The sequence below is a fragment of the Eublepharis macularius genome, chromosome 17 (genome assembly GCF_028583425.1).
Source record: "Eublepharis macularius isolate TG4126 chromosome 17, MPM_Emac_v1.0, whole genome shotgun sequence".
Classification (NCBI taxonomy): Eukaryota; Metazoa; Chordata; class Lepidosauria; order Squamata; family Eublepharidae; genus Eublepharis; species Eublepharis macularius.
The window spans coordinates 44,093,053-44,237,231 of record NC_072806.1 but is presented as its reverse complement, the minus strand read 5'-3'; the positions used below and the strand labels follow the sequence as shown (position 1 = coordinate 44,237,231).

At 46.9% G+C, this 144,179-nt stretch overlaps 1 protein-coding gene and 1 pseudogene across 1 annotated transcript; one reads left to right on the top strand and one right to left on the bottom strand.

Annotated features, from left to right (window-relative positions):
* Positions 1-34,432: 34,432 nt before the first annotated feature.
* Positions 34,433-143,830, bottom strand: CCDC6 (coiled-coil domain containing 6). Its single transcript, XM_055001363.1, has 9 exons — positions 143,528-143,830; positions 108,723-108,872; positions 102,252-102,380; positions 75,068-75,171; positions 60,475-60,635; positions 41,201-41,357; positions 37,554-37,654; positions 35,909-36,033; positions 34,433-35,101 (listed from the first exon to the last, which is right to left on the bottom strand). The coding sequence occupies exons 1-9, from the start codon at positions 143,828-143,830 to the stop codon at positions 34,922-34,924; spliced, it is 1,410 nt and encodes a 469-aa protein (XP_054857338.1). The 3' UTR covers positions 34,433-34,921.
* LOC129344590 (cysteine-rich PDZ-binding protein-like) lies at positions 110,506-110,799 on the top strand (annotated as a pseudogene).
* Positions 143,831-144,179: the final 349 nt, after the last annotated feature.

The following is a 144,179-nucleotide window of genomic DNA, read 5'->3' as shown; positions in this document are numbered from 1 at the left end:
GCACATAGCAGGAAAGTCTATGGTCCCTATCCCCGTATTGGTGCATCCCTCCAAGACCATGTCCTTACAGTACAGACCTCCCATCTGGGTTAAAAAAACACTCTTGATTAAGTAAGATTTGCACGGTTTGTGGAAAGCCAGGTGAGTGGGAACTTTCCTGACCTCTTCCGGCATGTCATTCCGTAAAGTAGGGGCCGCCACAAAAAATGCACATGTATAGGCAGTTGTTGATTTTGTCCACGTGCAAGGCGGCACCTGCAGAAGGCCCTGTTCAGATGAGTAAAGCTGCTGTGGTGGAACATACGGAGAGGAGTGCTCCCGTAGATGGTGGTCAAGGTGGTCCCATAGATATGAGTGTCCATCCCATGGCCTGGCCTGAATCCAGACTGAAATGGGTCCACAGCACTAGAGTTATCCAAGAAGACCTTGAGTTGGTCAGCTACTGCTCTCTCAGGGCCAAGCTACAAGTGACGAATGACACTTGAATGGCAAGTGTATTTCTCCCTGTTCACTTGCCCTCCACTCGTTCAAGTGTCATTCGTCACTTGTAGCTTGGCCCTCAGTCACTTTGCCCAAGAATAGCAGACAAGAGACCGGGTGATAACTGGCCATGTCATTTTTGTCTAGTGATGGTTTTTAAGTAGCAGACAGAATCTGAGTGGCAGAGGGAAGGGTGCTCCGTGTCAGATACACCCCAGCAGATCTGCCATGGGTGTCTTTCTGCATAATGTTCTGATCCTCTGAGAGTATACAAAGGTTCTCTCCCTGAGCTGGGAGAGAACACTTAATTGCTTGCATTGCCAATGATTTAGTAACAGTCCCCGGCTGGCCCGGGAAGAGTGACCTTGAAGTCCAGCTGAGACTGCACCAAGTGTCTGAAAGACCTAAAGACTGTGGAATGTTTATGTTTTCCTCCCTGTGTTCTCACTCTTTGCCCGCTCAAAATCTAACAGACTTTCCTACACTATTGGGGGCGGGGGTTTGATCTATAATTCCCTTAGCTTTAGTTACTAGCCTCATTCCAGCCATTAACTCTGTACAGCTAACTTGATAATGGTACGCTCATCAATGAAGTAACTTTCACTCATACACCATCAGTGACGGCAGTGAAGTGCTTTGGGATACCTTGCAAGACCTGACACTCTGACTTAGTGACTGATTTATGACAGACTTCAGGGGCTCATTTATGTGATGCTTACATGATTTTAACAGCCAAGATGGACAAGGATCCGGTACACAGGTAGTGGCCTTCACAGATGCCAGGATCCTGTCAAGATCCATCGTTGTAAGTGAACCAAACTGAATCACCACCTCTAGATGAAAACACTCAAGGAAATAATTTTCCTAATAAATCAGCAGCATGGGTGGTTTTCATTTTTCCCCCTGTGCTGTTATCCCCAGCATAACATAACAACAGGTTCTACTCGCTGTTTACATACATGTAGACTAGGTACTACTGATTTCAATGGAACTTCCAGACAAGCATGTATACTTAAGAGAAAGATATTAATAAAGTTTCCTCTGTTTTTGTTTCATATATCTCTTGCACCCACAGGTTTCTAATAAGAATTTCACCTTGAAACACTGTATTTGAATTATTGCCTATTAAAATACAAAAGGTCAAAGTTCATGAAAAATACTTCAAATAGGCTTTAATTAGCAAATAATGTATTATTCGTTACTGATTAGTTTAAATATATGCATTACATATAATGTACTAATATAATTCTTCATTATCTACCAACATCTGTAGACAGTAATTGGTAAAAAGTATAAACTCTATCTTTAATCATAATATGAAAAAGTAATGGTGGAATCTCCCTTTTCTATGTATACTCTTGTTTTAATTATTTTCCCAGCTAAATTTGCTTCATTTCTCTACTCCCTTTTCTTTTTACTGGCTTTCAGACAACTATAAAAACAAACATTTTGCCATTTAAGACCTGACCTCTGAAAGCTAGCTATGACATGAACTCTTCCTTTCACACTTAATCAGAAAGGAGTTCCTATTGATTAACTAAATTTAGCCCAATATTAATGTGCATAGGTATGTACAAATTTATTGTATATGGCCAAAGGCTGTTACAATGTTTAAAAAGAACAATAAAATGCACAATAAAATGGAAAGCAATGTTAACATTTCTGGGACCAAAACAACATAAATCACAGTATATTAAACGATGCGCAAAAATTTCACAAAAATTTTCTTAGTACATCATACAACTAACATGCTGGTTGTCATCAGAAAGAAGACAGATTATTTTCTCTACCACTGAGTGTGAAGCTAGCCTGTCTAAAATGGCTGCAAGTCCATTTCTAGAGCTCCACAAATACACACTCACTCAGAGTCTCTTTATACGAGATATCTTACACAAGGACACTTAAATGAAGGGAGACGCAATGTTAGCCGGGAAGCGTAGTTTCATTTTCACCTCTCTATACCAGTGTAGTTTAAAAAGACAGAGCCAGCAGAGATCACTCCGCAGAGGGTTTGTAAATTTCATCTTAGTCTCCTGAAGGGGAGGTGAAATTGACAGAGCCTTTGGGGAGGCGAAGATGAAATTAACAAACCCTCTGAGGACTGATCTCTGCCAGCTCTTATCTTTTTAAACTACCAGGCCGCTCTCCTGCCACAGCAAAGATCCTGGCTCAGCTTGGCTGTCCCCCTTGCTTGGTGCCTACTGCAGCTGCCAACAATTACCTGCTGCTTCCTCTCTGGACCCGCCAGCCTCGTGCCACAGCTTGGAGCTCAGCTGCCCCTGCAGCAGCTGCCTGTGGCCGCCTACTCCCTTCTCCCCAACCCAGCCCACCTTGCACTGCTGTCCTGCTGCGGCACAAAGCTTGGCTCGGCTTGGCTGCCCTCTTGTTCACTGCCTGCAGCAGCTGCCTACAGCCAGATCTCATTTGGAGTTTGCCCTTGGGAACTGGGGAGGCCGCTGGATTATACTGGATTGGCATAAATCCTGCTTTCTTGCAGGTCCCTGGGCACGGATTGCACACCCCATTCATCACAGCTGCTAGCCATGGTGATTAAGAGAAACTTCCGCATTCAGAGGCAGAAAACCCCTGAATACCACTGCTGGGAGGCAACACTGGGGGACAGTCTCGACCGCTATGCCCTTTTATGGTCCACCACATTAACTAGTAGCCACTGCGAGAAATGGAATGCTGGACTGGATGGACCACTCGTCTAATCCAGCAGGGCTCTTCTTACATTCTTAGTGTCATTTAGTAGCAGCAAACTGAAGAAATACTCCTATATAGTGCCTTAAGGCAGTTCTACACAATGCAAACATACAGCAATGTAACGTCAGTAGAAAGTGCTGTATGGTGGATTGAATTTCTACTTCCAAGATTTGCTGCTTATTTTGTTTTGCTTTTTAAACTGAAATTCCTGTAGTGTACCAATTTGTTTCAAATTTACACAGCAAGAATATGTACTGAGGACCTCCTTAACAGTGAAGGCATCACTAACGACTCTTTGTTAAATTGCTGCAGTGTTTTGCTGGATGAGATCAAGGATCACCTGGCCCAGCATGCATTGCCGTCATCTCTACAGCCGAAGAAACCACACAATACCAGGACACCACTATAACGAATGTACATATATTCCTGTCCACATGTAAAAGTGCAAAGTGCAAAGTGCGATGTGTTCAAATATATACAATACAGAAATACACAGTATAATCATATACAGCACATATGTTGTTCAAACAAGTCTTTACAGTCCGTACAGTTCCTTGCTTTCATTTAAAGTGCAACATGCAAAAAAATTTTTAAATGGAAGCCCATGGAGAGAATCGTGGAAGATGTAATCACATTCCCAGTCCCAAAATTCAAGATTTATCCAACAACGCCGACGGGGATGTCATTACGACGCCGACGGGGCAATTGTCATTAACCCGTTTCGTGAGAGAACTCACTTCATCTTGGGCATACAAAAATTCAGACTGGATACACTGTAAGTGTAAAATAAAATGAATTACACAGCCAAAATAAATCACAATTAGCAATATATACACAATACAATGACTTTTTACTTACAGAAAATTGCAAGAACCAAACTCATTCTCTGAGGGCTTGAGAAGAAGGTGGTGTTAACGGACTCATGATTGAATAAACAGCAACTGTGTATATAACTCAATTTGGGGCCAAATCAATCAATGTACTAACTAGAGCCAGCTGGAGGGTACTGAGTCATGAAACAACTTGCAGCCCAAGTTGCCAATTATCATAGAAAGCAAGAGTACATAATCTCCATATTAAGTCCATACGGTGTCAAAGTATTGAGTTGAAAAATCCACTTGGATTCCAACCGCATAAGTAATTTAACTATATCCCCTGTATGAGGGCAATCCAAATGTTCAATGACTGAAACCCTGAAATCATGGTATAGGTGATTACACTGTTGAAAATGTCCAACCAGGGGTGCTTCTATCACTCCATTCCTAATCCTCGATAGATGCTCCTGAATTCTTATCCTAAGAGGGCGGGTGGTGCTACCTATATAGAGCAAGGGACACTGGCATTGGATAATGTAAACTACATTCGTAGATTTGCAATTTGTGAATTTGTTGCTGGGAACGGAACGTGTCGTTATAATCCGGTCCAGTCCCACCATATGCCCACATACATTGCAATTGCCACAAGCATGATGGCCTTTGGGCATAGTGGTGCGTGGAGAGGTTGCAGAATATTCGGACCTGATCACGATGTCCCGAATGGACCTGGTCCGTCTGAAACCAACCGCCAGTCCCGAGGCACAACCACGAATGTCAGATAAAAGATGCCAATGCTGCCTAATAATGGAGGTGATTCTGGGGGCTAAAGGAGTATAGTCCAGTCCCCATTTGATCCTGTCATCAAAACTCCTCACTCTGGGGGTCAATAGACTATCCCTTTCCAATACATCTGAACGTGCACTCGCCCTCTCAATAACCTGACTGGGGTAACCCCTCGCTGCAAAGTTCTCCCCCAGCTCCCTGCGTCCAATCTTGTAAAAATATGGGTTAGTGGAGTTACACTTTATCCTCAGGAATTGGCCCAAAGGAATGTTATCCCGCAAATTTCGTGGATGAAATGACCGGTAGTGAAGATAGGAACAGCGGTCCGTGTGTTTCTTAAAGGGACGCACCGCCAATCTGTTGTTTTTTTCTCTGTAGATGGTCACGTCTAGATAGTCTATACTGTCAGTACTACCGGTCCACGTGAACTGGATAGCCGGGTGCCAAGAATTGAACCAATTACCCAATTCCTCAGCACACCCTTCTTGTCTTAGGACAACAATGACGTCATCTATGTACCGCCTGTAACAAAGGATCTGATAAGAACATAAGAACATAAGCAAAGCCATGTTGGATCAGGCCAGTGGCCCATCCAGTCCAACATTCTGTCACACACAGTGGCTAGAAATCCAGTGCCATCTAAAGGACTGTCAGTGAGGCCAGGACACCAGAAGCCCTCCCACTGCCTTCCTTCCAGCACCAAGACAACAGAGCACCACCTCCCCACAAAGAGAATACCATCTATCTCCTGTGGCTAATAGCCACTGATGGACCTCTGCTCCATATATTTGTCCAGTCCCCTCTTGAAGCTGGCAATGCTTGTAGCTGCCACCACCTCCTGTGGCAACGAATTCCATGTGTTTATCACCCTTTGTGTAAAGTAGTATTTTCTTCTATCTGTTCTAACCCGACTGCTCAATAATTTCATAGAGTGCCCACGAGTTCTTGTATTGTGAGAAAGGGAGAAAAACACATCTTTCTCTACCTTCTCTAACCCGTGCATTATCTTGTAAACCTCTATCATGTCTCCCCTCAGTCGTCTTTTCTCCAGGCTAAAGAGCCCCAAGCGCCTCAATCTTTCCTCATAGGGAAAGTGTTCCAACCCTTTAATCATTTTAGTTGCCCTTCTCTGTACTTTTTCCAGTGCTATGATATCTTTTTTAAGGTGTGGCGACCAGAACTGTACACAGTACTCCAAATGAGGCCTCACCATCGATTTATACAGAGGCATTATGATACCGGCTGATCCTTGAAAGGTTACCAGCACGCCAGCTTATCTTAAAGACACCATGTCTTTAATTTCTTTGATCGAATCCCTAGATATCCCTCCCTCAGTGTACCTTATGTCCCTTGACGTCAAGTCCCTATATACTTCCATTCCTCACGAGGAGGCGAGGAACGTGATACAGGATGCCCTTCTCTCACGAGACGTGCAAAAGCCGTCCACTCATTTTCTTCTTGACTTGTTGGACATTATATTGGAAAAGAACTTCTTTAAGTTCAATGATGTGTTCTACTTTCAGTTGCAGGGGGTAGCCATGGGGTGTGCGGCTGCCCCCAGCATTGCAAACATGTTTATGTCCGCCTTGGAAACCAATTGGGTATTTAATGAGCACAACAACCCTTTCAAGGATCATTTAAAAAATTTTTTGCATGTTGCACTTTAAATGAAAGCAAGGAACTGTACGGACTGTAAAGACTTGTTTGAACAACATATGTGCTGTATATGATTATACTGTGTATTTCTGTATTGTATATATTTGAACACATCGCACTTTGCACTTTGCACTTTTACATGTGGACAGGAATATATGTACATTCGTTATAGTGGTGTCCTGGTATTGTGTGGTTTCTTCGCAACAATTGTTCCAGGGCCGCCCGTGGTTTTTCCAGTCATCTCTACAGCCAGCAGGCATGGGGCCGGGGTGGGGTGGGGTGGCTCTTGGAAACTGTACTGTTTGCTGGGGACCATGGACTACCCAAGCCTGGAACGGCAGAACTGGGGTTGGATCCACGAGAACGGTATTCAACTGTCCACTCAAATCCTGACAGCCTCGAGCAAGTGATCCTTCAGTATAAACTGTCCCCCACAGTATTTCTTTTTTTTTTTGGAATTTTTTTTATTTTTTTATTACCTACATTAACCAACAATACAGAGGGAAAGAAGGGGGGCAGGGGAAGGAAAGAAAAAAAACAGCAACATATAACAACACTACACTACAAATAATGCTTTCCCTTCATACTGCCATTATTAAAAAATTAAAACTTTGTAAGATATTGATGGAGTGGTTGACCTTGCAAAATACAGATTACAATCCAAATTAAGTCTTCCTCCCCCCCCTGGGCCTCGGACGCAGTTCTCTCTGAGCAACTGCAACCGCAGTGCTCATTCCCCCCCCCCCTTCAGACTTCAAATCCTTTTCTTCTTGCTTGGTGTCTTGCTGAAATTCTTGATTTTTGTCCTCAAAATCCCTTAGTTGATCTTCTGATGTTATCTTGTAAGCTTGATCTTTGTAACTAAACCAGATACCTTCCGGAAATACCCATTTATACTTTATTCCACGTTCCCTCAGAAGAGCTGCGAACTTTTTATACTTAAATCTTCTTTTCCGAACTAAAAATGGAACGTCCTTCAGTATCTTAACTTTATTACCCAGAAAGTCCAGATCCGCATTGTATGAGTTGTATAGGATAGTGTCTCGGATCCTCTTAGATGAAAAATCGATGATGATCTCGCGAGGCAGCTGACGCTTCGTTGCATATTTTGAAGAAGCCCGACGGACTTCCAAAATGGCGCTTTTCCCCTCTTCTTTAGTTGCCCTCGTGGGTGTCGCCAATAGTTCCGAGGCCAGATCCCATAAATCCTCATTTTCCTCCTCTTTCACATTCTGGATGCACAAAATTGTCTGTGTTCGTTCCACTTGTAGCCCGATCAGCTGGTTCTCCACCAGCTTTAACTCTTTATTCGTTGCCCTCACGAGTGACGCATTTTCTCGAGCAGACTTCTCTGCCCCCCCCGCTGCTTCCTTAATGGTTTTCACTTCGCTCTCAATTAAGCCCACCCTTTGATCTGTTTCACTCAGCTCGTCAACAAAGGGCTTTATGGCTTCGATAACCGACCTCTTCACCAAGTCCTCGAGCGACTCTCCTCTCCCCTGCAGGGCAGCCGTGATTGACTTGCCCAAAGCGGGACTCTGCTTTTTCGCTGCCATTTTAGGGGGGGGGACCGCCGACCAAATTCTGAAACTCAGCGAGGGGGAAGAACGAGCCTTCTTAGCGTCATATCCCACCACTCCTTCGCGTGCGCTTGTAATAACAGAAGGGATTCGCTTACTTACAGGCTTCCGCCTAGTTCTGCTCTTTGCCGTTTTCCATGGCCCGGCAGCACTCGAGGTGCCGTGCATGTCTGCCGGCCTCCATAGGAACAAATGGGCAATTTACCCCCCGCATCGATTTCAGGGGGCTCTTCCCGCTGCGTCCCGGACCCTGCCTCCCTCACTGGGAGTCCTGGGGGCTAATCTTCGCAGATCAGCCGCCCGGTCAGGCTGCTCGGGCGCTTCCTCTCGGACCTGCGGAGAGGAGCGTCCAACATGGCCGAGAAAACGAAACCGAATCCCCCCACAGTATTTCTGTATGCCACCCTTAGGTCCTCTGAGAAAAGGTGAAATACAGGTGTGGCAAATGTAGGTAAATAAACAAAAGTAGTGTAACTTCCCATAAACTATCAAAAAACGGCATGTGGAAGAATGTCTGCCATACTTTCCCCCTAACGCTGAGTACTTCCTCCTTACTTAGTCCATAAGTGACAAAAGGAGGCAGAAGGTCCAACAGAAGTGAGCCTTCGGGGAGAGGGGAGTTTTTCCACATGAAATACTGTGCATTTAAAACCTCAGCACTAGTTTGAAGCAAAACTAAAATAATCCAGTTTCAAAAGCATGATACTCAAGACACTGTACTTCAAGATATCACAAGATAACATGCACTTTAGGATGAACATACATGCTCACAAACTATATTGAGGTGAGCAAACGATAAGTTTGTGCACAGTCATAGCCTCATGCTGGAATTTTAACATAGTTAGAGGTTGCCTAGCATTTCCAGAATGAAATTTTAAAAATAAGGGGTACGACGAAGCTGTATTGGTTGCATCTATGCAATGGGCATTGCAATATCTTGAAATAAATGAAAAACTACTTATGGCATTGTAATTTTATGGCATTGTGATGTTCTAAGAGAGCTGCTCACAGGTTACCTTGTAAGCCTAGAAGTAGAACCAAGAGGTAAGAAAGAGCTTTCTGGGAAGAGATTTGGATTCTGCAACCTACTCAGCAGTGGACTCTACCCTATGAGTCACTGCCTCTCAGGCTTCTCTTCATCAAGAAGAAAACAGTGCTCCGAAAGCAAACAAGCTAAATCTAATGTATTTTGATTAAACATACCATTGTCATCAATACATCCAATTCTCGATGCAGGCAGATCTATGGATGTTTGCATCCAGATACTGGAGCCATGAACAGACAGGACAGATCTTTCGACAATCCTGAGAAAAGCCCCAGGTTTGCAGAAAAATCTGAAATACAGAATAATAGATGCAAAGGCTGTAGCTTTAAGAAAAAAACACCCCCTATGGTCATCGTCAAGTGAAGTATAACTGAAGTAAATATATAATATATGCAGCTGAAGATGGGGTGCAGACAAAAGGTGGGTGGGTGGGAAGGAGAGAAGGAAAGAGGGAAAGGAGAAGAGATGAGCGTTGCCAGGAAGAGAGAAAGAGAAGATCCTGTGAGAAAGGTATACAGGGGTAAATGAGATGCCACCTGCAAGTCCCCCACCATACAACTTGGCCTGGCCCAGTAGCTGGCACAGCACAACTGTACTTGGCAGCATTTAGTCTGACCGTATCCCGCACCGTCCATCTAGAGGTCACCAGTGGCTGGCCGGCAGATGGGTGAGGAGGAGAGAAGCAGCAGGAAAAGGGGAGAGGCGATGGGGGGGCTTCAGTGTAAGACAGAGTAAACAGTGGGGAAGTGGCAGGTAAGACGACTCTTGCAAGCCCTTGTGGGTCTCCAGTGTGTTCCCTCTAATAGCAAATTTCATGGATGAGTATAAATCAGCAGTATGGAGAAATAGAGCCAACCACAAGACAAACAGCAGTTTATGCAAACTTGGGGGATTTCCTATATAGACAGGAAAATATTCATTCATAAACTTGTTAAAAAAGGAAAAGCTCCAAAATGGTCTAATGAGGACTGAGCATGCTCATCGCCCTTCGAAGCTGGAGATGAAGTTCAGAGGGAAAAGGGGTTGCTTAAGTCCCAGAGAGCTTATAAGATCCACATGAAGGTGAAACGAAGGATGAGGAATACTTGCTGTGACGCCTGCATACCCCCCTCTCTCACACAACACAGGGGGGTGGGTGGGGGTGGGGGGGAGCCCCTTCCATGCTACACCACTCAGGTTCTGAGGCTGTGAGTAGTTTGCAGGCCCCCTCGCCCAAGCCTCAGCACTCAGGACAATTGTGCTACAGCACTATACTGCTGAGGTTCAAGAAGTATGAGAACAGCCAATTCAGACCGCTGTGCTATTTGAAGGAGGGGAAGAGCCCGTCCTTCCTCTGCACAATTCCGCTCAGGTTCCTAATTTGTTCTCTGAGTGCCGATCAATAGGGCAGCTCAACAGACCCTATTCACAGACAAAGGAAGAGTCTTTGCATATTCAGGGGACTCCCCAATATGCAGAAAAATATTCATGTGTCAGTTTTAAAAGTGAAGGGAAAAAACAGCCCGATGAGCATGCAGAGCAGCAGAGAACGTTGATGGAAGTTAAGCATCTTTTTAAAGCAGTGGTGGTGGGAAGTGCCACCCGCTCACAGCCAACTTATGGCATCCTCACAGGGGTTTCAAAGCAAGAGATGGTCATAGACAGTTCGCCATTGCCTGTCTCTGTGTAACCACCCTAGATTTCTTTGGTGGTCCCCCATACAAGTACTAATCAGGGCTGACCCTGTTTCGATTCTGCCCAGATCAGGCTGCCCTTTGGCATCCAGGTTTGGGGCATTTTAAGGTATGGGGGGGGGGGGGGAGAAAACAAAACCCTTTGCTTAGCCATTCCTTTCCCCCTCTGTAAGCGCATCGCTTTTGCTTGTACAAGGGGAAAGCCTGGCAAAGCACCTGAATTATCTCCCAGTTGGACAGCTGAGTTTATTTTGCATGCTGCAAAACTATACACTCACTCATCTGAAGTACAATAGACGTGAGGATGAGCTCAGAGGGAGATAAAAATCTGTTTAAGGGTTAGCATCTGAAAACGTTGCTGGTGGTGCGGCCCCCCTCTCTATGCACACAGATCAAGGATCACGCAATACACGTACTGCTCAAATGACATCAAGTTTCCCAGAAGACGGTGTCCATTTTGTAGCAACAACATTCAGTTGATAAAGTATAAAAGGCTAAAAATCCCACCAGTTGACTGACTAGAACAAACCCTTCCACGGAGAGAGCCGCTTCTCGTGGGCAACACCCGCTTGGGAACTTTAGGCTCCTGTTTGTCTCGCAGTCAGAAGCACGCGGGGCGATTTATAAGCCAGCAAAAGGCGGCGCCCGAAGGGAGCGAAGGCAGCCGCGCAGGCGAGGAGCAGCCGCCGCCGCCGCCGCCGCCAGAAGCGCGCACCCCCCGCAGGGCCCCCGCCCCCGCGCCGGGCACGCGCGGCAGCATCGGAGCGGCGCTTCAAGCTCCTCCGCGCAACAAGCGGCGCTGGCGGCTCAAAGCTTCTCTTCGGGCTGGCCCGATGCCCGGCCCCTCCCGCCACACGGCAGACGAGCCCCGCCTGGCCCCGGCCCCGGCCCTGCCCAGCGGCAGCCCGGCCGCTCCCTCTCCGGCGGGCGCCTTCGCCTTGGCCACCCTCCCCGCCGCGGGGCTCGGCAGGAGACGGAACCGCAGCAAGGCGCCCCGGCCCAGGCCGCCTCCCCGCGCGGGCCCTCCCGCGCCGCCCGCTTCTAGGAACAGCCGCCCGGGCGCCACGGAGGGCGGAGGGAGCCGCCGCCGCCGCCGGTCCGAACCAGCTGGAGCGGAGCGAGCGCAGAGCCACGGGGCGGCGGCGCGGCGGCTGAAAGGGAGGTCGGGCCGGCCGGCCAGGCGTGGCGCCTCCTGCGGCCAGAAAGGAGCCCGGCGCGCCACGGGCGCCTGGACGGAGCGCGTCGCCCCCGAAGGGCGCCCGGCCTGCGCGTTCGGACCGGGGCCTTGAAAGGGTTTCATAAAGAGCCCGTGGAGGGCCGGGGGGCCGCGGATGAGCCCGCCTGTTCCCGACACGAGTCGGTAACCTGTGAATCCCTCCACACGTCTTAAAGTTGCCTGGAGAAGGTGGGCGCGATGCCGTTGCAAGGACGCGTTGGCTGCAAGCCATGGCCACAGCACAACCGCCGCAGAAGCCTGTGTGGCTAGAGAGGCCAGACGGGGTAAAAGCCGGAACGGGCACTAAAGAAACGCCCCAGTCCCACAAAAAACAGTGGGATGTGTTAAAGACGCTCCAGAACAAGATGTTAGAAATGAAAACTCTGGACTGTTCCAAACAATTAGACAGACAAACAAACAAAATAGTGGTAACCCTTAAGGAAACTGGAGCGCAATATTTTAGAAATGAAAACACTGTAGTATCATGTTTCTATTAACTCTTTCCCTGCATCAGTTTTATTAACTTTTTTTCATACTGAAGTTTTCAAGAAAAAACAGCACCAGTCTCTAAGGCACACCAACCAGCCTAATTGTCAGTCCTTGGCGAGGAGATCCCCACCTTCTCCACAGCAAACCCACAGGTGATTTGGTTGAAGTAACATTTATTAGCAATCCATCAGGTTCAAGGTGCTGAGACAGTGGAATTGGCAGAAGTGACGTGTGAAGGGAAGGGAGGGTTAGATACAGGATAACGTCCCACCCTCAGGGTGGAGGCCCGTTGGAATGCTGGCGAGAGACCCAGAGACAAAAAGTACCACGGTTTAGACTACAGTGACAGGGTGAGTATGAAATCATTCCCGTTCCCAGAGAAGACATTGTTTAGGCTAGGTGCAGCTGTCTGCAAAGACACAGGCTAGAAAAGTGAAAGTGGTTAAACTTCAAAGCAAGGATAACGTATTGAGCTCTCAACTAACAGGCAGGGAATGGTACACAGAACTCCCCATAGTCTCGGGTGCTTAGTAGGTAACACACAATACTCTCACGGCGTGTATGCAGGTGGGCATACATGACACTAATAGACACAGTACATCATCATAGATGGCAGTGATGTTTCAAGCTACAAAAGTTCCACTGAACATACATTCCATTACCAATTTAATTCACAAGTTTTGCGCAAAACCAGCTTGTAACAGACAAATGAACTTACAGTGCAACCGGCCACAGAAGTCCCACAGAATACACTTTGCACCTTTCAGGCAATGTACTGTTTTGCTGAAAGATATGCGGGAAAGGACACTTCCCCTTATGTCCACGCCCGCCACAATAGCAGGTGCCACGGGACTCTTCACATACATTTAAGTTTCGTCCACAGCTTTTCTGGATGGAAAGGAGAGAGAAAGTTGAGTGTCATCCACATATTGGTGACCCTCATCCAAAATCCCAAGATAATCTCTTTCAGTGGTTTTGTGTAGATCTTAAAAAGCGTTGGAGACAAGATGGAAACTTACAGTTTGGTGTTGCCTCACTGATGTATCCTTGCTTGTGTATTTTGTTTTTAATTTTTTAAAAATGTATTTTAACACTAGCAACAAAGTCCATTTTAATAAAATGGGCTCTAAAAAAATGAAGCACATTCCGGAAGGACAGGCCACCTTGCCTGGTCTTCCTCGCCACAGCGCACCCTCCGGAGGGACGAGAAGCCTCGCCTGGGCTTCCCACTGTGGCGACGCCCTCCAGAGGGATGGGCCACCTTGCCTGAGCTGCTCGCCGTGGCAGCACCCTTTGGTGGCGCACCAGGATAAAAAGTGAGTTCTCACCAATACAGCTTGCCTTTTATATAATAGGACTAGCAACAAAGCCTGTTGTGGGAAAAAATACAATGGGCTCTAGAAAGGGGAGGGCAGGGAGGTGGGAATTCTCTCCTCCTCCATCACTGATCCCGGCTGGATGAAGGTAGAGGGGCAGGCATGGCCTGATCCCAGGTGATTGAAGGGGGGCGGGCATCGCCTCCTGCTCCACACCTGATCTGGGCTGTGTGAAGGGGGGGCGGTCACTGCCACCTGTTCCACTCCTGATCACTGCTGGTTGAAGGGGCAGTCATTGTTACCTGCTCTGCGCCTGATTACGGCTGTGTGAAGGAGCGGGCGGGCATTGCCACCTGCTTTGCTCCTCATCCCAGTTGTGTGAAGGCAGGGGGCGGGCATTGCCACCTGCTTTGCTCCTCATCCCAGTTGTGTGAAGGCAGGGGGCGGGCATTGCCACCTGCTTTGCTCCTCATCCCAGTTGTGTGAAGGCAGGGGGCGGGCATTGCCACCTGCTTTGCTCCTCATCCCAGCTGTGTGAAGGCAGGGGGCGGTCATTGCCACCTGCTTTGCTCCTCATCCCAGTTGTGTGAAGGCAGGGGGCGGGCATTTCCACCTGCTCCACTCCTGATCCCAGCTGGGTGAAGGCGAGGGGGCAGTGGCATTGCCGCCTGCTCTATGTCTGATCCCGTCCCGGGCTTCCCGCCATGGCATGCTCTCTGGAGGTCTGGCTGCCTCATCTGGGCTTCCTCCACAGAAGTGCCCTCTGGAGGCACTTCAGGGTAGGAAGTGAGTTGTCTTGAAAATGCTTAGCCTTTTACATAGTAGGATTTGTTTTAATGTACTTCAAAGTTTGTTTTTAATATTTTTCTCTGTTGGCTGCCTTGGGAATCCTACTTTTGGTGGAAAGACAACATTGAAATGTTTTAAATAAATAAGTAATAGTACCCCATAGACCAGTGGCCAGAGGCCAAGGAGGCATCTCCCAGCAGCATCTGTTGAAACCTCTCTTCCAAAAAGGGCTCGAATCACTCTAGCTTAGCACCAATCAGGCCCATCCCTGCCAAGTGGTTCTAAAAGATTGTTACCCAAAAGGCTACCTGTGCCTGTACTCTTTCCCTTAATGAAAGTAGTCGGAGCATGTCTAGAGTGCAGACTAGAACCCAAGGGTTGACATAAAGTGGGGATCTCTTCTTATATAGGCTGCTGCCCTCTGGAGGGTGTTGTTCTTGCTACTGATGGAAACGACAACAGGAACGGGAGGTGGAGGGGAGGGAGAACCCTGGTCTTACTGCCTCCTGGTAACTCTGCTCACACGGTGGGGAATTAACCAAACAGAAGCTTTTACGATGGAGAGTTAATCAGACACCACACTGAAAGATCCCCTGGTGATGCAGTAGAGTAATTGCTTGACAGCTGTGGTCAAATTACTGAAAGGAAACAAATTGAAATTGAACCCAGATAAGATGGAAGTGATGCTGGTTGGGAAGGCAGAGAAATTGAAAACATTGTGCTTCTCACTTTCGAAGGGGTTCAGCTGGCCCTAAATGAGTCAGTTAAGAGACAAGGGGTTATACGGGATCCAGCACTGCTGCTTGAGAAGCAAGTTAATGCAGCTGCAAAAAAGGCCTTCTCCCAACTCAGACTATCCTGGACACACAGCAGCCAACCTTGACACAGCCAATCTGACCACAGTTACATCAAGACTCAAGTATTGTAGTGCACTCTACATAGGAGACTCCCGCTGCTGCAGGACACTGCCTCTCTTCAACTATCAAGATCTAGGCAGAGCGTGCATGTTACTCCCATTCTGCAGTCACTCCACTAGTTACCCATCAGTTACCAAACTCAGTTCAAGGTCTTGACTGTGACATGGCCTTGGCCTGGCATGTCGGTAGGACCACCTCTTCCTCTCTGTTCCACCACAGCAGCTTTGCTCACCTGATCAGGGCTGTCTTCAGATACCATGGGGGAGGGAGGGAGAAAGCTGCCATATGTCTACTGAATGTAAAGCCTGAATGCTTTTGTCCTTCACATATGTGAGAAGCTTTTCTCTTCTGCATATGCGACAGGGGGAGGTAAAAAAACCCCTCCAAACCTTGCCTTTAGAGCACTGAAATCTACAATGGATGCCCTGGCTCCATTTTTTGGTGTTCACCGACCCACAGTTTGCAAACTAGTGGGTGAAGAAGACCCCATTTGTGCATGTTATCTACCTACCTCTTTGTGGCTGCCTGGCAGACACATCTTTGGGATATAAACTTCCCTGTGTCCCAAATACCTGGTTCTAGGTCACAGTGTTAGCAAATATGAATGCTGTGCGGTCACAGGATGGCATTCTCAACAATATCAAAAGGCACTAAGAAGTACAGGAAAACAAACAAGGATGCAGTTTCCAAATTAGAGGATCAGTGTAGGGCTTTCATCAGGGCAACAAATGATGTTAGTCTGCCATGATGAGGGCAACAACCAGACTGAAATGGATCATCTTTATGACGTAGCAATGGGGGTGGACAGGGCTGCCAAAGAAGCCATGGAAAAGGGTTCTTCACCTCCACTGGTCCCATCCCTCTTCCGTCAACACTGTCTCATCTGGTGGAGATCCACCAGATAATGGGCTAATATGCAAGTGCAAGCCAGCAGCAGGAGGCAGCACCACAGTGAAGCCAAGGACTATTGCTGCCTGTCTCCCTCGGCTCATCTTAAGTGAGGCCTCATCATTGGTCATCTGTGGCTGGTGTCTCTGGTCAAGAGGGATCACTGATGGGGCAAGTGAGGCAAAGGCAAGCCAAGTGAGGAAGACAGGCAGCAGCTGCAGCACCAGGCTTTTCTGCACCACTAGACCACTGGCTGATTCTTGCCTAGCCAGCCTTATTGGCCCTCCTGGCTGCCTGGGCACTGACGTGTCTGTGTGTTGTGTGCGGACAAGTGGTACCCCAGGCCACCATCCCATAGGAAATTTTCTCCTAGAGGCCATAATGGCAAACCTGATCTTGCTTAGAAGCCCTTCATCTGTTACATTCTAGAGTATGACATTTGCCGCTTCACCGTCCTCAGCCTCCCCAGTCTGTAAGACTGCTGACTGCTGCTTGTGCCAGCAGATTTAGGGGTAACATCAGTGGAGGGTGTGGTTTAGGAAGGAAAGGAACCTCGGTGGCGTATAATGTCATAGAGTCCCCCTCTAAAGCATCTATTCCAGGGGAATTGATCTCTCTTATCTGGAGTTCAGCTGTAATTCCAGGAGAACTCCAGGCTCTATCTGGAGGTTGCAACCTTACCCAGTCTCCTTCTCTTCAAATCAGCTCTGCTGTTCCCTCCTGTATGCTTGAACTATCTCTCCAAGCACCTGCTGACACTTTAGTAAAATCCCTCTTCAAATACCAATACTTCATGCGGCTTTCCAACTGAGGTGTCGCCAGTTTTTGCATCACTGATTTTGTTCACATTAATCCACTGTTCACTGTTCAAACACACACACCGTTCCCATCATTGTTGCACTCAACTTCATTTTGACCCTCTAACTGAATTGGTCTATGGGGAGCAATCCTTAAAGTGGATTCCTTTGTTTGGTTTATTATATATATTAATAGGACATCTCTCTTTGATAGCATCCAGCCAGGTGACCCCTACTGGCCTGAGGCTATGTTTTAAGTCCCAGGCTACCGCCAGACAATGGGGGGGGGGGAGCTGAAAACATGGTCTGGGCGCGCTTTCAGTCCCGAGTCTGCAGAAAACTCTGCTGTCTGCCATTAATAAATGTGTGCCAGTTCAGAGTTTTCATGTCTAAAATCTTGTTCTAGACTGTTTTTAACACATCCCACTGTTTTTTTTTGGTACTGGCATTTCTGTAATGCCCGTTCTGGCCTCTTTTATGGTATTCCAGGAGCATTTTGGTATGGAAAGGGTTAATAAAAGCATGCCAGTTCAGAGTTTTCATTTCTAAAATCTTGTTCTGGAGTGTCTTTAACACTTCCCACTGTTTCTTGTGGTACTGGCATTTATTTAATGCCTGTTCTGGGCTGTTTTGTGCTGTTCCGTGAGCATTTTGGCATGGAAAGGGTTAATAAAAGTGTGCCAGTTCAGAGTTTTCATTTCTAAAATCTTGTTCTGGAGTGTCTTTAACACTTCCCACTGTTTCTTGTGGTACTGGCATTTATTTAATGTCCATTCCGGCTCATTCCAGCTTTTACCTCGTCCCTAGATAGGCCTGGCTCCTCCGGAAGATCCAACAATTGCCAATAGCGCCGTGTCCAGACACAGGGAGATGCAGCCATGCTCGACTCTGGTCTTCACACTGTTTTTCTCCCCTTTGGAGGAAGGCAGTTATTACTTGGGCCATCCACAGACACTTGTAAATATTTGAAGCCCTCAGCTACTGCCCCTTGTGATGTGGGCTAAATCCTCCTTACTATCTAGTAGGAGGATCCGGATGGTCAACCTGTAGCCTTCCCTGGGCACAGGTTTGTGACAGAGCTCATCATTTTCTTTCATTGATGCAAACACCCATTCATAACAACATTCTGCATTTGGTTGTTGAAAACCTTTACAACAAGACTGTAAATAAGCCAGTACTGACCACATACAGATGGGGAAACAAAGAACATTCGGTTTACTCAAGGACAATTAGTGAGTTAATGGCCGAAGAGAGATTTGAACTAGGGACATTCAAGCCTTGTAAGTGGTCGGTTGTGGCCTTTGCCATATTTGATATACCTTTATTACAGGCCTGTGATATAAAAGGTCACAGGGCGCCTGGATTAATGCAGCTTGGTCTGCATCAGGGGGAATTCCAAGCTGGCTGGGCAGAATGGTGCTGGGCCCAGCCCAAGAGATCCAGGTATGCCTGGAATGTGCAGGTGGATGCGAAGGACAAGGGTGATTGGGTTTGCTATCTTCCCAGCAACTAGTTTGAGACCACGACAATAGCCGACTTCGCTGTGTCATCCCATTAGCACATTGCAATGTCCATTTCTCGTGATTACATTTCCCTACCCCAAACTTGTGAGCAATCAATCAGCATCAATAAGTTAATTTCTCTCTCTGGGAAGCTGTATTTCTTCACATCTAAACTCATCAACTCAGCTCCAGTAAGATTCATTAGCAAACTGCTCCTTTTGTGAGGCAGCAGGAGAGACTTTGCATTTCCTTTCACACACCCCGGCAGCCAGTAATCAAGGTAATCTACCTTTGTAATTCCCAGAGACTGACCTTTACGGTCTTTGTTCCAACGGCTGAGGGGACTTCCACAGTCTCAGGACACGTTTTGCCCTATAAGAACCAGGGCTTCTCCCCATTCAAACTGTGCATGCTTACTGGACCCAAGCACTGCTCCCTTGGGGCCACTTCTTCCCTGAGTCTCTCTGGCCAAGAACACTGGACGTTTGATGCTAACTTCCTCCGCGGACTACTCTACTCTCCAGGATCAGTAAATGTACTTCCCCTCCCTCACTCTCTTCTAACTTCCAGCTAGCTTCCTAGGACTGTGTGTGTGTGTGTGTGTGTGTGTACACCAACCATTTTTAATTGCCTCTTGTGTGTATGTTGTTGTTTTCCTCTTTAAATAAAAATACTCCTTGACCTTAAAAGCACCCAGTCTCATCTGCTACTTTGGGGAAAGGACCCCGTAAATATTGGTGGAGAGATCCCGTCGTTACCCCTTTTGCACAGCCTTCCTCCTTGCCACTAATTCCCCCCACTTGACTCACAAAGAAGCCCATTCCAGGTAACAGCCTCACACACACTAATTACTCCAGCTGTCACTATTGGTTGCTTTAATTTTCTCCATTCCTCCTGATATGCCTCTACTTCTAATCTGCTTTTTTGTCATTCATGATAACTTTATTTAGTTTAGCATTTAATATTTAGAGATGGAAAACACCATCTTGATTCTATACAAAAATTATCAATCATCTGGGATATCTGGATGCATCACGCTTCTCCTGCCACTTAGGAAGGTATGTGCCATCAAGTCACAACTGACGTATAGAGACCCCACAAGGGGCTTTCAAGGCAAGGGAGCAGCAGAGAGGTTTGCCACGGACTCCCTCTGCAGGGTCTCCCTTGATCTCCCACCCAAGAGCTGATCCGGCTTAGCTTCTGTGACCTGATGAGATCAGGCTATACCAAGCCATTCCACTACCCCATCCTCGCACTTTCTCACCAGTAAATAATTCCTTTAGATTTTGACTGGTCAGCTTCTGAGATACCATACAACTTATTACAACTATTGGTATCCACAGTTATGCATACAACTCTGAACCAGCTTACTGGCTCAGGATCATTGTCTAGTTTACCCAACACCTTTCAAACATCTTTGCTCCTTCTCAGTACACACAATATCACAAAAAAGAGGCACTTCTGGGGAAAAGAACAAGTAATAGCGTGACAACAAGTCCCCCAGTGCAAAACACAATATCCAGTCAATATATAAACATTCACCAAGGTAATATAATTTCAAAATACATACATAAGCAATAAATTGCTATTAACAGTATACATTGACTCCCTATATAACCATTCACCTGTATATTCAATGGTTAATAGACCATGATCATTTATCTATAGTCCATAAGTGCAGTCAGAATCCAAGCACGTGTATCAATAAAGTCCTATGAAATCCACTTGTAGTCTTGTCTTTCTTCAGCAGTTGTTTTCCCATATCCAAAGCATTCCTAAGCAGACTCCAAAGTAACAGATGGCAATTTTATGGTTTATGTCCCCAAATACCTTTAATAAAGGAGAGAGAAACACGTTGGGAGTAGGACCCAAGGGGGTCTTCCTCCTCACAGCCCTACAAGCGGCCGGCATAAAAATGCTCAGCTTGTTTCACACTTTTTCGTTTCTTCAGGGGCAAACATGTCATTCTCCATAGCATAAACCTTTCGGTGTCAAAGTTTGCAGCTTGTGAATCCACTCTGCCTCTCATTGTAGAAGGATTCTCTGTACTAAATGCTTGAGAACCACCTGGGGGGGGGGGCATTCCCCTTCCCTGAAGTGTCTTCTTGGAGGCAACAGTGAAGGGTGAAAAGGCGGCGACTTTCGCTTCCCCTGACCCCACTGGGGTCACAGAGGGGAGCACAACAGAGGGGCTCTGAGGGGTGCTGAAGCTGAGCTCAGTAAAAATCACCTCCAAACAAGCTATTTTTACTGAGCTGACTTCAGCGTGCCCCATGGCTCTTTCGTCATGCTGAAAAATGAGCACAGGAGAGGTGCTGCAGGGACAGCTTAGTACAAATAGCTTGTTTGGAGGTGATTTGCAGCCCTGTGCCGATGGGTGGAGGGGAGGAGGGCATGGCGACAGAAGACATAATACTCTTGGCAGGAATAAAAAGAGGACCACAACTTTTACGAAATTACAGCTAAAGGAGCATTGGCCGTGCATAGGGGTTCGCTCGCAAGCATCAGCTGACCCAGCTGCCAGCCAATGACTGCTGCTTAAGGGGGGGGGCGTGGAGTGGTAGCAAACAGGATATCATGTGGTTGTACAACCCTGTGTGAATCCCCTGCCACCTGGGAGTGAGTCTGCCCCAGCAGCCCCTGAGCTGGGCATGCACCACCATGACTCACTCCCAAGATTCCTTACGGGAATCCCCTTCATGGGGACACTGGGCACACGGGCCCTATCTCCCCCCCAAAGGGATCCGATCCTCATACCAGAGCACCACAAGAGCCACAAAACAGCTCCTACCAAAGCTCCTAGAGCTGCAGCCCACCGAACAGGCCCAATGGCCTGGATCTGGGGGCCTGGACACTCAGGTCCATGGCCACAGTGGCCGCCCCAATTCTAAAGGAGTGTGTGTACCAAATTCCTTGGAGGGGGGAAGTGGGCTGTGGCAGCCAAGACAGGAGAAGGGAAGCGAACTGGTAATGTGTGACGGGGAGAGGCCTGCACATAGCTGAAAGGCACCCGGGGTTGCGGGGTGAACAGCACAGATGGAGGAGGCTTGCATGAGGACTCTCTCCCCTTGCCCCAGCTGGTCGGTCTTGGACCAGCGGACTATGATGGCCATGCTCCCCTGTCACAGGGCAACGTCCTGGATCCCCAAGGGCCATCAAGAGGAGGCTGTGCGGGAACTGGGGACCAGCTCCCTGATGTGGAAGTCTCCATAAAAGGCCAGGAAAAGAGCAGTGCAGAAGAGCTGAGCCTTGGAAGGGGAACCTCCTAAACAATCCCACATAGGACAGCCAAGGTGATGGGCTGGCACTTGTTGGGGGGGGGGTGCCAGCCTTCTCCAGCCCTCCACGAGATGCATGACCCACTCAGAGTGAGAAGACTGCCTCTTTAGCACATGGACCATGGCCTGGTTGTTGTGCCAGAAAAGGGCACGTTTGTCCCGAAGGTGCTCCTTCCAAACCACCACCGCAGCTAAGATGGGAAACAGTTCCAGAAAAGTGAGGTCCTGCAGGACATCTGTCCGGGCTTAGGATGAGGGCCACCGCTGGGCGCACCAGCATCCTTTGAAGTAAACCCCAACCTCGAGGCTGCCTGCTGTGTCCGAGTGGACCTGCAATTCAGGCCCCAGGTCCCAGGAACCCTACCGCAAGGAAACCCCATTGTAGCCCATGAGGATGGCAAGCCAAACCCTCAGGTGCCCCTTGTGAGGTGAATATGGTGAAGGGGAAAAAAGCCCCCCCGGTTGCCCACGCTAAATGCACACAGAAGGCCTGCCTGGGGGAGACCACCCTGGAAGCAAAGCTAAGGTGCCCAATGGTGGATTGAAGCACCTCAAGAATGCATTTTTGGTGGAACAAAACTGACATGATAAGGTCCCGCAAATGCTCCAGTTTGTCAGAGGTGAGATGGGATTGCCCGGCCACGGAATCCAGCTCAACGCCCACGTAGACCAGACAGAAGGCAGGCCCCTCCATCTTTTCCTGACTGAGCAGGATCCGAAGTCATCCAAATAGTGGGTGGCATGTGGGGACCCCATATGCTCCTTGGCAGCCCATTCGAAAAAGGTGCGGAATGTCTCAAAAGCAGCACAGGCGGCTGAGCACCCCAGGGTCTTGGCTTTTTCCAATTACCACGTCCTGAAACGTAACGCTGAGCAGACAAAAACCCATGAGGTGAATTGGCAGCAGCCGAAAAGGAAACTGAACGTCGCACTTAGCCATAAGGGATCCAGTGGTGCAGGACCACATGATCAAAAGAAGGGTATTTGAGAGAGCATCACTTCAGCAGGACGGCGTCATTAATGGAAGAACCACGGGGGTATGACAGGTGATGAATGAGCCAGTACTCCCTGGGAGCCTTCTTTGGCACCACACCCAGTAGGGAAACCCTCAGATTTGGCAGTGGAGGGGAGAAGAAGAGGGGGGGGGGTCTGCAACTCAGCCTACGGCCACCTCCTTGGCTATTTTGGCTGCCATGACCTCCCGGCAACTCCCTGGCAGATCTGAGGTTGCTGGAGGTGGTGGGACCTGGGGGCCATTCAATGGAATGTGAAAACTGCAAGAAAAACCATCTGAAAGGTAGTGGGTTGTCAGGGTAATGGAGAAAGACGGGGTGGAGGGCCTCTAGCTTGACTGGGGTGAAAGCGAAGCCCAAGTTCCCGGGCGCTTGGCTACTTCCAGGTGCCCAAAATTTGGGCAGCAGCAGTGGCTGACTACTCCTCCTTGCAGGAGCCATTGCTGGAGGGCCTGCCTGCCTGAAAGAGCTGGGGAATGGAAGGCCCACGGGGGCAAAAAGGGGCAAGGGTGAGGGTCAACACAAGCATCACAACTGTGTTCGAACCAATATTTCTGCTGCTGACACCTACCTCCCCTGGTTGTACTCCCTTTGGTCTTGCCCCGATGGCCAGACCACTGCCCCCTTTGAGGGCTGTTGCCCTTCCCCTTAATGTGAGGGTCAACCAGCCAAAGCCACAGCTTATGGCTGATGAGGTCCCACCTGGCTCTAGGGTTGTGAGAGGCCCATTTCCGAAAAGCCTCACCCTAATCTATGGCGGCACCATCGCCTGCGAGGGCCTGAACCCTGAGCACGTTGCCCTGGTGGTTGGCCAAGTGCCAGCCCTGCTCGGGGTAGGCAGCTGCACAACCCTCATGTCAACAGTGTAGTCCTCCAGCCAGTTGCTCAAGGTACGCTGCACTGCCTCCACTGCCTTGAATCCCTCCCTATCCCGTTTTGAGGGGGAGTTCACTCCTCCCATCCTCTGCCTCAGGCCTGATCGAGGTGAAGACACCTACATAGTAGCCATCCAATATACGCTCCCATAATTTGTGGGCAAGGTGGATTCAAGGGGGGGGGGTCCTCATCATCTTTGAAGGATGAGCAGGGTGAGGGAAAGTCCGGAGCCTGGTCTGCAGCCCAAACCTCCCTGGGATCAGCCCCTCCTGCCCTGGCCTACCTTGCAGCCCAAGGCTCAAGCTGGAAGCCCAGGGACTCAGGCCTCCGGGTCCCAAAAGTCCTTCATCCAAAGTCGAGGACTCACCTGAAGTTCCCCTGCTATCTAAGTCCTCCTCATGATGCCTGGACCGCCACAGCCTCCTTTGGGAGGTCTTCCTTCTCTTGGGTTGCTACCGCTGCTCTGGGCTGCTGTACCGCTCGGTACTGGCAGCTGGGAGACCATGCAGCCCTGCAGCTCCTGGTTGGCCTTCTTCCCCCAGCTGCCACGCATGCCTCCTGGTTGGTCTCCTCCTCTTCTCATCTGCTATGCATGCCTTGACATGCTTCAGGGTAGCCTGGGCTGCCCCAGGCCCGGAGTTCCCCAACAGCTCCACCTGGGCCATGAGGAGCTCCAAGGCCTGGCTGATCCCTTGCAAGCTGTTGGTGGTGGGCCTCCAATTAGCTCCCACCTCCTCAGCCACCCGCACAGACCCCCTTGCCCACCAGGAGCACGGTGACCCTGTGGAACAACCGTGTGGCCGTCCTGACTCCCCACAGGCACAAAGTGAGCCACAGAGGGGGCTGACTGGGACCAACCAGGCCTGGGTGAAGCTCCTGGCTGTCCCCCAGCCTGGGCAGCCCAGTTGGAAGGTTTGGATGCTGGCCGTGCCTTGAAGAAGTCCTGGAAGCTTTTTGCTTAACCCAATCTGGGCTACCCCAACTGGGAGGCTTTGTTGAAGGGTGTGCCCTGGAAGGCACTCCACAAGGCGCAGGCCTCATGCCCTTGGTTGCCGGCATGCCACATCCAGATCCACGAGAGAGAAAAGGTGGGATGGGTGGAGCCCCCAGCAAAGCTGCTCGACCCCCAACAGCCGCTCCTTCAATCCCCTGGCAGGTGCCTGCTCCACCAGCTGCCAGGATGTTCTGGGGCAGCCGCCCCTGCTGCTGGGCTTACTGTCACTCATTGCCAACATGTTGCAGGTGTTTCTTGCCATCTGCTGCCAACTGCCACCCCCACACTTGCCACTGCTGAGGGAACTTCCCCATTCACTGACAAGGCATGAAGTGAGGCAGGGCAGGGCCATCTGCCCATTAAGAATCCGGCCACCGGACCTGAGGGAAAACTGCCCCGCACGGGTCTGGAGCCAGACCCCCTGGCCGGCCCTGATTGGCCGACTGGGGAGATTGAATTGATTGGTCTGCAGGCCCCTGACCCAGAGGATCCTGGGAGGGCCCAAATATGGTGGCTGCCATGCCTCGTGCCCCTCTGCCAGTCCACAGGCCACAACCTGGGCCACCCAGGTGAGTCTGGGGGCCATTGATTTTACTGAGCTTGGCTTCAGTGCAGCCCGTGGCTTCTCTATTACTGGTGTGATGGGTGAGCGCAAGATGGCATGCATGCATTCCCCCCTCCCATGCCTTCCTCCCCCCATCGACCAGGTAAGTGGGGCCAGGGGCAGCAAGTGGGCATGGGGGTGGGGGGTGGCAAGCCTGGGCAGAGTGTTCCGTGGCGCTCCTGGAGCAGGGTCATCAGAGGTCTCTGCAGCATCAGGCTCTCCCTGATCCCGCTGGTCTTCCTGGTTCCCTGGCCTGGACTCCTCAGTAGGGTTGCTAGAAGTCTCCCAGAATGAGAACGGATCTCCAGGCCACCAGAATCACTCTGCAAACCCAGCCTCTTCAGGCTCCAACCCCCAAATTTCCAGGAATTTCCCAGTCTGGAGTTGGCCACCCCTCCTCCTCAGGTTCTTCAAGAGCTGGTCAGAGGGAGTCATGACACCATGAACATGTGCCAGAAATAAGGACTGTTAGTAGACACATTGCAGAATGCATTGCAGTAATCTAGTCTAGATGTAACCAGGGCATGCACCACATTGGCCAGATCTTTTCTGCCCTGGAAAGGCCATAGCTGGCTAACCAGACAAAGCTGGTAAAAGGCACTCTTCACCACAGCTGCCACCTGCTCATCTAGCAGGAGGCCTGGGACCAAGACCACCTCCCTCCAGAATGGGTGACACCTTAAAACCCAGGTCAGACCTTCAGCTCACCAGTAGCACTTCTGTCTTGTCAGGATTAAGATTCAGTTTATTAGCTCACTTCAACTCCAAAACTGCCTCCAGGCACCAGTGCATATTAAGTGATGCTCAAGCACGCACACCAACACGTGCAAGGTGGGCTTCTTTGTAGGCCTCGGGAAAGAATTAACAGAGAAGGGGGACATGGAGAGATAACTTGCTAATAAGGGCTAGAATGCTCTATGAATCCATTCTGAACCACTTTAGGTAAAACCCATTTTAAACCTTTCAGAAAACATATTTTTTCTGGTCTTAATTGTCACTGCAGTATCATATAATTGCTTAGCAGCAGTGTGCGTGAAAATATGGAATAAAAATCTGATTATTTTAATTGAAACGAAATGCACAAACTGTTTATTGTTGGAGTTTTTGCAACTTTTCCACACAGAAAATAACATTCTACAGTTGCTCTTCAGTCTCTCCCTCAATCTTTTCTTTATTCTTACTCACTTTCCATGGGTCTGATAAAATTTCAGTTTGCAGGAAATCGTTTTCTGATTGCTGGAATAAATTGTTGGTTGTTAATCAAAATTTCTTACATTGCTAGAAGTTCTCCCTCAGAGTGCTGAATTTTCAGAAACTTGTGTCTGCGTGCGCAGGTGCTTGTGTGCATGTGTCCTACCACTATTTCAGTTCCATAGAAATTGGTGGGTGTCATTTGTGATGCAACCACATCGAGTAAGAACATTTGCTTAGATATAAATTCTTCTGAGGGCAGTGACTTCCAAATAAATATGTTTATGATCAATCAGTTTACCTGCTTTTCAGCAAACTTGAATGAGCCAGGAATCAGGAAATAGGCAGTGTTTAATCTATAGACTCCCATAATGAGCTATATAATATGAATTCCTAAAATGGACTTAGGATGTATACATGAGTGACTTCCAAAAGACCCTTCAGAACTGATCTTTTGACTTTGCCATATGTCCATAATTTTATATGAATTGTACATGTGATCTCTGACCATAATTACCAGAAAATCAAATCTATCCATATTTTGTGAATATAGAGTTGCAGTAGGTGAACAAACTTCATTCAGTCCTACCACTTTTTAAAGTAAAAAATGTTTTTGGTTTTAAAAATGGGGCAGGGGAGAAAAGGCTTTAGAGACAACTAAGCACAATAATATTTTTAATAATAATTAAAGAGAACGTTGTAGATAATAGTATTAGTTGTTGCATCATCAAACCAAATATGCTGGATGGGAAATAAAGGTTTATAGTGACTATTACGGGGTAGTGAGCAGTTTTCCAAGTCTGTTGTTAATAATTAAAATGCAATTCACTACCTACATAATTATACTTGTGCCAAGAAACCTTTTGGTATCCTCCGTGTTTTCCTCAACTGACACAAGGAATGGCTGAGCTGGCCAGGCTGAAGCCTGCTATGTTAAAAGATTGCAGCGTCTATCCCGCAATCACTTGTTATTTCAGTTCTCCTTGTCAAGACTTGGATTAATTATTAGCGGTTAAAGAGCAGGAGTCTCTTACCTCAAAAATCCAAGAGAACAGGAGAGATTTTGCAATGAAGGGGAATTAGCATTATGCCCAAAGTCCATTATGTTCAAAGTCCACAAACTTAAATCTCCTTGGAGAAAAAAATGATTGTAACTAAGGAAGAAAGATAAGAAAAACAAAGTTTAACTAAGATTAATTGCCATATAGGAGTTGAAAGATCATAATGGTCGCCCACTCTTCACCCAGCTGAGATCAGAAGCAGAGCAGGTGGCAACGCCCGTCCCCCTTCACCCAGCCGGGATTAGGAGCGGTGTAGAAGGCAGTGGTCATTTCCTAGAAAAAGAACTGCAGGAACTCATTAGCATATCTCATTAACATATGCCACACCCCCTGACATCACTGTGTGTTAGAAAGCACCATCCACCCCTCAGGCACCTTTCCCCCAAAATCTCCAGGTCTTTCCTTAAAGCAGAATGAACTCAAAGCAGCTTACCCTCCTTTGGAGAGCCAGCCCTGCTTGCTTGCACGCACGCACGCACTCTCTCACAAGTCACAAATGAAAATAAAGCAGCAGAATGAAATCAAAGCAGCTTACCCTCCTTTGGAGTCCAGCCCCACCCAGCTTGCACTCAGTCAGTCAGTCAGTCACTCATTCATTTTCTCTCTCTCTCACAAGTCACAAATGAAAATAAAGCCGCAGAGCAGAATGAATTCAAAGCAGCTTACCTTCCTTTGGAGCCCAGCCCCACTCGGCTTGCACTCACTCACTCATTTTCTCTCCCTCTCTCTCACAAGTCACGAATGAAAATAAAGCAAGCCGCAGAGCAGAATGCATTCAAAGCAGCTTATGTTCCTTTGGAGCCCAGACCCACTTGGCTTGTACTCACTCACTCATTTTCTCTCTCTCTCCCTCTCTCTCCCTCTCTCTCATGAGTCACAAATGAAAACAAAGCAGCAGAGCCTGCTGCTAAAGACGAGGACAGCCAGGAGGAAAAGGAATCATGTGGGCGGGGCCAAAACCCACATGATCTCTTTTCAGATCTACCGGAACACCGTTCCGGTGCATTCTGCCTCCAAATGAGCCCTGGTAGGAGGCAATGCCCACCCACCCTCATTCAGCCTGCCAAAATCAGGCATGGAGCAAGTGACAATGCCTGCTCTCTTTACCCAGCCGGAAACAGGCGCAGAGCAGGAGGTAATGCCCACTGCCAACTTCACCTGGCAGGGATCAGGAGTGGAGCAGTGACAATGCCCCCCTCACCCGGCCAGGAGCAGGCGAGGAGCAGGTGGCAATGCCTGCCCCCTTCAGCCAGCCTGGAACAGGCACAGAGGAGGTAATGCCCCCCTCCAACTTCACCCAGCAGGGATCAGGAGTGCAGCAGGTGGCAATGCCTGCTCCCTTCACACAGCTGGGATCAGGCAAGGAGAAGGTTACAATGCCCACCTCCCTCACCCAGCTGGAATCAGACATGGAGCAGGAGGCAATGCCCACCCCCTGTTCAACCTACTAGAATCAGGTGCTGGCCAGGTGGCAATGCCCTCCCCCCACTTCACCCAGCTGGAACCAGGAGCAGAGTAGAAGGCAATGCCCATCCTTTCTTCACCCAGCAGGGATCAGGAGTGCAGCAGGTGGCAATGCCCCCCTTCACTTGACCAGGATCAGGTGCAAAGGAGATGGACATGCCCGCTCCCCCTACCTTCATCCAGCCGGTATCAGTGATGGAGGAGGAGGGAATGCCTGCCTGTCCACTCTCCTTTTTCTAGAGCCCGTTGTATTTCCCCCCACAATGGGCTTTGTTGCTAGTCAACTACAATTTAGTAAACCAAAGGAAATACTGCACTAAGTCATCAGCCTTGATTTTATGTTGTTTATGGCCCAAATCCAAAATACATAAGTAACGGTGTATAAACTGCATTACAAACTTTGGATACACCTTTCTGTCTAGACTAGTAGTCCATTTATATGAACATTTCTTTTACTGACTCACAAAAGCTTGATTTTTCACTAAAAGCCATGTGTTTTAATAATTCACATACCAGATTCATAGAATCACAGAGTTGGAAGGGGCCATACAGAACCTGAAAATGGCATTGTCTCCCAGCCAAACGGGTCCTCACAAGGGGAGAGAAAAGCAAGCAGCAGAGCAGAATGAATTCAAATTCCTTCTTCACTTTCTTAAAGATTGGGATAACATTCGCTCTTGTCCAGTCTTGTGGCACATCCCCAGTCGTCCAGGAGGCCTTGAAGATGATGGACAGAGGCTCTGCAAGGTCTCTAGAAAGTTCTTTGAGCATTCTTGGGTGCATACTATCCGGCCCAGGGGATTTGGATGCGTCCAGTGCAGCCAGGTGCCTCTCCACAACCTCTCTGTCAATGTCAACTAGCCACCCAGGTGTCCTGTCATGTCTACTACCATCTTTAGATGGGCTCGAGTTCTTCAGGGAGAAAAAAGAGGCGAAAAAGTAATTAAGCCTCTCTGCTTTTTCTCATCTTCAAGGCCTCCTGGAGGACAGGAGATGTACCGCAAGATTGGAGAAGAGTGCATGTTATCCCAATCTTTAAGAAAGGGAAGAAGGATGACCCGGGAAACTACAGGGCAGTCAGTCTGACTTCTGTTGCTGGGAAGATCCTAGAGCAATTTTAAAGGGATCAATCTGTAAGCATCTGAAGGACCGCTTAGTGATCCAGGGAAGTCAACATGGTTTTGTCCCCAGTAGATCTTGTCAGACCAACCTGGTTTTCTTCTTTGATCGAGTGATGAGCTTACTGGATTGTAGGAACTCTGTTGATGTGATTTATCTGGATTTCAGTAAAGCGTTTGATAAGATCCCCCATGACATTCTAATGAGTAAACTGGAAGACTGTGGACTAGACTATAGGACAGTTCGGTGGATGGGGAACTGGTTAGAGGACCGCACCCAAAGAGGGGTGGTAAATGGCATTTCATCAGATTGGAGGTGTCCAGTGGGGTGCCGCAGGGCTCGGTTTTGGGCCCGGTACTTTTCAATATTTTTATCAATGATCTGGATGAAGGGGTAAACGGGCTACTCATTAAATCTGTTGATGATACTAAATTGGGAGGAGTAGCAAACACCCAAGAAGATAGAGTTAAAATTCAACAAGACCTGAATAATCTGGAGAAATGGGTGGTTGTGAACAGGATGCAATTCAACATAGATAAGTGCACAGTATTATATCTGGGCCACAAAATGTGAAGCACAAATACCGGATGGGGGATACACTTCTGGGTAGTAATGTATGCGAAAGAGATCTTGGGGTAAGAGTGGACTGTAAACTAAATATGAGCAGTCAGTGTGATGCAGTGGCAAAAAAGGTAAACTCAGTCTTGGGTTGTATAAAAAGGACCATTGCATCGAAATCGCAGGAGGTCATAGTCTCTCTCTATACTGCCTTGGTCAGGCTGCACCTTGAGTACTGTGTGCAGTTCTGGAGGCCTCAATACAAAAAGGATGTGGACAAAATTGAGAGGGTGCAGAAGAGAGCAACAAAAATAATCAGGGTCTGGAGACTGCGCCTTACGAGGAAAGGCCTTGGGAAAGTTTAGTTTGACGAAGAGGAGATTGAGAGGGGATATGATTGCTCTCTTTAAATATTTGAAAGGCTGTCATTTGGAGGAGGGCAAGGAGCTGTTCCAGTTGGCAGCAGAGGATAGTACTCAAAGCAACGGGCTTAAATTACACGCAGAAAGGTACCGGCTGGATCTTAGGAAAAACTTTTTCACCGTCAGAGTTGTTCAAAGGTAGAATCAGCTGCCTGGGGAGGTGGTGAGTTCCCCTTCACTGGCAGTTTTCAAGAAGAGGCTGGATGAATATTTGTCAGGGCTGGGGCATTGCCACCTGCTCCGCTTCTGATCCCAGCTGGGTGAAGGGGGGCAGGCATTGTCTCCTGCTCTGCTCCTGAGCTGGGTGAAGAGGGGATGGGCATTTCCACCTGCTCCACTCCTGCTCCCAGCTGGGTGATGGCAGGAAGGGAGACATTGCCACCTACTCCACTCCTAATCTCATTTGGGTGAAGGCAGAGGGTGGGTATTGCCCCTGTTCCACGCCTGATCCCAGCTGGGTGAAGAGTGGGTGGGCATTACCACCTGCTCTTCTCCTGATCCCAGCTGAGTGAAGGCAGAGGGCAGGCATTGCCACCTACTCTGCTCCTGATCCCAGCTGGGTGAAGGCAGGGGCGGGCATTGCTGCCTGCTCCATGCCTGATCCTGGCCTGGTCTTTCTGCTGTGGCATGCTCTCTGGAGGTATGGGTGCCCCATCTGGGCTTCCCTCCACAGTAGTGCCCTCTGGTGGTGCACCAGGGTAGGAAGTGAGTTGTCTTGAATATGCTTAGCCTTTTATATTATTATATTATATTACCTAGAGTTGCCAACCTCCAGGTGGTTATCTCCCAGAATAACAAATCAGCTCTAGATGATGGAGATGAGTTCCCCTGGAAAAAATGGCTTCCTTAGAGGATGGACTCTATGGCACGATACACTGCTGAGGTGCCTTCCTTTCCTAAACCCCACCCTCCCCAGACTTCACTCTCAAAATCTCAACCTCAAGCTGGCAACCCTCTTATATTCTGGATGAGTGTTTGTCATAGCCATCTATTTTCCAGTTTTTTCTCCCTAGTGGTGAAAGAATTGCTTCGGGAACCTTTGATTCGAGGTTTCCGAATCAGGGCCAGCTACGGCGAACATTTTACTTAGTGGTGAAAAGTAAAATGTTCGCTGTAGCTGGCCCTGATTCGGAAACCTTGAATCAAAGGTTCCCGAAGCAATTCAGGTCACTTCAGAAAGCTTAGGGACCTTTCCCAGGCTTCAACTGGCCCACAGAGGAATGCCCTCCCTGCAGGCCAGTTGAAGTTTAAAGAGCTCCCTCCCACCACCCCACTAACCTGTGCCTTCCCAGCAGTGACTGAGGAGGCAGCACGGGTGGCAGAGACAGTGACTCCAGCCTTGCCTGCTGCCCAGCTGGCCGGTGCGGCGGAGGAAGAGGCGGTGCTTTTCACTGTCAGAGTAGTTCCAAGGTGGAATCAGCTGCCTAGGGAGGTGGTGAGTTCCTCTTCGCAGGCAGTTTCCAAGAAGAGGCTGGATGCATATTTGTCAGGGATGCTTTAGGCTCATCCTGCATTGGGCAGGGGGTTGGACTAGAAGGTCTGCATGGCCCTTCCAACTCTGTGATTCTGTGAACTCAGTCAAAAACCCCTCAATTTTAATGGGAGAATATTAAATTAATGTCATTGAAATCAGTGGGAATTAAACAATGGAATTAGACAATGGACATCTTCCAACCACAGCTGATTTCAATGGGAGAGTTAAAAGTATATTTAGTTTTCTCCAATAAAAATCAAGGCGATTCAGAGAAGGGACTGGATTGTATTTTATTCCAGCTATTTTGTTGCATTTTGTTCCAACAAAGCTGCCAAAGTCTGCTACAAAAGCTTTTGTAAATAAATTACCTTAGTGTACAATTAAAAGCAGACATCTCATAAATATAAACTATTTATTATCGCATGCACCAAATAAGATCCAATGTAAATGTGAAGGTGGTGAGGCAAAAGCAGACACTCTGCACTCGTATTGTGTTTCTTTCAAATGGGCTGTTCTGTATACCCCAACATCATGTTGAAATCATGCCTCAGAGCAGGGGAAGTGAAGCCATTAAACGAATCACTTCACTGTATAGGACAGCGAATAGGAATTTCGGGGGCGGGGGGGGCAACTTATTTACATGACCCTTACATGACCCTTTTGCAACTTATTTACATGACCCTTACTCCCTGCACCCTCCCCGCTCCCCTCACCACCTATATATCTCTCTGGCCATTTTTTTTTGTATCCTCCATGCACCTAATTAAGAGAGCTGTGGTTCTCGAAAGCTGCTACAATAAAGTTGGTTAATCTTAAAGGTGCTACTGGACTCTTTACTATTTTATATCAAGAAAAAAATGACACTTTTTGTTCCACTGCAAAGTGAAACCAAACAATTTATTTGTGTTAAATGAATGAAAATGATGTATTTCAGAATACATTTCTTTATACATTGTACCGGCTTATGCAGCTAAATATGCATTTGCTATTGCCATTTAACTTTCTCAAGCAATACAGTATTTTCAGCTGTTATACCAATATGCTGCTATAAATGTACATTCACTCATATTTTCTTCTGATTCTTCTTTGAATGCATAAAATATTTGCGCAGACTTCCAGAGTGGAGGGATATCACACAATATATTTTAAAGAAGGGCGCAGGGGGTGGGTGGGGGAATCAGCCTGTTTTTGTTTTTAATGCAAAATACTTTCTACAACAGAAATCAGAAAACATTCTTTAATCAGCCACAAGGATCCTGTAGGCAGAACCGTACTTCACAGAAAATCATTGTGATGAAAAATGACAGTACAGACAGTTTTACCGATCAACATGAAAGAGAAATTAAACCATCACCTCTTAAGGTCCATGAACTGATACGTTCTGTATACTTTGACAAGTTAGGCTTCCCACATTTTACTTCAGACTGTACCACACACTGGAGAGAAGGGATTTTAAAGTTTACTGATGCATCCGAAAATGAAGGGATGCCATTTTTTAAAAAGTGAGCTTGGGCATTAAGGTGTCTGACTTCTACTTCTGCACCAGAAGCTGCACTTTGGGCATTACAGAGACGTAGTGCCAATAGACTCTATGCACAAAACAAAGTATCTTGGAGTTCATAATTTACAGCCCCAATACCTGTAAATTTATATGCAAATTGTCATGAAAAAATATAAAAAGCTGTCCCTTTTATCTTACAAACCTAGAAGGCAGGGAGGAAAAAAAATATAAAGCTTTGGGAGCTCAGCAAAACATAATGCCGTAATATCAAACAAGAGTAGGAAATGCTCCAGCCCGAGGATGGACACACAAGTAAGTTCAAGTAAAACACTGATGGATTTTTTAAAAATTAGTGTTGTAGATCCACAGCACTGGCTGCATGTTAGGACCCCTTCAAATACAACATGTTTCTTACACGGAAGACACTTCTGTGTAAAACTAAGCATGGGATCTCCCATGTAAGCTGCTGTGTTTCATACTCTACATGTGAGCTTCATGTTATTTCCTACATGAGCATGCCTTCCAGGTCGGAAACATGCTATCATTTGAAGGAGTCCTCAGACAAAAGACACATACAACACAATTAAACAGTGAAGCTTCAATAACTTCAGTGCAAATAAGTCAAACCCAAATATGCCATTGTAAGCCTTTGGCTTGTAGTAAACTGCTCTGTGTTGAGTCCAACTCTGAAGACAGACTTGCTGAGCACATGCGCTAAGGCTGAGATGAAGGGTGCATGGAGTGCGGGAAAGAGGCTGACTGAGAGGCTGACGGCTGCACAGGGGGGGGTGGGGGAGGTGGAGCAGGCTGCAGCGGGGTCTGCGTATTTGGAGAAGGAGGAGGAGTGGGACGCTTGAATTTGTCAGGGCTGTTGCTTCTTCGTGGAGAAGGCCTCTGTGGAACCAAACACAAAAGCAGGGGGTCAGACTGCTTGTTCTTGAACAGGAAGGTGGAAGTTTCCTCAGAATGTCTCTTCATCGGCATTTAAACTACCAGTTCCAATGCAAATTAAATCCAGAGAACAAAATGCAAAACAGGTAAAGTTTATTGGGTTAACTTTTGCAAAATTCTTTCATGGGACACATACTGGTTTTCCCCAGGGCTTTGATAGCCTAACTCAGGGTCCTTTGTCCACTTTGAGCAATACTGCCAAGTTGTCATTCTTTGACAAATTCCATGCTATACAAAATAAGCAAAGAGGTTCTGTCAAAGTAGACACACAACAGAAGCAGAACAGGCACAGCAGCTGAAATGAATGTGCTTTTTTCAAGCCGAATGGAAGTTCTGGAGTAATTCCTGAAGTGCACATGATCACTCTACTGTGGCACATCAAAATGGACCACTGATAACCAGATGGGCTTCATGTATGCATACCTTTGTATATTTCATACAAAACATTAACGGAAATAAACTGTCAAAGGACTGGAACAAATCAACAGCTAGCAGAGACGTGCTGGGCACAACCCAGAATCAGGACACACACAAACCGTGCTACAAGCCTGCTGTGCCTACCCAGCAAAGCAAACTATTGGTGTCTGCCGTTCTTGATTGTGGAATAAAACTTCTGCAGTATAACCAGCAAAAAGGGAGGAACATGGGATGGACGGGACTCTGACTTTCAAGATGTTTTCGAAGAAGACAAAGGCACATTTCACATTTTATGGAAACTGTTTTTGTGGCATTTTGTCCTGAAATACTCACCGTAATGCCATGGGATGTTCCCATATGCTGCACATGAAGGCCCGGGTTGTTATAGTAAGACACGCCGGCTCTGGTGAGCGAAGTTGGGGGAGTAAAACCAACTGTGTGGCTTGCGTATGAGAGACCTAGATCGATGCCAGCAAAAATTGACACATTAAAAATACATTCCCTGTATGCTAAAATCGACCTAGTGTGTTAAAAGCAAGAGAGCAACAGGCATGGTCTAAAATGTTTTTTTGCGCTAGACAAATAAGCTGTGTTTGAAAATCTATTGGCACAAAAGTGCTCAGCAGCCTTGACGAAGTCAGGTGATGCCAATTATTTTAATTTCTAGTCTGTTTTAATTTCTAACCACCCAAGAGTGGGGAGAGAAACATTAACGGAGCCGTGGAAATGAGACGGGAAGTGGCAAAGTTTGTCCCGGGGGGCGGGGGGGGGCGCAGACTCAGTCCTTTACCGCCTGGCACTTTCCGTCTACAGGGCTGAATGCCAACCACAGCCAGAAAGGAAAAGGAGAGATTTTTTTTTTTTAAAAAAGGGGGGGATAGGGGGAAGGTTTACTACCCATCCCAGTAAACAAAAACCTTCCTGTGGCCCAGCACATCCCTGCTTTTAAAGCATTTCCATTCCATTTATTGGCCATGGATCTCTATTTTTCGCCAGCCACTGACTTGCCTCAGCCACACAGTCAACCCAGGCCTACGCATACCAGAGAACAGGCGCGCCCGCAAGGCATGACACGCTTGTATAGTTACGCAATCATGTTTTCCTGTAAGTAACAAGGACATGATTTCATTCTGGAATACTCTGAAGAGGCTCAGGATTTGTGATGTATGTTCCACATCTCCACACTGCTTTATTCTCTCAGCCATGTAGCTCCTCAAGGGGCTTAATAGGAAAACAACTGAGAGACTGCATTCTACCACTCTGTTATCAATAAACACACCAGTACAGCCAATAATGCAGCGGAATAAAAGATAACTCATTTGATTCAAGAAGCTGGGTGTGAGGGGCAGCGACTACCAAAATAATTAAACAGCAAGCCTGCACATCTGGTTAGACAAACTGGGGAGAACAACTGGGTGCTACGTGAATAGCTGCAGAAGAGGAGTTCCACAATCAGGGTGCCACTACAGAAAAGGCCCAGCCTCTAGCAGCTCTCCATCCTGGCTCTGAAAGTGGGGACAGAAACAGATTGTGGTGGCCTGCCATGGATCCCGTACCCTGACTTGGGACCCAACGGAGCAGAAGGTTCCAGTGCCTTGGAGGAGCAAGAGGAACCCCAACGGCCAGCTGGCGATCAAGCTTGTGGCTAGCTGCTGAAATACATGTAAGCAAAACAACAAGACAATCCCCGGTAAAGATCAACAGCAGAATTTCTGCTGTTGAAATACATGCACGCAGCTGCACCTGGGAGGCAGGGCCAGAGTTCACGGGGCTGAGATAACTTTCTGCAACAAAACAAAACTCTACGAACAACCAGTCACTAGTTCTCAACATCAATAAGGGGGGTGGGTGGGGGCGGGGGCGGAAGAGTTCAGTATGTCCCCCAAGGAGCCTATACTCTCATAGGGCACACAAAGACACCACAAATGCAATACAAAACTTAAACGAGTGTACATGTATTATAAATGTATATATTTACCAGGTGATATGGGTCTGCTAGAACTTGGTGAAGGTGTGTAAGGGATTGGACTGGACACAGTGCGAGGTCGTAATCCTTGTGCAGACATCTCATTAAAGTATCTGATTAAAAAGATAAAAGAAGGATATCTTTCTTTTTTCCAGACCTAGGCCTCTCTCTTCTCCCTTTTTAAAGGTTCTTCTGTAGCACATCTTGCATAAAGCAAAATACACGCAGCAGCAGCAGCAGCATCACAGCAGTCAGCAGGTGCTGTCAAGTGTAACTGAGTAAACAGAACCACAGAGTCAGAGAGCTGGAAGGGGCTTACAGAACCGTCTCGTCCAGCCCCCTGCCCAGCGCAGGGACAGCTGACAAGCATTTGCCAACTGCTCCCTGAAGACTGCCGACTGAGGGGGAACCCACCACATCCCTAGGCAGCTGGTTCTAATGCTGGATTACTCTTAACATGAAGAGATTTTTCCAGATGGTACCTTTCCTCCTGTTCAAACCCATTGTTTCGAATCCTGCTGCCAACGGGAACAGATCCCTGCCCTCCTCTAAGTGACAGCCTTTCAAATACTTGAAGAGAGCAATCATGTCTCCCCTCATCCCCCTCTTCTCCAAGCAGCACATTCCCTGGTCCCTCAGTCTTTCCCCGTAGGGCTTGGTCTCCAGGCCCCTGATCACCCGTTCCAATTTGTCCACATCCTTTTTGAAGCAGGGCCTCCAGAACTGCACACAATACTCCAGGTGGGGCTTGACAAATGCAGTATACAGTGGGATAATGACGTCCTGTGATTTGGATGTTATGACTTTGTTAACACACCTCAAGACTGTGTTCACCTTTTCTGCTGTTGCATCACACTGAGTGCTCATATTTAGCTTCTATTCCACCCTTATCCCAAGATCTTGTTCACACACTGCTACCCAGAAGTGTATCCCTCATCCAGTATGCATGCTTTGTTACCCTGGTGGACAGCCTGACACTTATCCCTGTTAAACTGCATCTTATTCAAATCTTCCCACTTTTCTCATTTAATTCTGTCCTTGTCTTCAAGGGTGTTTCAACTCCTCCCAGTTTGGAGTCATCTGCAAATTTAATGAGTAATCCCTAGGGGTGTGCACTTGAAAAATATTCGGTTTCCCACTTTGGGTTTTCTCAAAACGGGAAAACTATTCAGTATAACCCAAATCCCGAAGTGGCAAGCCGCTTTGGGATTTGGGTATTTAAATGCTTCAGTATGCTCTGTAAAGATTTGGGAATCTTTACAGAGCACACCGAAGCTCAAAGCAGCACTTTTCTTGCTGTTTGCAAATGGCAAGAAAAGTGTTGCTTTCAAATGAGGGAGGCTTTATAGCTGATGGGAGGGGGATTCCCTTCTCATCAGCTGAAAAAAGCCCTTTAAATGCCTGCATTTAAAGGGCTTTTTTCAGCTGATGAGAGGGGAGCCCCCCTGTAGGCTGAAAAAAAGCAGCCAACATTTAAAAGGCTTTTTTCAGCTGATGAGAGGGGAACCCCCCCATCAGCTGTAAAGCAGCCAGTATTTAAAGGCTTTTTTTCTGCTGATGAGAGGGGAATCCCCTTCCTTCAGCTGTGAAGCTGATGGCATTTTGAAACCACTACTTTTCTTGCTGCTTGCAAGCGGCAAGGAAAGTGTTGCTCTTTACCCAAAGCTTCCTGAAGCGATACAAATCATTTCAGGTAGCTCTGCTTTGGAATTCCCGAATCAGCTCAGCAATGCTGGAGCCAATTCAGGAACCCCAAATCCTTCCAAATCAGGCCCGTTTCAGGTTAAAAACCCGAATTGGAAACCCCAAGTGCACACCCCTTCACACGCTCATCCAATTCATTTATAAAAATATTGAAAAGCACTGAGCCCAAGACCAAGCCCTGTGGCACTGCATTGGACACCTCCCTCCAATCAGACGTGATGCCATGGACAACTACTCTTTAGAAACAGTTATCCAGCCAGTCCCCTATCCATCTAATCACTCTAGAGTCCAGTCCACAGACCACCAGTTTACAGTGAACTGAAAACCTTGTTGACTGATTTAAAAGCAACAGAATGTTTAACAAATGCAGTTTGATTTTACACAATTTCTTAGAAAAACACAGATAGCAGACATCCTCTTAGACTAGTGTTCTCCTTCTGGCCATGCTGCAAAGCAGTCTGCTATGATGGAGCCCACTGCAACACAATAAAGGTGGGAGTTCCTGTAGTTGATGTTGAATTTAAGGTAATCTTCACTGTGCATATCATGCCCTTTTTAAAAAATAAAAACTGCTCTCCAGTTTTGTAATCCAGCATGATTACTCTGTTGTATGTAATGTTTCACTGTATTTTTCTCCAGGCTAGTAATGCTGCTTATCAGGGCTTTTTTTTCTGGGGGGAAAGGTGGTGGAACTCTCAAGAGGGAAATGAAGGAGAAACAAACAGGATTCTTTGAAATAATAATATTTCCACGTGCTATGGACTTACAGGAAAGAAAGAAGGAAGGAAATACACATTATTAAATACACTGTGCCTGTGTGCCAGTTTCTAGTTTACACTAAATTGTATTTAGGATGTTGGCACTGGTCCTGAAAAATGCCCCTCCTAACGTTTCAGGATTGAAAGATCAGAAAGCGGAACCACACAATCTTAAGCACATTCCCCTCCGCCCCAGCAGTCCTGCAAGCACGCACTTACAGGCAAACGGGGCTTCCACCCAAGCTAACACACCCCCTCCAGTAAGCCCACTGAATTTTGGTGCGCTTGAGGCAAGGGGTGGCACATGCACAGACCCTCCTTGTGCGCCAATCGTGGGATTTGAAAGCAGCAACACAAACGCCGCTGTGAGCCCGAAGTCTGAGACTGCCTTTGCCTCAGCGCTTCCTTCCTGCCTTCCTTCCTTGCCACTTCTTTTCCCCTTCCTCTCAAGTGCTGAAGTGGCGGCACTGCGAGTGTGGGGCTGGCTGAGCACGGCGCCCGCAGAGGAGCACCTGGTATGGTGAGGGAGGTCGGGCTGGCTCTGGGAGCCACAAAATATGGCTCAAATATGCGGCCGTATGCGGCTTGGAGCTGTTTGCCACCCCCCACCCCCCGCTCCAGGGGAACGGCTCTCTCTCTGGAGATGAGGGGATGGGGCCACTGGTCACATGTGCATTTTCAAGGCCCTGCTGCTTATCGTCTGTACAGTTGATTTCTATACATTATACTGTCCTTACTCCATTGTTCTTAGTTGGAATTTGCCTTGAATCTCAGTGAGAAAAGCAAAATATAAGTGAATAAATAACATACAAATGCATAAGCTATTGAAAAAAATGATCTTCAGAAGTACTACTTATACACACACATGTATGCTATTCAGTTGAGGGGCAAAGGGATATAGAAGTTCCCATTCAACTTTCCTCCTCCTATAGCAGAAGACCATCCATCTCACAGCCAAGCCCCGTTTTGCTGTGTCTTCTCCTCTTCTCCAGCAGGCAAGAGAATGCCCCCAACATAAACCATGATCGGACATAAGAGAAGCTGCACATCACACTGCAGAGGGAAAGAACTCTGTTTTTCTCATGGCAGCTCCACATTTTTTGATGCACGGTTCTTCCCTAAGATTTAAAAGTCTCTTTTTGGAATGAGCATTTAATTAATTTTGATTGCTTACGAAGTCACAGCTGCAACACAAACCTCTCATCGTCCATTTCCAAACTGGATTCGCTTTCTGACAGCTGTCTGCACAAAGCTTCTCTTCGCTCCATCTCTCTCTGCAGTTTTCTTTGAAGCCTCAAATTTTCTTCTCTCATGTGACGTTCTTCCTCTAAATACTGTGCCATCTTTTCAGAATCTAAAATGTTAAAGACTTTTTTTAGCAGCTTTTATTAGTAACCACAGCTTTAAGTTTTAGATGCATTGTAATCACTGGCATATTTTTCAAATTCAGCACTTTTTTTTACCAAATGATGAGATTATATCTAGCATAACCAATACCCCTTGGGTCAGCAACCTTTTATAACTATGTCAAAATGCAGAGCAAGAGATCAACAAAGAACGTAGGAAAGTCCATTTACAGGACTGAAACTATACAATTTAACATTACTGAAAACTGACATGTTGATTAGTGATCCATAAAGTTTCTGCAGCCCCAAAACTGGTTGCTGCAAGACCTTTATTAGGAAGTGGCACACATAAGCTCTCACAATAAGTCATATATATACACAGGAGCACTGTTTTGGTGCAGAAGCATAGATCTGTGTGTGGTTTGCACTTGGATGATGGGCAACTGTTCACCTCTGATAATTTCCCTTTCTGTAAAGCATCTCTAAGAAGTCCTTTAGCACCATAATTCCACCCCCCCCCGCCCAAACGATTCCCTTGACATACAGATTATAGCAGCACCTTCCCTGCCCCTCCAATAGACTTCAGTTTAAAGATTTCATTTTCCTTTTAAAAGAGCTGTATTTGATTCCATACTGAGCCAACTGTCCTATTTGGACTAACTGAGATGAACCAACATTACAACAGATGAGTACAGGAAGCATGACCGGTTCCTAGAACAGACGCAAGCAAAAGCAACCAGACAACAAAGAGGACTGAAAAGAAAATAGTAGAAAGAAAGGGAAGATAATGAAACAGAAGTAATGCCAATATCCTGAATTAAGTCTTATGGCCCAGTGACAAGCTGGGCACAAATGGGGCACAAATGTGAAATTTCTTCATACTGCACAGCTGTTTTCACCAAAGCATCAAGCCATATTTTAATTAACGTGCCTCTTCAAGCAGCGTGAGGAGCTTCATAGCAAACTAAAAAAGGAATCTCTGGCTGAGAAACTCGCATTGCCAACAATGAGGCTGAAACTCTTGAGAACAAAAACCATAGATAATATCTGAGCTGGCAATGTCTTAACTGGAAAAAAAACAGTAAAGGTGCATAGTGGGTTCAGAACCCCCAGATCCAGAAACGAAAGAGAATTTTTTTCAGCACACACCCCTAATCAGCAATCAGTTTATTAAAATTCAGCAATACTCATATGCTTAATATTTCTTGAAATCAATATTCCAAGATAAGTGATGACATTTGGGCAGTATCAAAATGTCCATTAGCAAATATGCTCTGTGATTGATATATTGTCTCCCAGTGGCATCAATTCAGATTTTGTACAATAAATTGAATAGCTAGATAAATCACCAAAATGGTGCAAAAAACCACCATGAGTTAGTACCTTAGATCTAGGAAATGAATAAATAATTCTAATCCACTTCAAAAACATATGAGGAAGGAAAAATTTAGTCAATGTGGCAAATAAATTTCCAATATATCTTGTCAACAGCAATCTGATCAGACCCGTGACTATTTAATGCAATCAAAGCAGCAACCAATCTAAGTTTAACATAACTTTGCCCAGCTCGTAGAAATCCTACCTGGTCTATATGTACCAAAGTTGATACAATCTTTTGAAGTTAGCAAGGATGGCAGCCATCTTAGCATCCATATTCATCAAGGAAATGGGTCACAAATGTGGACACGGAGCGTGGTCCTTGCAAGGTTTTGGAATCACAGTAACAGAATCACCATAATGACAACGGCAAGGAGCAGGTCTCCAAGATCCCACTGCACGACTGATGTAATTTTGGAATTAAAAAATCCGAAAAGGTTTTATACCTTTCAATGGGCAACCCATCTGGTCCTGAGGATCTGTCAGTTTTCATATTCATCATCACTGCTTTAATTTCAGTCAAGGTGGCAAAAAAATCATTTAAAAAACAAACCCCAAACTTGATTTTTTAAAACTTAAATAGGATTTTTAAAATTTAAATTGGATTTTTTTTTATAAATGCTTTTTGAGGAAATATCTATCTAAAGTTAATTTTCTATTTAAGATACATTATAGCCCAAAGGAGTTTCATCATGAAATAAGAAATAATTTTTAATTATGTACCATGAAACTATATATTCATGTGATGTTTGATTTTTTTAAAAATAAATTCCATAAATTCATTACTAGGGCCCCACTGTCATGCTCTCTCAGAAGTTTCTGTTAGATTATTTTGGGTTGTTGTTGTTGTTGTTGTTTCTATCTAGAAGGCAGCATCACGGATGCTTGTCTTTGCAGTCCTCAAAACTCTGTATCTGTGTCTGCAGAGGTAATATGCCTCTTCTGAAAAGCAAAACTGTTTTTAAATAAGCATACAGAGTCGAGAAAGAGCATTCAATCCTACTGTTCCCTGCAAATCTATGTACACAGAACCAATTCCTTCAAGTGCTAAGTTTCCAGAAGTTAAATGAATAGAATATTGTTTGGTGTGGAACAGATCTGGATTAAGAGGACCGGATACTCCAGAAGTCTGGAGAGCTTGTGAGTGTAGCTTGAGATTTATCATATTATCCTCTCCCTTGAAGAGAAAACGTATAATGGCAGCATGCTGTAAAAGAGACCAGTTTGGAAACATTCTTGTTTAACCACGTTAGTTAAGAACATGGATATTAAGCAAATACAAGAATATATATGCTATATAATTGTTTTTGTTAAATAAAATACTTTAAGTGGTTATGGTTAATAATTATTTTTCTTCTTCTGAGTAGAAAAGTTGTTCAAATTTGAATGATTAACCTATTAAAGTGCAATGATTTCATAATTATCTATTCCAAATGGTAAATAACTAAACAATCATTAGTTTTCTGATATAACTGTAAAACTAACCTGAAAAGTTATTGTTCTAAAAATGAAAACTTCATCTGGGTTACAAATATAACAACCAGTAAGAACAAGCCTCTATGTAGAAAACCAGTAGACAACCAGTTTGGTGCAGTGGTTAAGAGTGCGGGACTCTAATCTGGGTTTGATTCCCCACTCCTCCGCTTGAGGCCAGCTGGGTGACCTTGGGTCAGTCACAGCTTCTCAGAGCTCTCTCAGCCCCACCTACCTCACAGGGTGTTGTTTGTTGTGGGGATAATAATAACGTACTTTGTAAACCGTTCTGAGTGGGTGTTAAGTCATCCTGAAGGACGGTATATAAATTGATTATTATTAATATTATTTAAATCAAATCTTACTGACTAGTGATTTTAAATTATAATTGAAATCAAATCTACCCTGATTTCAATTTATACTCAAAGGTTCAGCAAGAAACTGTTGTTGAATAGTATCTAAACATGGAAGATCCATATCTGAGAATCCATATTTGGCTCATACTCACTAACCGTAGTAATAACAGAATCCAAATTTTTCACTATTAAAATAATAAAATGACCATTTGGGTCAGTTCTCAACCTGAAAAGAAACACGTTTATGTATTAATATAGCAACACTCTTAGATCAACTGGATGTATCTGTAACATATTGCCTCCCCAAACTAAACCCCACACGAATAATTCTTGCCATTACATAGGTTTCTTGCAAAAAAGCCAAATCAGCAGTGAGAGCTTTTGATGTAGAAATAACCTTTTAATGCTTATTACAGGAGTGCTGAACTCATTTGTTACGAAGGCCAGATGTCACATAAATGTTACTTTGACAGGGCAGGCCACATCCACCATAAAATGTAATGCCAGATACTGGAGATATAAACTTTATAAAGGACACAGACAAACTCAATTAATTATATTATTTTTCAACTCAAAATATAAACGTACTTAAAGCATTAAAACTCTTACAGTATTTCCTTTAACACTTTGATAACTAACACCTCTTGCCGTGAACTATTTATTTATTTATTTGATTTGATTTATACCCCGCCCTCCCCACAGATGGGCTCAGGGCGGCTAATGACATTCAAAAAATACATTAAAAGTTACAAAAACATAAAATCAATAATAATTTTTAAAAAGTCATTAAAATAGTCCAGGAGCAGGCTATTTAAACAAATATTGGGAGTCCATATACGGGCATAGCAGATGGCCGTGGGCAGCCCTAGAAGAAGTGGTGATCTTAGATGGAAGAAGGAGGACACCCGCTGGCACTCAGCCAAAGGCCCGGTGGAACATCTCCGTTTTACAGGCCCTGCAAAACTGTAACAGGTCCCGCAGGGCCCGGATCTCCAGTGGGAGAGTGTTCCACCAGGCCCGGGCCAGGGCAGAAAAAGCCCTGGCCCTGGTTGAGGCCAGATGGGTATTGCATCCAAATCTGGAGTTAAAGCTATTACATATTTCCATGCCATGCAGTTAAGATTTCGGTTTCACCTATAAAAGCCAGCCTTCCTGCAGCATTTACAAATCTGCCAATTCACTGAAATTCTCACACACGTATTACTGAAGCGTTGTGTACCACCCACGTCTATATTGGAAATCCCTCTGGTTACCTACGTTCCCACGGCTTCAGCAGCCTTCCTGAAACCCAGATCAGAGAAAACCAGCAGTGGCTGTCATCTTTAGCGACTTGCATCTTGCCCCACAAGATTCAGGAACTGTGAACATTTACATTCCCGGTGACACCACCCCATCTCTAAATGCCCCCTTCTCGCCCCTTGCAGCCAAATTCTGCCTTGTTGCCTCCAGCTCTGATGTCTGGCACCCAGCCAGCTCCCTACCCACCCCACCGCTATAGCAACTTGAACTAGCGCCTCCGCCACGAAGAGAGAGTGGCTTTACCGGTTCCAGGGCCCGGTGAACACAGCGCATTGTGGGAGTTGTAGTTCACAGCCTGGGTTGGGAGTCAGAAGTCTCAGCAGGTGAGCTCTGAGCTGGTGCACCCTCACTGCACACGCCCTGCTCACATCACGAAGCAGCCTCCTGACTCTTCTCCCAGTTGCTCACAGGCTGGATATGAGCCCTGGAAGGGCCGGATCCTGCCTGTTGGCCATATGTTTTAACACCCCTGCCTTAGTAGGATCCCTGAGGATCCTTACCATTCAATGATACCACATGAAACATACGTTTTGAAAATAATACACCCAATTCATGACGCCCAATTCTCCAGTCTCAAAGAAATTACAATATATCATATAGAAAATCTTACGGTCTATAAGGTAATTACAAAAGATATAAGAACATAAGAGAAGCCATGTTGGATCAGGCCAATGGCCCATCCAGTCCAACACTCTGTCACACAGTGGCCAAAAAACCAGGTGTCCTCAGGAGGTCTGCCAGTGAGGAAGGGACACTAGAAGCCCTCCCACTGATTGCCCCCCGCCCAAACACCAAGAATACAGAGCATCACTGCCCTAGACAGAGAGTTCCATCTATACCTTGTGGGTAAGAGCCACTAATGGACCTCTGCTCCATATATTTATCCAATCCCCTCTTGAAGCTGTCTATGCTTGAAGCTGCCACCACCTCCTGAGGCAGTGAATTCCATGTGTTAATCACCCTTTGGGTGAAGAAGTACTTCCTTTTATCCGTTCTGACCCGACTGCTCAGCAATTTCATTGAGTGCCCACGAATTTTTGTATTGTGAGAAAGGGAGAAAAATACTTCTTTCTCTACCTTCTCTATCCCATGCGTAATCTTGTAAACCTCTACCATGTCACCCCTCAGTCGTCATTTCTCCAAGCTAAAGAGCCCCAAGAGCTTTAACCTTTCGTCATAGGGGAAGCGTTCCATCCCTTTAATCATTCTAGTTGCCCTTTTCTGCACTTTTTCCAGTGCTATAATATCTTTTTGAGGTGTGGTGACCAGAATTGTACACAGTATTCCAAATGAGGCCGTACCATTGATTTATACAGGGGCATTATGATACTAGCTGATTTGTTTTCAGTTCCCTTCCTAATAATCCCCAGCATAGCGTTGGCCTTTTTTATTGCCGTCGCACAATGTATCGACATTTTCAGTGAGTTATCTACCACGACTCCCAAGATCTCTCTCTTGGTCAATCTCCGCCAGTTTGGACCTCATCATTGTGTATTTATATTTGGGATTTTGGGCTCCAATGTGCATTACTTTGCGTTTGGCCATGTTGAACCTCATTTGCCACGTTGACGCCCACTCGCCCAGCCTCGACAGATCCCTTTGGAGTGCCTCACAATCCTCCCTGGTTCTAACCACCCTGAACAATTTAGTGTCATCCGCAAACTTAGCCACTTCACAGCTTACTCCCAACTCCAAACCATTAATGAACAAGTTAAAAAGCACCAGACCCAATACTGAGCCCTGTGGTACCCCACTGCTTACTACCCTCCACTGGGAATATTGCCCGTTTATACTCACTCTCTGCTTCCTATTCATTAGCCAGTTTTTGATGCACGAGAGGACTTGTCCTTTTACCCCATAACTATTGAGCTTACTTAGCAGCCTTTGATGAGGAACTTTTATCAAAAGCTTTCTGGAAGTCCAGGTAGACAACATCTGTTGGTTCCCCCATGTCCACATGTTTGTTTACTCCCTCAAAGAACTTTAATAGGTTTGTGAGACAAGATCTTCTCTTACGGAACCCATGCTGAGTCTTCCTCAATAGCTTTTGTTCATCAATGTGCCTACTAATTCTCTCTTTACTAACAGTTTCCACCAACTTATCTGGTATTGACATTAGACTGACTGGCCTGTAATTTCCCGGATCTCCTCTGGAACCCTTTTTAAAGATGGGGGTGACATTAGCTACCTTCCAGTCCTCAGGAATGGAGGCAGATATTAATGAAAGGTTACATATCTTTGTCAGGAGATCCACAAGTTGACATTTGAGTTCTTTCAGAACTCTTGGATGTATGCCATCTGGGCCTGGTGATTTGTTAGTTTTTTAATTGTCTATCAGTCGTAGGATCTCCTCTCTCGTCACCTCAATCTGACACAGGTCTTTCAATACACCTTCTGAAATCAGCGGTTCTGGAGTGGGCAAGCACCTCTCATCTTCTACAGTGAAGTCAGAGGCAAAAAATGCATGTAGCTTCTCGGCCATTTCTCTATCGTCCTTCAGTAATCCTTTTACCCCTTGATCATCCAGGGGCCCCACTGCCTCCCTGGCTGGTTTCCTGCTTCTAATATATTTGAAGAAATGTTTATTGTTGGTCTTTATGTTTTTTGCAATGTGTTCCTCATAGTCCCTTTTTGCCTGCCTGATCACAGACTTGCATTTTCTTTGCCACAGCCTGTGTTCCCTTTTATATTCCTCACTGCCACTAGCTTTCCGCCTTTTAAAGGAAACCTTCTTACCTTTTATAGCTTCCTTTACTTTGTTTGTTAACCATGCAGGCCTTTTAAAATACCTATTTGTGCCTTTCCTAACCTGCGGTATGTATTTTATCTGAGCTTCGAGGATTGTAGTTTTAAATAGTCTCCGAGCTTCCCCCCAGGGTTTTGACCCTTTTGACCTTTCAGTTTCTTCTTCACATGCCCCCTCATCTCAGAGAAGTTACCCCTTGTGGGCTCCCCCCTTGTGGGCTGCCCCCCTCATCAGGTCTGTGGCTCCTTGGAGGCCTCGCCTCCTGTCACACTTCCCCCCACCATGGGGCGGGTAGCCTCTCTCAGCCTCAGAATAGGGGCCAGGGAAGGTGGTTGCAGCACCAGCATCCTTCTCCTCCCCCGGCTGCACATGCCTCTCCTTCCTTCCAGGCCACGTCAACCACTTCCTCCTCGGCTTCACTGAGAGGCTTCCCTTTATCCTCTTTCTTCCTTCCTCTCTCCCTGCCTTCCCAATCCGTGCCCTCCCTTCTTGATCTGATCCTCCTCCTCCAAACCCTCCACCTACCCCGGTACTGCCCCAGATTCCCTCCCCCAATGGTAGTTTCCCGCTGGTCCTGCCCCTCACTCTCGCCATGTCCCACCCCCTGCTCTGACACGCCGTCCTCCTGGCGGGCGGCCGTCATCTTGGCCGTCACGGCCCTCACCCTACCCTGTATGGCTGCTGGCCCCAACCTCGGCTGTGGCCGAGCTTGGCCCGGCTGGGCGTGAAGCTGAGGGCAAGGAGGGCCTGGGTCGCGGCTGCTTCGCCGCTCACCTGGGGCCACCCACTGCGGAACAGCTGGCTGGCAGTGCAGCGGGCTGGCGGTGGCGGCTGGCCACGTCTCCCGGCTCCTGGGAGCGCCGTACCCAGGATGGACCAGTAAGAGCTTCATCAGGGTTCCTGTGGCGTTCTCCTGCATTGGGGACAGGGAGAGGGTGAGTGGGCCGGCCACCCCCAAGTCTGGCGTGGATGCCCCCGCCGGACACCCTTATTAAAGTTAAAAGTGGTTGTGTTGGTCTTTTGGGGCAACTCCCTATTTATGCAAATACTGAACTCAATAACATTATGGTCACTGTACCCAAGCGGTGCAACCACTTTTACATCTCTCACCAGATCTTGGGCATTACTTAGGACCAAGTCCAGGATCGCCTCTCCCCTGGTATGTTTTTCCCTTTTCCCCCCCTCCTGTTTAGTGTTTTCCTATATTGGCCTTTAAGATTCTACAGTTCTCTTAGAACTCCCAGTGTACTGTTTCTTTCAACTTCATGGTATTTGCGAAGAATCGCCTTCTTTTGAAATTGTCACTCACCGTCAAACCAACTACTGAGTCTCCCGGCTTCTTGGATATCCAAGTATGGCCTAATATATAGAGGCTCAAAGATACTGAATAAAGAATACAGAGGGGTAATAAAATCATTCTTCAGGTTTCCCTCCCTTGATGAAACAGGTTCAGATCAAAGGAGAACATGTAGAAGAGACAGGAGTAGCACAGAGTTGCTTCTGTTTACTCCGCCATCTTAACTGGAAGTTGGATAGAGCGAGTTAATAGCGTTGCTACAGAATATTATACTCCTTAATGAGTATAAAAAAAATTAATCACAGCGAATATTCTTACAATTTACTGCCTTTTTTGCAATTTAACCTCAATTATAAATGGGACTTTGAACAATGTTGTAGGTCTTAACCCTTTCCTCCTGCCAATACCCAAAGAGGTACCTAAAAGTACAATACCAGTTTCCAAGCAAGGACTAATTATTCTGAGCCTGGAATGCCAACTGATCAGGTCACTTTAACCTCAGCAGCGTTGAAAGTACTCCTGGAGCATTCCCACTTCGTTAGAAGAGTAATCAATAGGGATGTGCGCTTCGGGTATCTGATTTGGGTTTTTAACCTGAATCGGGCCCGGAAATACCGATTCAGAAAGATTCGGTATTTCCAATGCTGGCCCCGGTTCGGAAATACCAAAGCAAAGCTTTCTGAAGCAATTCAGGCATTTGCAAACAGCTGGCAAAATTCTGAAGCTAAATCAAGCTTCCTGTGCTTTCTTAGGAGAGTGGAGGGGGGAAAAGGAGTGAGTGACTCACTACAACCTCTTCCTTAACCCTCCCATCTTGTAAAAAAAGGCGAGACGCCCAGTCTCGAACCTCCCATTTCTGGGTAAGGTGATTGAGCAAGTGGTGGTGGAGCAGCTGCAGGGCTTCCTGGAGGAGGCATCGGTCCTGGACCCATTCCAGTCTGGTTTCCGCCCAGGTCATGGGACTGAGACAGTATTGGTCACCCTCACAGACGATCTCCGCAGTCATCTGGATCAGGGAGGGTCAGTGCTGCTGGTGTTGTTAGACCTCTCAGCAGCGTTTGACACGGTTGACCATGAACTGTTAACCCACCGCCTTGCCAATGTGAGGATTCAAGGGATTGCCTTGCAGTGGCTTGTCTCTTTTCTCCATGGTCAGGGACAAGGAGTGGCGCTGGGGGAGAGATTATCAGCACGTCAACCTTTGGTGTGCAGCGTCCCCCAGGGCGTTACTCTCCCCATTGTTGTTTAATCTCTACATGTGCCCTCTCGCCCAGCTGGCACGGAGTTTTGGACTGGGTTGCCATCAATATGCGGATGACACCCAGTTGTATCTGTTGATGGACGGACGGCCTGGCTCTGCTCCCGAGATCTGCGGCCATGTCTGGATGGGTGAAGCAGAGCAGACTGAAGTTGAACCCTATGAAGATGGAGGTCCTGTACCTGGGCCATGGGGGTATAGATATGGGGATTCAGCTCCCACCCTTTGAAGGGGCACCACTTTTGCCTGTTTCATCAGTCAGAAGCCTTGGTGTGACTCTGGACTCCTCTTTGTCAATGGAGGCCCAGGTCAAGACAGCTGCCAGAACTGCCTTTTCCCATCTTCGGCAGGCCAGGCAGCTTGCCCCCTATCTCTCAACCCAGGACCTAACGACAGTGATCAATGCAACAGTCACTTCCAGATTAGATTATTGTAACTTGCTCTACGCAGGGCTTCCCTTGGGCCTGACCCAGAAACTGCAGCGGGTCCAAAATGCTGCTGCTCATGTCCTGACAGGAATTTCATTCAGGGCACATGTGACTCCAACTCTGCAGCAGCTGCATTGGCTCCTCGTGGAATTCTGGATCAGGTTCAAGGTTCTAGTTCTGACCTATAAAGCCCTAAACGGACTGGGACCAGCATACCTGAGGGACCGCTTCTCCCCATATGTACCTCGGAGATCTCTTAGATCTGCAAGTAAACACCTACTGGTGGTCCCTGGCCCCAGGGAGGCTCGGCTGGCCTTGACCAGGGCCAGGGCATTTTCTGTCCTGGCCCCAACCTGGTGGAACTCTCTGTCGGAAGACACTCGGGCCCACCAAGATCTTGTATATTTTCAGCGGGTCTGTAAGACAGAGATGTTCCGCCAGGCATATGGTTGAGGCCAGCAAAAGATCCATCTAATCAGTCTCCCTGCCGGTCTCCTGTCAGTGCGGGGAAGCATATGGTCTATCTGCCTCCCCATGCTTGAGGAGTTAGAGGTTCACCAACCCACACCTCCACCCTTTTCTTCCCTTGTGTATTGTGGGCAGGGAAAGGAGGAAGGGTGTCCCATTTGGAATGTGGATATCCATGAGATGTTATTTTATTGGTTTTACTTATTGTATTTTATTTATGATTGTGACCCGCCCTGAGCCTGCTTGTGGGGAGGGCGGGCTAAAAATCCAATAAACAAATAAATAAATAAGCTTCAGAACTTTGAGGTTTCCTTACAGTTGGTGTTTTCCAGTTACGGTTTGTTGTTTGTTAATTGCTACTGTTGTTGTTCTGTTTGTTGGGTGTTTGTGTTAGCAGTTATAGCAGTGTTTGGTAAGTTTATTTTGGTTTCCTCAGAGAAATTAGTTTTGATTTAAATAGAGGACTTGTGAGTTAGGTAGGTTAGTGGTAGGCTGCTGTCATTAAATAATATTGCTCTATAAAATAAATTGTTAGGGAATGAAGGCTAGTTTTCCCCATGAAATAGGCTTCTGTAGGAGAAGAATCAGTAAGAGTTAGGTTGGGTTCTGTTCAAATATAAATAGGCTGCCCAATAGTACTCCCTTAACTAGGGTTTCCCTGCCCACCTCTGGCCCCCTTGGAGCCAGGCCGGGAACACTTTTTGTAATACGCTTTCCTTTCTATTGGGGTTTAGGGCCAGCTTGATTCCTGAAGAGGAATTCAGCTGTTTGGTGTGTAGGTTTAGATTCCCAAAACTAAATAGAACTGTTTAAAAAGATATTTGACTGACCATCTCCAGCAGTAACAGAGCCACAAGAAACATAGATTTAGAAATAGGTAGACATGTTTTGAAACTAAATTGTAAATTTGGGGTTCTTTTATAGAAACTTAAAAACAGGTAGTTAGCATAGGTTCAAGGAGGGGAAAGAATGGCTGAGAGGAAAGCTGAGAGGGGCCCCAGGAGAAAGGCCAGAGGTAAGTCTAGATGGGTGGAGGGGAGGGGGAGGGAGAGGGCTACGGCTATCCCCCCATCTGAGTGGAGGAGGCCCTCGCCTGTGCTCCTGCCGTTCACCAGCCTGGCTTCTGGTGACAGGAAGAGGGTTCACAAGGCCCTCTTTCCTGAGGCAGCTGCTGGCCACCCCCAACCCAGGTGTCTGAGGCACTGGGCGGGGGTGTCATAGTACAGCCGGGGCTTGACGATTCCTCAGAGGAGGAGCAGCTGGAACAGCCGAGGCTTGCTGACAGCCTTGCTCCTCCTGAGGAGGAGCAGCCTGTCTCCCATCAGCCGGCCACAGCTGAACTGTCAGATGCCGAATCCCAGCCAGAAGCTCCCCTTCCCCACCCAGAGCCATCGGCCCAGACGCAGCCAGCGTCCTTATCCCCTCCAACATCTCCAGACCCCCGAGAGCAACGTCGGCGCAGCAGGCACAGAAGAGACTTATAGACCCGACGTCAATCAGCACGCCTCCAGGCTCTGAACAGGCCAGCCTTCTCAGAGGAAGGAGTGGCTTCAGAGGAGGAGACTTGAAGCAGCTGTGCTAGCTGACATAATGCTCCCAGAGTATAAGAGCATGAGGGAGGGGCCCTTTCAGCGTGGCTTTAACGAGTTCTGTGAACTGCTACTGTGTTGCCTGTGCTTGCTCCTTGGAACTATTTCTCTGACCTCTGACCCGGCCTGTCTTTGACTACTCCCTTGATTTACGGACTTTGTTCATTCCTAGCCTTGCCAGCTGGTTCTTGTTACCTGTCAGCAGTACTCTGCAGACCCGGCTGCTGCCTGAAGCAGGACAGGGGGCCTGCTGCTAAGGCTCCCCCTCCTCCAGCAGTTGAGACCCAGCTGCTGGAGGAGGGGCAGCATGTGGTGTCTCCTGGAATGGATGTGGGACACATGACTTTTCCTGCATTCCTGCTCAGCCCAGGGACCTGGTGGATGTTGGAGGAACTGAAGGCGGAACCTCCTGTTGGGCGGTCCTCCGCTGTTTTCTCTGAGGCCAGCAGCAGGCCTCTCATGGCTGCGCAGGAGGAGAGGGTGCTGGAGGAAGAGGAAGAGGCTGTGGTGGAAGAGCCCACATCTCTGCCCCATCATCCTCATCCATCTCCAACTGCCCAGCTGAGAGCGGGACACAGTGTGTCTGGCCCAAGCACCTCACAGGAGGTGTCTGCTGGGGGCCCCGTAAGCGTGTTCTGGCCCCCATTACCTCCAATATCTGGAGTCACTTCCAGAGAATGGAGGACCCCCGGTTTGCCCAGTGCCAGCAATGCAGCATCAGTCGCGGGAGGGATGGGAACCATCTCTCCATGTCTGGAATGTGGAACCACCTAAAGAGGCAACACCAGGTGGTGCTTCTTTGGGGAGGACAGTTCAAGTGGCACCACACGGATGTCAGCTAGCCAGAAGAAGGCAGGCTCCTCTGGTGCTCTCCCCCCACAGGTTCCTGTAGGGCATCTCTGACAGAGATGCTTGGTACAAAGGGCGGTCGTGTGCCCAGAGGGGGGATCCAGAAGGTGACCCAGTGCATCACGTGCCACATCATCAATACGATAGCAGTAGATGGTCAGCCGTTCTCCTTAGGGGGGTTATAAATGTTGTGCTGCTGTTGTTGTATGCTGTCTCCCACCCTCAGCCCAGGAACTCTGAGAAATAAAGTGTTTTTGCAAGTAATTGTGTGTGTCAGGTCCGTTGCCCACAGTCCCTCCATACTGTTGCAGTTTTAGATAGTATGTTGCAATAGCCTCGTGTACCTGTTCCCTTGTTGTTTTCCAGATTCCAGTACAGCAGAGCCCTTATCTCGGATGGCTCGCTGCAGCGGCCTTGGGATAGCTCCATCTGTCCTGCTACTGATTATGTTCTGCTGGATGGGCTAAGAGGGTGGGGGACATGTATAGTGTATCATGTACTCAATGCGTCATTCTTAACAAGGAGCCTGTGTACAGCCAGATGCCTTTATTTTGCTTCTGTGTATCCTATGGACATATGTATGGCGAAGCCACGATATCTAAATAAAACCCATTTACTCAAGAGCCTGGATTTCTTGCTGCAAGGGCTTAGAGTCAGCTTCAGCGTATCCTGTCTTCCGTAGACTGACAGTGTGTGTGTGTTTGTGATTCTCTGATGTGAGGATAGTTGTGATACTGCTGTCTAGGAGACTGTTGTGATATGTTGTGATGTGCCTTCCATGCTGTATAACTTAAAGCCAAGAAATAAAATGTTTTTGCAAGTGATTGTGTGTGTATTTTTGATTCTCTGAGGTGAGGATAGTTGTGGTAGGAGCAGGTCCCCTGAAAATTGGGTGCATTTTGCTTGCAAAATGCCACCTCAGGCCACTTAGAAAGCCATTTTGTTCTTCCCCATAGGGAATAGTGAGAGTGGAGGATAGGGGCACCTTCTTTGGGAGGCCATAAAATGCCCCCCCAACGTGCAATCTCCCTGAAACTTGGGGGAGGGTGGGAGGAGAGGTAGGAGCAGGTCCCCTGAAAATTGGGTGCATTTTGCTTGCAAAATGCCATCCCAAGCCACCTAAAAATATCCCTTATTTTTCCCCATAGGGAATAACGGAGAGAGGAGGAGGATGGGGTACCTTCTTTGGGGGGCCATAACATGGCCCCCTGAAGTCCAATCGTTCTGAAACTTGGGGGGTCATTAGAGGAGAGTTAGGAGAAGGTCCCCACCAAGTTTGGTTTGCTTCGTAAAGAAAAAGCCCCCCTCCCCAGCTCCTGGAAAGCTGGGAGCATATTCCCCATTGAAAATAACAGCCGAATATTTATGAAGCAAACCCGAATCTTTCCGAATCGGGTATTCCGAAGCAGCTTGCCGATTCAGAATTCCCTTTATTCCAAATCTTTTCCCCGATTCGGATAAACCGAATCGGGAAACCTGAATCACCCTGGCCGTGCATACCTGTAGTAATCAATTCAAACTTGGTTACAAATAAGCATCTGCTCCCATGCCCGTGAGAAGTAGTCTACAGTAAAGCAGAACTACTATAATGGCCCAGGCTCAAAATTTCCCTGGAACTGCTGGGGGAAGTCTTGGAAAAGGGAAGCAAGCAATCATACTATCTGATGCATGTTTCCCAGAAGATTTTCAGCTGAGACTTTACCCTAAGAGATCAAACAGTAGGATACTCATTTACATAAATTCTCAAGCTCAGGAAAAATTTGGCCACTCTAACGTCAATATTTTCACAGTTAGCCAAAGTACTGACAGAGCTCCTAAAAGATTCTGAGTAAGTAAAATGTTCTCAGACCACTTAAAATCCATTTTAGAGGGGCAGAACATGGGGACAGTGTGATACAAAAATCAGGAAATCAAGTGCAAGTTTTGGTTTTCCCTTTGGACAACAATAACGGTTTTATTGTGTTGATGGAAATAAGGAGCTGGATTTTCATAATGCATAAAGAAGGTAAAATGTATTTGTCAAGCTTGTAGCTCTGCCCTTCCTGTAAGGAATTCAGGGCTGTATACATGGGATTTATCCCAGTTTATCTCCACAACAGCCCTGTGAGGCAGTAACTCATCATAGACAGTTCTATGATTTTAATCACTGAGAAAGGAAGCCACTACAATCTAAGTTCAACACTATCCACAGCTCCACATTGTATCAGCCACACAAACGAATCCTTCTCATGTAACTTTCACGGCAAAGGTAAATTCAGTATCCCAGACTCCATGGGAGGAGTCTATCCCACTGCTACTCCCCTCACCCCAGGAAAGGCAACATTTGTGTGGGGAGGAGCTCAGAGTAGGCTGTGACTCACAACAGCTCATACTGGAATAAATATTCTTAGTTTTTAAGGTACTACTGGGCTTTTGTGTTGTGTTGCTACCACAGACTAACACGGCTACTCTTTGGAATACTCTCACATGGCTTCTGATGTTTTTGCTGTCTGGAAGGAAGCAGCACTGAAGAGGCACCCAAAGTAGAATCCACTTCCCAAACTGAAGGTGGGTGGAAAAGATTACCTTGACCACTTTGGTAACACAAGAGCTTCAAGGACCTTCCTGCAGATTGGTTTCTTTTAGGGTGCTAATGGCTGTGTACAAAATGATAAATCTTTTGGGTTCATGGAGAGAGTCACTGTCCATTAGGCTCTTCAAGGACCATCAGGTTATTCAAGGACAATTAACTGACAAACTAAAGTAAAGCCAAAACCCGTATTTGTGCTAATAAATCAGGTTTAGCACTTGCACATGCACTCACTCTCAGGATGCAGAGCAGAGACCCTGTTCTTATTTGCAAGTACAGCAAGTGATGTGGGGAGCACACAGCAACTGATAAATCTCATCTACTTTAAGGGACAAAGAACATTAATTTCCCAAACTTGTATACAAAGTCTACGCTTACAATCTCCTCCAACCAAGAACATTATATCACACGAAGTTAGGCTGAAGTATTTCAGCAGGCCTGACAGATTATTAGAAATGAAACTCAAAAGCAATCACTTATGGGCAATTCAGAATTAAGGGAGGAAATACAACACAGGGCATATTGTCAGGGTTTCTTCTCATCAGTGGATTAAAGGGTGCCGACAATAAGGCCGTGCATCTTACTCGGTTTAAAGGCAAAGCTTATGCCGAGTAACTGCGTGGCTCTCCAGGTCCAGCAAGAGGCAACCCCCCGAGTTCATGGCTTACAGAGCACAGAAAGGAAACACTTGAGAATTTTTTTTTGTTACTGTTGTGAAGGTCAAACTAGGCTGAGCTGAATGATGAAGATAAGAACAAGGAAGAGAAAGAAGTATAACCCCCTAAGGAAGTGATCAAGCTAGGAGACAAAGCCCCAAATGAAATTTCTGGCAGGGAGTCTCTTCCATGTCTTTCACAACTGCAGGCTCTATCCAGAGGGCAGAAGTCCAGAGGAAGTGACCTCATCATACAAAAGGGCAGGGGAAAGACGACTTGTGAGTAGGGGGGCAGCATTATTCTCATCCTTTCAAGGCTGGGCTAGTCAATTGTGCCTGAGTAGTGGCCACCTAAGAGGAATTTCTTACCATGGCTGTAAGCCATGCCAACGTTTTGGCACAAATGAAAGCAGTCCTTCTTGCTGTTGGAACCACCAAAGCCTCTGCAAGATTGAAAGCAGCTGGTGTCTAAATGGATGAACAAGGGGCAGACTCCTCCAGGCCCAGAAGACCCTCATACAGCTATGATTAACCCTTCCTGACTAGCTAAGGCTGAGGGAGAAGAAAGGGAAGAAGCATGAGCTTTTGGCTTTAAAAAAACAATGAAGCTTTGAAAGGGGTCTCCGCGCCCTTTCTGGAGCAGGCTGGGCACGGACTGAGTCATCATCCACTTTCAGCCCGATTGGGGACCGGTTCTTCAGACTTTCTGGTGGAAAGTCAGTAATTATTGGCAAGCACAGTTTTCCCTTGAGAGATGGAAAGTAACTCTTTCCATCTCTTTACAACTCTTAGTTGTAAATTATTGGAATAATAAATATGCTTGCTTCAGATTGTTTTTTTTTCTTTTTGTAGAAAAATTAACCTGCCTGACCCCTGCCAGTGGAGACTTTTGCCCCCTCGAGGACAGCCTCTCTCAGTACTGGAGAACAGGGACGGTCGTGTTCCAAAAACTAATCTCTCCCCCCCCCCACACACACACAAACCTATTGCAAGAACCTTCCCAAATCTGTCCAAAGCAAAACCAAAAACCAAGCAGGGCCTGATGTTCTTGTCCTGACCATCTTTCCAATGGCTGCTCAAACTCCTGCTCTCATTTCTATGCAGTTAAAACTGAACGAGCACACTTGCCCCCCCCTCTTCACATACAGAAGCCGCCAACGCCTGAACTGGGAGATCTCAGTGGGCATGGGAGGGAGGATCGTTAAAAAAAACAACACCCTATATTAATTCATTGCCACTTTAGTATAAACCTTAGGTGAAAATAAATATGGATTTAAGAGAAATGTATAATTTTTCACTTAATTTTTAACATTCAATTCATGCCCCCTATCAACATACTGAATTAAAAGTCTATTTTTCTACAAAAAGAAAAAAAACATTCTGAAGCAAGCATATTTATTATTCCAATAATTTCCAAATAACAGCAGAAAGAGTTACTTTCCATCTCTCAAGGGAAAACTGTGCTTGCCAATAATTACTGACTTTTCACCAGAAAGTCTGAAGAACTGGTCCCCAATCGGGCACATCTTCTTCTTCTTCTTCTTCTTCTTCTTATTTCAATTTATATAGCGCCCATCCCCAGGGGCTCTGGGCGGTGAACAGTTAAAATCGATAAAAACAAAAACTAAAATCAATATACAAATAATAAAGCAAATTAACAAGGTGCAGTGGTGGGGAGAACCCTCCCCCACCCCAAAGGTGGGAGGCCGACATGCATTCTGGACCAGTTGTAGTTTCTCTCTCTCTACTTGTCTTTCATGCAAATTTAGTAACAGCCAGAAATACAATATTTCAATTTTTATTTTATTTTAAAACTTTTATACTCTGTTCTTCCAAATTTGATTACATCAAAGCCCTTTAAAGTCACATGGTCAATGGACTGCAAAACCCAAAGTTTCAGATTCTGTTCCTACATAGGCCTGAGGTTGCATTTAGTGGCAGAGCAAGTCTGTAACTGATTTAGATATGCTTGTTCATAAAAAGCATGATTTACAAATCGCTGATTTGCAATCAATCCACCCTTTTGAATACTGACAGCTTGCTTAATTTATAAATTTTAATAATTGAGGACAAGTGGGACCCCTGCGGAAAAACAGAAGTCAAATCAGTTTGGGCATTTATTTCTATTCCATGTGCAGAAAAGAATAGCTGACAAGGAAGAAACCTGAGCACTGCTCATGATCTCATCATACATATTGAGGGAGGAGAATGACTACTGAAGATTGATCGCCAAGACACAGACTGTCAAAAACTTAGAGGATTAAAAAAAAATCAGACAAGATATTTCTTTAATGTTTAAAATTGTCTGGAGTTCTGATATCAGAGACATCTATAATGCTTCTGAAAAGTAAATTCTATATGACAGAGTAATGCAAATTCTAGATAGTTTCATTTCAACAAAGATGCACTGCAGTGTCACGCCGTTTTTACTATAACTGTTTCAACTCTCCTATAAATGGTGCTAATATTCTTTAAAACACTAACATATAAAGATGGTAAATCTGAAGATTAGGTATCTGAACATCACATATAATCCTGGATAGCCATAATGAATTACTGCTCATTGCTTGAAATCTGTATTTGTCTGATAAAAACTTTTTCAATCACAAGTGAAACAACAGAAAGTGATCTTGAAGACAATTAAGGAATTTTATTGTCACACTTTTCTTCTAGCATTTTAAGCCTCAAAAGCTCACCGTTCCTGAAAAACCCACTTTAGCAAGAACACGCGAGAGCCCCTGCAAAGGCAAACCGGACTTACGCTGCAATTGTGCCGCTCTCAGTTGTTTCTTCAACCTTTCCACTTCATTCTTGAGAAACCGGATGTGCCGCATCATGTTCTCTGGTGAGTCTATCTCCATCGATATGTCCCTTGGTGATGGAGGAGCAGATACAGGTTGGTCTAATTTCTCCTGCAAAATTCTGAATTAAAAATAAGATAAATGGAACTTTTAATGTCTGAATCCCATACTGTTTTATTCTGCTTTAGTTCACTGCAGCCCTATGGCAAATGGAAAAAAGGAAAATTAAGCAGAATTATTTTGGTTTTTAAAAGACTATACCTGAAGGCAGAGGTTGTTGTCAAAAGGTTATCTGTTCATTTGCTCCAAGGAGGCAGTCGTGTCCAGTAAAAGACGAGCAAATGGATAGCGGCATTTGTGGGCCCGAAGGCCACTTCGCAAGCCCAGGCGGAAGTCACTTAAGTCATCTCATTACACTTTGCAGTCATTTGTGCTCTGTTGTGATCTTGTGCTCTATTGTATCTTGTATATTGTGATCTAGTGCTATCTGTTGCATTTCTGGACTTTTTGACCATGCTTTGTAAAAATACAGTGTATTCTATTTTTTATTCTGTACTCTACGTATATCTAACTACCCATGAAAGTGATCATGTATATTTTTATATTTTAGAACTTTTTTATTCACTAGTATATGATCCACAACAGAAGACTCTTATGGCAAATAAAGGAGATAACAGAGTTGGGAACAAGTACGAGGCTGACACAATAGATCTAGTGAAAGAAGGTAATGTCATCGCTCACTTCTGCATAAATCCATAAAGAAATCATATCATTCCTGGCCAGTACTTTTTGAGAACCTGCCACCTGTGTGGCTACAATAGACTTCCACAACTTCTGTAAAGAGGTCATGCTAAATGGAAGATTTTTCACTCACCGTGAAGCTTCCTTTCTTGGTGGTCCAGGAGTGGGGCAGTCAGGACTGATGGGTAGCTCCTCCTCCGTCTCTTTAGCAGGGTCGAACAAACACGCGATCCTGAGGGGGAGGGGCTCCCAGGCTGCTTCAGTTCCTTTTCAAGCCCATGACGATTTCCCCCGGAGCTCTTTCCAAGACTGTAACTGTCCTGTTTGAAATAACTGCAACGGCAACTCGAAACTTGTCAAATTTATAACAACATAACTACACCATAGTCCAATGAACTAAAGAGGGCTACGCACTCCTGCCTCACACCCTTGCTTATAGGTCCCTTCCGTCTGGAACATGTCTTAATAGGGTGGGATTGTGACTGCCCCACTCCTGGACCACCAAGAAAGGAAGCTTCACGGTGAGTGAAAAATCTTCCATTCTCTAGTGGTCCGGAGTGGGGCAGTCAGGACTGATGGGACGTATGCATAGCAGTGAACCCAAGGGCGGGCTTTCTATGGATCTAGAACATGTTGGAGGACCCTCCGGCCAAACGCCGCATCGGCCGAGGCCATCTGGTCTATCCTGTAATGTTTAGTAAAGGTGTGGACTGATTTCCACGTTGCCGCCTTACATATTTTTTCCAGGGATGGAAAGGACCTGTAAGCCGCCGAGGTGGCTGTCCCCCTAAGGGAGTGGGCAGTAATGCCCTCCGGGGGCGAGAGATTCCTAGCCTTGTAGGCCAACCCAATGCATTCCCTGATCCATCTACTCAGTGTGGATGGGGACACCTTTCCCCCCATGGCGCTTTGTTTAAATGAGACAAACATGAACTCCCCCTTGCGAATCTGGCTGGTTCTGTCAATGTAGAAGCTCAGGGCCCTCCTAACATCTAACCTGTGCCACTCCCTTTCCTTGTCATGCTTAGGGTTGGGACAAAAGGAGGGTAGGACGATGTCTTCGCCCCTGTGGAAGGATGAATTAACCTTTGGGATAAAGGCGGGGTCCGTCCTCAGCACTACCCTATCCTGATGGAAAATGCACAGGTCCCTATTTACTGAAAGTGCCCCTAATTCTGACACCCTCCTGGCAGATGTAAGACCCACTAGAAAAACCGTCTTGAGGGTCAGATTCTTTAGAGAGCATGTAGCCATAGGTTCGAAGGGTTCCCTCGTGAGTGCTTTCAACACCAAGTTCAGGTTCCAGTTCGGGAAGCGATGAACTTGTGGTGGGTTCAATAAGGTAGTTCCTCTCAAGAACCTCTTGACGTGGGGGTGAGACGTGAGAGATGAACCTGTCTTGGTGCCTCTAATGGCCGAGATCGCTGCTACCTGCCGTCTCAAGGTGCTGGTACTAAGTCCCTTGTCCAAACCGTCTTGCAGGAACCGGAGAATTTGATCCACAGGCGCCGACATTGGATTGAGGCCGGTCTTGACGCACCAATCGTTGAAAACTTTCCACGTTTTATTGTAACTTTTGTTGGTAGAACCCCTTCTGGAAGCCAGCAGCGTGGAGATAACCTTCTCCGAATAACCTAGGTCTCGGAGTTGGACATGCTCAACTTCCATGCTGTCAGCCTCAGGGACGCCGGGTCTGGGTGCCATATGTCCGCCTGCGACAGAAGGTCTTCCCTGATCGGCAAGGTCCATGGGTCCCTGTCGGACATCCTCCTGAGGTCCTGAAACCAGGGCCTCCGGGGCCAGAAAGGTGCGATTAGGATGACGTTCGCCCTTTGGTCGATGATCCTCTGAATCACTCTGTGGATGATCTTCGGTGGAGGGAAGGCATAAAGAAGACGTCGTGGCCATTCCTGGATCAGTGCATCTACTCCCATCGCCTCCGGTTCGCTGTACCTTGAATAGAACAGTGGTACTTGTCTGTTCTCCGCCAAGGCGAAGAGATCCACCTCTGGAGTGCCGAACTCTTGACATATTTGCAGAAACACCTGCCTGTTCAGAGACCACTCGGATTGATCCACCTTGTTCCGACTCAGCCAGTCCACCAAGGTGTTCTGTTGTCCGGCGATGTGGGTTGCCCTCAGTGATTCTACAGTCTTCTCTGCCCACAGGAAGATCTGTTCCGCCTCCTTTGTTAGGCGCTTGGACCTGGTGCCTCCTTGCCTGTTTAAATAGGCCTTCGCTGTCATGTTGTCTGTTTGAATCATCACATGACTGCCCTTGAGATCGCTTTCGAATTCCAATAGCCCATTTTTTATGGCCTTGAGTTCCAGGAGGTTTATGCTTGCTTCTCTTTCTTCGGGAAGCCACTCCCCCTGTGTCATCTTGTCCTTTGTATGGGCTCCCCAACCTGTCAGGCTGGCATCTGTCGTCATCTGCTTCCTGACCGGTTCCCTGAGCGGTGTTCCCTTTATGAATCTGCTCGGCTCTATCCACCAGTCCAACTCCCTGGACAGAAAGGGAGGAATCTCCACAAGCCTGTGCCATTTGTGGCATATGACCCTTTGATAAGGACGTAGGAACCGTTGAAGGGGTCTGGTATGAAATCTGGCCCACTGGAGTGTATCCTGGCAGGAGACCATCATACCTTGCAGTTTGGCCAGCCGCATTATTTCTACTGGTCTGCCTGACTGAATTGACCTGGTCAGGGCGTGGATCTTCTGTTGTCGTTCCGGGGAAACGAACGCCTTGTCCAGTACCGTGTCCACAGTCACTCCTAGGTGGACTATCCTCTGGGATGGAGACAGCATGCTCTTTCGACGGTTCACGATGAACCCGTGGTCCTCTAGGCAGGATAGGGTCCGTGTTACTGCCTCGTGTGCTTCCGGAAGGGATGGCGCCTTTATCAGAATGTTGTCGAGGTACGGCGAGAGGGCTACTCCTTGAAGACGTAGGAAGGCCACCAGGGTCACCAGCACTTTGGTAAACACCCTCGGCGCAGATTTCAGGCCGAAGGGGAGAGCCGTGTATTGATAATGCTCCCCATTGTAGGCGAAGCACAAGTACCTTCTGTGGGAGGGGCGAATTGGAATGTGTAAGTAGGCCTCCGAGAGATCTATGGATGCCAGATAATCCCCCTGTTGAATGGCCGCAGTGGTGGATTTCATCGTTTCCATTTTGAACCTTCTGGATCTCACATGAAGGTTCAGCCACTTTAAGTCCAAGATGGCTCTGATCTCCCCGTTCTTCTTCGGAACGGTGAAAAAGACTGAGTAGACCCCCTTGCCTCTTGAACTGCAAAGGCACCCGCTCGATCGCTTTGATCTGCAATAGGTGATGGATGGCCCCCTCTATTTGCCGGTGCTTTTGCTGGGACTGGCTCCGTGGCACTTGGATGAATCTCCTGGTTGGTGTCTTCTCGAATTCCAAGGAGTAGCCCTTGGATACCGTCTCCAGTACCCACTGGTCTGAAACTGTTCGCCTCCATCTGTGGGCAAAAAACTGGAGACGACCCCCGATGTGCTCTATCTCCCCTCTGATCGGATAGTCACGGCGAGGTGTTTTTCTTGTGTCCTTTGGACTGGGTGAGCGCCTTCCTAAAACCGAAGGGTCTGGTGTCAGATCTCGACTTGGTGTGCCACTTGCTCTTGAAAGGCCTGTCAGTGTTGTGTCTGGCAGATCTCTTGAAATCACGAAAGGAATGTCTTCCCTTGAAACGTGATTCCCTTTTCTTAGAAGGAAGCACCTTTTTCTTCTCGGCATTTTCGACTAGATATTTGTCCAATGCCTCTTCAAAGAGCTTGGATCCTGAGTATGGGATCGCTGCCACTCTGCTGCGGGCTTGTTGGTCCACGTCCCAGTTCCGTAGCCAAGTATTTCTGCGTGCTGCCACATTGAAGCCCATAGCCCTGGAAGACATTTGGAAAGAATCCAGGGTGGCGTCTGCTGCGAAGGCTGCTGCTAGGGCTATTTTCTTTACCTCATTTTTTATTTCTTTTGGCACCTCTCTGCCTGCGGCTGCCAGATCTGAAGCCCAGGTGTATGCCGCTCTGGCAAACAATGACGCAGTAGCTGATGACCTTAGTGACGCAGCGGAAGCCTCGAAGTCTCTGCGCAATGCCTGTTCGATCTTTTTGTCTGATGGATCCTTAGGCATCCCTTCTGTGTCCATGGGTAGGACCGACATGGTGGCCAGGCTGGTTACCGGGTCGTCCACAATTGGTAGTTTGAGCTTCTTGGTGTCCTCGGGGCTCAAGGCGTAGAACTTGTGGAAGATGGATTGATATAGCTTCGGCTTCGCTGGATTGTCCCATTCTGACTTCAGAACATCGTGGAAGATGGCCGGCAGGGGCACGCCTGAGAGCTTCGGTCCCATCTTTGGCAGTGCTCTCTCCAATCCCTGCGGGTGGGAGGATTCCGTTTCTCCTTTCCCTGCTGCAGAAGGAGAAATCTCCAAGGTTCTCAAAACCTTAGTGAGTAATTTAGAAAACATTTCAGAGGGGAAAAGCCTGGATTGAAACTGGCTAGTGTCCGTTTCCTCCTCCTCCGATAATTCTCCTTCTTCACTTCCTGAAGATCTAGGGGATGTTTCTGAGTCCTCTAGAGAGCCATCCAAGTCACTAGAGTCGTCATCCTGCCATTCCCTTACTTTGCTCTTTTTTGTTTTAGAGTGAACAACAGGTTCTGCCTTCCTTTTCCCCTTGGAAGTGGATGGCTGCTTAACCTTCTTAAGGGAGGCAGGCTGCCCTCTAAGGTCTTTGACTGCATTGTCAATCCCTTTTTTGATTTCTGCCTGCAGCCAGGCTAAGATGTTGGCCTTCGCTTGTGGGCCTGTGAGGTCAGGGTCCCCCCCTTCCAGACCTTCCCCTTGGGATGGATAGTTTTGTCTAGGTAACTTTGGGGACTCCATACCAGAAAGGGCAGTCTCAGTTACTTTCTGTTCTGCTGCCCCGGCCTGTGACGTCATTCCCGCCAAAATCTTCCCGCCTAGGGTGAAGAGAGGGTTAAGCAGGAATTACCATACAGCCTGCTTTGGATCCAGTCCCCCCCCCCCCGATAAAAAAACCAATGGGGCTTAAGGGATTAAGGTGCGATAGCCTTGAAAACGCCCAGGCACTCCCCACTTTATGTGAAGGGAAGGGACTATCAAGCACTTGGCCAGAACAAAGGGCCCCTCTTTGGCCTCTTCCTGCATTTGCAGTGATTTAAGGCTACTGCTTCCTAGCCCTGCCGGGCCTAGGGGAAGATTCCTCCCCCTCCCCCCCCCCCCGCTTCCTCAAAGACCCCAGGCCTCTCCGCGGGGCCGAGCAGCCACTTACTATTTTTGGCGCGAATGGAGGCTTCTGCAAGGAAAAAAGCCGCGCCGGGCTTTTCGCGCTCCCGCGGCTCCTGCCGGCTGTTCCTGCTGCTGTGCCTCTGCAGACGCCGGGTCCTAGCTGACTAGGATCGTCGGCGCTGCTGCTCGCCTCCGCGGCCGTCCAGCCACCCTCAGAACCGGCTCGGATCGAGTGGGGAGAAAACGGGAGGGGGGAGGGGGGGTGGAGGAAAAACCTTCCTTCCCCCGGCGAGCACGCGCCTCGTAAAGGTCTTCTTTCTGTTACTTCGGATCGCTGGTCCTACGGAGCAAAGAAGTTCGTTCCTTCCTGCAGAGCAGGGCCGAAAAAACTGAAGCAGCCTGGGAGCCCCTCCCCCTCAGGATCGCGTGTTTGTTCGACCCTGCTAAAGAGACGGAGGAGGAGCTACCCATCAGTCCTGACCGCCCCACTCCGGACCACTAGAGAATAAGTGCTGTTCACACGTTCCATGATTTCGATAACAGGACCTCACTGATCCACTGAAAAGATCTATACTGCTAAGAAAACCTGTACGACTTCCAGCATTTTAAAAACAGATTCACTACATGAAACATGTCACATTCAAATTCCACTTTATGGTCAGCTTAACTGGTAAAATGCAGACCACGAGGAATATTTAAGAAGTATCTTTAAACACTTTCTAAATATCAACCAAAGCCACTTTTCTTGGGGTTGCTTTACAGTTATGTATTTCAATTCTACTCCACCTTTTTCTCAAGCAACTTCCCACATTCTCCTCTCCTCCATTTTATCCTCACAACAATCTTGTGAGGTTGGTTAGGTTGAGAAGATGCAACTGGCTTAAAATTAACCCAGCAAACTTCTAAGCGAAGTAGGGATTCAGCCCTTTCAGATCCTAGTCTGACACCCTAAACACTGTATCACTTGGCCCGGTCCATAACCCTGGGGCTGCAATGGAAAAGGCCATGCTCCTACATAAGGCGATTTAAGAGTACGAACTCTCCGTGTAGTTCCAATCAGCAGGGGTTGGTGTAAGGAGAGGCACATCCTGAAGTATGCTGGCAAGTAAATGAAAGACCTCTCTGCATTGGGCCTGGAAGCTAGTCAGCCTTATGTATAGATCACATAAGATCAATCTTCAGCCATGGTGCCTGGATCTCAGCCACGGTAAACTACTACAATACACTCTACACAGGCTTCCCCTGAAACCCAACGCAGAGCCTCCGGTGGGTGCAGGAGGTCACAGCTTGTTATTATCAGGAGCTAGGTGGAGCACGCACACTCTGCAGCCACTCCACTGGCTACCCATCAGTTACCGGGCTCTGTTCAAGGCACTGGCTATCCCATCCCATCCAAAGTCCTTGGTCCCTTGGAGCTTGGCCTTGGTCCCTCATACCTGCGGGACTGCCTCCCCCTATGTTCTGCCACGGTAAAACAGGGATTTCTGCAGGTGCCCCCCCTACAAACAAGCAAAGCCAACAGCTGGCCGCACACACACGTTCTCTGTTGTGGCACCCACCTTACGTAACGGCCTGCCTGATGATGTTAGGAAGGATCCTACTTGCCTGGCTTTCCGCAAACTATACAAAATGATTCAGGAAGCTTTTTTCCACAGGTAGGAGGGCTGCACTATAAGGAATTGGTTCAGAGAGGATACAAAAGTTGCTGTACATGGCAGAAATGGGCAAAATGGCAAGAAGGCTGAGAGACCAGAACTCTGAAGAATTTTTCAATGACTGGGGGAGACTGAAGGAGTATTTGGAGAAAAAGTGGGACGTGAAGGGGAAACTATGGCAATTTGAAAGTTATTAACTGGGGGAATTATTAGAGATAGGGATCTTTACCATTTAAAGTGAAGTTTTAATTATTGTTAAGTTTAAGTTTTGAATAGATTTGATTTTAATGGATATTATTTAGTTTATTAAGGAAATATGGGATAATAATATATAAAGGGAATAGATAAGTAAGTAATAGAATAAGATATGGGTTGGAAAGCTGTTGGAAGTCTGAGAAAAAGGGGGGAGGGAAAGGGTGGGGGAAAATTGATATTTAGGTTTTTAAGTAAAAAATTTATTTGTGATTTGTACTCACCTAATAAAAAACTTTTCAAAAAAAAAAGGAATTGGTTCAGAGAGATGCTTTGGTTAAGGGACAGGGGCTGCCGACTATATTACTGCACACCTACCTGATAGCTTCACCATCATTTAAAATGCCATATCTAACTGCTTATGCTTTGTTTCAGGTTTGTATTGGATCTCTGTATTCAAATCTTTGCAATCCATACCCCATTGCACTGGTAATGAATACAAGCCACTGATTATATCAATTCATGCTGTGTAATCTGCCTTGAGTAATGCCTATGAATAATGTAAATAAATCCATAAATGTTACAAAAGGGGGCATGTTTAGTTTAACATTCCAGAAGACCTTTTGTTGCATTCATTTGCTCTTTCTTGCAAATCCATCTATGAATGATTGTTTGGCATAATGGTGAAGTCTCTACTTTGTCTATAACATATCAAGAGTAAAATCCAGTACTGTATTACGACTTCCCTATTGTCAGGCTCTGGCAGTTAGATCCCCATAGTACTCCACTGCACACACTCCAAGGTATGAGTTAAAGTTACTTTATTAGAGATCCATCAGTATCAGCAAACACAGACACGGTAATTGGCAGAAGTGACGTGTATAAGGTCAGAGGGGTTAGTTATAGGGAAGATTCCTGCCTTTAGGATAGGGACGGTTAGGCTTCTGGCGCGAAGGAGCCAGAGGGGGAGGGGAAGGGGTTTTAAGACAGGAGGCGAGAAGAACTGTAGGAGAGATGAAGTTATTGTCGGTTCCCAGGAGGAGCAGCCCTCCAGGAAAAGGCCTTGTAAGTTAAATGGGCCCTGTGGCAGAGTGGCCAGGGCTTGGTTCTGCTTGCTCCTGGCCATCGGGGCCCTCTAGGGAGCAGCCCTCCAGGAAAAGGCCTTGTAAGTTAAATGGGCCCTGTGGCAGAGTGGCCGGGGCTTGGTTCTGCTTGCTCCTGGCCATCGGGGCCCTCTAGGGAGCAGCCCTCCAGGAAAAGGCCTTGTAAGTTAAATGGGCCCTGTGGCAGAGTGGCTGGGGCTTGGTTCTGCTTGCTCCTGGCCATCGGGGCCTTCTAGGGGGCAGCCCTCCAGGAAAAGGCCTTGTAAGTTAAATGGGCCCTGTGGCAGAGTGCCCGGGGCTTGGGTCTGCTTGCTCCTGGCCATCGGGGCCTTCTAGGGGGCAGCCCTCCAGGAAAAGGCCTTGTAAGTTAAATGGGCCCTGTGGCATTGTGGCTGGGGCTTGGTTCTGCTTGCTCCTGGCCATCGGGGCCTTCTAGGGAGCAGCCCTCCAGGAAAAGGCCTTGTAAGTTAAATGGGCCCTGTGGCAGAGTGGCTGGGGCTTGGGTCTGCTTGCTCCTGGCCATCGGGGCCTTCTAGGGAGCAGCCCTCCAGGAAAAGGCCTTGTAAGTTAAATGGGCCCTGTGGCAGAGTGCCCGGGGCTTGGTTCTGCTTGCTCCTGGCCATCGGGGCCTTCTAGGGGGCAGCCCTCCAGGAAAAGGCCTTGTAAGTTAAATGGGCCCTGTGGCATTGTGGCTGGGGCTTGGTTCTGCTTGCTCCTGGCCATCGGGGCCTTCTAGGGAGCAGCCCCCCAGGAAAAGGCCTTGTAAGTTAAATGGGCCCTGTGGCAGAGTGGCCAGGGCTTGGTTCTGCTTGCTCCTGGCCATCGGGGCCTTCTAGGGAGCAGCCCTCCAGGAAAAGGCCTTGTAAGTTAAATGGGCCCTGTGGCAGAGTGGCCAGGGCTTGGTTCTGCTTGCTCCTGGCCATCGGGGCCTTCTAGGGGGCAGCCCTCCAGGAAAAGGCCTTGTAAGTTAAATGGGCCCTGTGGCAGAGTGCCCGGGGCTTGGTTCTGCTTGCTCCTGGCCATCGGGGCCTTCTAGGGAGCAGCCCTCCAGGAAAAGGCCTTGTAAGTTAAATGGGCCCTGTGGCAGAGTGCCCGGGGCTTGGGTCTGCTTGCTCCTGGCCATCGGGGCCTTCTAGGGGGCAGCCCTCCAGGAAAAAGCCTTGTAAGTTAAATGGGCCCTGTGGCAGAGTGCCCGGGGCTTGGGTCTGCTTGCTCCTGGCCATCGGGGCCTTCTAGGGAGCAGCCCTCCAGGAAAAGGCCTTGTAAGTTAAATGGGCCCTGTGGCAGAGTGCCCGGGGCTTGGTTCTGCTTGCTCCTGGCCATCGGGGCCTTCTAGGGGGCAGCCCTCCAGGAAAAGGCCTTGTAAGTTAAATGGGCCCTGTGGCATTGTGGCTGGGGCTTGGTTCTGCTTGCTCCTGGCCATCGGGGCCTTCTAGGGAGCAGCCCTCCAGGAAAAGGCCTTGTAAGTTAAATGGGCCCTGTGGCAGAGTGGCCAGGGCTTGGTTCTGCTTGCTCCTGGCCATCGGGGCCTTCTAGGGAGCAGCCCTCCAGGAAAAGGCCTTGTAAGTTAAATGGGCCCTGTGGCAGAGTGCCCGGGGCTTGGGTCTGCTTGCTCCTGGCCATCGGGGCCTTCTAGGGGGCAGCCCTCCAGGAAAAGGCCTTGTAAGTTAAATGGGCCCTGTGGCATTGTGGCTGGGGCTTGGTTCTGCTTGCTCCTGGCCATCGGGGCCTTCTAGGGAGCAGCCCTCCAGGAAAAGGCCTTGTAAGTTAAATGGGCCCTGTGGCAGAGTGGCCAGGGCTTGGGTCTGCTTGCTCCTGGCCATCGGGGCCTTTTAGGAAGCAGCCCTCCAGGAAAAAGCCTTGTAAGTTAAATGGGCCCTGTGGCAGAGTGGCTGGGGCTTGGTCCTGCTTGCTCCTGGCCATCGGGGCCTTTTAGGAAGCAGCCCTCCAGGAAAAGGCCTTGTAAGTTAAATGGGCCCTGTGGCAGAGTGGCTGGGGCTTGGTTCTGCTTGCTCCTGGCCATCGGGGCCTTCTAGGGAGCAGCCCTCCAGGAAAAGGCCTTGTAAGTTAAATGGGCCCTGTGGCAGAGTGGCCAGGGCTTGGTTCTGCTTGCTCCTGGCCATCGGGGCCTTCTAGGGAGCAGCCCTCCAGGAAAAGGCCTTGTAAGTTAAATGGGCCCTGTGGCAGAGTGCCCGGGGCTTGGGTCTGCTTGCTCCTGGCCATCGGGGCCTTCTAGGGGGCAGCCCTCCAGGAAAAGGCCTTGTAAGTTAAATGGGCCCTGTGGCAGAGTGCCCGGGGCTTGGGTCTGCTTGCTCCTGGCCATCGGGGCCTTCTAGGGAGCAGCCCTCCAGGAAAAAGCCTTGTAAGTTAAATGGGCCCTGTGGCAGAGTGGCCGGGGCTTGGGTCTGCTTGCTCCTGGCCATCGGGGCCTTCTAGGGAACAGCCCTCCAGGAAAAGGCCTTGTAAGTTAAATGGGCCCTGTGGCAGAGTGCCCGGGACTTGGGTCTGCTTGCTCCTGGCCATCGGGGCCTTTTAGGAAGCAGCCCTCCAGGAAAAGGCCTTGTAAGTTAAATGGGCCCTGTGGCAGAGTGGCTGGGGCTTGGTTCTGCTTGCTCCTGGCCATCGGGGCCTTCTAGGGGGCAGCCCTCCAGGAAAAGGCCTTGTAAGTTAAATGGGCCCTGTGGCAGAGTGGCTGGGGCTTGGTTCTGCTTGCTCCTGGCCATCGGGGCCTTTTAGGAAGCAGCCCTCCAGGAAAAGGCCTTGTAAGTTAAATGGGCCCTGTGGCATTGTGGCTGGGGCTTGGTTCTGCTTGCTCCTGGCCATCGGGGCCTTTTAGGAAGCAGCCCTCCAGGAAAAGGCCTTGTAAGTTTAATGGGCCCTGTGGCATTGTGGCTGGGGCTTGGTTCTGCTTGCTCCTGGCCATCGGGGCCTTCTAGGGGGCAGCCCTCCAGGAAAAGGCCTTGTAAGTTAAATGGGCCCTGTGGCAGAGTGCCCGGGGCTTGGGTCTGCTTGCTCCTGGCCATCGGGGCCTTTTAGGAAGCAGCCCTCCAGGAAAAAGCCTTGTAAGTTAAATGGGCCCTGTGGCAGAGTGCCCGGGGCTTGGTTCTGCTTGCTCCTGGCCATCGGGGCCTTTTAGGAAGCAGCCCTCCAGGAACAGGCCTTGTAAGTTAAATGGGCCCTGTGGCAGAGTGCCCGGGGCTTGGTTCTGCTTGCTCCTGGCCATCGGGGCCTTCTAGGGGGCAGCCCTCCAGGAAAAGGCCTTGTAAGTTAAATGGGCCCTGTGGCAGTGTGGCCGGGGCTTGGTCCTGCTTGCTCCTGGCCATCGGGGCCTTCTAGGGAGCAGCCCACCAGGAAAAGGCCTTGTAAGTTAAATGGGCCCTGTGGCAGAGTGGCCGGGGCTTCGTCCTGCTTGCTCCTGGCCATCGGGGCCTTCTAGGGGGCAGCCCTCCAGGAAAAGGCCTTGTAAGTTAAATGGGCCCTGTGGCAGAGTGGCTGGGGCTTGGTTCTGCTTGCTCCTGGCCATCGGGGCCTTTTAGGAAGCAGCCCTCCAGGAAAAGGCCTTGTAAGTTAAATGGGCCCTGTGGCAGAGTGCCCGGGGCTTGGTTCTGCTTGCTCCTGGCCATCGGGGCCTTCTAGGGAACAGCCCTCCAGGAAAAGGCCTTGTAAGTTAAATGGGCCCTGTGGCATTGTGGCTGGGGCTTGGTTCTGCTTGCTCCTGGCCATCGGGGCCTTCTAGGGAGCAGCCGTCCAGGAAAAGGCCTTGTAAGTTAAATGGGCCCTGTGGCAGAGTGGCTGGGGCTTGGTCCTGCTTGCTCCTGGCCATCGGGGCCTTCTAGGGAGCAGCCCTCCAGGAAAAGGCCTTGTAAGTTAAATGGGCCCTGTGGCAGAGTGCCCGGGGCTTGGTTCTGCTTGCTCCTGGCCATCGGGGCCTTTTAGGAAGCAGCCCTCCAGGAAAAGGCCTTGTAAGTTAAATGGGCCCTGTGGCAGAGTGCCCGGGGCTTGGGTCTGCTTGCTCCTGGCCATCGGGGCCTTTTAGGAAGCAGCCCTCCAGGAAAAAGCCTTGTAAGTTAAATGGGCCCTGTGGCAGAGTGCCCGGGGCTTGGGTCTGCTTGCTCCTGGCCATCGGGGCCTTTTAGGAAGCAGCCCTCCAGGAACAGGCCTTGTAAGTTAAATGGGCCCTGTGGCAGAGTGGCTGGGGCTTGGTTCTGCTTGCTCCTGGCCATCGGGGCCTTTTAGGAAGCAGCCCTCCAGGAAAAAGCCTTGTAAGTTAAATGGGCCCTGTGGCAGAGTGCCCGGGGCTTGGTTCTGCTTGCTCCTGGCCATCGGGGCCTTCTAGGGAGCAGCCGTCCAGGAAAAGGCCTTGTAAGTTAAATGGGCCCTGTGGCAGAGTGGCCGGGGCTTCGTCCTGCTTGCTCCTGGCCATCGGGGCCTTCTAGGGGGCAGCCCTCCAGGAAATGTCCTTATCAGTTAAATGGCTGGTCTACCCCTTGTAACTGATATATTTCCTATCCTGCTTCCCACTCTCTATATAAGAATAAGGGGGCTTTCCCAATACATACTGCTTGTATAACTGAGCATGAAAAAATAGCTTTGGGAGTTAAAATATTTTATTTTAATATTAAATAGCTTCCTTTCTTTGAGGGGAATTGTGAAATATGCAAAAAAGGACAAAGAGAGGGAAGAAAACTTAATCCAAACAAAACTGAATTAAGAACCCCGAAGGTTAAAGAAATTCCAATCCACGGGCCAGATATTAAAATTACTATATACATAACATAAATATCTATCAGTATAAAAAAATACATTTATTACCGAGTAATGTAAAAACTGTTACAGGCCCAAATATACCCTCAATTCTGATTAAAAACATACAAAAAATTCAAAGAAGAACCTTATGTGACCCTCATCAAACACGATTCGGCCCTGTGGCCTTCTTCAGTGGTCAAGCATAGTTATTACACAGGCCCTCCAGACGATGCAATAATATGACAAGAATTAATAAATCAACGCTAAGTGTAGTCTAGAGTCACTGCACACTACTATTTGTCTCCAGACTGCACTTTGCACTGATTCTTCTTGGACCAAAACAGGAAGGTACAGGGCTGAATTGCTACCCAAGACGCATGTGCCCGACTAGGGTGGAAGGGGATTCCAAATAAGGCGTTTGAAGTACATCTCTGTCTCGACTTATTCATATTAATTAGAATATAATTTCAACTTGATTCTATATTGATTATATTTATTAATTATTGTCATTGTCTGAGGTACTACTGTGTAATATCTATCTATCCTTGACCGCTGAAGAAGGCTACATGGCCAAAATGTGTTTGCTCAGGGTAGCATAATGTTCTTATTTGAATTTTTTGTACGATTTTAATCTGAATTGAGGTATATTTGGGCCTGTAATAGTTTTTACATTACCCGATAACAAATACATGTATTTTTGTATATTAATATATAGTTATGTTCTGTATTTAGAAATTTTAATATCTGGCCCTTGGATTGGGATTTCTTTAACCTTCGGGGTTCTTAATTTAGTGAAATATGCAAGATGGACAAAAGAAATAAAGGGGGGAAATTTAAGACAAACCGTTTTTCTGCTTCAAGTTTATCCATTCTTTTCCAGAGGCGATTCACTAATGCTTCTTGTTCTTGTTCTAGTGTATTTTCAAGGTCAATCTTCTCACGTCTTAGCTAGGAAAAAAAAATGTTTAATAAGGAATGTTTTTCAAGTGTTTTAGCTGGATTATTTACAGTAGCATATTTAAAGCCACTTATTTACATTTTTTTCATAAATGGAATAAAATATAGGCCTGCAAACCATATTTAGATGGCTTTATACCATCTAAGAATTTTATGCCATCTAAGTCAGAAAGTTAAAAAAAGAAAATACAGAAAAACAGCCATTGATCACCCAGTTTAGGGTCCGATTTTCTAATCTCACCTGGTTCTGAACTCAGAAAATGACAGAAATTAGATCCTTCACCAACGGTACTCCCTTGTTACATGCATCAGAGTAATTGTACCCATGATGCAAGACTAGCTAGGGTCACGGGAATTTTTCTCTTGACCAATCACTCTGGTAAAAAGTAGCCACTCAAATTACACTTTTGATCCAGAATGGAGGCCTGTTTTTAACAGCCAAAGCAACATGTGGGTGAGAAGAGACAGCAGCTCCCTCTTCTTCCTCTTCATATTCACCAGAACTTTCCCCCTTGACACCAGAATTGCGCTCAGTGGAAAATAACAGGGTTGTTTGGAGTGGCTATGGAAAAGTAGCCCAGGGTTTACTGAGATGCATACCTCCTTTGTTCTTCAGTTCAGTCCCCACTCCCTGGATTTACACATTTGAATTGGGCAGATACAAGTGAAAATAAATGGACCAGCCACCATTATAAATAGTTCGGAACTTAAAACTACATAGGATATCATTGGTTTGCTTGACACAAGGCATCTGTCAGTCAAGTGAAAGCAGCAAACAGATCAGATGGTCTCAAGGAAGTACTTTTTTAGAGAACAACCTTGGCTGATTCACATCTGAACAGTAACCACCACAATACTTCCTAACGAAAACATACTGGGAGAAGAGATGTGTGTGTATGTTACCTGCTCTCAAGGTGACTCATGGCACATTTATGAATGAAAGACCTCCAAAACATCCTAACAGACTTGCTCAGATCCTGCAAACTGGAGGACATGGCTACTTTTATTAAGCCATTTCATTCTGAGACTTCCTCTTTTTACTGGCTTTTCCAGAGAGTCTTGATGTGACCAAAATATGATAGCCTGTTTCCTCATTTGCCTTCTGGGGAGAATTCAGGTTTGATTTGATCTAGAACTCATTTTTTTGTCGGTTTAGCCATCCATGGTATCTGCAAAACTCTCCTTCAGTACTCTGTTTCAAATGAATAAATTATTTTCCTGTCAGCTTCTTCACTATACAACTTTCACATCCAATGGGGAACACCATATTGTGGATTATCTTGATCTTGGTCCCCAGAGAGAGCGGGAGAGATATACAGCTGTTCATTTCTATCGGAGTTTCTAAAAAGATCGACCATCACACCTACTATGCCATCCGCTCAGAATAAGGGAAAAAGGAAAACTCAGAAGTCCTCACACTACTTATTTTACATCTAGGGAAGCAGGAGGACTCAATCACAATGAATGTTGATTATAGGAACAGAACTAATCTATCCTTGCGCTATACTTTTACTACAAATGTAAAGCTTCCTCTAATGTGAAAGAAATTATAGTATTAAAAAGATGCAAAGCAAAGCAAGGTGATTCATAAAAGTAACTGCACTACCAATTCACACATGTCAAGATGCCAAAAAAAGTGCCAAGATTTAATTCACATTTAAGATTAAATTCACATGTTCCGCTGGGCCTTTGGCTGAGGACCAGTAGGTGTCCCCCCCTTATTCCATTTAAGATCACCACCTCCTCTATGACTGCACTTGGCCATGCGTTCTGCCCACAGCTATGATCTATGCATGTTTTTGATAAGTATCTAAAGTAGCCTATGTATAAAGGCACATGGAGTATTTTAGTGTAAGTTTTAAGTGTGTTTTTAAAGTTGCTTATTAACTTATTGTATTTTACTGATGATGACTTTTGGAAGAAAAGGTTCAGAGCCTGGAGGAGAGGATCACCACCCTTCAAGAGATCAAGGAGGGAGAGGATTTTATTGACAACAGCCTGGGGGCTCTGCACAGCCAAGAAGAGGAAAGTCAAGGAGGAGAAGAGTCGATCTCCCTTCTGAGCCTCCTCTCAGATCTACAGTACAAACCCGAAGACGTCAACGAAGAAGATGCTCTGGTCCACTTGAGCTCAAGAATCGCTTTGAAGTGCTAGAGATGGTGATGGAGATGAGAGTGGAAGGAGAACCGCAAAGATCTGGAGGAGGGTGTGCAGAGGACATGGGGCCACACGGAAGTGGAAAAAAACGGAAGGTGGTAGTCGTCGGGGACTCCTTGCTCAGGGGTATGGAACGCCATGTCTCTGGGCCAGATCCCCTATTCCGAGAGATGTGTTGCTTGCCGGGGCGGCAGAATTCAGGATATTACCGACAGGCTGCCAAAACTCATCAAGCCTGTTGATAAGTACCCGTTTATGCTGATTCATGTGGGAATGAATGACACTGTCGCAAGAATTAAAGAGGATTATGAAGCTCTTGGAAGGCAGTTGAAGACATTGGGGGCTCAGGTGGTATTCTCTTCTATCCTTCCAGTCACAGGAAGAGGAACGTGCAGGGAGCGGACCATACTTGAGGTGAATCGCTGGCTGAGTTGGTGGTGTTGGCAGGAGCGCTTTGGGTTCTGGGACCATGGGATAGGTTTTCTTAGAGAAGGCCTTCTAGCACATGATGGGCTTCACCTCTCAAGGGCAGGGAAGAAAACGTTTGGAACGAACCTGGAGAACTTCATCAGGAGAGCTTTAAATTGATGCTGAAAGGGGAAGATCGACATGGCGATTTCAATGACCAAGTGAAAACAGTGGGGACCCACCTGGGAAGGAAAGGTCAAACAAAGGTACAAGGCTACAAGTGTCTATATACCAATGCCCAAGGTATGGGTAATAAGAAAGAAGAGCTTGAGCTTCTATTGCAAACAGAGGGCTATGATATAGTAGAAATTACTGAAATTGGTGGGATGATTCCTATGACTGCAATGTGCTAGTGGATGGGGTATAAGTTGCTCAAGAAAAACCGGAAGGGTAGAAGAGGAGGTGGAGTGGCATTGTATGTGAGGAGAGGGCTTGATTGTCAAGAAGTTATGGAGAATGGGGTGGACAGCCAAGAAGAAAGCATAAGGGTAAAAATAAGGGGAGGAAGGACAAGGGTATTATTGTTGGAGTCTGCTACAGACCACCTGACCAGCGAGAAGAAATGGATGCTGCCCTCTTTGAACTGATTGGTAGAGTATCCAGACATCAGAACCTTGTAATTATGGGTGACTTCAACTTCCCCGATGTGTGCTGGGAGACAGGCTCAGCAAAGCGACAAGAATCACGCAATTTCCTGACGTGCCTGGCCAATAACTTCCTTTTTCAATTGGTGGAGGAAGCTACAAGGGGCTCGGCCATACTAGACTTGATATTAACCAACAGGGAAGAATTGGTAGATGAGATGAAGGTAGTGGGGACCTTAGGGGGAAGTGACCATGTTGTCCTTGAATTCCAGTTGCTGTGGGGGGCCAAAGAAGTTCTTAGCCAGACTCGTAGGTTAGATTTTTGAAGGGCCAACTTCGATGAACACAGAGGCTTGATGAGAGTCATTCCATGGGGGAGTGTGCTGGAAGGGAAAGGAGCGAGTGAAGGGTGGGCCCTTCTCAAACACGAGCCTTTGCAAGCTCAAGCCCTCACTATCTCAGCAAGACAGAAACATGGTAAGGGCTCCAAGAAACCGATGTGGATGTACAGGGAGCTCCAGAATAAGCTAAGAGAGAAAAAGGAAATGTTCAGGAAATGCAGAGAAGGACAGATGTCTAAAGAGGAGTATATGAAGGTTACCAGGTACTGCAGATCAGCCATCAGAGAGGCCAAAGCTCAGTACAAGCTGGGTCTGGCCAGGAGGGCTCAGCTACAATAAGAAAAACTTCTACAGATATATGAGAAGCAAACGCAAGGTAAAAGAGGCAATTGGACCGCTGTTGGGAGTAGATGGAGAAACTCTGATGCAGGACAGAGAAAAAGCAGACAGGCTTAATGACTTTTTTGGCTTTTTTTTTCTCCATGAAGAACTCAGGCACATCTAGAGATAGCAGAAAATGTGGCAGGACACCTGAGTGGCTAATTGACATTGACAGAGAGGTTGTGGAGAGGCATCTGGCTGCACTGGATGAATACAAATCCCCTGGGCCGGATGGGGTGCACCCAAGAGTGCTGAAAGAACTTTCTAGAGAACATGCAGAACCCCTGTCCATCATCTTCAAGGCCTCCTGGAGGACTGGGGATGTGCCACAAGATTGGAGAAGAGCAAATGTTATCCCAATCTTTAAGAAAGGGAAGAAGGATGACCCGGGAAATTACAGGCCAATCAGTCTGACGTCTGTTGCTGGGAAGATATTAGAACAGATTTTAAAGGGATCAATCTGTAAGCATCTGAAGAGCCACTTAGTGATCCTGGGAAGTCAGCATGTTTTTGTTCCTAAAAGATCTTGCCAGACCAACCTGGTTTCCTTCTTTGATCGAGTGACCAGCTTACTGGATCGGGGGAACTGTGTTGACGTGATTTATCTGGATTTCAGTAAAGCTTTTGATAAGGTCCCCCATGACATTCTGATGGGCAAACTGGAAGACTGTGGACTGGACTATAGGACAGTTCAGTGGATAGGGAACTGGTTAGAGGACCGCACTCAAAGAGTGGTGGTCAACGGCGTTTCACCAGATTGGAGGGAGGTGTCCAGTGGGGTGCCGCAGGGCTCAGTTTTGGGCCTGGTACTTTTCAATATTTTTATCAATGATCTGGATGGAGTGGAAGGGCTGCTCATTAAATCTGCTGATGATACCAAATTGGGAGGAGTAGCAAAAACCCAAGAAGATAAAATTAAAATTCAACGAGACCTGAATACTCTGGAGAAGTGGGCAGCTGTGAATAGGATGCAATTTGACAAAGACAAGTGCACAGTATTACATCTGGGCCACAAAAATGGGAAGCACAAATACTGGATGGGGGATACACTTCTGGGTAGTAGTATATGTGAAAGGGATCTTGGGGTAAGAGTGGACTGTAAACTAAATATGAGCAGTCAGTGTGATGCAGTGGCAAAAAAGGCTAATTCAATCTTGGGTTGTATCAAAGGGGCCATAGCGTCGAAATCGCAGGACGTCATAGCCCCTCTCTATACTGCCTTGGTCAGGCCGCACCTGGAGTACTGTGTGCAGTTCTGGAGGCCTCACTTCAAAAAGGATGTGGACAAAATCGAGAGAGTGCAGAGGAGAGCGACGAGGATGATCAGGGGTCTGGAGACTGAGCCCTACGAGTGAAGGCTTAGGGCCTTGGGAGTGTTTAGTTTGGAGAAGAGGAGGTTGAGGGGGGGACATGATTGCTCTCTTTAAATATTTGAAAGGCTGTCATTTGGAGGAGGGCAGGGAGCTGTTCCATTTGGCAGCAGAGGGTAGGACCCGAAGCCATGGGCTTAAATTACATGCACAAAGGTACCGGCTGGATATTAGGAAAAACTTTTTCACGGTCAGAGTACTTCAAAAGTGGAATCAGCTGCCTAGGGAGGTGGTGAGCTCCCCTTCACTGGCAGTTTTCAAGAAGAGGCTGGATGAGTATTTGTCAGAGATGCTTTAGGCTGATCCTGCACTGGGCAGGGGGTTGGACTAGAAGGTCTGTATGGCCCTTCCAACTCTGTGATTCTTTGATTCTATGTGAGCTGCCCTGAGCCCACTCATGGGGAGGGTGGGATATAAGTCAAATAAAATGAATAAATAAATACCTGGCAGCAAAAAGCCTTATAAGGTATTAATAGTTAATGAGCAACTTGTGCTTAACATAGTCAATGGGAAGAACTCAAAATCAACAATCTATAGGGCAATGAAAGCAATTAACTATGATTCCTAGTCTTGTTCTTCTGTATAATGAGAAAGCGAGAATGACAACCATTCGGACTGCATGGCATCAATAAATAGCAGCAGGAAAACTTGGAAATGGTTCAACGAGGGGCTTTGACCAAAGGATGGGGACTGCCCTGTTCCTGTTGCTTATTATGTCATGTCAAACTGGTTATATTTTTGTTTCAGCATTTTTTCAGTTCTGTATCAGAGCTTGTTTTCAAATTTATGCAATCTATACTCTATTGTATTGTTTATTGAATGTCCCAGCTGTTGATCATATTGAATTGCACTGTGTAATATGCTTTGAGGCTCTGTGAGGAAAACGTACTATAAATTACACAAATAAGTAAAATTTGTACTTTGAGTTTTGCTTTTCATCCGAAGTTTGTACCTGGTTTGAAAATCAAGTTTGTGGCATATTAGAATGGCTCTCTGTAGATTCAAATGAAAAAGGCTGAACTGCTCTAATCCAGAAGCTAAACCACTACAGAGATTTCAACAAAGAAGTTCAAAGTTCACAACATCTGTAGGTTGCTACGGTATGAATCTATCAATTTGTCCCCCACCCCCTCCTCCTTTCTAATCTCCTCAGACTATATAAAAATATTCATCAGGGCAAAATACCATTTATATCTTTAGGGAGTACCTACTGCTTCACGTACTATTTGATAATATGCATCACATAATCTGCAAGGTTTCTATGTTATTCTGTCCTGCATATTCTTTCCCAGGGGCCAAAAGGGAATTTTGGACTTACCATGAAGGTTCCTCTTCTGTTTCAGGCAGAGGACATCTAATGAGTTGGCTACTCCTCCTACCGTAATTCCTGGAGGCAGGATACATACGAGGTCATTTTCTTCTTGCCCCAAGGAGAGAGAGGGAGTGCCCCTTCTTCAGTTCAGAGGCTTCTAGAGCTTTCCATAGAAAACTACGAAGTGTTCCGTTGTTTGTTGCAGTCAACAGGATGTAACCTGAAGACTGAAAACAATCAAGGGGCACAGCCAAAGTGCCAACCCCATTTCAGGAGAAAAAAACATTTAACAGTAGCAAGAAAGGTTAAAGGCAATTGAGACAAGAGGACTATTATCTTATGAAAGCGACCAGAACCCCTTAAACCAGGGCGGGTCTAGGATGTCCTCCTCTACCTCAAACTTCACGGGAAGTTCAAAGTTCCTTTCTCATCTGAGGAGAGGAGGACATCCTGATGCTTAGGATGTTACAAAGCTTCCCCCAAGACGAGTGAGCAGCCCTCTGCCTCTGTTCCTCTTACACCACCTGTGGCACCCAAAGGCTGCATTAGCCATGGCATATGAACATATTTTGTGATGGTGTGTGAATGTAGACATAACTGCCCAAGTGGCTGCTCTCCAGAACTGATGCACTGGAGTGAAAAGTGGCCATGGTGGCTGCACTCCCAGTCAAGTGGGCGATAATTCCTTCCTTTCCTTCAGAAGTGTATGCCAAGACGATGCACTCTTTTAGCCACCTGCTGAGAGACACTTTAGACTCCTTTCTGCCATTAACCAGATGCTATGCCACAAACAGAGCTGATACCGAACGTAAGCTTCTTTGCCCATCCAAGGTATACCAGTTCTTCTCCTTGAGGTGTGATGGATCAGGACAGAAGGTATACTTCCATATTTCCTGAGACCTATGGAATGCAAAATTCACCTTTGGGATGAACGAAGGATCCAATCAGAGAACCACCACATCCTTCTGGAAAATGCAGGTGCCTTTAGCTATGAATAGCACTCTCAATTTTGATACACATCTGACAGGTGATGGATGTAAGCAAAAGCTCGAGGAACATAAGTGATACTTCTTGCAGTGGTTTGAATGGAGGCTTGTAACTGCTTGGAGAACCACATGAAGCCTTCAGGAGGGGAAACAGTGAGCCAATGGTGGGCTGGAAAGTCCTGCTCCTCAGAGCAACTACGAGACACCCAGGTGACGTAAAAGCAGACTGCCTTCAATATGCCTGTTGAGTCTGTCTTGGAAGGGAAGGGAAGGATGACGGGGACATCTGCTTCCATTTGAGTATTGTGTTTCCTTTGGCGCCATCTGATGAAAGACTTCCAGGTGCAACTGTAAATCCTTTCTGTTGATGACTGTCTGCTTGCCACTGTGGTCTTCACTTCCTGCTCTGAGAACCTGAGATCCAGAAGCCTTTGCCACTCAGTCTACAAGCAGCCAGTCACGGCCAAGCTACGTCTGGGACACTCACACTCCGGGACAGGATGTCTGGGAGGGCTAGAAGTGCCCAGTGGGGTCGGACCGATAGTGTGATCAGGTCTCAGAATTGGGGTTTCCTTGACCAATGTTAAGTCAGGAAGATCACTTCCACTCTCTCCTGCTGGAGTCTGTTCAGAGCCCTGGAGATCAGCGGAATCAGGGGGAAAGGATACTGCAGGCCGCCCAGCCCCCCAAAGATGAGCACATCCATCTTTTCTGTTTGTGAGCAGTAAAAATGGGGAAAGAATGGGGGGGGGGGGTCTTTGAGTTCAGAGGAAAGAGATCTATGGCTTTCCTCATTTATTGTTGAAGTGGATTAGAATTATTTATTCATCTCCTAGATCTAGGGTACTGATTCATGGTAGTTTTTTGCATCATTCTTGAGAGAGGTACTAGACAAGGCTGTCTTCTTTCTCCTCTCAATTTTGATCTATGCCTGTGCCACTAGACATAATAATATTCATGATTTTGTACATAACTCTCTAGAATTTAAAATTATCTTATATGCAGATGATCTTTTATTGTTTATATCAGAGCCTCAGTCTTCCATTCTGTAGTAATGAGCTGGATTTAAACTTTTAGTGATTTGTCTGGCTATTCAATTAATTGGACAAAATCTGAACTGATGCCACTGGGAGACAATATATCACAGAGTGTATTTGCTAATGGACATTTTGATACTGCCCAGATGTCATCACTTATCTTGGAATATTGATTTCAAGAAATATGAAGCGTATGAGTATTGATGAATTTTAATAAACTGATTGCTGATTAGGGGTGTGAGCTGAAAAAAATTCCCTTTCAGTTTCGGATCTGGGGGTTCTGAACCCATTATTTTCCGTTACTGTTATTTTCCAGCTAGGAGATTGCTGGCTCGGATATGGTCCCTTTGAGTTTTTTGTTATTCTGAGTTTTGGCACCCTTCTTTGCAAAGCGGACTTCCAGGCTCCTTAGGGCAGCTTTTTTTTTTTGTTTGCACTGAATGACACCAGAATCATACAGAACACAGGCCTCTCTCTAAACCATCCATCCTCCAAGTTTTTCCTCACACTACACGAATGCACAACAATGGACTCTGAAGAAAGTGAGGGCCTGCAATTGCATACTATGAGAAAGCAGGGCGAAGTGGGGGGGGGTTGAGTTGAGAGGAGAGGCAAAGAGGTCTATTCAGGGCTGATCAAACACCCAAGTCACTTGTTTGAATAGGTCCTGGGACAGGGACTGCTTGGTCTAGGCAAGTCCGACTGAGCCAATCGGCCTACATACAGGAGGCATCATTGATGTACTCCACTCAGAGAGATGCTAGGTGCCTTTCTGATCATTTCACGATCAAGGTCCCTTTCTACTGAAGTTTCCGGAATCGCATGCCTCCCTGACAGTTGACATGGGCCTTGGCCATGGAGTTATCTGTTCAGACACAGACATGAAGGTGCTGAGAACTTTTCCAGGATGGCGTCCTGAGCAGACTCGGCAGTGTGCAGCTCTTGCTTTTATCTGGCTTTAAAATAAGTGTCTGTGTGGTCAGCTTTGAACTTTGATTAATTAGTTAGCGTGAATCTTCGCACTTTCAAGGAGGCTTTCGTAGTGAACGTTAGCATGTCCTTACGTTACTTTCCCTGGGCTGTGTTCTTTTTCCTCTGTTAGCCAGTACTGAGAGGTCACAGCTAGAGAACGAGGAGGTAATGCTGAATAAAACTGGGAGCTACTGTCTAGTCTCCCAGCTGAAGAACTGGGGGACTCATTTTGTGCCTAGTTTGGTGATTGCGGCTTTCCCCGTCCCCTTACATTTGGAGCCATTGGGGGCTTGTTTTCTCCAACGAATGGGAGTGTCTAAAAGAAACCATGACGCAGATTTATCTTCTCCCCCGGCATGCAAACAGACTAAAATGGATGACTTTTTCATGCTCAGTTCATCTCCACTGACCTGTTTTTCCAATCTCTAATCGTTTCACCCCCCTCATAACTCTTGAAGAGGACACTAATTGTGTAGTTGAGAGGGGTGTAAGACCATGCCGGCAGCAAACAGCTATAAAAAACTCAGTTCTTGTCAACAACAGAAGCCCCAATATCAGGTTACTTGACTCCATGCAACTAACAGTGAAAACTGTGGAATCTATTTTTGAAAGACTATTAATATTGGAAGGAAAAATTGATCAACTTATGCAACTTACTCAGAAGCTCCTGCCACACACCAAAGCTAACACAGACTTGGTTGGGCCCATTACTAGAAAACTGCCTTCCCCTCTCCCAAAAGGGAATTCTAAAAATGGCAGGGCTCAGCCAACTGAGAAGGCTCAATCTCAGTTAAAGCTGCAGCCCTGTGAAGTTTGCCTAACTGTCTGTACTTACAAAGGCCAGACATTAACCTGGAATTCTGTAAGATGGGCCAATTATCATCTAAGAACTCTTCTACATGAGAAGTTACTATTTACAGATTTAATTTTGGTTGAGCCATTTAACAATCTACACCAGACTCAAAGGGTTCTCCTCACCTTCAGCAGCCCCAGAATTCCTAGTTTATTGCTTCGACAGAAAGAATTCTTGTATTCTAAAGGGATTTTCCCCACCAGGGTTTTTAACAATTTGGTCTTAAATTCTTTGCCACCAAGCTGGCAAAAAGATGACCCTCAGATGGAGGCTGAGAGCTCCACCTCAGAACTGCTATCAGATGTGGTACCAAGTGACTGGGCTCATTTCCCTCCAACCTGAGCATCGTCCCAATGCACTCCTTCCTTGGGAATTCAATTGAAGAAGAATTTCTCAACTCTTCCTTGGCCCTCCCGCCTTCTGAACAACTTGTGATTACCACCAATTTAGGAGAGATAAGAGACAAGATCCTGAGAAGAAAAGATGAACCAATACAGCAAGAATCAGATCTGCCTCCAGTGTCAAACGTGCCCAACGTTTGAGAGCTGCTCAGAGAAGAATGTTATTGCCAGGAAGCGCATCCTGAGTTGCAAGAAATTGATATTCATGGCCTGCTCAAAAATCGACCATGTTCCTTGGGTCTAACTAAGGAAGCAGTGGGCTCCCCAACCCAAGGAGGTTGCACCTGTAGTGGTCATTGCATCTGTCTCTGGATAGATCTCTTTGCCTTTGAACACAATGAAGAGGTGGTCTGTCAACAAAGAGAATTCTGTAGTTGAAAACAGACTCTCAGTCTCAAGTGGAACTTGATGGCAACTGACTGCTCACAAGGGAGCAATAACCACTCAAGGTCCCCCGGAGTGCTCCAACCCATGGGCTGTGGCAACGGCTGCAATCACAGATTCCAGAAGCTGGTCCAGGAACATTAGGTCCACTGACCTCGAAGCAATGGCCAGAATTGCTGAACTCATTAGCTTTGCTACTTTTTCTGGCAAAGAAAAACTTTCATGTGGATTGAATCCACAACTGATCCTAGGTGAGTCGCCACCTCAGACAGAATCAACTGGCTCTTTTCAAAATTAATGAAAAAGCCATGTGACAATAGATACTAGATAGAGGACTGTACATTGTGGGATGCCTTCTTTGCAGATTGAGACCTAACGAGCAGGTCATCTAAGTAGAGGTACAGAAGAGTACCCTGGGATCTGAGGCCAGCAACAAGGGAAACCATCAGAATTTTGAGGAGGCAAGAGACCTTGCCGGGCGGGCGGGAGGATAGTTTCTTGGCATGCCTGATATGCAAGAGTTGACCTGAAGGTTCAGTCCATTCCTTTATGAGCTCTTTGGTGAAAAAATGATGAAAGGGAAGGTACAGCCCAAGCTTTGGGCCACACAACATACCTCCGTGGCTCCATACTCCTCATTGGGCTCTGGATCTCCTTTGGGGGCAAAGACTTGCAGAATCTTCAAGGATCTGTAGTGTAAGGGTAGCAACTCAGAATAGCCCAAGAGACTGAGGGGCATGCTGCGGAGGTTCTTCATCAGAAAGTTCCCCTTCCTCTCACTTCCAGTCACTCTTAAGTGCTCAGTCAGGTGAGGGTTGTACACAGGTGGAAAGACCCTGAAGAGGGGTGGGGAGGCAAGCTCTCTTTGCACTGTGTTAGTAGACCAAGAGGCCTTTCTGGTAACTTCAACTCAGGATGCAAGACAGTCAAGGGACCCCTGGGTGGCCTGTCTTTTAGATGGAATGTAGGAGGGAGGCTTCTCTGTCCTGAGATTGCTCTCTTCTGCTCCTCTTCCTTAAAGGAGTTAGTCAGCCACTCTTGAAATCCCACTGGGGAAAAAGGTGTCACCACCCTCCCCCAAGGGGCCCAGAGATGCCGGACTGACCTGCTCACTCACCACTTCCTGATTGGTTTATGTCTGTGCTGCAAGACGTGGCAAATGATGCGGCAAAGTGTGGGGGTTTTGGCACCAAAATCCTCCTTGAATCTGGCCTCAAACACCTGCAGTTTCAACCTTCTTTTCCACAGCCTCGCTTCTTGTGGCCATTTTGCCCTTCCCTTTTGTTTACAGCACCCTCGGCCATGCAGCATCTCAGCCCCTGAATTGCCTTCCAGTGCTGTGGCCATGTCCAGGTCAGGCAACTGAGTGACATGGCCACAGGGTTTCTGGCAGCCGTCAGTCAGGCCGGCAGAGATGTGACAAAGAACCAGGAGATTTTTTTTAAAAAAACAAAGGAAACAGAAGAAAACTCACAATAAAGGCACCTGAGGAAAGGAAGACGACCTAAGCGACAGTGAAAACAGACCCAAAGGCAACGGGCATTTCTCCAGGGTCCTGCACTTGCAAAGAACTGAGGATGTCTCCCTCTCCTCAAGTGAGAATCCAGAAGGTCTTCTAATTGAAACTCAGGAAACTGAATATATAGAGAGAGGTTCCTTTAAAAGTAAAAATATTTTTAGCCAACGATGGTGCCTATAAGAGCTGCATTCGAATCTAATTCCAATCAATGTACATGCTGTGTATAATTTATAGAATGTGTTCTCGAGTGAAAAAGCAGGAGCATGCTCTGCTTTTGAACCACATTTTTAAACACCAGCTGGCTCTCCAACCTGTTTAACAGCTCTAAAAAAACAACCAATCAATTTAAAACTCTACAATTATATTAACCTCAAACATAAAACAAGGGGAAAACACATAAGCGGCTCCACTAAACCTTTACTATCAAGATCCATCGGGGTATGTGGACCATAAAGATGGCTGTAAAACCTTTCCCTAAAAACCAGAAGCGAGCTGCCTAGCGTTTTAAGCTCCCATGCATGCAGCTGAATCTAGGCTAAGTGACCACTGCCCTCTAGAGGCCACTGCTTCTTATATCTACACAGGAGGGAGGCTTCCGTTTCATTGGCAGCGTGATCTGTTACTTTTTAGCTTCCCTGTATATTTCTAATACCGTGGATGCAACATATTATTTTAATATCCAGCAATGTAAGAGGGGTAGACATGATTTTGTAGAACATGTCTGACCTTGCTGATAAAAATTTAGCTGTAGTTGTATAAAATGTATTTTTCTTTTTCAGAATTCATACTTCACCTAACTCTGAGTAAAAGAAACAACTCCCTATCCCATCAGTGACACTACTGAATTCTTTTTAGATCCATACATATGGAACACAGTGCCACTGATCAGAAATGCACGTAAACAGAATTTTTTTGCTACTCTGGAAGTCCCCCTCTTGACCCCCTCACACATGGCTACCCACTATAAACCTCCCTATACAGCTTCGGAGCTTTCCAGACAGTTAAGGGCAGCCATATGCCGCCTGCCTGACCGCTAATTTTCAGGCCGAGAGCCAACGCACACGGGGTCTCCTCTCTCCAGAGGCTCCACCAGATGGGCAGCCAGTTCCCTCCCTATGTCTACTTCTTCTCACCCAGCTACTGCTCAGGGCTCTTGCGGAAATGGAATAGTTCAAGATGGGTGGCTGTGTTAGTAGCAGCAGATGTCTGGGGTTGGAAAGAACATATCATAACCCGTCTGGAATCAATTCAAAATCTTTTCATTAGGCGATTGCTTGCACTACCCGGGGGGACCCCTGCAGCCCTGATGAGGGCAGAACTTGGTCTGCCTTCTGTTAGAGCTAGGGTTCATTTGGCCATACTTAAATTCTGGAGCAAGGGTAATACTGTTATTACCAACACTTTCAGCAAGCAATGCTTTCAGCTGATGACACACAGTGACTCACCCTGGGCAGCTTGCTACAATAATATTCTTGTTCATTATACCATTCCAGATGATTTGTTGGGGGTCTTAAATAATGGCCCCAACTTACGAAATTGGGTCTACAGATGTGATGCTCTTTTGGACAGTCTTACTATTTCCCAGTCCAGATCTTCCCCCTGGTTTAAACTGATCAAAAGAGATCATGTTAGATCTCGTTGTTTAGTGAATATCACATCCCAAAATCTCAGAAAATCATTTACCTCCCTGCACTTTCAATGCCGACAGATACCATCAAATCTCAATGGCTCTCCGTCTCTGCATATGCGGTGCCTCAGTTCCTGAGGATCTTCTACGTTACACCTTATTTTGTCCCATGTATGCAGAGGTTAGAGCTAAATTTCTTGCCAACTTATTAGTGGGGCGTAACTTTACCTCTGATATTGACAAATTAGTTTTTTTGTTATCTGATACTGATTCTTTTGTCACTAGCAGAGTATCCCTGTTTGCCTTAGCTGCAAAAAAGATTAGGGCCAAGATTGTTTCCTCAGAAACCTAATTTTCCCATAACTGTCTGGTATTTACTAAGGTCCCATTTTAATTGTATTCTATTTTTATTATCTTAATAACTGTATTTTATGCTTGTAAGATAGATTTCTATTTTTACTGTTTTTAACTTTGTATTGTGACAGCCTTTGGCCATATACAATTTTTTTAAAAAAAAAATTTTTTAGTAACAGCAGAAAAGATCAAGAGTCCAGTGGCACCTGTAAGACTAACAAAATTTGTCGTAAGGTAGGAGCTTTCATGAGCCACAGCTCACTTCTTCAGCTTATAGGTGCTGCTAGACTCTTGTTCTTTTCTACAGGGAACTTAGTGTTTACTTCCCATACATTCGCAGGCACCATTTAATTAAATTTGACGTACTGGTTGCGACCAGAGTGTTTTGAGTTTTGTGTGTGTGTCTTATTTCTCCTTAGTCAACAACTTCAAGCTAGCCAGGGTTAAACTGAATTAAAAATAAACTTTACAACATAGAACACTGCAGTGAATGATTTTAAAACCCACAGATAAACCGGTTAAATGGAGAATACTATAACGTATTAAAAAAAGTGTAAACAGCCAGCTATATCTCTGCTGTCTTTCCTTAGCAGCCTCAAAGCTTTCTCCCCAATAACTGCCTTTCCAATGGACTTTCAACCATCACCAGCCCAGCATTCTGCCAGCTCTCATTGACTGTTTTCCCAGGAGAGGAGGAGCTGAAATTATTCCTGTCCATCACATCTTAACATGATGAAGGGATGTTAGTGTGTCTGTGAAGCGGAGAGCAATACTGTCAAGAGTTTAGAATCCACAAAAATAGAATGGTAAATGCTGAGGCGCAACGCTAAGGTGTATCCATTGTCTTCAGGAATCAATGGTCACATCAACAGAAGAAAACTGACCATTGCAATGGTGATGGGGGAGGAGGAATCCTCGAAGGATAACTGCTGAGTAAGAGAAGTAGTGGAAGATGACACTGGTAGAGGATCTTTCAGAGAAGCGGAGTTGTCTGAAACGTGGTTCAGCTGCGAATCAGCAATCTACTGTTTTGAATCTCACTACTACCACAAGCTTAGTAGGCGGCGCTGGGTAAGCCACTCCTCTCAGCCCAGCCCCTCAGCTACACTGTGGGGATAATAATAACACTTTGTTCACCACTCTGGGTGAGGCACTAATCTGTCTAGAAGAGTGGTATATAAGCGCAGTTGTTGTTGTTGTTGTTGTTGTTGTTACTACTACTACTACTACTACTACTACTACTACTACTACGCAGATGGAGGCAATGATAAACCACTTCTGATCAACTCTTACCTCAAAAACCCTATGATGAGGTAACCCAAAATGAAGGGAGATACTGTGCTGAAAGCCAGGACCCCTAAGAAGGCATTCAATTGGCTACTGGGAAAGAGCAGACAAGTACGAATAGAGCTATTATTAATGATGGAACTGGATTAAAGCTAAAAGAATGTCCAGTTGCTATTCTGAATAGATGCAAAAGGAAAGTCCAAAGCTGTGTGACACATATAATAAGAACATGGAATGTGAGAAGTATAAATCAAAATCGTAAAATGAAACATTTAAATATTGAAATCCTGTGTGGGAGTGAACTAAAATAGATTGGATTAGGATATTTTCAACCAAAAAATCACAAAGCATTTTACTGTGGAAATGAAAAACTTGGAAGAAACGGTGTTGCTTTTGTAGCTGAGTTGAGACAAACTACAAGCAATTAGGAGTTACAATGCAAAGCCTGACTGAATAATATCAATCAGACTTCATGGAAGGCCTATCAGCATAACCATCATTCAAGTCTACATCCAACTACAGAAGTTGAAGAGGAAGAAATTGAAAGTTTATATGCAAGTGTCAGGAAGAAACTGATCATACACTTTAAATAAGGGACTGATCATTAGAGGCGGGCACAGTCTGGAAAACAGACCAAAATTTGGAACGGTCTGGCCTGGTTCATAGTTTGTGAACACACAGTTCGTGGGACTCACCTTTTTCACAAATGTTGGTCCGTTTGGACCAGTCCATTGGTCCGTGAGTCCAGACATCCTGGCGCCGATCTATCAATTCCCTAGGCAATGGAGAAGATGTCTGCAGACCTTTTCAAACCCTTAAAAACTTAATAGGCAGCTCTGCCTGCCAAGCAGAGAGCTCCTATTCTGCTCTATGCGAGCAAGGAGGAAGAATTAATTCCCTAGGCAATGGAGGGGTGGACGTTCTGCAGCCATGGCAACACCAATCTTAGCCCTCAAAACCTTGATAAACAGCTCTGCCTGCCAACCAGAGAGCTCTCATTCTTCAAGGAAGGGGTGGACATTCTGCAGCCAATCTTAGTCCTCGAAACCTTGAAAGGCTGCTCTGCCTGCCAACCAGAGAGCTCCCATTCTGTTCTATGGAGCAAGGAGCAAGAATGAATTCCCTAGGCAAATGGAGGGATGGATGTTCTGTAGCCATGGCAACACCAATCTTAGCATCAAAACCTTGATAGGCAGCTCTGCCTGCCAACCAGAGAGCTCCTATTCTGCTCTATGTGAGCAAGTAGGAAGAATTAACAAAAACAACATTCAATTTATATTCCGCCCTTCAGGACAACTTAATGCCCACTCAGAGCGGCTTACAAAGTATGTAATTATTATCCCCACAACAAAAACTCTGTGAGGTGGGTGGGGCTGAGAGAGCTCCAGAGAGCTGTGACTAGCCCAACATCACCCAGCTGGCTTCAAGTGGAGGAGTGGGGAATCAAACCTGGTTCTCCAGATGAGAGTCCCATGCTCTTAACCACTACACCAAACTGGTTAAGAACGTCCACCCCTAGGTAACAGAGGAGTGGATGTTTTGCTGCCATAGCAACACCAATCTTAGCCCTCAAAACCTTGATAGGCAGCTCTGCCTGCCAACCAGAGAGCTCCCATTTTTCTCTATGTCAGCAAGGAGCAAGAATTAATTCCCTAGGCCATGACTGGGATGACGTCTGTGTGGTGAGGGGGCTCTTCTCCCATCCTTTTCTATTTGCTTTTGCGTCGTTGCAACTTTTTGTTGCTGCTAGCCAATGCAAGTCAATTGGCATTTGCTACTCCAGTATCTACTTGAAGTTTCGTGGAGGCAGCCATTTGGGGGTCTGTAACTCAGACATCCGAAATGCAATCTTGACCATACTTGGAGGGTGGCTGGAGGAGAGGCTGTTGAAGATTCTCTGTGAGTCTGGGCTCTCTGGGTGTGAAGGGGGTGGAGCCAGGGCTGCCAGAAATGATGGACCATGGACTGACGAACCGGTCCGTGAACAGGGCTGGGTCCATGAAAAGTTGGTAGTCTGTGAAAATCAACAGACCATGGGCCAGTGGTCCGTGTGCTTTTCTCGGTCCATGCCCACCTCTACTGATAATCATCGGTGACTGAAATGCAAAAGTAAGAGACCAAACAGAATCAAACATTGTCAGAAAATTTGGACTAGGATAATGAAATGAAGCAGGGGAGCAACTCATAGTTTTGTGAAGCCAACTATTTGCTCATTGCAAACACATGTTTTGGGCAACCAAATAAACTACATACATGGACAAAAACGTGGACAAAAACAACAAAAAAGGCAGAACAAGAAATCTGTTCCACCAGGTACAAGAAAGTGAAAGAAAATTTAAACCACAGATAGGGATGCTGAAAAATCAGCATGGAAATAAAGCATCCAATGAGGACAAAATAAAGAAAAAATGGAAACAGTAAGCGGAAGAAGTATAGAGAAGAGAAAAAAGGATAACAGATTCTTTCAAAGAAGCATCGTTCAATGAAGAACCTGCAATTTTAGAATGTGAAGTGAAAGCTGCACTTAGAACAACTGGGAGAAACAAATCACCTGAATTGTGTGGATAATGAACAGCTATAGATGGCATAAAAAAAAAGGTGTGCCACAACATCTGATTGTGTAGATGAGCAACCTGTACTCTAGACAAGAGGCGACTGTTAGGACAGAATATGGAGAAACAGAATGGTTTCCAATTGGCAGAGATGTCGAGGCAAGGATGTATATTATCTCCCTAGCTGTTCAACCTGTATGCAGAACATATCATAAAGAAAATATCATAGTGAAAATTGTTAAAAGGAACATTAACAATTTGAGAAATGTGGATGACACCACACTGGCAGAAAATAGCAAAGACTTGAAATGACTTGTGATGAAGGTTAAGAGAGAAAGTGGCAAAGCAGGATTACAGCTGAGCATTAAGAAGACAAAAGTAATGACTGCTGAGGAATCACATAATTTTAATTTTCAGTTCAACAACAAAGAAACTGAAATTGTAAAAGATTTTCTATTCTATTCCGTCATGAACCAAAAGGGAGACTGCAACCAAGAAAACAGAAGGGGATGGAGACTTGGAAGGGCAACCATGAAGGAGCTAGAAAAGATCCTTAAGAATAAAGATGTGTTGCTAGGGACCAAGATCAAAATAATTCACATTATCCACTAATATGTATGGCTGGGGAAGTGGGATAACGAAAAAAGTTGATTCCGTTGGAATGTAGTGCTGGAGGAACGGTTTATGGGTACTATGGATGGACCAAAAGACAAATAAAGACTCTAAATCAAATCACGCCTGAATTCTCCCCAGAAGTTAAAAGGATGAAATTGAGGCTATTGTACTTTGGTCACATCACAAGAAGACAGGACTCCCTGGAAAAGCCAATGATGGTAGAAAAAGTTGAAGGCAGTCGGAAAAGGGAAGATACGTTGATCTCCGTATTGGTAGCTACTGCCAGACTTGGTATAGCTGCTAGGTGGAAATCACCTTGGCCCCCTCCCTCCATCTTGCTGCAGCAAGAGAAACTTTGGCACACCTGTGTTATGGGCAATAATAATTCTTTTTTTGAGACTGAAATAAATTTCTCCCCTCAAGGGTATGAAGACACATGGGCACCTGTGGTATGCTATTTAAATGACCAAGAAGTTGTATCTTCAAGCTGGGAACAATTTTTGACAATATAAGGGGAAAATCTGGTTATTATATTATTTAAGAAATTTTTAATTTTTTATTGTATGTGCTTACTTTTGTATTTATTATATTGTATGTGAATAAATAAAAAAAAATAAAAAAGAAAAAGGGAAGACCCAACGTGACATGGATGGACATAGAAAGGAAGCCACGGGCTCCAGTTTGCAAGATTTGAGCCACACTGTGAATGACAAGACATTTCGGAGGTCATTAATTCATAGGGTTGCGGCTGTACCTTGGAAGCAACATGATGGCACATAACATACATGCACACTTCTGGAAGCTGGCTTCAAGCAGAGGAGTGGGGACTCAAACCCGGTTCTCCTGATCAGAGTCCCGGCATTCTTAACCACTATCCCAAACTGGAGACTTGATTATTTAATGACATGATGTCTAATTTACGGCCCATCAGCCTGCAGTCAGTGTTCCCCAATGACCCCTCTCCTTTCCACCAATAGTGCCTGGGCCCACCAGTCACTGCTTCCTCAAGCCACTGCGCATCCTTGGGCTGCCCCTATACCTCGCCAGGCCTTCCTAGGAACTCCCTCCCCCATCTTGATAGCATAAAGCCCCTCCCTGCCCTGAGCTCCACCAGGATCCTCACCTCCTCTTAGCACCGTCCTGCTCAAGCACCGTCTTCTCCACCTTTTGCCTTGGGCCTCATTTCCTCTTCCCTCAGTGTTCCTCATCCAGAGTGACCCAAATGGTCACTATTATTTTGCTAGTCAAAAGTTTTGATTCTATTATGATTAATGTATATGGCCCAAATGTGGATTCTCCAGATATGTTTATGTTTCAGTAACTTGGTAAATATTAAATATGATTGTTTGTAAGGGAGGGGGGAGATTTTAATGAAATACTACATGCAGCCATAGATTGAAATACACCCCCATGTAAAGAATATTCATTGGTGAGATCTGTGTTTAAAGTATATATGGCTGAACTAGGTTTGATTGATCCTTGGAGTACGTTACACCCAAAGGACATGCATTGTAATTGTTTTTGACTAGATTATTTCCTCATTTGTTGTGTTAATGCCTCAAAACAAAGCCTGTGATATATATGTAATTCTTATTTCTGATTATGTCCCCATTTCATTAGTCCTCTAGTTTCCAGACTGAGTTAGATTAGCCAGTCTATGCCATCTTAATGTTTCTCTTCTCGATAAAATTTGTAAACCAAAGATGATAACTGAGCTTTCAGAGTATTTTAATATTGTATTGTCGAAGGCTTTCACGGCTGGAGAACGATGGTTGTTGTGGGTTTTCTGGGTTGTATTGCCGTGGTCTTGGCATTGTAGTTCCTGACGTTTCGCCAGCAGCTATGGCTGGCATCTTCAGAGGTGTAGCACCAAAAGACAGAGATCTCTCAGTGTCACAGTGTGGAAAAGATGTTGGCAGGTCATTTGTATCTATTCAGGAGGGGTGGGGTTGAGCTGAGTCATCCTCTAAGAGTTTCCCAGGGTGTGGAATGCTAATGGCGGGAGGCTTCACTGTATCCTGAGGAGGTTCTTTTGCATATGGATTGGTGCTTGATGTGCTAATCTTCTCTGCAGGGCTATTGTCGAGTATAGAGTGTTTTGTTAGCCTGGTGTTTTTCAGAACTGGAAACCGTGCTCTGTTCATTCTTAAGGTTTCTTCTTTCCTGTTGAAGTTTTGCTTATGCTTGTGAATTTCAATGGCTTCCCTGTGCAGTCTGACAAAGTAGTTGGAAGTGTTGTCCAGTATTTTGGTGTCCTGGAATAAGATACTGTGCCCTGTTTGAGTTTTTGAATCATCTCAACAACATCCACCTGAACATACAATTCACAATGGAGAAAGAAATCGAGGGAAAACTCCCATTCCTGGATACCTTGGTCATCCGCAAAGCAAACTTTCAGTTAGGTCACAAGGTCTACAGGAAACCAACTCACACTGATCGGTACTTACACAAAAACTCCAATCACCACCCCCGACAGAAAAGAGGCATAATGAAAACATTAGTGGATCGTGCAAGACGGATATGTGAGCCGCCCTTTCTCAATGAGGAAATTAATCATCTAAACCATGCACTTCAGGCAAATGGCTACTCCAGAAATGAAATCCGAAGAGCAATCAAACCCAGGATGAATCAAACAACCAAGGAAAAACAGTCTCCTACAGGAAAAGTGTTTTTGCCATATATCAAAGGAATTACTGATCAGATGGGAAAGCTTATGAAAAAGCATAACCTTCAAGCAGTATTCAGACCCACCCGAAAAATACAACAGATGCTACGATCAGCAAAAGACAGTAGAGACCCCCTCACCTCTGCAGGAGTATACCGTATACCCTGCAGCTGTGGACAAGTTTACATCGGGACCACAAAGCGTAGCATCCAGACAAGAATAAAAGAACATGAAAGACACTACAGACTTGGACAACCTAAAAAATCAGCAGTGGCTGAACATAGCCCAACTCAAACAGGGCACAGTATCTTATTCCAGGACACCAAAATACTGGACAACACTTCCAACTACTTTGTCAGACTGCACAGGGAAGCCATTGAAATTCACAAGCATAAACAAAACTTCAACAGGAAAGAAGAAACCTTAAGAATGAACAGAGCATGGTTTCCAGTTCTGAAAAACACCAGGCTAACAAAACACTCTATACTCGACAAGAGCCCTGCAGAGAAGATTAGCACATCAAGCACCAATCCATATGCAAAAGAACCTCCTCAGGATACAGTGAAGCCTCCCGCCATTAGCATTCCACACCCTGGGAAACTCTTACAGGATGACTCAGCTCAACCCCACCCCTCCTGAATAGATACAAATGACCTGCCAACATCTTTTCCACACTGTGACACTGAGAGATCTCTGTCTTTTGGTGCTACACCTCTGAAGATGCCAGCCGCAGCTGCTGGCGAAACGTCAGGAACTACAATGCCAAGACCACGGCAATACAGCCCGGAAAACCCACAACAACCATATTTTAATATTAACCAAGCAACCGCTAGTACTCGTGCTACTGAATATGAAACTCATAAAGCTTTCATCAGGAGGATTATTGCATCCAATTCTCACAAGAAGAAGCTTAGAGGAAGGGAAGAAGCAATCGTGAAAAATAAGCTGAAATATTTGTTAACTCAGTTTGCTACACCTTCCAATCCAGATCTCTTTTGAGAGTTACAAAAGGTTAAATATGAATGACATATTGTCAGTGAAAGCAGAGCGTGATTTGACATGCTTGCACCAGTCATGTTGGAAAATGGAAGAGCGAACAGGCAAATGAGCTCATCGTTTAAGGTAGCAAAAGAGTAAGAACTATATTCCTTTCCTTAAGGATGAGAAGAATGTAATGCACTTCTACTGAAACAAATTTACAGTTTCAAGTTTTATTCTAAATTGTATAGTAAGGGCAAGGAAACATTAAGAATTGGAAGCATTTTTCTCTCCGCTTGATCTTTCATGTTTAGATATTGTTCAGCAACAGCTTCTTGCTGAACCTCTGCAAATGAATGAAATTAAGGATGAAATAATGAATATGAGCACCGGCAAATCTCCAGGTTCCCTACGGAATAGTATAAAACCTTTTCAGATTATTTAATTAAATTGAAAATTTAAATTGTAAATATTAAATTGTAACAATTGAATAATGAGATTTTTGGATGAATATGGACACTAAGATATTAACCGCCATTCTTGCTAAGAGACTTTAAAAGGTTACTAGGACTTTGGTGCACATAGACCAGGTAGGATTTATAAAACACAGGCAGGGTTCTGATAATCTTCGGCTGGTCACGGATGTGACTGACTTAAAGAGAGAGAGATCTGATCAAGCTGCTCTTCTTCCACTTGACACTGAAAAGCCTTTTGACAAAATATATTGGAAATTTATTTTTGTTACATTGACTAAATTTGGCTTCCCTCATGGATTTTTCAAATGGACTAGAATTCTTTATTTATCCCCCAGATCAAGGATACCGACCAACAGTATTTTTCCTGCAACATTTCCTTGTGAAAAGGGCACTTAGGCAAGTTTATCCTCTTTCTCCTCTTGTTTTTGATTTGTATTGGGAACCCCTGGCTTGTGCTATTAAAGGAATAATATACATGGCTTTATATATAACTCTTTAGAATTTAATATTATTTCATATGCAGATGATCTTTTGTTATTTATTTCAGAAACTGAGTCTTCCATTCCTGAACTAATGCATTTCAGTAATAATTTTGATGATTTGTTTGGTTAATCAATTAACTGGACAAAATCAGAATTGATGCCATTGGGAGACACGGTATCATGGAGCGTGATGAGCAAAGGACAGTTCAATGGTGCCCAGATGCTATTACTTATCTTAGAATATTGATCCCAAGGAATATCAACTACATGATTTTGTTGAATTTTAGTAAGTTGATTTTATATACATCCTTGGATTTGGATAGATGGGCAGCTCTAAATTTGTCATTATGCGGTCAAATAAATACATTCAAAATGAACATTGCACTTCAAATTACATGTGTTGTATGCATAATCCCTTTTCATATATGTTGTAGATATATTCATAAAATTAATACTGTGTTTTGGAAATTTATGTGGGGTCCATTACCACTTCAGATTTCTTTAAAGAGGATGCAGCTTTCAATTAATAAAGCAGGATTTGGTTTTCCAGACCTTAGAGCTTATCATCAGGCATATTTGTTGACATGTACAAATTACTCAATTGGATTATCCAACTTGGGCTTTCTTGGAGGCTTCATTTTTCTGGAGCTACTTTGTAAGCGGAATATGCATTAGGGCAGGGCTGTCAAACTCATCTGTTACGAAGGCTGGATCTCACATAAATGTCACGTTGTCGGCCCGGGCCAGGCGTACCTTACAATGCAACGCCAGGTGCTGGAGATACAAACTTTATAAATTGCACAGGCAAACCTAATTAATGATATTATTTTTTACTCAAAATACACATGTGCTTAAAACATTAATACTCCTACAGCATTTCCTTTAACACTTTGATAATTGATGCCTCTTCCTCTCAACTACTGCATCCAAATCTGGAGTTAAAGCTATTACGTATTTCCATGCCATGCAGTTAAGATTTCGGTTTCACCTATAAAAGCCAGCCTTCCTGCGGCATTTACAAATCTGCCAATTCACTGACATTCTCACACACGTATTACTGAAGCGTTGTGTACCACCCACGTCTATACTGGAAATCCCTCTGGTTACCTACGTTCCCACGGCTTCAGCAGCCTTCCTGAAACCCAGATCAGAGAAAACCAGCAGCGGCTGTCATCTTTAGCGACTTGCATCTTGCCCCACAAGATTCAGGAACTGTGAACATTTACAATTCTAACTAATAATTTAGTTATTTCTAACTAAACATGCACAGGACCGGGTTATCACTCCCACTTCACCCAATGAGCTTCACTCCCCAGTGAGCACACTCCGAATTGCAGCTTTCTTGGGAAGGAAGTCCTATTAACTTTACTAGAACCTTACTCCCAAGAGAGGATCATTAATAAAAAGGACCCAACGTCAGGGCTGTATCCCCAACACAGTCTTCCTACTTCTAATTGTACTGCAGCCCCCCCCCCCCATCTCTAGCCACATGGACATTCACACCATCTCGACCACAGATCACCCCAGCTGTTCACCAGAACTGTACTAGATTCACACAAACATGCTCTTCCCATCCAGGCCTGGTGATTCCACTCCAGCACCAACTCGCCCTTTCTCATCCCTTACAACCACCTCCAGCTCCAACTATCTGGCACCCAGCCAGCTCTCAACCAACCCCAGCGCTATGGCAACTTGAACAAGCTGCCCCACCCGCACCAGGGCCCCTGGCATGCAGCATTGTGGGAGTTGCAGTTCACAGCCTGGGTTGGGAGCCAGAAGCCTCAGCCAGTGAGCTCCGAGCTGCTGTGACCTCACTGTGCATGTCCTGCTCACACTCTGGAGCAGCCTCCAGCCTCTCAGCTGCTCGCAGGCCAGATACGAGCGCTGGAAGGGCTGGATCTGGTCTGCGGCCCATACACCTGACACCCCTGCATTACGGTCTACTTACGTTAAAATGGCTTTTCTTCCTCCTGTAATTTCTGCAGCTAGAGAAGTATGGCACATAATATTAATCTGACCCATTCTCAAACACTAAACTAACATTAGTTAAGTGGGTATCCATGTTGGTATGCAGTAGAACAGCAGGATTTTCCTCCAGTGGTACCTTGGAGACCAACAAGATTTTCAGAGTGTAAGCTCTTGAGAGCTCTGACTCTTGAGAGCTTCTACTCTGAAAATCCTGATGCTCTCTAAGATGCCACTAAACTAACATGGTCCAATCCAAATTTAAAAATGGATTATAATTTTAAAAAAATGGGGGGAAAAAATTGGGAAGAAATCTTTTTTATGGAAGGTTTGGAGAAACAAGGGACTTTTTATCTTTCGTCAACTGACAGGTTATGATGATGAGTTTTTGTCATTTTCTTAATTGAGGTTTAAATATGATTTGCCAACTTCTGCTGAATGGCAATATTTACAATTGCCACATTTGTTGGTGTTCAAACATGTCGTTAAAGCTTTGGCAAGCTTTGAGTGTTTCACAATCTTCCCCACTTTCAGAAACTCTTATTGAATCAATCCAGAAAATGAAACCTATAGTATCGGTCTATAAATATCTGATGCTGGTCAATAAACGTGGTACAAAATGTCTTGGAGAGGAATGGAATAATGAGCTACAGCCTCCATTCTGCTAAAGCAATGGATTTAAGCCTGATACGTGTTGCTGCAACTTATTCAGCAAAAAACTTATATTTAAGGTTTCTTGGACACCACAGCACCTTTTACTAAATGATTAAGTAAAGTGTCTGATTGCTGGTGGTGTAATTTAAAAGACACATCTCTTAAGTACATGCTTCGGACATGGCCAATCATTCAGCCCTTTGGGGAAGAAGTTGTTACCCACATTAATTTTGTATTAGAATATTCATTTACTTTTAAGGATGTTAATGTGCTGTTAAAACTATTTGCCTGTTTCTTGGAAGCTAACTGATGGTCAACAGAAGTGGACTCTTTGGGTCCCCTATAGTTGCTAAGAGGCTTGTATTTTTACAACACTGGAAAAACAGAAGCCCACTTCTTGGATTTAGGACCTTATAAACTTATCAACATTTGAACATGTTGCATACAGACAGCAACTGCATATGGACCTATTTAAATATCTGGAAACTTTTTACAGAAGTGTATGTGTAGGTTTACCAATAAGTGTTTTTGTCGCCAGCACTGTCTTTCCATTTTTTTTTCTTTTTTGTTTGTTTCACACTAGTAAGTACTTTTTAAAAATCCAGAGTGTTAACCATCAACAAATGCAATGCAATATAAAAACACATTTACCTGCTCCAAAGTAAGCTGCTTTGAAATGGTATCGTTTTCCAGTTTTTTAATCTTTTTCATCAGTTTGTTCACTTGGAATTCCTGTTCCTGTTCTAAATGCTGCTCCAGTTCAGCCTTCTCATGCTGTAGCTGTAACCAAGAGAGACAGGGAATCCTAAGACACAAGCATTTTCAAACGACAATGGGAATGATAAAAACCAATTCATCCATACCTTAATAGCTTTCATTAACTCTGATCTGAACATTTAACTGTGACCAGCATTGGCTTAACACAGCAAACTAAAAATGCATGCATAACAAAGTACATGAGACTGAAGAATATTTCCGTATATTTTGAAAGGACAAAGTTGACTTTTTGTCTTTAAAATATTGTCTATTGCATAAACCACAGCTTAGAAGAAACCTGCTTTTTAAAGGCGGAGATTTGAGACAGGCAGATGGAGGCACAGAGAGCTCCATCCGGCCCCCAAAGGGTTTCCTCATCTGGCCTTTAGACCAGCCCATTAGCCCACAATACTCTCCTCCTGTTGCAGTTCCCATTAGGAAAGACTGGGATAAAGGGCCCCCGCCCCGGCCAGGAGTTGAAAGGTGAGTGGAGAATCAGTGGATGGTCTGGGTGGTCTTTTAGCCCCTGCTTTGTTTAAGAAGTGGCCGGGGGCACAGTGCCTGCTGTCACCGTGGACTGCCTTCTGAAAACCCTTTTCAAGTGAGTGCTCTTTTGAAGACTTTTACACTCACCTCCTCCAAGGGGAGATTTTACTAAAAAATTGTAATTCCTCTGCGAGAATAAGTTTGGTGCCTGCTTACATGTGCACCTTCTAGTGTTGTCCAGCCTTTATTCCCACAATGAGGGTCAAAACAAGATGAAACATGGCAATGAAGACTCGCAACTGGATCTTCCAAATGTCTTTTAAAACACTTTTACAGCCTTTTAAACCCAAGGTGGAGCCTCGCCTTTTTTCTCCTGAAGGACCAATACAGCACATGGGAGAAGGGCCTGTCAGTCAGTGAAACCGCGCGAGGTGGTGGAGAGGTTAACACCTCACTCCTCCCCCTGCACCGCTCTGATGTGAATCAGGTCCTTGCACCGTTTCAACGTACTTTTAATCCATAGCTCCTGCCTTGTTTGGTTTGACCCTGAGATGTGACAATTGCTTATATGAAGCATCGTGTTGACATCCTACACACAGCACGCTTTGGCAAGTGTGGAAGCACACTCAGCTTTTTCCAGCTTCTAAGAGCACCAAGAAACACTGAGAAAGATACCGGGAAGGAAGTTTTAAGAAAAGCAGTTAGTTGAATACATATGATTAGGACACAGATCTAGCCTCAGTCACTGAGAAGAACTAGCAGCAGGTGCAACTCCAATATGCAGAATTATGTTTTAGGGGTACGAGCTGTATGTGCTGTGGCTAGTTAACTGGTTTCTAATGAATGACAGAATTCAAACCCAGTAGCACATACAAAGACAAGACAATCAAACCACACACAGAGAATATCAACAGAAAACAAGCAAAGCAAAGTAAGGTCCACAAAGTGAGTCTCTCTCTTGCGCACAGAGCTTGAATTCAGACTTCAAGAGGTCTGCTAGAAGGCCATTTCTTCCTTACTGTGTTTCTGCAATACATTACCTATGAAACTAATCATTGTGTTGCATAAAGCTGAGTGAACAAAGTGCTCTTAACAGGCCAATAAGCACACAGAGTTACTAAAACCACCATCCACTCATTTTACAGGCCTGGTTATGACATGATATTATTCAACAAAAGCCTGTTCTGAGAAGAGAGGTGAGGATCTGAATAAATATTCTTAAGAGGGCAAACATGCTTTAAAGGAATATGCCGTTCAGTTTAAGGGTATTTCAGATCAATACACCCTTACACTAAAACTCAAAAGCTGATACGTCAAGTGTATTTTTGGCCACAACATTAATTATGCTGATGTGAGAAATTCCAGTCAAGCTGCTACTGGTTGATCTACAGCTCTCACACTGGTGGCCACTGAATTGCACGGGGGGGGGGGGGGACGGGACGGACCTTCTTGAAGCTTCCTCAATGGCACTGTATGCTACAACACCCTAAGCACCCTACGCTACAGCAGCAAATATTTCACAATGCATGCACACTCAGGCATTGTGAAGGAGAGCCAAAACAGATGAGAGCCTAATGCATGGATGACACACATCAGTTTCCCGCAAGGTTCCACAGGAGGGAGAGTGAGAAAGAACCTCTCCCCGGGAGAAGAGGAAGAGCTCTCTGCAGCCAGAGGGAGCCGAGCGCCCTCGCGGCGGCGAGAGGGAGCCGACTGTGCTGGCAGCAGTCAGAGGGAGCTGGCAGTGGCAACAGGCTCCTTGACCCTCTTGCTGCCACCGCCGCCAGTGCACTCGGCCCCCTCTGGCTGCCAAATGCATTTAGGGGAACAAGGGGACCGTGCTGGGGGGGGGGGGGGGGCGCAGAGGGACAAGGAGCCGATCGCCGCTGCCAGCTCCCTCTCACCACTGCCTGCATGCTTGGCTCCCTCTGGCTGCTGAGGGAGCCAAGAAGGGGGGGGGATCTCTCTTCTCCCTGGCAGAGGTTCTTTCTCATGACACTTCCCTCCACGTGCCAGGCGTTTAGTCTGTTTTGGTTCAGAGTCACTTTGCTGAACAATCATGGGATGCCGTGAGGCTGCAACAACCAGGGGCTCTGAAAGTTTGTATGAATGCACCTGAAAGAGCAATACACAGACCTGTCTCCATCCATGTATTTCCAAATACTTAAAGGGGGGAATTTTCTCAAGAACTGCGCTTGGGGCAGGGGTGGTCTGCTGGGGAAATTGCAACCACCTTTCAAACACCTAAGAATCTTTAAGTCTCCAGAATCTGTGGTGTGATGCGGGTCACAGGATCCATGACTGTGATTGAGGTCCATAGAGCTGCAACTCAAGCAAATCTGTGTCATATTGTACAATCTGTGCTTCTGTGAATGAAGATTCTGTGGATACAGAATCTTCTAAATCATAGTTTCAGTGTCCCCGGCAGACATTTTCTTACGTGGCAAAATGATAAAAGTTTGAAAAAAATGAAGAAAAAAAAAGCCTAAATAAATGGAGCAAGGACTCAAAACCCAAGGAAACTAAAGAATCATTTTAACATCCTCTTTTAACTCAACTAACTTTTGCTTTCAAAGCCCGCTACTTGAGAGATTATATCTTGAATTTATGTAGCTGTGGAAAAGCTTTTTTATTTCTTTCTTGGTTCGCTTTCCTACAGTCAACAACATAATGATATCAACCTAAGATGCTCCAAAAGGAAATTACATGCAAATTACATGCAAATTAAAAGGAACAGCTAAAAGGTGCAAGCACCGAGTCATTACTGACCCATGGGGGGACGTCATATCATGATGTTTTCTCGGCAGACTTTTTATGGGATGGTTTGCCATTGCCTTCCCCAGTCATCTAAACTTTACCCCCAGGAAACTGGGCACTCATTTTACCGACCTTGGAAGAATGGAAGGCTGAATCAGCCTTGAGCCGGCTACCTGAACCCGGCTTCCACCGGGATCGAACTCAGATCGTGAGCAGAGCTTGGGCTGCAGTACCGCCGCTTACCACTCTGTGCCACGGCTGCAACGTGTACATTCAGCCTGCAGAAGTGAGGCACCATCCGGAATCATGCAACTTTACTTAATTTACTGTATGCAAAGTATTTACTCTTGATGTATAGTTAAACATAAAATAAGTGCTGCTATTCATAGAGCCAATGGGTTCAAAGCTTTCCTCTTTCCCCAGAAAATTTCCTCTCTACTGGAAAATGTTCATTTCAAATGGGAAAGGCAAGGCCCAGAGAGGAGTCTAGGACTGCGCCCCCCAAAACACCTTGTCCTGGGGAACCTGGCATGACTTTTCCAGATTGGCCTTGAGACCCTGCTGATCAAACATGTTCAGAATGAGAGAGATGTGTTGGGACAGTGATTCTGTGGTTGGGCCCAGTATTACCCAATCATCGAGATAGCGGTCACCGCTGCAACACTTTTCTTTGAGATAACTTATCACTACTGATATGACCTTCGTAAAGATACAAGGGGCAGAGAAGAGCACAAAAGGGAGAACCTTGTATTGATAGTTTACATATAACTTTATTATTTTATTTATTGAAATGTGAAAATATGCGTATCTTAAATCCACAGTAGCGAACTGAACTTTTAACAGGGATAAAACTTCTCTTAAATACAACATTTTAAACTTTCTGAACACTATGAACTTATTTAAGGAGCAGAGGTCTGAAAAGGGGAGTGAAGTCGCAGATTTTTTGTCTATACAAAATAATGGGAGAAAATGACATCTGTGCAGATGGATGGAACTTGTTCTATGGCTCCCTTTGCTATCAATGCCTCTACATCCTCTATGAGCAGAGTGGGAGGAGGCAGAGAGTTGGACAGAGGTGTAATATCTAGAGGGGTTATCTTGAACTCTAGGCAATAGCCGTGGCTGATAACGGCCTTCTAACCTGCATCCTATGGTGAGGGGCTAGTGCTATGGTTCTGAACCATGCATGTCTATGAGTAACTGGCTAGTTCGGGATGAGCAGTTTCCAATATGCTTAATGATGATGATAAGGGGAACTGTAAGGCGAATACTGGAACCGATGGCATCTATGAAGCCATGCTAGCTCCACTGGGTTATTATTAGTATCAGATAGAACTGCAAAATGTCTATGGTTTTCCGTGGGCAGGACTGGGGACAGTGGCAACGTGGAAATGGCTGTTGGTGTCTCAGTGACTTTGGGTATCCCACCCTCTGACAGAGATGGAAGTGAGGAAGAGCTTTTTTCTTGGAGTTAGACCCTAGAATTGGAGGTGACTGGATCTGAAGAAGATTTTTTCCTCTTATGGGACTTCAAGGATGAAGGTTTCTCAATTGGTCTTCAATTTTGCCTTTTTAGTAGGCAGTTCTGACCAGCATTGAGGAGTAACTGAAGACAACACCAAGCACACTAACTGGTCTATGGAACCTCTCAGGTGCAGAGTGTGATGGCAGAACCAAGAAGGCCCACTCAGGACACTGCGGTTCATTTTCAGTGGCTGTTGATTCAATGGGGTAGACCCCTTCAGGGACGATTTCCAAAGTGCTGCTTTCAGCCCTGACGGCCTTTCAGGGCATGCTTCCAGTGTGCGTTGCTTACAGACCACACGCTTCATGGCGCCAGGGCCTCCGCCAAACAGAAGAGGCATTTATCATGGCTATCAGACTGGGCCATCTTCATCCCACAGCGGGAGCATTTCTAACTCTCATTCAAAAATGGGTCTAAGGAGCAGAGAAAGAGACACCATTCTTCAGCAGCGGCCAAAGAAGAATTGGGAGAGGGAACCGCTCACTCCTCTTTTTTAGCCGCACGGGGGGGGGGGGGGGCGGGCGGGGGGCGGCACACAGAAAGGCTGGACCAGCATCTCATGCCTCGAGGAGCTTTAGTGTGTCTGTGGATGGCCTGGGCACGCCCAGAACCCACGAGGGCCTGCACAGAAGTCATGGCGATGAACTTCCAAGCCATCAACACATGTGCAAAGTCCCCATCCCACTATAGTGTCAGGAGATAGATGGCTCACTGTACAGAAGTTAGCAGTTATTTCTCTGCAGAGCACAATTGAGTGGCTGGGTGATTTATGCATATGCAAAAATTTTCAAACGCTCTAAGATCTTAAATAAGCCTACAACCTTTCAAACTGTGTCAGTAAAATTCTTGTAAAACATATATTGTAAATAGGTTATCAGGAAAGCCATATGCTAGTAAAAAAACCCACTTCCATTTCCAGAGGGAAGTGTGGCCAGCATTTTCTGAACAAGATTACTACTAGTGTTATGTTATATACATAAATTACCACAGTAAATTACGCTTTCCTTTCCTTACAAAACATGGGATTAAATCCTATCAAGGCACAAACTGAATGAATTTGCAGGAGAGGAGTTTTTACTGCCTGCCCGCTGCAGTGCTCTAGGCCAGCTGAGAAGCTGCTCCAGCTGGTTGAGGGAGTCCTGGGAACAATGTGGAATGCAGAACTGAAAGGGCAACCTGGAAGTGGAAAGCAGCAGAAACTACCACACGAAAGATGTGGAGCATGCTGTGAGCGGTCTTTGGGAGCGGGGGAGGGGGTGGGGGGAGCCTTAGGAGGCTACAGTGAGACGGAAGAGGCAAAAACTGGTTATGGGAATTTTCTGTTTACAGTACAATAGGGTCCAAATCAATGTATTAACCACAGCAGTCAGAAATAAGCAAGTCCAAAGTTGTAACTTTATTCGGAAACAAGCACCACTTAATGCAGTAGGATCAGAATGCACAGTTGTACCAGGCTACATCATGTTTACCCGTGTCTCCTCCTCTTCGTACTTACCAAGTGCTTCCTTTCTCTGCTTTCAAATGTACCATCCAACCACCTTCCTTCCAAATCCATCCTGTATTTCCTTCCCTGAAAAGATGTGCTAAAAATTACATACCTGCATCAGCTTCCTTGAGAGTTCATTTGTGAGAAATTCTTCCTCCTTCTCATAGTTCACTGCAAGTGTCTCTTTCTCCTTCTGCAAAGCTTGAATCTTCTTAAACAAAGTATTACTAATAAATTCTTCTTCTTGCTCTGCTCTTGCTTGCTGTAAGAGAAAGATTTTAAAAACAGCTGTAAGAAGGAAAAACTCAAAACACAAACTTTTCTGTGGTGGAATGGATCATTCTCTAAAGCTTTCTATGTTTCTTTTGTTTGTCACTTAAGCTCAAAAGATATTGGATACCAAGATTAAGACCAAAGTGTGGCGACTTTGCCCCCATCAATACATTTGAAGATGGCAATGCTATCCACCAGACTCATAAACAGACTGTGATCTAGAAAGTTTATTACGGCACCTTCGTTGGAAAAGCAATGCCTAGTAGCAGTTGCCATGGATTATCCAATGCAACTCTGAAGTAAAAAATCTATGGGGCTGTGCATGCAGCAATTGAGCTCCTAGAAAGAGAGTGCATGTTTTTAAATCCTCAGCAGGTATTTCTATACCAAGTATATACCAAGGATTTGTCTCCAGAAACCTATTTTGGCACACAAACTGCAATTTCCAGTCACCAGATCAGAATGCATTTCAGCCAGTTAAAATGCAACAAAGATGCAGACTCTCTTATATCTCTTACCTCTCTTATTAGGAGAGGCATTTTACTATTCATCATTAGGGGTGTGCGCTTCGGGTTCCCGGTTCAGAGGCCGAAGCGGTGCTGTGGGTGGTGGAGGCACCGGCTGCAGCCTTCCCCGCCACCCTGCTGACCACTGCGGCGGCGGAGGCGCCTGCTCTGGCCTTCAGGCAAGGTAAGTGGAGTTGGGATTGGGGGAAGCAGGCTCAAGGAGGAGGTGGGCGTCTCACTTTGGTATGCTCGGAATCATTACGAAGCATACCGAAGCGATTCCGATAACCCGAACCCGAAGCAGCTTGCTTCTGGATTATTCTGAATATTTCCCCAGTGCACACCCCTAGTCATCATATAAACACAAAGCAGTTCTCCAGTACCATTTATTTAAATATATTTCAGTGCCATTTCTTTCAGTACAATGTGAGGTGATGGTACGGAGGCTCTGCAGAAGCACAGACAGTTCAGTTCCCCACGACACAGCCTCCTAAAAACCCTAGGTAAAGTTCGGACAGCTGCTTCTGCAAACAGCAAACATTCTGGGGCTCTGCTTTCACAGAAGCTACCAATCTGACTTCTGCGAATATTCTTACCAGGCATTGCCCTGCTCACGAACAGATCACACGGCTGAGAGACCACCCAAGCAAAGAAGCGGCCTGCTCCTTCAGCAAACTTAGGGCAGCTGAAGGTCAGTGTGAATGAGCGAGTTCACATCCTCCCCTCTTCTGATTCTCCTCTAGATGGTCTTTGAGAGAACCACTGCGACTGGACAGAGCTCTCTCCCCCCAACTTGCTGCCTGAGAGTCAGCTTCCCTCCCCTCCTTTTTCCCAAGCCTCCAAAAGCCAAAGGAAAAAATGCTGCTGAAAACGGCTACAAGTGAGTATGTGCCTTGGGTTTTTTCCTGCAGCCGCCAGGTAATTTGTGCTGGAATTATCTGGGTCTGTTGGGTTTGGGTCATTCTTGTGGGGTGGCCGATTGCTCTTTGTGTGTTTGGCTTGGCTTGGCCCTTGTTCAGGGGCATGCAGAACTGGATCCCTGGACTGAATCTTCTTGAAACTTGGGGGGGGAGGGGGGTCCTTGGTTCTTTCTCTTGGCACATGGGCTTTGTTGTCATGATGTGTGAGAAGTGTGAGAAGAAACTTACACTTGATACATGGAAAGATGGTGTACGAAACACTACAGAAAGTGGTGGGTGAAAACTAAATGAAAATAAAGCATTGACATCAAAGAAGGCAAGGTTTGATCCTTACAGGCAAACAAAAATTGTGCTATGCCGAATATGTAAAAGTTCAGTTCCCCAGTCAGGTTTTTACTACTGCTAAGGATGTGCTTACAAAAAGGGCATCTGCTCAATGTGTGGAAAGAAGGTCTTGGATATAAAAAACTACAAGCAAATGTCTGTGTAGTTGCATACTATGAACTCTTCTTACTCACCACCTTTAAGATTAAAAACAGTTAACACATTTTATGAACTTGAGCAAAATGCTGAAAGGATCATAATTTACTTGGGCTTTTAGTGACACGGTTTTACCTCTGACTTTAAAACTAGCTATAAAATGGTCTAATGCTTGTGCTACTTTTACTATAAAGCCTTGTACAAGGAGGTTTGCTTGTGAGGAGACCTCGCTGAGGGCCAGATGGCTGCCTGGAGTGCATCCCTTTGATCTGCAGCTGGTAGCCATTGGGATGCAAGCCCTGCCTTCCACCTCGCTGTCTCCTCCACAGGTACTGCTGGGTGGGTTGGTGATTTAACTGGAGTCTCATGCAGGGAGGTGTGAGCTGAAGAGCAAAAGCACAAAGGCTCTTAGCCCTTAGCCTGGGGTGCGCAGCTGGAAGAACATACATCATTTGCATGAGGCGGAGGACACGAGAGGGTATGTACTGTTTCAAGGATGGATGCAAAACCTGCTGGTCACTGCCTGCTTAAATATACCACAGTTGTAGCCTGAGTAGAGGCCACTAGTATGTATATTTTAATATGTGGTTGAATATGTGGTTGTGAGGTGCAAAGTATCTGGTGAATTTACTACTGACGTGCAGATGGGTGATGGTAGATATGGAAGTGAAATTTACCAAAGGCAACAAGTATCAAGCAACAATGTTCACTGTTTATCTAACCACTCTAGCATTCCACCTGCTGACAATGGGGCCACTTCCATCTCCCCTGCTACACTAATACTTTGCAATACTAGATCTGTTAGGAACAAGGTTACATACATTGCTGGGGTATTGCAGGAAGAGGAAATTGGTACGGCTTGTCAAACAGAGACGTGGATACAGGAAAATGACGTGGTGTGTCTGTCTCAACTAACTCCTCCTGGCTATGCAATCCTACACCAACCTCGCTATGGAGGCCGAGGAGGAGGGGTTATTCTCCATGAGTCCTTCCACAGACTTTCTGTACAAGCTATAACTGGTATTGACTGCATGTTCTTGTCTCTGGGAATTAAAGGTAGATTGGGTATCCTGGTTGTTTACAGACCACACAGTTCCCCATTAAGCACCCTTTCTGAGTTGGCAGAGCTGCTAGTGGATATGGTGCTGGAGACACTTAGACTTGTAGTTCTGGGGGACTTCAGCATCCATGCGGAGTGCTCCAAGTGAGGCCTGGCCCAGGAATTTATAGCTTCCCTGACACTCCTGGGCCTCTCTCAAATAGTGACAAGACCTACAAATGAAAGAGACCACACCTTCGACTTAATATTTTGCACTGAGCCGTTGAGGGAAAGTCTTAATGTTAGAGATTCAACCTGAACTGTGGTCAGACCATCATCTGCTGAAGGCAAAAGTGAATATGGCCTCAACACCCCACAAAATGGGGGATCCAGTTAAAATGATCTGCCCACAAAGGCTCATGGACTCTTCTAGAATCCAAAATGCCTTGGGGGATTTTAGAATTCCAGACACATGCTCCTTGGAAGATGTTGCAGGAGCATGGAACGCAAAACTCCTTGAAGCCACTGACACCATTGCTCCTTGTCAACCCCTCTGGCCCTTGGGATGGAAGCCAGCCCCACGGTTTACCACAAAGCTGGCCGACCTAAAGAGGACTGGAAGATGTCTAGAAAGACACTGGTGGAAAACTCACGTGGAAGATCACAGAGCATGCTACAGAACCCACTGGAGGGCCTCTGAAGCAGAAATGAAAGCAGCAAAGAAACATGATTTCTTGGAAACCATTCCATCGGATAGTTCATGATCATCCCAACTGTGTAAGGCATTCCAACACCTTCTAACCCCTAAATCTGAATCTTTACAGTCTCAATAGCAGACAATTGACTGTAAAGCCTTTGTAATATTTTTCCTGATAAAATAGCATGAACACGCTCTGATCTAGATGATAGCTGCAATAGAGATGAGATGGAAGAAATGCTTAATATACCATCTGCCTTACATATGGACAGCCTTGACCCAATTACAATGACATCTATGAAAGCCACTACTTGTGTGCTTCCACTTGCCCATCTTGCCTGTTAAAATCAAGTAAGGACCACAGAAGTGAACCACTTGAGATTTATTGTAAATCAATCGCTAACTCAGGGCACCTTCCCCCGCTCAAACAGGCGGTCATCTGTCCACTAATTAAAAAAAATCCCTAGATATAAAAATGGTATGGCCAATTATTGCCCAGTCTCTATTCTGCCCTTTCTGAGCAAAGTGATTGAAAGAGCAGTAGCTGACTAACTCCAGATCTTCTTGTATAACTCTAGTGCTCTGGATCTTTTCCAATCTGGATTCAGACAAGGGCATGAGACAGAGACAGAGCTAGTAGTGTTAGTGGATGACCTCCATCTGAATATAAACAAAGGCCATGCCTCCTTAGTGCTCCTCCTGGATTTATCTGCAGCTTTTGACAAAGTAAACCATGTCATCCTGTTGAGGCGTTTAAGAGAAAGAAGTGGACTGGTTTTAAATAGTTTCTCATGGAATGGACTCAAAGGGTTGCCGATGGAGATCAGCTTTCTCCAGAATGGGAACTCTCTTGCGGGGCTCTGCAGGGCGCAATCTTATCTCCCACGTTATTCAACCTCTATGTAAAGCCTTTCAGGAGAACTCATTCGCAGCCATGGAGTTGGCTGTCATCAATGTGCAGGTGTCACACAACCCTTTATCTCACTACCAGACCCCCACAGGATGCAGTAGAAATCTTGGATGGCTGCCTGACAGATGTGGTGAAATGGTTGAAAATGAACAAATTGAAACTGAACCCAGACAAGATAGAAGTGAAGCTTTCTGGGAAGTTAGAGATCTTGAAGGACATTTTTCTCCCCACTTTCGATGGAGCATGTCTGACCCTTGCAGACTCGGTTAAGAGCCTGAGAGTTATATTGGATCCAGTGCTACTACTAGAAAAACAAGTTAAGGCAGCCACAAAAAATGCTTTCTACAACCTCACTCTACCCTGGAAGATGGCTTCTTACCTCGACATAGCCAGCCTGGCCACCTGGAACCATGCTGTGATAACACAAAGACTTGACTATACATAGTGCACTATACATAGGTCTCCCATCTACTTTAACTAGGAGACTCCAATTGGGGCAAAACGCTGCAGTTTGACTGTTATCAGAAGCGAGCAGGAGCATGAACATCACTCCCATCCTGAAGTCACTGCATTGGCTATCTATTCGTTACTGAGCTCAGTCCAAGGTATTGGTTATCACATAGAAAGCTCTTCATGGCCTGGATCTGGCATACCCATGGAACCACCTCCCTCCCTATGTTCCTCCATGGCAGCTTCACTCATCTAGACAGGGTCTCCTGCAGGTCCTTGATATCATCTGTACCAAGCTCACACACCGTAATTCGCCTTGAGTCACAGTGAGGAAGGCGGACTATGAATGAAGGAAGGAAGGAAGGAAGGAAGGAAGGAAGGAAGGAAGGAAGGAAGGAAGGAAGCATTAACGCTTCCTTGTAATTTGATCTGGTTGAAATCAGTGTTTGAATTTCTGACACACTGATAAGAGTGATTGACCAATGGCACATAATTGTATAAATATTTACACCTTATTATAAACATACTTGCGCTATTTGTCCAAACTTTCAAAATCTGAAAGCTGTCTGTGGAAAATGTAAAGATGAAAATACTTTTTTTTCACTGGTCAATAACCTACAGGACTTTGTGATGGTTGTACTGTGAGATGCTGAGTGCGCCTGTCTTGAGTCAGCCTTGCCCTGTGCTCAGTGAAGGGTCACCAGATGAAGAGCTGCCTGCAGTTCACCCCCACACGGATCCAGCTGCAGCTGACCTTGAGTCTGATGAACAGCAATTGTCGGCTAATCAATCAGCAGAGCCTTCAGCTGTAACAGACTCCGCTGCAGAAGTCCACTTCTCCCCTCCCTCTTCAACCAGAGGAGTTAGCCGTGTTAGTCTGTAGTAGCAAAATCAAAAAGAGTCCAGTAGCACCTTTAAGACTAACCAACTTTATTGTAGCATAAGCTTTCGAGAATCAAGTTCTCTTCATCAGATGCATGATCCCAACACAGTGAGGAAGGCGGACTATGAATGAATGAATGAATGAATGAATGAATGAATGAATGAATGAATGAATGAATGAATGAATGAATGAATGAATGAATGAATGGAAGGAAGGAAGGAAGGAAGGAAGCATTAATGCTTCCTTGTAATTTGATCTGGTTGAAATCAGTGTTTGAATTTTGGGATCATGCATATGACGAAGAGAACTTGATCCTCGAAAGCTTATGCTACAATAAAATTGGTTAGTCTTAAAGGTGCTACTGGACTCTTTTTGATTTCCCTCTTCAACGACACCCTTGCAGCACCAGCGCTGTCAGAGATGGGTAGAGCTGCAAGAATGCAGGAGAAGTGCACGACTCATGAGTCAGCGGCAACTGTCAAAGGACCAGGATGAATGAGTGAGGTCAGGATGTCTGCCTAGTAAGTGGCTGACAGTTTAGCTAAGACTTTGCCATAAAAACAGCTGGAAGGAGCAGCAGTTGTGGAAGCAACTAGTACACTTTACGGCTGCTCCACTGTCCTTGCTATTGCTCAAACTCTGGAACTCTGACCCTTGGATTGGACCTGACTCTTGGCTTCTCTGGAACTCTGACCCTTGCACTGAACCTGACTTGTGGCTTTTCTAGAACACTGACCCCTGGACTGGACTCTGTTTATTCTTTGCTCCCAGGTTGTGACTGCCCTCTGCCCCCTGGGGGGACTACACCAGTACAGCGCCAGCAGTAGGAACAAATATCATGGTTGCAATAGGAAGAAAATGTGTTTTTGTGGGGGGAGGACAGCCAACCTGCACTCTGCTGCAATTTTGGTGTAATTTACTCTGAAAGTATCCCTCCCTAGCCCCCTAGAAAGACTCCCCTGTAGAGAATAAGAGAGATGAATAGATTCAGATTTTCAAATAAAAGCTGGATCCAAATACTATACCAGTATTTTTGGACCCAAATATCAGAAATACCAAGATTTATTGTATTCCTGATACCAGGACACAAAAATACCATTTTTTTAGTGCTCACTAGGGGTATGCACCAAAAAGATTCGAGTTTACCCTAAGCAGAGGGAAAATTGGCAGAACTCGAATCCCAAAGCAGCAAGCCGCTTCGGGTTTGGGTATTTAAACTGCTTCAAGATTATTAGGTAAGATATGGCCATTGTTTCCAATGGGAAATGCCATTCCTGGTTATCTGGGGGCCGGGGGCAGTTTCTTACCCAATAATTCCAAATTTGCAGGGGATCCTCTCCTAACCCTCCTCTCACAACCACCCAAGTTTCAGGGAGATTGGACCTCAGGGGGGCATGTTATGGACCCCAAAGAAGATGCCCCTATCCACCACCGATCTCCATTGTTCCCTATGCGGACCAACCTCCACATCAGAGAATCACACTAAGAAAAATGTTATTTAAAATATGAAGCAAGGGACACTCTTGCAACTATAAGTAAACTGAAGCACCTCCCCCCCCCATATAACCAAACGGATGCAAGGAGAATTACTCCACACCAGAGAATCACACTAAGAAAAATTTAATTCAAAATACACAAAACCGTATGAAGCAAGAGAGAGTCTTACAACTAGAAGTAAACTGAAGCCCCCTCCCCCATATAATGAAACTGATACTAGGGGAACAACTTCACAGCAGAGAATCACATCCATTCAACTCATACCAAACTGAACCAATGAACACTCTTGCAACTTAGCCCAGCAGAACCAGTGTCATGTGCTGCAGACAGGCACTGAGTTCAGCCAGTGGGGAAACACCACCGAACACAACCTAACACTAAGAGCACCCATCCCCAAGAGGCCAGAATAACAATCTAGAGCAAAGCAACCTAAAGCAACTATGAAATAGCAAGAGAAGCCCCATACAACCACAGGATAAAACAGGTGTCTCTCCCACCAGAATAACTAACAAGAAGTGAAAGCCAAGTAAAGCACACACCCCCACAACACTTTCAAAACAAGCCAAACAATGCACCTCCACACAGCAAAACAATTCAGCAAGCAAGCAACAAAAATCAAACAGAAAACTTAAAATTTAAAAGTCAACCTAACAACAATTTCCTTTCCCTCAATCCACCAAGACAACCCCCCAACCAAAAGAGAAAAATCATTCTCAAACCAGCCTGCTCCTCATGCAGCAATCAAGTTGAGGTCCACTTTGTTTGCAAAACACCACCCTCAGCCACCTAGAAAGCCCTGCTAGTTTTACCCATAGGGAACAATGGAGATTGGAGGTGGATAAGGGCATCTTCTTTGGGGGGCCATAACACGGCACTTCCAAGTCCAATATTTCAGAAACCTGAGTGGTCGTAGGAGGAGGGTTAGGAGAGGGACCCCTGCAGGTTTGGTGCATTTTGCTTGCAAAATGCCACTCTCAACTACCCTCCCCCCAATTTTCTCCACTGGGAATAATGGAGATCAGCAGCTGATAGGGGCACCTTCTGGGCGGGGGGGGGGGGGGGGGATAACACGGCCCCTTGAAGTCTGATCTCCCTGAAACTTGGGGGGGGGGGGTCTTGAGAGGACAGGTAGGAGTAGGTCCCCTGAAAATTCAGTCATTTTGATTGCAAAATTGCACCTTCAGCCTCCTAGAAAGCCCCCCTAGTTTCCCCCTGCAGCATTTTAAAAAATCACTCTCTCCTCCCAGAGAATCCCCACGGAAGAAGAGCTGCTGCTACAGGGATTGGCCACTCGCTCCCAGCCCCCTCCCTTCTCGGATTCCCTCCCTCCTCCCCTGCCCCTCATCCCCCCTCCCATCAGTCAAAAAAAGGAAGCACTGTTTTCTCTTGCCGTTCCTTAAGGAACAGCGAGGAGGGAAGTGCTGCCACACGACTGATACCATGGGGTTAGCTTTGCTTTGGCATTCCTGAATCGCTTCAGCAATGCTGAGGCTGATTTGGGAATGCCAAAACATCCCAAATTCGTCCCAAACCAGGTTAAAAACATGGATCCTGAACCCGAAGAAGCTGCAAAAGCCTCTTTTCTCTTGCTTGCTGCTTTTTCTTACGGACTGGGGAGGTGTTTGGGAAAATCCTAGTCTTAGCTTTTCACCTCTTCCCCCCCCCCCAGCCTAGTGTTAGGCCTCTGAGTAGAACTGTGATCTTGCTTGACCAAGATTTTTATTTGCTTTTATTTTTCTCCTTCTCTGCTTTTTGGAGGCCTTGGTTTCTGGGGGGGTTTGTGGCCTCCCCACCTCCCCCCAGGGAGCTTCACTTTTATTTGCTTTTATTTCTCTTTCTCCGCTTATTGGAGGGTCTCACTTCTGGTTTGTTTTGTGGGTCCCCCCCCCCCGGGAGCCTGACTTTTCTGTTAGCTCTCTGTGTGCACTTGTGTGGTGTACTGCAGTTTGCCCAATCCAATTCCAATTCCAATTACCTTTATTAGCATAGTATACACATCGAAAAGAAAAGAAAATGGCACAACAGCGCAATTTGCCAGCATGAGAGCAGAGTGAATTTCAGGTAATTGTGACTCAGACAGCAAATAATCAGAAACAATCCCACCGCCCCAGGAACCCAATAATAATAATAGTAATAAATTGTTTTAAAACCCTCAGGTGTCACCATTAGCCTTCTTCCCTTCCCCGCTCTTCCTTTTTTCTTTTCCAGTTTTCTCTTTTTTTCGTCCTTAAAACGGTTGCCAAAAACTCTGCCACCTTCTCAATAATTTCTGTCTGCTGACAGAAATTCCTCACCTCTAGTAGTTGCTATCTCAAAGGTAGCAATCCAAGCTCTAGCTTCTATGGAATGCAAACCCAACTCAGCACATAGAACAAAATAGCTGTAACTTGTTTGCCCTTTTTCTGCACACCTTTAGTGCCCTTCAGTTTTCCTTTGTGTGCCTCTATAGCAGCCCGTGCCAGTGACTGGGTGGTGTTTTGGGGGGCTCATGCCTCTGGTGTGCTGACTCACACCGGCACGGTTGCTCCACTGTCTCTGCTGTGCACACCGTCAACGCACACACTGTTTTATTTTATTTTGAACCCCTGTCCAGCTGGGGACAGTGACTGGGTTGAGGTGGTTTGGGGGGCTGCCCGCTGACTCACAACTGCACAGGTAGCTGTACTGTCTGCACTGCAGGCTCCCCAATTGCACACTTCTCTAGTGCAGCTTGCCTTTACTTTGTGCACACATCATCAGCGTCCACACTGATTTATTTGTGAGCACCTGTGTAGCCAGGGCTACTGACTGGGTGGAGGTGGGTTTGGGGGCCAGGGGCTCTTGCCTGCTCGCAGACTCACACACCTGCATGGTGTTGTTCCACTGTCTCTGCTGTGCACACCAGCAGCGCCCACACTTTTTCTTTTTTATTTAGAGCCAGCTGGAGACAGTGACTGGGTGGAGGTGGTTTGGGGGCTCAACACACCCAACCCCAGTGTCAGGGCCGCTTCTTGCCACCTCACTCCCTCACTGTCGAGTTTGTCCTCCGTTGTCCCCAGTGGTTCCTCTCTGTTTGGGCTTTTGTTTTACTGCATCACTATGAAGCGTTCCTTGCTAGGCAAGACTGGTCGCGGTGGGAAAAAGGGCTGAGTATGTGGCCCATCGGAGGCCGGCAGCAGCAGTTCTGGGGGTGGGAGTCTGTCTGGCAGCAGTCTCTCACTTCTGATCCATCCATGGAGCCTGTGGTGGAGGCATAAGTGGACCTGGTGAAGCTGCCGGGAGTGGACCTGGTGAAGCTGTTTGCGGAGGAGGAGGGATCTGAGGAGGAATGGGCAGGGTTTGGAGCACCATCCCAGTCCTCTGCATCAGAAACACCAGGGACAATCCCTGTCTGCAGCACACCCCCTACTCCCTCTTCGTGGTTTAGCTTCACGCCGCGGCAGTCATTCCTTCGATCTCCTCCCAAAACACCACCTGCTGGTGCCAGTTTTGACAACTCAATTTGGAGGCACTTTCGGGTCCTTCCCCGCAACCCTTGCTCGGCGTGGTGCCGTCACTGCGAGGTGCTGGTGCATAGGGGCACTGACTCCAAGCACCTGTCATCCTCTGCTCTCTGTAAGCATGTGCAGAGGCACCACCCGAGCATCTCATTTCTGCCACTACACGAACCACTTGGAGGGCGGGTGAGGAGTCCAGAGCAGAGAGAAGGGGGAGGGGAACGGGAGTCGATGGTCAGCAAGAAGACTGGCCATGAGGGTGCTGAGGGTGGGAGTGGTACAGCCAGGCAGGCTACCCTACAGGAGGTGGTCCCCTCCAGGTCTCTGATAATGCCCAGAATAAGAGTCAGGGGGAGGACTCAGGCGGCATGCACTGGAGCAGTGGCAGAGATGATCGCATTGAGCAGACTCCCGTTATCCGTCGTGGAGGGTGTGGGCTTTAGGAGGCTGGTGCGTCGATTCGCTCCCTAGTTCTCAATGCTGTCACGGAGGACCATTGGTCGGTGAGTCTTGCCCGCCCTCTACCAGACTGTGAAAGTGAGGGTCGTGAGGGAACTAAAGGGTGCCAAAGGATGGCCCGTCCACTTCACAGCAGACCTCTGGAGCGGCTGTCATCACGGCTACCTTGCCATCACAGCCCACTGGTGGTAACTGGAGGATCTCCATTGCCCCAGTGGATCCTCAGAAGAAGATGCCCCCCTTGGCACCGGGCTATTGAGTGCTCCTGCTGCAGGCAAGGGGGATGGACAAGGATCATACGGGCAAGAACATCACCGCCACGATTGGGCCTGCACTGAGGGAATGGGCTCCCATGGGGCAGGTTTCCTGCGGCTTCATGGTCACCGACGCGGGAAGAAACATGCTGGCGGCCCTGAGAGAGGCATCCTGAGACGGCCTGGTCTGCCTGGCGCACAAACTGCACCTAGTCATGATGGCTGCTCTGGGGCTAGGGAGCAACATCAAGGCCAGCTGGGACCAATTGACATTGTTCATGTGTGCATTGCTGGGCAGCTGTTGGTGCCTGTCAGCTCACTTCTCGCACGGCATCAAATCTTCACATGAGCTGCTCCAGAGGCAGGTGGAGGGGGAGATCCCAAGCATCACCTCTTCCAGGACATGGCCACCCACTGGAACTCCACCTACAACATGGTGAGTCGTCTGGTGGATCAAAAGAACCCTGTTCATGACATAATGTCCTCGGTGCCAGTCTTGCAAGGGAGAGAGGAGCTCAGCCTCAGCTCTACGGGCTGGCTAGCCCTCTTTCAGATGGTCCGTGTCCTGAGGCCATTCAAGGAGACCACCAAGCTCCTATGTGGCTACCAGTCCTCTCTGGGGCAGGCCATCCCCGATCCATGGCCTGGATCAGGTCCTCGCCAAAAAGATGGAAGAACAGGACCAGCTTCTCTTCGGGGTCAGGGACTTGGTCGCGAGGTTGCAGGCAGGCTTGGCAACCTACTTGCATCCTCTGTGCAGGGAGGACCCATACAAACTGCCCTGTATATGCGACCCTCGTATCAAGGGCAGCATAGCCATGTGGCAGGGAGAGCTCCACCAGTGGGCGAAGCTCCTGTGTCGAGTGGTGCGCAAGTTCCGGTCCCAGCGAGTGGAGGGAAGTGTGTGTGTGTGGGTCAGGGGATGGAGGGGGAGGAGAGAGCAGTAGTGGTGCCCAGCGCCACCAGAAGACAGGAAAGCTCTCCCCACAAAGACCCACCCCCATTCTGATCCTTGGTGGTGGGCTGGGCAGTCAGCAGCAGTGAGGTCAGGACTTCCGTTGCATCGGAGGATTCGGTAGAGGCCATGGTCAAAGAGTACCTAGCTGAGCCCCCCATGTCCTCCCACTGCAACCTCTTGGAGTATTGGGCAAGAAAATCTGCCATTTGGCCAGACCTCTTGATGGTGGACAACAACATTCTCTCCTGCCCCCCCCCCCCAGTGTTCAGAGTGAGAGGGTGTTCTCACACCTGGGAGACCTCCGCCATCCACAACGCTCACCTCTAGATCCAGACCTGGTGGACCAGCTCTCTTTCATCATGGTCAACCTCCCCCTGCTCAGCTACCCCTCTATGGATCTCGAGTGTTCTGAGCCCTGAGCCAACCTCTGCCTCTCTTTCACCGTCCGCCCACCCTCAGGCTCTGGCCCAGAAGGCCAAGCCAACGCATCCAAGATTCCAGTCCAGGGCACTTCTGATGAGGGCTCGCTGAAACATTTTCAACTTTTCTTTCCCCTTCAACGAAGAGCATGTTAGGAATAGTATTTTATTTCCCCTTCTCTTTAGAGCACGTTTCCCTGTTCTTTCTCATTCCATCTTTCTTTGAGCACCTTTCTCGAATGGGAAAATGACCATCCGCCGCCATTCAATTACTTCTTCTTCTGGAAGGAATACATTCTATCATGCAGTGCCTGCCCAGAATGAGGAGAGGTGTGTGGGTTCGGGCACTGCAGGGCCATAACTGAGGACAGAGGCAGAACCCTTTCTGTGTGTTCTGTGTTGTGGCCCGGATGCCCTGAAAGAGGCATGTGCTGAGGGCCCAGTTTGCCTGCTGCATATAAGCTGCCCCTGCTCATGCAGGGATGCACACCAGGAAGGGTGGTGAGACGTTGAACAGCCTCCCTCCAAGGAGGAGGAGGCATCCTCCTTTGCCACGGCCAGCAGGTGGATCGGTAATGTTCATGTCCAACACTCCGCGGCACGAGGGACAGCTTTGCACATGTCGTTGTAGAGGATGGTTGGAGGAGTCCCGTTAAACAGGACAGGCTGTCTCCTCCGTGCCAGGGGGAAGTGGTTCCTTCTGTGCTGCCACGGTCGGCGGGTGGGACACACCGGTGACAGCCTCCACACTCTTCTGGGTCCGTTCTCGCCCAGACCGATTCACTGGTGCAACCTCTACAGCCGGGCCGTCGCCCTCCATGTGAGGGAGATAAGCACATGATGTCTCCCCGTTCCCTGACTGCAAACCACCACGTTCAGCGGGTGGGTCATGCCGGTGACCGGCTCCACTTTTCCACGCCGGCATTCCGCTGTATGCTGTAAATTCTGGGCCAGCCTCATCTGAGCCTCTTATTTTGTGCTGCCTGAGTAGCTGGGTGGTCTATGAGTTGTTCTGCTTTCCTGTTCCTGGAGGACCGGATCTCTACCAACGTCTGGTGGGAGGGATATTCAGGCGACTGCCTCCATACTGTTCTGGGCTGGCATCATGCTGTGCACTGCTCTTCTGGGTCCATCCTCGTCCAGGCCGATTCTTTGGTGCAGCCTCTATGGCTGGCCGTCGCCCCTCCATGTGACGCAGGCGAGTGCATGTCTCCCCCTTCCCTGATAACGACCCGCCATGTCCAGCAGGTGGGGCATACCGGTGACTGCTCAACTCTTCCACACCGGCGTGATGCTGTAAGCTGCTCTTCCTGGGCTGGCCTCATCCAAGCCTTTTGATAAGGTCCCCCAAGCTTTTGATAAGGTCCCCCATGACATTCTGATGGGCAAACTGGAAGACTGTGGAGTAGACTATAGGACAGTTCGGTGGATAGGGAACTGGTTGGAGGACCGCACTCAAAGAGTGGTGGTCAATGGCATTTCATCAGATTGGAGGGAGGTGTCCAGTGGGGTGCCGCAGGGCTCGGTTTTGGGCCCGGTACTTTTCAATATTTTTATCAATCATCTGGATGAAGGAGTGGAAGGGCTGCACATTAAATTTGCTGATGATACCTCATCTGGGCCAATTATTTTGTGTAGTCTGTCCAGCGGGCAGGCACCCCTCCATGCAAGGGAGGGGAGTGCACGATGTCGCTTTGCTGATCTGCTCTCCCACGGGGGGCGGGGGAGGGCCAGGTCGTCCCCTCTTCGACAAGGACCTGCCGGCGGGTGGAGTATGTCTGTGGCTGCATCCTTTGAAGCTTCCCTTATAGGCCTACGGTCTCCTCCGCACCAGGGGGAAGAGGTTCCTTCGTTGCAGCCACAGCCAGCTGGCAGGTGAGTGATGCTGGCGACAGCCTGCGCTGCTCCACACCGGTGTTCAGCTACACGCTGCTCTCCTGGGTTACCCTCATCTGGGCCACTTATTTTGTGCTGCCTGTACAACCAGGCCGTTGCTCCTCCATTCAAGGGAGGGGTGCGCACGATGTCGCTGTGTTGCTGTGATTGCTGCTCTCGTGAACTGACCTCTTCTGGGCCGCTTATTTTGCGCATCCTTCTCTTTTGCCACGGCTGGGTCGGTGATGTCCATGCCCAATGCTCCTCAGCATGTGGGACGGCTTTGCACATATAGTTGTAGAGGATAGTGGAAGGAGTCCTGTTCAACAGGACAGGCTGTCTCCTCCGTGCCAGGGGGAAGGGGTTCCATCAGTGCCACTATGGACAGCTGGCGGGTAGGACCTGCTGGTGGCTGCATCCTTGGAAGCTTCCCATATGGGCCTGTGGTCACCACCACACAAGGTGAAAGGGGTTCCTTCTGTGCCGCCACATCCAGTGGGTGGTTCATGGCAGTACAGACTATCTGGAATGGGGGCAGAATTATTTGTGAGCATGCTCTGTGTTCTGGCCTCTACTCTTGGAAGCCCTGAAAGAGCCATGCATTAAGGGTCCAGTTTGTCTCCTTCCTGTAAGCTACCCCTGCTCATGCTGGGATGCGCACCAGGAAGGGCGGTGGGACTTAGAACTGCCTCCCCCTAAGAAAGGGGAGGCATCCTTCTTTGCCACAGCCGGCAGGTGGGTCAGTCAGTGGTGTCAGACTGTCAGTGTCCATGTCCAATGCTCCTCTCAACGAGGAACAGCTTTGCCACCACATCTGGTGAGTGGGTCATGCCTGCGGCCACTGCTCCTCTCCACAAGGGACGGCATCATGCTGTGCTGCTCTTCTGGGTCCGGCCTCGTCTGGGCCAATTATTTGATGCAGCCTCTACAGCTGGGCTGTCACCCCTCCATGCGAGGGAGGCGAGGGCACGATGTCTCCCCCCTTCCCTGACTGTGGCCCGTGACATCCGGCGGGTGGGTCATGCCTGCGACCACCGCTCCTATGCACGAGGGACGGCGTCATGCTGCGCCTGCTTTTCTGGGTCCGGCCTCGTCTGGGCTGATTATTTTGTGCTGCCTGTCCAGCCGGGCCGGCACCCCTCCATGCGGGGCAGGGGCACACATGATGTTGCTTCTTGGCTCCACTTTCCCCTTCCAGGCAGGCCATGTCTCTGCCCACATCAGGCGGGTGGGTCATCCCGGCGACCGACAGCCTCCACATTTCCACGCCGACTGTATGCCACACGCTGCATTCCTCAGCAGGTCATATCTGAGCCGCTTATTTTCTGCAGCATGTTCTACCACCCCGTAGCCCCTCCATGAGAGGGAGAAAAACGCACAATGTCGCTTCGCTGCTCTGCTCTCCCATGGGAGTAGGTCCCGGTCTCTCCCCACCCTAACCGCGACCCACCACGTTCGGCGGGTGGGTCAGGGACTTTCCACCACGTCCAGGTGATGATGGCGACAACCTCCCCCGCTCCATGCACATGTTCAGCTACATGCTGCTCTCGTGGTCTGGCCTCTTCCGGGATGCTTATTTTGTGCTTCCTGTGCAGCCGGGCAGTCTCCCCTCCATGCGAGCAAGGGGAGTACATGATGTCGCTGCCTTGCTCTGATCCCTGCTCTCTTTGGTTGGCTCGTCTGGGCCACTTATTTTGTGCACCCTGTCCAGCCTAGCCGGCACCCTCTATGCAAATGAGGAGCATGCATGATGTCTCTGCGTTGCTTTGCTTTCCTGCTGGGGGAGGACCAGGTATCCCCCTCCCTGACTGGGATCTGCCGCACCTGGCAGGAGGATCATGCTGACAACAGCCACCACTTCTCCACGCCACCGTTCTGCTGCAAGCTGCTCTCCTAGGCAGACTGTGCCTGGGGCAATTTATGTGGAGCACCTATCCTGTCTGCTGTCACCCCCCAATAGGAGGAAGGGGTTCCGTTGTTGCCGCCATGGCTGGCCAGTGGGTGAACCCTGTGGCTGCCACATCCTATCCCGGGGACTTAGAATGGCCTCCCCCCAAGGTGGGGAAGACATCCATGACTGCTGCCTCGTCTCAGAGGTATCTCAGAATCTAATCCTTGTACTCAGAAAATGTTCTAATGTGTAATTAGGTGAGAATATGCAGCAATGTGATATCAAATATTGTGATAATGTGCAAATATTCAACAAATTATATGAAATGCTACGATGAACATGTGATGCAGACTTGGGTTCGTTTGGTCAGCAGCCACGTCTTCTAGGGAAGAGGGGCCTCGTGCTGTGGGATGATAACAGGACCCTGCGGACCCTGCCAGCAGGACTTGGAATAGTCTCATCCCAAGGAGGGGGAAGACTCCATCAGTGCGTCACATCCAGGAGGTGAATTCTGTCGGTGGTCAATCACTCACTGCTTCCCAGCATGTGAGATGGGTGTCAATTAGTTTGTTTCCCATCCAGGAAAAGTACCCCGCACACCATACATGGGACTTGGGCGCGTTTTGGGGAAGTAACTCTTACCTCCCCAACCATGAGGAGGAGGGGGAGACTGCCAACATGTCCCACACGCCAGATGTGTGGGCAGGCACAGGGGGTGCCGCCGGGTGGCAGCCAGACCTCCGCCCGAGTTGGGAGGTGACAGGACGCCTCCCCGAGCCCACCTACGAGGGGGCAGCTGCCAACATGACCCACATGCCAGACGTGTGGTCACTGATAGGGCTGTGAGGGTGGGCACAGGGGGGTGCCACACGCTGCCTCTGAGTTGGGAGGTAACATGACCCACATGCCAAACATGTGGGCGAACACAGGAGGTACCGCCAGGCAGTGTCCAGACTCCTGCCTGAGTTGGGAGGCGGCAGGACACCTCCCCGAGCCTGCCCACAATGAAGGGGCGGCCGCCAACATGACCCACACACCAGACATGTGGTCGCCCATAGGGCCATGCAGGCGGGCATAAGGGGGTGCTGCTGGGTGGTGTACAGACGATCCCTGGCCACCGAGTTAGGAGGCGGCCGGATGCCTCCCCAAGCCCACCCACAAGGAGGGGGCGGTCACAGACATGACTCACGTCTGGGGGTCCATCACTTCAAATGGAGGCATAAGGCAATTGCCATTGATGGCTCCAATTCTACTGAATGGGACTTTCACAGGGGCACTAGCTTTGGGGGTCTATAACTCGGAGATCTGTATTGCAATCTTCACGAAACTTGGAGGGTGGCTGGAGAAGAACCTACTGAAAACTCCCTGCGAGTTTGGACTCTCTGATCATGAAGTGGGCCATCCTGGCCCCCCGGACCCCAAGAACACTCCGATCAGGGGACAAACAGCTGTTGGTGGTCCCTGGCCCCAAGGAGGCCTGCCTAGCCTCTGTACATATTATTCTGAAAAATAAATCACATTACTTTCTATAAAAGATTCCTTGATGACATTTTTTTGATTTGGAAGGGGAATCTTTGATAGATTTTGGTCAGTACTTAAATCATATTCATAACACCATTAAATTTGAATTAACACATGACCAATATAAAGTACATTTCCTGGAAACCCACAGATGCTAACTCCAATTTAACAGTAGATAGTTTCCATCCAGCTCATATTAAAAGGCATCTACTGTACTCACAATTTATAAGATTGAGGAGGAATTGCAGTACTGATAGCGATTTCAGGAGGCGTGCTGGCATCCATATGAGCCAACTTGCAGAGAGAGGTTACTCTCCTAGAATCTTAAAAAGAGCTTTTCACGGGGCTTATAATAAGTCTAGGTCAACTCTTCTTAGCCCTAGAGCTATGGAAAAAGGTGTGGATAGGATGATTATACCTTTAACATATAGCAGCACATAAAAACCAGTTAAAGCTATTATAAATATTGGCACCTCCTATCTAACATCCCTAGATGCCAAAATCCACCTTTACTTACAGTGAAAAGAGCTAAAAACCTGAGGGATATCTTAGTTAGAAGTAGGCTTCCTGAGATAAGTGTCACAAGTGATAGCAGATTACCTAAAGGTTTTTTTTGCATGTGGCCACTGTGCTGTTTGTGCTTTGGCTGAGACTAAGAGATCCTTTCAAAACTCAGCCAACACCTGAACTTTCTCCATTGATTCATTTTGTAACTGTAACTCTAGAGGAGTAATTTACTGTATCAAATGCCCTTGTGATTTTATATCAGTTTATATTTGTACTTTTATTTATATATGTTTTATATTAACAGGTGCATATTTATTTTTAGAATAACATTGGGTACAAGGGCCAAATGTGTGGGTAAAGATACCATGGGAGTTCACTCATGGGTTTTGGTATCAATCTTAATAACCACACGCTAGTAGGTAATAATAGTTTAAATTTTGGCTCATAAATTTTATAAAACATGCCTACATGTTTTGAATGTACTATAATTTTGTGTTCTCTTCTTCTTTTTTGGCAGCTGCAGACAGCAATACCTGGCTTTTAATTTGAATATATTTATTACTGGTTTATTTAGTTGTACACAGTCCATCCAGTGTTGGTCTATTTAGTCCTACATAGTCCATCCAGTGAATATGTATTACTATTTATTTGGATGTTTTTATTACTGATCATTAGGTCATCCATTTTTATGTATGAAATATTTTAATCTCACGGATTTTATATGGTTACCTTTTAAAGTTTTTTTTAAAAAATTAAAAATATATTCTAACTGTAGTTTGTATATACACTTCTTAATAAATTTATGCAATTCTGTTACATTTCTTTTATGTTAGCTTGACCCTTCTGTAAATCTACCAACTCAGAGGCAATGAGAAACCAGATCAAAACATTTTTAAAGAAAGCAACATAGTCTCCCTTCTGAAAGTCTGGGACCAGAATAAGAAGCATTTAGTCCTGATGGCCTCTCGATATTCTTCCTTTACATACCAACACTGGTTCCAGCCAGGAAAAGACAAATCCTTCAATGATTTCTGGAAACATAAAACTAACAAGAATAATAGATGTATCTTCTCATAATGATGGTTGTTGTGGGTTTTCCGGGCTGTATTGCCGTGGTCTTGGCATTGTAGTTCCTGATGTTTCGCCAGCAGCTGTGGCTGGCATCTTCAGAGATGCCACACAGCTCTAGAATCAGCACCCCACAAACCTAGTGTATGGTTTCGGTTTGTGGATGATACATTTATCATTTGGAGCCATGGAGAGGAAGAATTGATGGGGTTTTTGAATCATCTCAACAGCATCCACCTGAACATACAATTAACAATGGAGAAAGAAATCGAGGGAAAACTCCCATTTCTGGATACCTTGGTCATCCGCAAAGCAAACTTTCAGTTAGGTCACAAGGTCTACAGGAAACCAACTCACACTGATCGGTACTTACACAAAAACTCCAATCACCACCCCCGACAGAAAAGAGGCATAATGAAAACATTAGTGGATCGTGCAAGACGGATATGTGAGCCGCCCTTTCTCAATGAGGAAATTAATCATCTAAACCATGCACTTCAGGCAAATGGCTACTCCAGAAATGAAATCCGAAGAGCAATCAAACCCAGGATGAATCAAACAACCAAGGAAAAACAGTCTCCTACAGGAAAAGTGTTTTTGCCATATATCAAAGGAATTACTGTTCAGATGGGAAAGCTTATGAAAAAGCATAATCTTCAAGCAGTATTCAGACCCACCCGAAAAATACAACAGATGCTACGATCAGCAAAAGACAGTAGAGACCCCCTCACCTCTGCAGGAGTATACCGTATACCCTGCAGCTGTGGACAAGTGTACATCGGGACCACAAAGCGTAGCATCCAGACAAGAATAAAAAAACATGAAAGACACTGCAGACTTGGACAACCTGAAAAATCAGCAGTGGCTGAACACAGCCTAACACAAACAGGGCACAGTATCTTATTCCAGGACACCAAAATACTGGACAACACTTCCAACACTTCCAACACTTCAGACCGCACAGGGAAGCCATTGAAATTCACAAGCATAAGCAAAACTTCAACAGGAAAGAAGAAACCTTAAGAATGAACAGAGCATGGTTTCCAGTTCTGAAAAACACCAGGCTAACAAAACACTCTACACCCGACAATAGCCCTGCGGAGAAGATTAGCACATCAAGCACCAATCCATATGCAAACGAACCTCCTCAGGATACAGCGAAGCCTCCCGCCATTAGCATTCCACACCCTGGGAAACTCTTACAGGATGACTCAGCTCAACCCCACCCCTCCTGAGTAGATATAAATGACCTGCCAACACCTTTTCCACACTGTGACACTGAGAGATCTCTGTCTTTTGGTGCTACACCTCTGAAGATGCCAGCCACAGCTGCTGGCGAAACGTCAGGAACTACAATGCCAAGACCATGGCAATACAGCCCGGAAAACCCACAACAACCATCGTTCTCCGGCCGTGAAAGCCTTCGACAATACTTCTCATAACGGTTAGAGAAATCAGAACTAGAAAACATCATGAAACATAAAAATCCAATGGTTTAGGTATCTTCAACTGCACAGTCTTGCTGACCATATCAATTTGAAAAAAGTACTTGCCTCTCCTAAAACAGAATTTGAATGCCTTTCAGATTCTCCCTCACTTCAAAGTAAAGGTTTGATCTCCAAGTTGTACAACATAATATTATCCACTCATAAACCTAAAACGTAGAAATATCAAGTTCAGTGGTACCAAGATTGCCAGATTGAACAGTCTACAGAAAGGTGGAAATGTATTTGGTCTTCCAACATTTGCACCTCAAAGACAGTTGTAACTAAATTACAAACTTACAAACTAATCAATAGGTGGTACATAACTCTGAAAAAATTATCCCAGATCTCATCATCATCACCCAATTGCTGGAAAAACTGTGGAGAGGAAGGGAATTTTGCTCACTGTTGGTGGAGATGCCACCATACAGAACATTTTTGGAAAGAGGTCCTTAAAGAAATCCGACAAATTACGGGTTATGACGTCCCATTATTGCCAGAAATCCTTCTTTTAGATCAGTGGGACAAATATCAGGCCCACATACGCATGATAAGAAAAGACCTTATAGCTACATTATTAGTGGCCACAAAGAGCTCAATAGCTGCTCTGTGGAAATCGAAATCCATCCCATCAATTGATAACTGGTATGCAAAAATTTAGGATCACTTTATTTTAGAAAAATTATATGAGAAAGTTTATCAAGTAGAACACTTTTCAAGAACTACAAATTTTATGAAGAAACGTTTTCCATTTTTTAAATACCTTGAAAATAACAGTTCCCTACCAGGTTTAAAATTCTTTCATATGAATGCAAATGTGTAAGTTATCTTCACGCTCTTTTTAAATATGGTTTTACTACGTTAGGGTTATCCATGTTGATTATTGTTTAGTACATTCTCTCTGTAATCTGTATTTAACCAGCTACATCCTCTTGTAATTCAATGCGCTGTGTATTAATTCATTGGAATTTTTAATTAACATTTTACGACTTCTAGTGTTCTTTGTATTTTTGTATTTTATGCAGTTTCAATACAAAATTTAAAAATTAAAAAAAGAAAAGATAGAAATGGAGTGTGCAATTATTAAAATAATATGGCGCAGTCTAACATAAAACAGAAAAGAAAGGTGGAGTGAAGGATTCTCTAAATAATGCAAAAAAAGATATTTTTTCTTTTCAAACAGCAGACACAGAACAAACAAAACCGGCATTTTGCTTGGCAGCAGACCGACACAATGCGCAATGGGAGGACCATCCCTTCCCCCACAATGAGTCACAGCACCTCTCATTTTGCCAGAGATTGCTCTTAACACAGGATATACTGCCAAGAACAGCTGAGAACACAATTTATGGCACTTCTTACCCAAACCTTTCCCCCTCCTCCAACTCCAGGATAGTTAAAGCCATGATAATACTCCAATTAGATGTTCACCCAAATAAACTACTATTTTTATCAATCTAGTGCCTATTTATCTCACCCCTCATCCAAGGAACTCTGAATAGTGTACATGCTTTTCTCTTCTCACTTTATCATCACAAAGTCACTCTGCAAGCTTCATAGCCATATCTACCCACTATACCACAAAGCAATTTCAGCTCATACAAAAGAAATGCACTAAAACAACAGTGTCCAACAGGTAGGTTGTGAGCTGACTGCAGCACCCCTTACATCGATTAGGATCAGGAAAAGACTGCAAAAAAAAGCTTTTATATCACAGGATTTTTCTCTGTGCTGCTTAGCTGATAGAGCACCACAACTAAACTTGGTAACATGGGGGTGGGGGGGGGGGAGTTCAGGGTTTTTTTTTCTTTTTACTTAATAGTAGCAGCTCTCAACCGTTGTGCCAGAACTGGGAATTTTAGACTAAGTTCTCAAACAAGCAGGCACACATACTGTGTCACCAAATGCTTTTGAAACTCTTCTCCAGCCGCACTCAGACATCAAGATAACCCATGGGCCATGCAACAAACTTGAGTTTATTTACCAGATGAAGGAAAAATCCTCTATTGATGCCCAAGCCACAATCCGTCTACTTCGTTCCTCTCTCCTGCACACTAGCGGCGAAGGACAACCCCCAATCATTGTCCTGTGGACACAAGGAATAGCTTTACTCATAAACTAAGTTTATGAATTTAGATATCCCAAGACACCACAACTGGAAGAAACTGAGTTGGGGGGGGGTGAGTTTCAAAATAACCTCTGAATTTAAGAAGCAGTCTTTAAGTTTGGTACCTTAAGGAGAAAAAAGCCTCCATTTATTATTAAATCAGATTCAGAAATCCTAGGCTAGTATCAGTTAACAGACCCCAATCCGTTGGACCATCTTCAGTGAGATACCACAACTAACTAAGGTTTGCTCAAACCTTATAAAGCAAACTTTCTCATGATGTCTGAATGCAGTCTCATTTTCAGAGGCCGACTGCTATGTGGCCAGGGGGTAAGGTTCTGCTCAAAGTCTCCCACTAGGCTTATAAAACTAGCTTTGCAGTTCCTTGGGAACTGGTCCAACTACCAGAATACTGCAAAACAAAAACATGTAAGTTTCATCACTGACTTAACTTGGGATGAGACAGCAAAACAAAAGGAGTTTGTAGTTTCATCAGCTAAGTACAGTGAAGTGTCTTAATATTCATATCCATCTTGTCTGAAGCCAAACCACTTCACCCAAGAGAGAACAAATTCAACATCTCTCTCCTTTTCCTGAAAAATGAGCAGCCTCACATGCCTTTTCCATCTTTTCAACCAAGCAAGCCTCTTCAATTTTCATTAGGATGACAGCTACAATTAACGCATACAGTCAGTCACAGGCAAGAAGATCAAAACTGCTATTGTACAGAACGAATCTTTTTAAATAAAGTAGTATCAGGACAAGTGAATGTCATATTGACTCCTGCAAAAAAGGAACATTGGCACTTACTGTGAGGTTTCCTTCTGCTCTGAGGAAGAGAGGGTGTCTTGACATGGGTGATTCCCATCCCTCTACCAAGAAGGCAGGACTAATAATCTTCTAGATTTCCTGTCCACTTGGCGGCAAGAGTCACCTATTTCCTCCATACAGTAACTTCCAAAGCAGTATTTATACTGGAAAACTAAGCAGTATGTTAGGACAGGAAGCAAGAAGGCAGTAAGTACCAGAAAAAACAAGGAACTGCTTTGTCAGGATGAGACAAGATGCCCCCCCTTCCCCAGAACAAAAGGAACCCTCACGATAAGTACCAATGTTCCTTTCTTGCTCTGAGGGGAGGGCATCTCGACATGGGACGTCCAAAAGAAGCTCTATTGGATGGGAATTATTTAATCAGCCTGTACCACTTCTTGTCATACCCTCCTATCAAAGGATATTTTGTAGTGCTTAAGGAAGGTTGATAGGGATGACCATGTGGCTGCCTGAGAGGACGAGGGTCATTTGCTGAGCCAAGGTTTCTTTGGAGTTGGCTACTGTACACCCTTGTTCCAAGGTGGCTGATGACCACAGCCATGACCTTTGTGAACATCCATGGGGCTGAAGAGAGGCCAAAAGGGAGAACCTTGTACTGGTACCTTTCAGAATCACATTGATAATGGGAAAACTTTCAATAATGAACATTTATTGGTACATGGAAGCAAGCACTCTTTAAATCTACTGTAATAAACCAAATTTGCCCTCCCAACAGGGGTAGGACATTTTTTCACGACAACATTCTGAATTTTGGGGGGAACTATGAACTTGTTCAAGGTGGAGGAAGGTCCAAGAGAGGTGAAACGTTGGGGGGTGTTGTTGTGAATTGTAGGCAGTAGCCTTGACTGATTATAGACAACACCCATTTCTCTTGAGTAATCGACTCGCAAATTCATAGAGAAAGAGATTGGTTGGCAGGCATAAGTTGGAAAGGCATGATATCAAACTAGAACCTGACTAATCTCTGGGTAATCTAGCCCCATCCTTCACCCTTGGTCAGAAATACCTGTCTAGGCTGAGTTGGAAGTGAGGCAGGAGGAAGCTGATGGCGACCTCTAGGCATATAGAGGCATATAGCGTATTAGCTGAGCCAGGAACTGAATCTACTTGACATTGTAAGGCAGGTACGATCTTGCAGAGAACCTATGTTTGTAAGGGTGAATGGTCGTAATGTCTAAAGACTGGGTTGTAACATCCTTAATCTTTTTTAGAGCCTTGTTGGTGGTAGCGGAGAACAGGTAAGTCCTCTCAAACGGGAGGTCTTTCACCCTCTTTATATGGTAAGGGGCCAAAGCAGTGGTTCTAAGCCATATGTGCATACGAATTATTATAGCCGAGGCCATTGCTCGGGCTGAACAGTCCCCAATGTGCCTGGCAGTATTTATCTATTTTTTAGAGAGATGGATTAACTTCTCTTTGGAGAATTTTTGCCACTCTCTGCTTTTCATCCAGAATCAAACTGAGATAACAGCCAATCTTTTCCCAAAGGAAGAGCTGATAAGTGCCGTTCCATAATGGCCTCGTAGTTGCCAATCCTGAAATTCAGGGCTGAAGAGGCATAAACCTTCCTGCTCAGAATGTCCAGCTTCCTCCCCACGTTGTCAATAGGAGCCAAACGGCCCGTGCTCTTTGAATGGCCTTTGCCGTGCAGAGTTTCGGTGACAATGGAGTTCACCTGAGGGTGAATGAAGAGGAAGCCTGACCCTTCCTGCTTTGTTTTATATATGCCATCCAGTTTTTTGAACGTTGCCAGAATCAAGGCCAGCCTAGAACATATGTTCCTGGTGACATCCAACATGCCCTGCATAATGGGAAAAGCTACTGGACCCGAAGCTTAGAATGAAGGACCTTGAATACCGGATTTGTCGATGTCAGAGGAGCACAGGTCACTTCAATTTCCAGAGATCTTGCCATTCTAACCAATTGCTCAGTGTATAGGAGCAGATCTTCAGAAGGAGACACAGCAGAATCATCTGCAACAAATTCTGGAGGAGATGATTCTGATGCGGTATCTGAGCTGACATTGGAGTCATCATCAGAATGGTCAGAAGGGCTGATAGTTGGAACTGACATGTCCACATTCTCTGAAACTGGGACAGTTTGCTTCCTCTCACTTCCATTCTGTTTCAACTGGTGCATGAGCGTCATCCTCTTGGAAACAGTCGTAAGGTGGAGGATAGAACCCTGGAGATCCTTTGAACCCACAGGAATAATATTGGTACGGGGATTCGTAAGGAGCATAGAAGAATCACCATCGACTATGACGTGAAGTCTGCTCTATCCTATTATCAGTTCTGGATAGATCTGAAGACCTCTTATGCCATTCTACAGGCTGAAGCAGGGAGGGCGGCAATGGAGAAATAGGGAAGGCAACCCCAATATCATCTGGGATACCATCAGACAGAGACAGGGCTAAGTTCGATCGCCTTTGGGAAGATGGAGACAGTGTCCTCAGAACCATTCGAGGGCTTGACACCACTGCTGTGGCCGGAGCTAAAGAGGACTTCTTCCTCTTTAAAGGCTTCGAAGACTAGTGCTTCTCAGTGCTCTTAGACTTAAACATTGCCTTTTTGGAGGGCAGTTCGATTGGCATCGAGATGGAACTGGCACCTAATTTGCTGGAACTGACTGGCCCTATTCATCGGCACTCAAAGTCCAGCTTGCAAGAGGTACTGAGGAGGCCTGTTCTGGGTGCTGCCATTCTTTTCCCACAACGCTGGAATTATCTGAGTCAGACGTACCATTCCGGGCTGACTCCATAAAGCTGCTTTTCGGCGTGATGCCCTTTCATTGTGCACCCTGGGCATGAAACTCTGACAGACACCGGACATTGTCATGGCCGGCGCCCAAGCAAAGGAGACACTTCTTCTTGTGCCCATCAGATTGAGCCATCTTAGTCCCACAACATTAACACAGTTAAAAAAAAACTTTTATTATTTCAAATATATAAATAAATCATATATAACAATCACAATTTTATTACCTATACATAAAGTCTAAACAAGCTTAAACAACATGTTTATATAATAAGAAACCTTATGATTAAATTAGCTAAAGTTTACTTAAGAAAAACTAAATCTCCAAACATAAACACTTCTTGAAGAGCCCTTTGGATGCCACGGATACAAAGGACCAGACTCACATGGATCAATCGGAATCGAGGAGCTACCTTAGGAGATGTCCTTCTTCAGTGGTGGCTAAAGAAGAACTGAGGGAGAGAGCTGCTCGTCCCGCCTTTTATACCTCTGGCAGGGACAAAAGGGCGTGAAAAGGAGAGGCGAGAAGAGCCTTTGGGAGCTTTGGGATGTCTGCAGCTGGCCTGCACAGAGGACATGGCAATGAACAACTCCTTCTGCTTTTTTTTTTTTACTTTACTTTGAAAGAGCCACAGAGCAAGGCACAGAAAAAAACACCATAAAACACTACAGGAAACTTTATATATTAAAGAACACTAACAGAATGTGCATGAGGTGAAGATACCTTCAAATGTACTCACAGGGGTTTCTCACAGGCTTCGGGAAATCACAGAATTGGAAGGGGCCATACAGACCTTCTAGTCCAACCCCCTGCCCAGTGCAGGATCAGCCTAAAGCATCTCTGACAAATATTCGTCCAGCCTCTTCTTGAAAACTGCCAGTGAAGGGGAGCTCACCACCTCCCTAGGCAGCTGATTCCACTTTTGAACTACTCTGACCGTGAAAAAGTTTGTCCTACTATCCAGTCGGTACCTTTGTGCATGTAATTTAAGCCCATTGCTTCGAGTCCTATCCTCTGCTGCCAACTGGAACAGCTCCTTGCCCTCCTCCAAATGACAGCCTTTCAAATATTTAAAGAGAGCAATCACGTCCCCCCTCAATCTCCTCTTCTCTAAACTAAACATTCTCAAGGCCCTCAGCCGTTCCTTGTAGGGCTCAGTCTTCAGCCCCCTGATCATTCTCATCGCTCTCTTCTGAGCCCTCTCAATTTTGTCCACATCCTTTTTCAAGTGAGGCCTCCAGAACTGCACACAATACTCCAGGTGCGGCTGGCCAAGGGACTATGACCAAGGGACTACAGAGAGAGACTATGACCTCCTGCGATTTTGATGCTATGGCCCTTTTGATACAACCCAAGATGGAGTTTGCCTTTTTTGCCATTGCATCACACTGACTGCTCGTATTTAGTTTACAGTATTTAGTTTACAGTCCACAGTGCATCACACTGACTGCTCGTATTTAGTTTACAGTCCAAGATCTCTTTCCCATACACTACTACCCAGAAGTGTATCCCCCATCCTGTATTTGTGCTTCACATTTTTGTGGCCCAGGTGTAATACTGTGCACTTATCTATGTTGAATTGCATCCTGTTCACAACCACCCACTTCTCCAGAGTATTCAGGTCTTCTTGAATTTAACTGTCTTTTCGGGTGTTTGCCACTCCTCCCAATTTGGTATCATCAGCAAATTTCATGAGTAGCCCATTTAACCCTTCATCCTCCAGATCATTGATATAAATATTGAAAAGTACCGGGCCCAAAACCGAGCCCTGTGGCACCCCATTGGATACTTCAATCTGATGACCACCACTCTTTGGGTGCAGTCCTCTAACCAGTTCCCTATCCACTCAACTGTCCTGTAATCCAGTCTGCAGTCTTCCAGTTTACCCATTAAAATGTCATGGGGAACCTTATCAAAAGCGTTACTGAAATCCAGGTAAATCACGTCGACAAAGTTCCCAAGATCCAGTAAGCTCCTTCCTCGTTCAAAGAAGGAAACCAGGTTGGTCTGACAAGATCTGTTGGGGACAAAACCAACCATGTTGACTTCCCCAGATCACTAAGCGGTCCTTCAGATGCTTACAGAACAATCCCTTTAAAATCTGCTCTAATATCTTCCCAGCAATAGAAGTCAGACTGACCGGCCTGTAGTTTCCAGGGTCATCCTTCTTCCCTTTCTTAAAGATTGGGATAACATTTGCTCTTCTCCTATGTTGTGGCACATCCTCAGTCCTCCAGGAGGCCTTGAAGATGATGGACAGAGGCTTTGCAAGTTCTCTAGAAAGTTCTTTGAGCACTCTTGGGTGCACACCATCTGGCCAAGGGGATTTGTATTCGTCCAGTGCAGCCAGATGCCTCTCCACAACTTCTCTGTCAATGTCAACTAGCCACCCAAGTGTCCTGTCATGTCTACTACTACCCTCTCTAGATGGGATTGAATTCTTCAGGGAGAAAACAGAGGCAAAGAAGTCATTAAGCCTGTCTGCTTTTTCTCTATCATAGTTTCTTCTTAGTTCAGCATGATTGTCTTTTCCAGTCAGTCTTGGCTTCTCATGATGAGACAAAAACATTCTTACCTCTAGTATAGTGCCACAGACTGAATACCCAAAAGATAAACAAAATTTTCATGATACCAAAGTCATGGAAAATGCTTTCCAAAACACAACACCCCCTGAAGAAAATGCTAACTACAAAACGTTCAAACATCACAACAGATTCAAAGTGGGTAAAAAATTTCAGTCTGCCATTCAACTCTCAATAAGTTAGCAAAATATACAATATAAATAAACCAGATAACCAAACTCAACAAAAGGATATTATTATTCAACCTATAAACAAAGATAAACCCCTGTGAATACCCCACCCAAAACAAACTAGACTAGTAAATAGGCTTACTCATTTGCCTGTTTCTGGCAGGAGGGCTCCTGCTGGTAGCGCCCCCCCCCCAGATCTCTGGACCAGTGGGAGGACGTTGCAGGGGCAGAAATGACATCATGCAATACATGACATCATCTCCATCTGAAACTCTGGAAGTGAAATAAGGACATCAGGGAACACTTGCGTCCACCCCTGAAAACTCCACAGTACTCACTTCTGCCCTGACCCCGACCCCTAAAGCTCCCGGGGAAGCTGGCTACAGGCCTGGCATTCCTACTATGTAGAGTTTTCAGAGTTGTGGATAGTATTATAAAGATGTGAGTACAGGGCATGCACTTTTTTGTGTCATCAGAGCTCAAGCTGGCTTTGTAGTGATCTGTAAGCTCTTTCAATTACTACCTATAATCCCAACCCCACAAAATTAGGTTTCTATCACAAACAACACTGCATATGGTTTTTTAAAGGAGTGTGAGACTTGAAAGAGCAAAGATATTTAAATTAAGGGAGGAAAAGATTACTAAGAAAGCACATGATAGATATTTATAAAATTATGCATGCACTGGAAAACAATTTTTTCTTCCTCATCCACAACACTAGAACTTGGAGATGCCCAGTGAAGTCAAAGAGCAGCAAATTTAGGACAAACAACAAGAAATGCATCTTTACCCAATGAGTAATTAAATTGTGGAACTCATCACCAGCACAAGCAGTGCTAGTCACAACCACAGATAACTTCTAAAGGATTCATAGATGAGTCCATCAATGGGTCCTTTAGAAGACAGTCAGTGCAATCCTAATGGGAGGGTTGAAAGCGCATAGGGAACGGACTAAGGCTTGCATGGACATAAATGGTTCTTATGTGGATGTAACCCCCTCTCTGCCAGCGCCCACCTCAGGCGCGCTACTGCGGCTGGGCCACTGCCGGAGGGGACACTTGGCAGATGGGGGGAGGCACAAGTGAGGCGCAAGGTCCCGCACCAGCACTGAAGGGAACAGGGCAGGGGGCAGGCTGCAACTTAGTCAGCTTCCTAAGCTGCCCCAGGCCTGGCAATGCTCCTTGAAGCAGCGGCAAGTTATGTCCTGAAAAAAGGAGGTGTAGCCCATAGATGCCCATTGAACAGGAAAACCTGGGCACCTCTCCCGGTGCTCAGTCCCGCCCATGTGGCCCGAACAGGGCGTAGGGTGGTGACTAACACAGGGACCAACCTGTTTGCGCTTCTGGGGTGGGCGAGCCCCCCTCCCCAAGGCCAATCACCTGTCTAGGCACCCTACAAAACCTCTGGCTGCGCACACAAGCTCAGGTAAGAGGGCAGGCGGCCAGAGGCTCTGTCTGTCATCCTCCTGCAGCAGGGACTTTGTGCGCAAGGTGGAAGAGTGAGAGTGTTCACGGTGGCGGGCCATGAGTGCAATGGGGGGGGGGCTTAGCAGAAAACTGGGAGCACTTTGCACTCACTCATGGGAAGAGGAGCAAAGTCCAAAATGTCAGACTAACTAACAATAACTACCCAAGTCCCCTTGCAGGTTATCTGACTCTGGAGTCCCTGCTCAGGAAGGAGCAAGGAAGCACTGACAGGTGAGGAGGAGCTGGGGCGGCGGCTAGTCCAACTCGCTGATTTGTGCCAGCTGCCCTCTTCACCTGAACTCTCCTGACTGCCAGCCTCTGCAGGGGAGGCTCAACCGGAGGGGGGGGGGGCGTGGCGGCAGCACTTGCCCGCCATGGAGGTAGTTGCCCTGAAAACTAGTCTTGACACAGCCATTCGGGGGGGGGGGGTGCCAGGTGCCATTTGGGTAACTCTGTTCAGACTCCCTCAGCCGGGGGCCTTTCCCAGCAGAGGAGGAAGTGTGGCTGCTGGTCGGGATGACTGGGGGTTGCTGGAGGACGCGCAGCCTCTTGACTCTCCTGCACAGGAAAAGCACATTCCAATGCGCAGCGCTGTCTCACCAGAGAGTCATACAACATGTGTTTGCGAGCTGCACCTGTGGAGCTGTCACCACAGCTCTCAACCATGGACACCTGCCCAGAACACTGCATATTGGGCTTGGCCTCGGCTGTGGACCAGCCTGGGTCACTTGCAACACGTGTCTCTGTTTCCCTTGCAGGCTGGTTGCAACTCATCTGGGAGAACAAGGAGCATGGCTGTCTGCCCCCCGCCCCCGCGAGTGCCATTCAGGTCCAGCCCAAGGAGCAGCCTGGATCTCAGCCACACCCCCATTAGGGCAGGACAAGGGATGGATTTTGCAGCCCAGACTGTTGCACAAACTGCCTTTGCTCCCTTTCCAGCCGAGGGACATTGGCAGGAACCACGTCCAGAGAGCCTCTGCACATTTTCCAGTTTAATAAAACATGTGTTGAAAACCAACAAACTGCTGTCTGATTGCTGGCCTCCCAGACACTGACAGTAGCCACTGCCCTCCACCTCCCCATTGCATACATACCCAGCAAATGTTTCCCGGCTCAGGGGTGGGGTGGATAGGGGGGGCTCTGCTGCCAGGAGGAACAGGTGTCGAGTGGTGCCCCATCCTACTTCCCTGTTCCCTTCCCCCTCTCAATGTAACTTCAAGCAGTGGGATGGGCGTTCAAGTGTGGCCCATGAATATCTGGCGGGGGGGGCAGGCTCCACTGAGGACTTTCATTCACTGATGGACTGAGCTGCTGCTATCGGATAAGCCAGGCAGATGATCGCTGCGTGCTGGGGAAGGAGAAAGTTGCTGCCGGGAGGTGGGAGATGTCGACCAACATTTTGGGATCTCAGGGGCTCCTCCTCTGGGAGGATGATCCACCCTCCTTTTTGCTGTTTCCAGAAGCAGGGATGGACATAGGAAATCTGGTGCAGGGAGGGGGTGGATGACGGCCCCCAGAGCAGTTTCTCTGCTCCCACAGGCTGTCAGTCAACTCTGGGGGGTGTCACCCTATCGTACAAGATGGACACAACAACTCCATGCAAGCATTCAAAAGTTTACACTTGCACAAGGTTTTTGTAACATCCAGTCACATACAAATGGGGCATGTGAGCACCATGGAGTGTGAAGGTGCTGCAGATCTGCCGCGGGTACATACACACGCTTCTTGACAAGTTTTGCTCTAAGAGACACAGGTGAAATGTTCACTGTGCAAGTCTTGGGTATTTTCTGCAAACACACTTACACCAGGTTTTCTGGATATTCAATCCGTAAGGACCAGATCCGCCTTGGGCCTCTGTAATTCCGCACTTGCAGTTGGACTGAAGTGGTGTCTGTTCATGTTTTCTGCAGTAGAAAAATGCTCAGTTTCTGCTGTGGGCTTTCTGGGGAACCTGTTGGTGGTTTCATCAGTTGATCAGCTGAGGAGGGTTGGGTTCCTCAACTGATCAGCTGGGGACACCATCTGCAAAAAGGGGGTGGGTTAAGGCACCGACACTGTAGGCATTGTTTAAAAATAAAAATTTGACACCCTCCCCGCCCCGGAAAGGAATGGAATAAAAAGTACAAGAAGCACACAGGGAAACCTTAAAACTATTAAGTGGGATTCAGGGCTCTCTGTAGCATTTTTGTGTTAGCCATATTACAGTGTTTTCCCCCCGTCAGTTGCAAAGGATTGTTGTTTGTTTTTAAATCACCAACCCTGCATTGTTGCTGTTTTAAAAAAATTAAAATCAGGAAAAAAGCTAGATTGTTTAACCAATCAGTCACGGGGAGATAAAGGGTGAACAGCAGGGGCAGAAAGCATTCAGCACTTCAAAAAAGCTGCGGTTTTACTTTGCTGGAAAAAAAATATGTCAGCAGGGAGAAAAGCTGCAGAAAATTCTGTGGCAGATGCAGAACAGGAAAAAGACTGGGAAGCAGTTTGGAGACTAAATTAGGGTATTTTGACAATGCGTGCAAAACTCCGGAGAGATATGATACAGTATGGGGCCAGAACTGCCGAGAAAGCCCTGTGAAGAAAAGACCTTGAGGAACACCCGTCTCCTACCAGCCTCCCCAGAAAGCGCCAGCAATTAGAACCACACCATCTGCAATTCCCTCTCTCCAGGGAGAAGCGCAAAGTAGACTGCAGGGCTCCAGCCTACCGACGTCAAGCGCTGCCAGGAATGAAAGGCAGCCTTTGCTCTCCTACCTGATCTGAAGACTTTATTTTACGGGACAGGTTTGAGCCACAGGCATTGGGGAAAGGAGAGGAGCCTCTCTACGTCGAGGGCTGAAGCAGCCACATCACACACACACACACACCCGGTTTGGTGACCGCAGCTATTATAAATGAAGCCATAAATGAAGCCCGCACCGGCTCGTTTCCTACGTATGTCAGGAACTGGCTTTTCTTTTTCCAAAAAAGTGTTTACACATGCAAGAAAAAGACCACAGTGACGCCACATGTTCCACTCACTTCCACTCCTCCCGCAAGGCTGCCGGGCTGCTCTTTAGCGACCAGCCCGCGTTGCGACGCCTCCGTGTAAACGCCGCTCAGGGCGGCCGCCCCTCTCCCGGGCTCGGCACCCCCGTGGGCCCCGGGAACGAAGGCCCCGGCCCGCCTCCGAGCCGCTCGGGCTGCGGGCGGGGAGCCGAGCCCTGCCCTGCCCCGCCCCGCCCCGCGGCGCCGCCGCTTCGGCCCTGCCAGCGTCCCGAGCCCCCCGCCCCGCCCCGCGGCCCAGGCCGGGCGGCCTCCCACCGACCCGCAGCAAGGGGGGGGGGGCCCTGCGGAGCGGCCGGCGCTCGCCGCGCTTCCCCAGCCCGGCCCTGCGCTGCCCGGGCCCTGCGCTCCCTCGCCGGCCGCCGAAGCGCCCGCGCCCCGGTCCCCGCACTCACGATGGTGACGCTGGCCTTGCGCAGGTCGCGGTTCTCCTCCTGCAGCGCCTTGCACTTGAGCTTGTAGGTCTCCAGCTCGATCTTGAGCACCTTGTTCTCCTGCTGCAGCGAGGCCAGCCGGTTGGTCAGCTCCTCCAGGCGGAAGGGCGAGATCACGATGCCGCCCCCCGCCTTGCCGCCGCCGCCGCCCCCCGCCGGGCCCCCCGGACCCCCCGCCGGGGCCCCGGACCCCGCCGCGCCCCCCGCCCCGCCGCCGCCGCCGCCGCCGCCGTCCGTGTCGCTCTCGCTGGCGCTGTCGGCCATCCTCGCCCGCCTCGACGCAGGAAGGAAGGAAGGCCCGACGCGACGCCGACGCGACGCGACCCACGCCCGGCCCCGCCGCGCCCGCCCGCCCGCCCGCCAAGAAGAGCGCCGCCGGCCCGGCCCGGCCCCTCGGCGGCCCACAGCGGCGCCGCCCGCCGCCCGCCGGAACTGCAGCCGGCCCGCGGAGGTCTCCTCGGGCGCCGCTCCCTCTCCGCGCCCGGGGCCGCCCCCGCCCGCCCCCCCCCCCGGGGCGTGGGCCTTGGCGCCGCCTGTGCGAGAGGCCTCGAGGGCCGGCGGCGCCCTCCGCAGCGCGGCGCGGCCGGCGGGAGGCGCAAGGGGTGGGCCGGGG

Excerpts from the sequence above, each read along its gene's own strand:
- CCDC6 (XM_055001363.1), bottom strand. The coding sequence starts at position 143,830 with ATGGCCGACAGCGCCAGCGAGAGCGACACGGACGGCGGCGGCGGCGGC. Across the intron at positions 36,034-37,553 it reads TAGCAGACCCATATCACCTG|GTCTCTCATACGCAAGCCAC; the intron begins GTAAATATATAC and ends GCATCGATCTAG. Across the intron at positions 35,102-35,908 it reads GAACATCCCATGGCATTACG|AGGCCTTCTCCACGAAGAAG; the intron begins GTGAGTATTTCA and ends TTGGTTCCACAG.